This window comes from Nicotiana tomentosiformis, chromosome 1, assembly GCF_000390325.3.
Source record: "Nicotiana tomentosiformis chromosome 1, ASM39032v3, whole genome shotgun sequence".
NCBI lineage: Eukaryota > Viridiplantae > Streptophyta > Magnoliopsida > Solanales > Solanaceae > Nicotiana > Nicotiana tomentosiformis.
This window is the reverse complement of record NC_090812.1, coordinates 16,908,400-17,052,578: the sequence shown is the minus strand read 5'-3', so window position 1 is coordinate 17,052,578 and position 144,179 is coordinate 16,908,400. Positions and strand designations below refer to the sequence as shown.

Sequence of the window (144,179 nt, the reverse complement as noted above, 5' to 3'; positions counted from 1 at the left end):
CAGCAGTTATCCATACTTATCCATCTTTTGTGTAGATTAATATAGTCTTTATCAATAAAAGGTTCTAAAATTGCAATAATTTGAAGCTTGTGCATTTTGGTGAGAAACTTGAGTCTTTCAAAAGCCCCTCTGGACTTTACCCCTCTAATATTCCATGTAATTGTATCAATCATGGGACACATTTGCTATTGAGGCACTGCTTTTGGATGCTTTTAGTTTTGCCCTTGTTAAAGGGCCAGTGAAAATTTTTTGTTTCCCAAATCTGTTGGACCTGCTTCTAGGAGATAGATTTCCTCGCATAATAATATCATTTGTATGTTGTAAGACTGCATCATTAGCTTCAGTGTGTAGCCATGAAGTACTGGGAGAAAATGCTTATCAATTCCTCTTCATCGGTAGAATTACACTCTTCATATTCATCATCTTCCTCCTCTTCTTCAATATATTTACCATCCTCACTGCTTTCTGCAACCACTTCTGTATCATCCTTGTGGATTCCATGTTGAGCATGGGAAACATGAAATTGAAAAGGGCCTTAAGATGTAGAAGCTGGTGGAGCAGACTTGTTGTGAGCATTGCACAATAATTGAACAGCTAAACTAATTGTCTTTTGAATTTTAGCTTTCTCTACAATTTCTGAGTCTGAGATCATAGTGCCGCATTCCACAGTATCTAAATTCATGAGCTTTGATAGAGAACTGGGCTTAGATGTGTTATGTGAAGCTTGTACTATATCAGTTGATCCAGGAGCAATAGTAATCCTGCTGTTAATAAATTCAGACATAACAGGGCTATGATGAAAATTTGAAGGCTTGGACTGAGGTATTGGAGAGACTAGCTGGGTTCTATGAGCCTGACTCTGAGGCTCCTCTTATAGCTGATTCAAATGTTGAAAAGAGTTTTTAACTGAAATAGTTGTAGCATGAGGAACTGAGATGATCGGATTTATATGTTCAACCACATTTTCAGTTTCCTCAATATGTCCAGTGCTTCGAGAATCGATCGTAGCAGTTGTGTTAGAGTTTAAAAATTGTTTGAGTTGTTCATGTTTTTCAGCTTGAGCAATAGGATTGAGAGTTTTCGCTCTCTATTGCATAACATTTTTCTTAGCAAGCTTTGCTCTTATGCCATTTTGGATATTGTGCCTTTTCTTGTTCTTACCCTTCCTTGGATCAGGATCATTTCTTGAGGGGAGCAATAGTGCTTTTCAGAACTTGAGCAGCATTCTTAGTAATGGTCCAAGGCTTTTCGTATGGTATGTTACCATTCTATATCGGGGATTTTGGTTTGTTGTCCAAATTTTGTGGCCTATTAGCAATCCTATTAGCATTCTGATTAGATTGTTGGGCTATATTGCCATCCTCCTTTTGATTTTGAGCCCCGATTTTTATTTGAACATCTCTGTCTCCTCTACAAGTTATCTTCAAAGTGTCCTTGATGTTTACATCTAAAGTAGTAGTTAGACAAATTCATATTCAATAGGTTGATAGAAACCACCACATTCCATTCCCTCGTCATTTTTGATTCCAACCCAAATTGAATCTCTCATGTGCTTAGAAAGATCAATTTCGACAAGTACTTTAGCAAAATTTGATCTAGATTTGATTTCTGTGGTTTTATCTATTTTCAACAGAGTACCCAAAGGGTAGGTGATTCTCAATAGTGCATCCCAATTGTAATAGTGCCATTTAAGCTCCGGGAGGTGAATCCAGACCGGGGTTAAGGGGGTTTCTTCTTCAGGATTAAAATCAATAGTCCAAGTAACTAAATGCATAAGAGAGCCCAAAACCATAAGTTTCCTTCTAGAATAGATATTCAGATAGTCCTCTTCTAGACTGAAATCCATAAAGATATGTTTCAAATTACAATGCCCAATTTATACCTGTCTTTTAAGAGTAAACCTAGCAGTGAAATCGCTTCGGATATCTTCGATTGAGGGTCTTCCATGAGAGAATTTCCCGATTAGTGTGAATTTACAATCTTTAGCAAGATATACCTCTTCATTAATGGTGAAATATACTGCCGATTTTCCCTTGTGAATTTTCGGTGGCCTGTGGATGAGCTTCGTTCTTGACAATGGAATTAACTTCGAATTTAGAGCATTTGCGTAGTTATACTCACTAATTCCGATGGGTTGGTTGCCGGAAGGGCCGGCGGTGGCCCTAATTCTATCATGGTTAACCACTGGATTCATGTCGGAAAGGTACAAAATATAGCCGTTATAGCTTCACCTGGTAACAATGACTTTACCTTTCATGACTGATTTTAGCAGTTCTGATCTTCCTTATTTTATAAAATACTACTCCCTGACTGGGCACGGAATTTAATAAATAAGAGTAGATTATTACCAAATTATCTTAAGTACCAATTTTACCCTTAAGGGCCCACATGCTAGTTTTTTAATGAAAATCATTATAAAGTAGATACTAAATCAAATGTGACCCACATGTCTCATCTTTTCTGCCACATTAACTAAGTCAAAAAACTTTTCCTTCAATTCTCATAGTCTACTAGCTACTCTAGACTACTAGCTACTGGCTATTCTTATAAATTTCTTCAATTCTTGTGGCGCCAAAAAAATGTCTTTCATTGTTGTGGCGCCAAAACTTCTCTTTTTTAATTAGGTGATAAGCTTGTCTATTTATATAGAGATATTTGAGATTATTCACTTATGCTTTCGGTGTTTCTCTTCATAATCCTATTTTTTCTCCTAATGTTTCTAATTTTCTCTTACATTCTGATTATTTCCTTTAATCATATTTTATCTAGCATATGAGATTAATTATACATAAATGAATGACTAACAATTAGACTCAACTATTAGAAAAAGATGACTAAAAATTAAGGAGCGCCATGCTATTGTCGAATGACTTTTGAAGGAAAGCAAAAATGGAGTTGTTAAACATGGGTCTTTAAACCAAGCTGTGATTTTATTTAATACTTCAAGGAGTACTGTGGAAAGAATTTGGGAACAGACAAAATTAAGTGTCACTAACGGTACTCCATTAAATGTGTCTCCGCATATTGTAGGCAGAGTTGGGAGAAAACGAATTCATGTCGACATTAATATGGTAAAAGAAATTCCTCTTTGTCGCCGAACAAATATTCGATCTTTGGCATGTGCTATGGATATGTCAACGTCAACTATTTTTCGACGCATCAAAGAAGGAGTTATAAGGCCACATACTAATGCCATAAAGCCTCATTTGACGGAGGAAAATAAGAAGGCAAGACTTCAATTTTGTATATCAATGATTGAGTCTGGTACGTTAAATTCAAATCCTATATTTTCAGATATATTTAATTATGTTCATATAGACGAAAAATGGTTCTTTTTGTCGAAAAAATCTGAAAAGTTTTATCTTCTCCCTGAAGAACAAGAGCCAAACCTATATAGATCTTGCAAAAGTAAAAATTTCATAACAAAAGTTATGTTTATGGCTGTTGTTGTGTGCCCAAGGTTTGCTGAAGATGGAATTGAGTTATTTTCAGGAAAAATAGGAATATTTCCTTTTGTGTTCAAGGAACCCGCCAAAAGGAATAGGAAAAATAAAGTAGTTGGAACTTTAGAAACAAAGCCTATTTTATCAGTCACTAAAGATGTCACTAGGACTTATTTAATTGAGAAAGTTCTTCCGGCGATTCGATCAAAATGACCACTTTCGCAGTCAAATGCTCCTATTTTTATCCAACAAGATAATGCGAGACCTCACCTTAGTGTTAATGACTTGCAATTTACCGAAGCTGCTCAGCAAGATGGATTTGATATTAGGCTTTGCTTTCAACCTCCTAACAGTCCAGATTTAAATGTTTTGGACCTCGGATTCTCCAGAGCTATTCAATCTCTTCAACATCAAATGGCTCCTAAAACTATTGACGAGTTAGTAAATACAGTCGAGAAATCGTTTAATGAAATGAAAGTTGAACGGCTGAATCACGTGTTTCTGACTCTACAATCTTGCATGGTTGAAGTGATGAAAGATAAAGGTGGAAACAATTACAAAGTGCCACATACGAAAAAAGACATGCTAGAACGACATGGAACTCTTCCTACTCAAGTTTGTTGTGACATTGGTATTGTTAATGAAACTCTAGCTCTGCTTTAAGCTAGAGTGATAGATCAAGGTTATCTGCAACTTATTTTTGTAAAGTTCGTCACGGCAGTATTTGTGATCGATTATCTAGTGACTTTCACTGCTAAAAATCCGCTAAAAACCGACCAAATATTTTCGACCAACGTTGGTCGGTCAAACAAAGCAACCAAAAACCGTCCAGCTTGGACGGAAACTGGAAAAAAAGAATTTACAGTTTTTTAAAATTAAATACCGACCAACGTTGATAGGTAAATTGATCAACGAATTGACCCAGCTGGTCAGACACGAAAATTTTGGATTACCGACCAACGTTGGTGGGTAATCTGGACCCAATTTTTTAAATTTTAATAATTATTTTATTATTTAAAATATTTTATAATATTTAAGAATTTATATTTAAATTTACCGACCAATGTTGGTCGGTTAATGTAGGGGAAGCATTTACCGACCAACTTTGGTCGGTAATTGTTATTTTCTGCAAAATAACCGACCAAAGTTGGTCGGTTATTACGTCAATATTGGTCAAACTTTTGTATTACTTTTATATTTACTATCTAAATAATATAAATGTAATTCGTTAACACTTTCGTAATACAAATAATGAATACACTAACATATACTATATATAACATGCTTTTTATGTAGTTAAAGTAGTACAACGAAGTGTTATATATATATATATATATATATATATATATATATATATACACACACACACACACACGCACACACACACACACAAAAATATATACTATAACAAGCTATATATATAGTTAAAGTATTACAATGAAGTGTGTGTGTGTGTGTGTGTGTGTGTGTGTGTGTATAGAGTTATAAGAATACAAGCGCTAGGACCACGGGGTCGGGTCCTTTTAGGGATAGACTTATGAAGATCCTAATTAGTATATATATTTTATCATCAAATATATCTATTTGTAAATTGATTCATCGACTTATAACTTACTTAGATGCATCGATGAATATTAAAAATAATACGTTTGACCTATATGGACTAATAGTAAAAACAAAACGTCTCGACCTATATCGATTAATCTATGTCATGCATTATTAGTGATGAATGAATGAAAAATAGAAGAATTAATATATAACATCTTTGATATATATATATATATATATATATATATATATATATATATATATATATATATACACACACACTATACTATATATACATAGTATATAAGTCATATTCTATAGTATACAGTGAAGTGTATTTTTTTTTGTGTGTGTGTGTGTGTGTGTGTATATATATATATATATATATATATATATATATAGGTATAGCCGTATATATATAAGAACACGAAGCGCTAGGACCACAGGGTCGGGTTTTTTTAGGGATAGACTTGGGAAGATACTAATTAGTATATATACTTTATCATCAAATATATCTATTTGTAAATTGATTCATCGACTTATAACTTACTTAGATGTATCGATGAATATTAATCGATGATTCATCAAAACGTCTCGACCTATATATCGATTAATCTATGTCATGCATTATTAGTGATGAACGAATGAAAAAAGAAGTTATTAGCATCAATTACAATATAGTGTATGTGTGTGTGAGAGAAATTACTCACATACTTAATTATAACTTAGAAAATTTACTTAGATAGATGCTATTATAATTTATTAAAATTAAATAGTTAATATAATTATTTATAAAGATTATGCTTATAGTTTATAATTATTTATAATAATTGTATAGTTAAATAAAATAAATAATTATAGTTTATAATATTTTAAGAAAAAAAATATAAAAAAAGAACTTAATTTTTTTTTTAAAAAAACGACCAAAGTTGGTCGGTTTTTGGTCAAACGGTCAACACTTAATGTACCGACCAAAATTACCGACCAACTTTGGTCGGTAATTCTGAAATCAGAATTGAAAAACGGGAGAACCCCCATTTCTCTCTTATCTTGCCCTCTCCCTCTCTATTCCCCTCACGCAATACCTTCCCTTCTCCTTCTCTATTTCCCTCACATAAATCTCATTCCCCACCCCGCGTCGCCACTGCCGCCCCTCTCCTTCTCCATCTCCTAAAAATTCTAGGTTTGAATTACAACCCATTTATTTATTATTTCTAGGTTTTGTTAATTAGTTATGAATTAGTTTCAGTTGATTAGTGTTTCAATTATTTGAACATTGCATTTTTGTCACGACCCGAAATTCCCACCTTCGGACCGTGATGGCGCCTAACATTTCACTTGCTAGGCAAGCCAATGTTAGAATAATATTATTCATTTTTAAAATAATTTTAAATTTATTAATAACAAGAAAACAAATGCGGAAGCAAAGTTTGAAATATAGTAAAATAATTTATCAAACAACGGTGTCTAAATACTATCCCAGAATTGGTGTCACAAGTGCACGAGCTTCTAGAATAAATACAAATAAAGATCTAAATAATATAAAGCTGTCTGAAAATAAACACACAACTAAAGTACAATAGACGGGGACTTCAGAAAATAAACACACAACTAAAGTACAATAGACGGGGACTTAGGACTGCGGACGCTATGCAGTTATACCTCAAGTCTCCTCTGATAGCTGAAATCCGAGCAAGTCTATGGTACGCCGCTGGGACCAACTCCAAAATCTGCACAAGAAGTGCAGAGTGTAGTATCAGTACAACCGACCCCATGTACTGGTAAGTGCTGAGCCTAACCTCGATGAAGTAGTGACGAGGCTAAGGCGGTTCACTTACATTAACATGTACGCAATATTAGTAACAACAACAATAATAGGAATAAATCAGGTAATTCATTTATAATAATTGAAGGCAACTCATCAGTCGTAACCAAATATCATTTCCATTATTTCTGTTGCAGCGTGCAACTCGCTCTCACAATATATCCACATTCAGTTCTATTGCGGCGTGCAACCCGCTCCTCCAACATATTCATTTTAATCTAATCCGTTGCGGCGTGCAACCCGATCCTCCAATATTAACTTTTTAACAAGTCTGTTGCGGCGTGCAACCCGATCCTCCAATATTGACTTTTAATAAGTCTGTTGCGGTGTGCAACCCGATCCTCCAATATTGACTTTTAATAAGTCTGTTGCGGCGTGCAACCCGATACTCCAATATATTCATTATAATCAATCATGTTGCGGCGTGCAACCCACTCCTCCAACATTTTCGTTTACCAATTCTTATAGAAGATATTTTTTCCAATAAATGTAATAATTAATATAAAATTACGAGATAACAAGCATACAATAATTATGGTTTAATTATGAAGAAAACAATGACAAATAGCAAATTATTATGGAAATCGGGGAGCAAATAGGCAGTTTAATATTTATTATGCTAAATGTCAAAAAACAATTAAGGCACATAATTCAAATAGCATGTAACAATTAATGCAGGAATTCAAGAATTTATATTTGCAAAGAATAAGAGAGAAATAATTATTATAATAATTAATTTATGATTAAAAATAATTTATGATTTTTCACTCCAATTTGACGATGTATAGACACTCGTCACCTCGCCTATACGTCATTTACATGCAATTCACATAACAAACAATTTAAGGGTTCTATTCCCTCAAGTCAAGGTTAACCCCGACACTTAACTCGCTTTGCAAATTCCAATCAATTATTCAACCACAGCTTTTCCTTTTAAATTTGCCTCCGAAAGCTTCAAATCTTTTCACAAACAATTCAATATATTCAATACGAATCATAGGAGTTAATTCCATATGAATTTATAAATTTTTCGGATAAAAATTCGAAATACATTAAGATATTTAGCAGTGGGACCCACGTCTCAAATCCCGGAAAAACTCATGAAATCCGAACACCCGTTCCGATACGAGTTCAACCATACCAAATTTGTCCAATTCCGATATCAAATGGACCTTCAAATCTTAGTTTTCGTTTTTTGGAAAGTTTTACAAAAATTCTAATTTCTTCCATCTAAATCCGAAATAAATGATGAATATAACATGGATTTGTGAAATACAATCACTACATGATAAAGAACACTTACCCAGTTCAAAGTCGTGAAAATCCCCCTTGAAATCGCCCAATCCGAGACTTAAAACTCAAAAATGAGTAAAAATGGCTAAGACCCGATTTTATGTATTCTGCCCAGCATTTTCGCATTTGCGGGCTATATTTTTGCACCTGCGGTCTCGCATTTACTAGACAAAGCTCGCATTTGCGAAGTAGGGCTGCCAGGCGAGGTTCCGCACCTGCGGACAAAATGTCACACCTGCGAAGACCGCATCTGCGATGGAAGTCTCGCTTCTGCGAGCTCGCACCTGCGGTCAAAATTCCGCAGGTGCGATTACACCAGAACTCAAAATTTCAGATTTTGCTAAAGTCCAATTCTTGTTCCGATTTCGATCCGTTTCACTCTCGGGGTACTCGGGATCCCGCTCGAATATACCAGCAAGTCCCGTAATATAATAAGAACTGACTCGGGGTCTAAAATCATGTCAAACAACACTGAAATTACAATTCACACCCCGATTCGAACTTTGAGTTTTAAACTTTTAATTTGCAAATCTCGTGCCAAAGCATATTAAATGAATCCGGAATGTCTTCAAATTTGGCACACAAGTCATAAATGACATAACGGAGCTGTTCAAATTTCCAGAATCGGATTCCGGCTCCGATATCAAAAAGTCAACCTCGTGGTCAAACTTGGAATATTTAGCCTTTAAATTGCTAATTCCGTTAAATGGTCATAACTTGAGCTAGGGACCTCCAAATTAAATTTCGGGCATACGCCCAAGTCCCAAATCACGATACAGACCTATCGAAAATTTCAAAACACTGATCCGGATCCGTTTGCTTAAAATGTTGACCAAAATCAACTTAGTTGAGTTTTAAAGCTCTATTTCCCATTTTAATCCATTTTTCACATGAAACAACAACAACAACCCAGTAAAATCCCACTAATGGGGTCTGGGGAGGGTAATGTGTACGCAGACCTTATCCCTACCCCGAATGAGTAGAGAGGCTATTTCCGAAAGACCCTCGGCTCAAAAAACAAAAAAGATAAAAGGACAAAAAGGGAGACAATATTAGTATCACAACAACAATCATAGGATAAATACGAACACCATGAAATCCAGAAGAAAGATGCAAAGCAAAGGGAGACAATATTAGTAATTATTAGCATCACCACAACAGTCATAAGAAAAATAGGAACACCATGAAATCTAGAAGAAAGATGCAAAGCAAAAGCGATAGCTAGTAAATAGGACATGCACTGAAGAGCGAAATATTAAGCCACAACATTCCCACTAGCTATCTTAGACAAAAACCCTACATGGCTAGTCCCACCATGGTATGAAGTAAGGCACGACTCAACTACCTCCTAACCTACAACCTTAATACTCGACCTCCACATCTTCCTATCAAGTGTCATGTCCTCGGAAATCTGGAGCCTCGCCATATCCTGCCTGATCACCTCTCCCCAATACTTCTTAGGCCGCCCTCTACCTCTTCTCGTGCCCTCCGCAACCATCTGCTCACACCTCCTTACCGGAGCATCTGGGCTTCTCCTCTAAACATGTCCGAACCATCTAAGCCTCGCTTCCCGCATTTTGTCATCAATGGGAGCCACATGCACCTTCTCCCGAATATCATCATTCCTAATCTTATCTATCCTAGTGTGCCCGCACATCCACTGCAACATTCTCATTTCTGCTACTTTCATCTTCTGGATATATGAGTTCTTAACGGGCCAACACTCAGCCCCATACATCATGGCCGGTCTAACCACCGCTTTATAAAACTTACCTTTGAGTATCGGTGTCACTCTCTTGTCACACGGGACTCCAGATGCTAACCTCTACTTCATCCATCCTACCCAAATACGGTGTGTGACATCCTCATCGATCTCCCCTCCCCCTGGATAACCGAACCAAGGTACTTGAAGCTGCCTCTACTCGAGATGACCTGCGAATCAAGCCTCACATCCATGCCCACTTCCCCTGGCTCAGCGCTGAACTTACACTCCAAGTATTCCGTCTTCGTCCTGCTCAGCTTGAAACCCTTAGACTCAAGAGCCTGTCTCCAAACCTCCAGCTTCTTGTTAACACCGGCTCGCGACTCATCAATCAGAACTATGTCATCGGCGAATAGCATGCACCATGGTACATCCCCTTGAATATGGTGTGTTAACACGTCTATCACCAGGGCGAATAAGAACGGACTGAGCGCAGAACCTTGGTGTAACCCCATTACAACCGGAGTCGCCTCCTACTGTCCTAACCCGAGTCTTAGCCCCATCATACATGTCCTTAATCGCCATAATGTAGGGAGCCGACACACCTTTTGCCTCCAGGCATCTCCAGAGAATTTCTCTAGGAACCTTGTCATACGCTTTCTCTAGGTCAATAAACACCATGTGCAGATCCTTCTTCCTCTCTCTGTATAGTTCCACCAACCTTCTAACAAGATGTATAGCTTCTGTAGTCGAACGACCCGGCATGAACCCGAACTGGTTGTCGGAATTTTTCACATGAAAACTTTCCGAAAAATTTTACGGACTACGCATGCAAGTCGAGGAATGATAAATGGTGCTTTTTCGAGGTCTTAGAACACAAAATTACTTATTAAATTTAAAGATGATATTTTGGGTCATCACATTCTCCACCTCTAAAACAAACATTCGTCCTCGAATGGAGTTAGAAAAAGTACCTGAGCTGGAGAAAAGGTGTGGATATTTACTCCACATGTCCAACTCGGACTCCCAGGTAGATGCCTCTACCGGCTAACCTCTCCATTGCACCCGAACTGAAGGATAACTCTTTGACCTCAACTGTCGGACCTGCCGGGCTAGAATAGCCACCGGCTCCTCCTCGTAAGTCAAATCTTTGTCCAATTGGACTGAGTTGAAATCTAACACATGGGACAGATCACCATGATATTTCCGGAGCATAGACACATGGAACACCGGATGAACCGCTGATAAACTAGGTGTTAATGCAAGCATGTAGGCTACTTCACCCACCCTTTCAAGAATTTCAAAGGGTCAAATATACCTAGGGCTCAACTTGCCCTTCTTTCCGAACCTCATTACACCTTTCATAGGTGAAACCCGAAGCAATATTTGTTCTCCAACCATGAATGCAATATCACGAACTTTACGGTCGGCATAACTCTTTTGCCTAGACTGAGCTGTGCGAAGTCGATCCTGAATAATCTTGACCTTATCCAAGGCATCCTGTACCAAATCGGTACCCAACAACCGAGCCTCTCCCGGTTCAAACCAACCAACTGGTGATCGGCATCACCTTCCGTATAATGCCTTATATGGAGCCATATGAATGCTCGACTGGTAGCTATTATTATAAGCAAACTCCGCAAGTGGCAAGAAATAATCCCAAGAACCTCCAAAGTCTATAACACAAGTGCGAAGCATATCTTCTAATATCTAAATAGTGCGCTCTGACTGTCCGTCTGTCTGTGGATGAAATGCTATACTCAACTCCACCCGTGTGCCTAACTCACGCTGTATAGCCCTCCAGAAATATGAGGTAAACTGCGTACCTCGATCTGAAATAATAGACACAAGCACACCGTGAAGGCGGACAATCTCACGAATGTAAATTTTAGCTAACCTCTCTGAAGAATAGGTAACTGCCACTGGAATGAAATGGGCTCACTTGGTCAACCTGTCCACAATGACCCAAACTGCGTCAAATTTTCTCTGAGTTCGTGGGATCCCAACAACAAAATCCATTGTGATACGCTCCCACTTCCACTCAGGAATTTCTAACTTCTGAAACAAACCACCAGGTCTCTGATGCTCGTACTTAACTTGCTGACAATTCAGACACCTAGCTACATGTGCAACTATATCCTTTTTCATTCTCCTCCACCAATAATGTTGCCGCAAATCTTGATACATTTTTGCGGTACCTGGATGAATTAAATACCTGGAACTGTGTGCCTCTTCAAGAATTAATTCATGAAGCCCATCCACATTAGGCACACAAGTACGGCCCTGCATTCTCAGAACTCCATCTTCCGCCACAGCAACCTATTTAGCATCATCGTGCCGTACTGTGTCCTTAAGGACAAGTAAATGAGGATCATCATACTACCTCTCTCTGATGTGCTCATATAAAGAAGACCGAGCGACTGTACAAGCTAGAACCCGACCAGGTTCTGAAACATCTAAACTCACGAACTGATTAGGTAAAGTTTGAACATCTGCAGCTAATGGCCTCTCACCAACCAGAATATACGCAAGACTGCCCATACTCACAACTTTTCTACTCAAAGCATCGGTCACCACATTGGCCTTTCCGAGGTGATACAAAATGGTGATATCATAGTCTTTCAACAACTCCAACCATCTTCTCTGCCTCAAATTAAGATCTTTTTGTTTGAACAGATACTGAAGGCTACGATGATCAGTAAATACCTCACACGAGACACCGTAGAGGTAATGCCTCCAAATCTTCAGCGCATGAACAGTGGCTGCCAATTCTAAGTCATGAACAGGATAATTCTTCTTGTGAACTTTCAACTGCCGCGACGCATATGCAATTACCTTGCTATTTTGCATTAATACTACACTAAGCCCAATGTGAGATGCGTCACAATATACCGTATACGATCCTGAACCTGTGGGTAATACCAATACTGGCGCCGTAGTCAAAGCGGTCTTGAGCTTCTGAAAGCTCAACTCACACTCGTCTGACCATCTGAATGGAACACCCTTCTGGGTTAGTCTGGTCAATGTGCTTGCTATAGATGAAAACCCTTCCACGAACTGACGATAATAACCTGCCAAACCCAAGAAACTCCGGATCTCTGTAACCGAAGTAGGTCTAGGCCAATTCTAAACAGACTCAATCTTCTTAGGATCCTTCTGTCGATACAACATGGAAACTGAGTCTAACCAAAACTCACATTTTGAAAATTTGGCATATAACTGATTATTCTTCAAGGTTTGGAGCACACTTTGAAGATGCTGCTCATGCTTCTCTCGACTGCTGGAGTAAATCAAGATATCATCAATGAATACAACCACAAAAGAATCCAAATAAGGCTTGAACACCTAATTCATCAAATCCATAAATGCTGCTGGAGCATTTGTCAACCCAAATGACATCACTAGGAACTCGTAATGCCCATACCGAGTCCGAAAATCTGTCTTAGGGACATCAGATGCCCTAATCTTCAACTGATGGTAACCAGATCTCAAATCAATTTTCAAAAATACCTTGGCACTCTGAAGCTGATCAAATAAGTCATCAATTATTGGCAGCGGATATTTGTTTTTGATAGTGGCCTTGTTCAACTGCCGATAATCTATACACATCCGCATCAAGCCATCTTTCTTCTTTACAAATAATACTGGTGCACCCCAGGGCAAGATACTGGGTCTAATGAATCCCTGATCAAGTAAGGCTTGTAACTGCTCTTTCAATTCTTTCAACTCTGGTGGGCCCATACGGTATGGTGGAATAGAAATGGGCTGAGTGCCCGGAGCCAAATCAATACAAAAGTCAATATCTCTGTCGGGTGGCATCCCTGACAGATCTATAGGAAATACTTCTAAAAATTCACGAACAACTGGTACTGAGTCCATAGAAGGGACATCTGCACTGGGATCGCGAATATAAACTAAATAGGCTAGACACCCTTTCTCTACCATACGTCGAGCTTTCATATAAGTAATAAGCCTGCTGGCAGAATGGCCAGGAGTTCCTTTCCACTCTAATCGAGGTAACCCCGACATAGCTAGGGTCACTGTCTTGGCATGACAGTCCAATATAGCATGATAAGGAGACAACCAATCCATACCCAAGATGACATCAAAATCTACCATATCAAGAAGTAGAAGATCCACACTAGTTTCAAGATTATCGATAGTAACCACACACAAATGGTAGACATGATCTACTACCACAGAGTCTCCCAACGGTGTAGATACACACATAGAAGAACTCAGAGAATCACAAGGCACAACTAAATATGAAGCAAATTTGGAGGACACATAGGAATAAGTAGATCCTGGATCAAATAGAACTGAAGCATCTCTATGGCAAACTTGAATAATACCTGTGATCACAGCATCAGATGACTCGGCCTCATGCCTAGCTGAAAAAGCATAAAATCGAGACTGGGCCCCACCACTCTGAACTGCATCTCTGGGACAGCCTCTAACTTGCTGGCCTCTACCTCTAACGGTCTGACCTCCACCTCTATTGGCCTGACCTCCACCTCTAACTGCCTGACCCCTACCTCTAGCTAGCTGAGCAGGCGGTGAAGCAACCGGTGCCGGTATGATGGCACGAGAATCTTGCCAAGATCTTTTACTCACCAATCTAGGGCAATACCTCCTGATGTGACCAATATTCCCACACTCATAACACCAATCCTGATGCCGTGGCTGCTGAAGCTGAAGCTGACCCAGATGGGCCGGATAACCACTGTAGTAACTCTGGAGTGGTGGTGCACTGATAGGAGCTGAATGTGCACTGAATACTGACTGCCCAGAGTAAGGCATAATAGGACTGTGACTCCCTGAAGCACCGGGAGATACATGAAGGGCTGAATAAAACAGTCTGGGAGGATGACCCTTACCAAGATTACCCCGGCCTCCAGATGAGGCACCGCTGTAACCACCAAATTAACGAGGCCTCTTATCAGACCTCTGCCCTCTTTCCTATGCAAGAACTATCTCGATCCTCCTTGCGACATTAGCAGCCGCCTGAAAAGAAATCTCACCTTCGGTCTCCTTGGCCATCTGAAGTCTGATAGGGTGTGTGAGTCCCTCAATGAACCTCCTCACTCTCTCTCCCTCCGTAGGTAGTAAAAGGAGAGCATGACAGGCCAAATCCACAAAACGGGACTCATACTGAGTAACAGTCATACTACCCTGCTGTAGACGCTCAAATTGCTTGCGGAATTCCTCTCTCAGTGTGATAGGGAGGCACTTCTCTAGAAATAGCTAAGAGAATTGCTCCCAGGTAAGTGCAGGTGATCCGACTGGTCGGGTCAATGTGTAATCTCTCCACCACCTCTTGGCAGAACCCGTCATCTGGAATACAGCAAAATCAACCCCATTGGTCTCAACTATACCCATGTTCCGCAGCACCTCATGGCAGCGTTCAAGAAATCCTGTGGGTCCTCAGAAGGTGTACCACTGAAGTGAACTGGAAAGAGCTTAGTGAACTTATCCAGTCTCAATAAGGCCTTAAAAGACATGGCGGGCCTATCACCGGTCTGTGCCGCAACAACTGGCTGAACTACCCCAACTGGCCGGGCTACTGGAGCCTGATTCTGGAGAGCCATCTGCTCCGGAGCGGGAGTAGTGGGAGTTTGTGCTCTTCCCCTAGCCTGTGAGACGGCTGGTGCCACTGGAAATGTACCATTCTGGGCCACACCCTCCATAAGACTCACCAATCGGACTAGAGCTTCCTGAAGCACTGGAGTGGCTATGAATCCTTCCGGCACCTGAACTGGTCCAACTGGTACATTCTGAACTGGGACTTCCTCCTGAAGGTCTACCTGAGGTTCTACAACAGGTGCAGCTGCTCGAGCTCTGGACTGAGCTCTACCTCGGCCTCTGCCTCGGCCTCTAGCACTACCTCGGCCTCGACCTCTACCCCTGGCCATAGTTGCCACCGGGGGTTCTGGTCCCTGTCCATCGGTAGAAGTATTACGTATTCTCACCATCTGCGAGAGAATAAGAGTAGAATGGTTCAATCATTGATGATAGAATAAAATCGCACTACAGAATAAGAAAGAAGTGATATTGTTCCTAAACTTCATAGCCTCTGAGAGATAAGTACAAACGTCTCTGTACCGATCCTTCAGACTCTACTAAGCTTGCTCGTGATTCGTGAGACCTATGTAACCTAGTGCTCTGATACCAACTGTCACGACCCGAAATTCCCACCTTCGGACCGTGATGGCGCCTAACATTTCACTTGCTAGGCAAGCCAACGTTAGAATAATATTATCCATTTTTAAAACAATTTTAAATTTATTAATAACAAGGAAACAAATGCGGAAGCAAAGTTTGAAATATAGTGAAATAATCCATCAAACAACGGTGTCTAAATACCATCCCAGAATTGGTGTCACAAGTACACGAGCTTCTAGAATAAATACAAATAAAGGTCTGAATAATATAAAGCTAACTGGAAATAAATACACAGCTATAGTACAATAGACGAGGACTTCAGAACTTCGGACGCCATGCAGTTATACCTCAAGTCTCCTCTGATAGCTGAAATCCGAGCAAGTATATGATACGCCGCTGGGACCAACTCCAAAATCTGCACAAGAAGTGCAGAGTGTTAGTATCAGTACAACCGACACCATGTACTGTAAGTGGTGAGCCTAACCTCGACGAAGTAGTGACGAGGCTAAGGCGGTTCACTTATATTAACCTGTACGCAATATTAGTAACAATAACAATAATAGGAATAAATCAAGAAATTCATTTATAATAATTGAAGGCAACTCAGCAGTCATAACCAATTATCATTTCCATTATTTCTGTTGTAGTGTGCAACCCGCTCTCACAATATATCCACATTCAGTTCTATTACGGCGTGCAACCCGCTCTTCCAGCATATTCATTTTAATCTAGTCCATTGCGGCGTGCAACCCGATCCTCCAATATTAACTTTTTAACAAGTCTGTTACGACGTGCAACCCGATCCTCCAATATTGACTTTTAATAAGTCTGTTGCGGCGTGAAACCCGATCCTCCAATATTGACTTTTAATAAGTCTGTTGCGGCGTGCAATCCAATCCTCCAATATTGACTTTTAATAAGTCTGTTGTGGCATGCAACCCGATCCTCCAATATATTCATTATAATCAATCATGTTGCGGAGTGCAACCCGCTCCTCCAACATTTTCATTTACCAATTCTTATAGAAGAAATTTTTTCCAATAAATATAACAATTAATATAAAATTACGAGACAACAAGCATACAATAATTATGGTTTAATTATGAAGCAAACAATGACAAATAGCAAATTAATATGGAAATCAGGGAGCAAATAGGCAGTTTAATATTTATTATGCTAAATGCCAAATAACAATTAAGGCACATAATTCAAATAGCATGTAACAATTAATGTAGGAATTCAAGAATTTATATTTGCAAAGAATAAGAGAGAAATAATTATTATAATAATTAATTTATGATTAAAAATAATTTATGATTTTTCAAGTAAGCAGGCAAACAATTAATTTGACGACGTATAGACACGTGTCACCTCGCCTATACGTCGTTTACATGCAATTCACATAACAAAAAATTTAAGGGTTCTATTCCCTCAAGTCAAGGTTAACCCCGACACTTACCTCGCTTTGCAAATTCCAATCAATTATTCAACCACAACTTTTTCTTTTAAATTTGCCTCCGAAAGCTTCAAATCTATTCACAAACAATTCAATATATTCAATACGAATTATAGGAATTAATTACATATGAATTTATAAATTTTTCATATAAAAATCTGAAATTCATTAAGATATTCAGCAGTGGGACCCACGTCTCAAATCTCGAAAAAACTTACGAAATCCGAATTTTTTATTTTTTGGAAAGTTTTACAAAAATTCCAATTTCTTCCATCTAAATCCGAAATAAATGATGAATATAGACATGGATTTGTGAAATACAATTACTACATGATAAAGAATACTTACCCAGTTCAAAGTCATGAAAATCCCCCTTGAAATCGCCCAAATCCGAGACTTAAAACTCAAAAATGAGTAAAAATGGCTAAGACCCGATTTTATGTATTCTGCCCAGCATTTTCGCATTTGCGGGCTATATTTTTGCACCTGCGGTCTCGCATTTACTAGACAAAGCTCGCATTTGCGAAGTAGGGCTGCCAGGCGAGGTTCCGCACCTGCGGACAAAATGTCACACCTGCGACGTCCGCTTCTGCTCAAAAGGGCCGCACAAGCGAAGACTGCATCTGCGATGGAAGTCTCGCTTCTGCGAGCTGGCACCTGCAGTCGAAATTCCGCAGGTGCGATTACACCAGAACTCAAAATTTCAGATTTTGCTAAAGTCCAATTCTTGTTCCGATTTCGATCCGTTTCACTCTCGGGGTACTCGGGATCCCGCTCGAATATACCAACAAGTCCCGTAACATAATACGAACTGACTCGGGGTCTCAAATCACGTCAAACAACACTGAAATTACAATTCACACCCCGATTCGAACTTTGAGTTTTAAACTTTTAATTTGCAAATCTCGTGCCAAAACATATTAAATGAATCCGGAATGACCTTAAATTTGGCACACAAGTCATAAATGACATAACAGAGCTGTTCAAATTTTCAAAATCGGATTCCGGCTCCGATATCAAAAAGTCAACCCCATGGTCAAACTTGGAATATTTAGCCTTTAAATTGCTAATTCCATTAAATGGTCATAACTTGAGCTAGGGACCTCCAAATTAAATTTCGGGCATACGCCCAAGTCCCAAATCACGATACGGACCTATCAAAATTTTCAAAACACTGATCCAGATCCGTTTTCTCAAAATGTTGACCAAAGTCAACTTAGTTGAGTTTTAAAGCTCTATTTTCCATTTTAATCCATTTTTCACATGAAAACTTTCCGGAAAATTTTACGGACTGCGCACGCAAGTCGAGGAATGATAAATGGTGCTTTTATGAGGTCTTAGAACACAAAATTACTTATTAAATTTAAAGATGACATTTTGGGTCATCACAATTTTATTGAGGATTAGGGTTTAGGTCTTGTTTTAATTAGTTTTGTTAATTAGTTTTATTAACTAATTAGTTTTGTTAATTAGTTAATTAGTTATGAATTAGTTTTAATTGATGAGTGTTTCAATTTTGAGTTTGTATTGTCTTGAATAGTTTAGTTAGAATTGAATTATTAACTTTGTATTGTCTTGAATAGTTTAGTTAGAATTTAGGGTTTACGATTTGTTCTTGTGAATCGAACTTTTAGGGTATGGGTTGAATTTCTTTAGTTTAGTTAGTTTATGTTTAAACTCATAGGATATGAATTGAAATTTTAGTTTTTAGGATTTGTTCTTGTGAATTGAACTTTTAGGATATGAATTGAACTTTTAAGATATGAATTGGACCTTTTGGATATGAATTGAACTTTTAGGATATAAATTGGTGTAATTAGGAAAAAATAATTATCTTGAATTAACTAAAAAAGATATAATTAATTTATAATTGTAGAATAAATTAATTTATTCTTGTGAATCAAACTTTTAGGGTATGGCTTGAATTTCTTTAGTTTAGTTAGTTTATGTTTAAACTCGTAGGATATGAATTGAAATTTTAGTTTTTAGGATTTGTTCTTGTGAATTGAACTTTTAGGATATGAATTGAACTTTTAGGTTATGAATTGGACCTTTTGGATATGAATTGGACTTTTAGGATATAAATTGGTGAAATTAGGTGTCACAACCCCAAATTCCCTCCATAGGATGTCGTGATGGCACCTAGTCTCTAAAACTAGGTAAGCCTAATAATGCGGAGTAATAATAAATATCTGCAATAAATAAACTACAATTCAAATAATTTTAACTCCCAAAACCCGGTAGAAATAAATCACAAGCTTCTAAGAATTTATTCTCAATGTCTCTATATATCAAGGTCTAAATAAAATATAAGAAGCAACATAAAATGATAGAAGGGGACTCCGGAGTCTGCGGACGCTGGCAGATATACCTCGAAGTCTCCGTGCGCAGGTAACTCACTGACGTCTAGGCTGATAAGATGTACCAGGATTTGCACAAAAAGATGTGTAGAAGCATAGTATGAGTACACCACAACGGTACCCAGTAAGTGCCAAGCCTAACCTCAGTAGAATAGTGACAAGTTCAGGTGAGGCTCTACTGGAATAGAATAATGGCATGGTAAAATGTTTAACAATATAGTAAAATAAAATAACATTGAAAATGAATCAAATAGTATGTCACATTTAATGACACCAAATAATTGCAAATAATATCTCGTGGAATCAAAACAGAATTTCCTTCAACTTTATGAAAATCACAACAATTAATCGAAGGCAACTATGGCCATTAATCAATATCAACAAGGACACTACCGAGGTACCGCCTCGTAGTCCCAAATTATAAATAATTTCAAAATATCTCATTTTCTTATATTACCGCGGGATCCTTCACGATTTATTTAAAGAAAATATTTTTTCCGAAATAGCATCCCGCATTTTAGCCAACCTTATCACACCGCATGACTTCTAGTAGTCACCCCTACTAGCCACGCGTATCAAGCCACCCTTATCTCACCGCATGTGTTTCAATACCCAGACCTTATACCACCGCATGCGTATTAATATCATAATATATCATAATTTGCACCTCAAGTGCCCAATATTTTAATTTTCCACAATAAATCAACAACAATATTTTTTCAATAATAAAGAGCTCACGGCTCATGCCAGAATAATCCAACAATAATATTTTTTTCTACAATAAAGAGCTCACGGCTCCATCACAATGAGTACCAAAAAATCTTACGAAAATATTCAAGAATAAATAATTCAGGAAAATAATATTTCAAAATTTTAATACGTTGCTTCAATATCAAATTTAAAAATGTCAAATACTTCGTATTAATAATATTTAATTTAAAGAAAATCAATCTTCAAATAATGCACAGTATAAAAGAAACCAAGTTTCAATTAAACAGGTAAAACAATTAGCAAGAAAAGGTCAAACAAATTTAAAATATATATCTCAGATCAATGATGAAGAATATAACAAGATAAAATAATTTAATAAATGCGCAACAATGATCTACACAATTTAAAAATATAATCTTTCACATTTATCCCGTGTACACACTCGTCACCTCGTGTACACGACTTTCAACACATTTCAATAATCATATTAATATCAATTCTAGGGGAAATTTCCCCCACACAAGGTTAGATAAGTCGCTTACCTCAACTTGCTCCAATTTAACCAAGTATTATGTTTTTTCCTCGATTTTCCGACTCCGATCGACTCGTATCTAGTCATAATTAATTCGATACAGTCAACAAAAATTATAGAAATCAATTTCATAAGAAAATATTATATTTTTCAACGAAATCCGAAATTAGCTCAAAAATTGCCCGTGGGGCCCACATCTCGGAATCCGGCGAAACTTACAAAATTCGATAACCCATTCAATTACGAGTCCAACCATACCAGTTTTACTCAAATCCGACTCAGGATCGACACCGAAATCTCAAAAATTCATTTTTATGAGATTTCTAAAATTTCCCAAATGTCAATCTCAAAACACTAATTAAATGGTGAAAACAATGATATATCCATGTATATTGACAAAATCCAAGTTAGAATCACTTACCCAAATGTTTTTCCTTGAAAAAAAAAGGCAAATGGGACGAAGTCCCCTGTTTTTATAACTTACAGATTTGTCAGGAAGCTCAATTTTGTCAGGGAGCTCGATTTGTGAGGGAGCTCGATTTTGTCGGAGAGCTCGATTTTGTCAGGGAGCTCAATTTTGTCAGGGAGCTCGATTTTTCAGGGAGCTCGATTTTGTCAGGGAGCTCGATTTTGACAACATTTCCAGCAGAAAAATTGTAGCAGCTAAGTCCCACTTTTGATCCGTTAACCATCCGAAACTCACCCGAGGCCCTCGGGACCTCAACCCAATACACCAACAAGTCCTAAAACATCATAGGAACTTATTTGAAACCTCAAATCACATCAAACAACGCTAAAATCACGAATCACACATAGATTCAAGCCTAATGAACTTTGAAACTTTCAATTTCTACAAACAACACCGGAACCTATCAAATCAAGTCCGATTGACCTCAAATTTTGTACGCAAGTCATAAATGACATAACGGAGCTATGAAAATTTTTAGAATCGGATTTAGACCCCGATGTCAAAAAGTCAACCCCTCGGTCAAAATTTCCAAAAATTCAACTTTCAGCATTTCAAGCCTAATTCCACTACGGACTTCCAAATAAAATTCTGATCATACTCATAAGTCCAAAATCACCATACGGAGCTGTTGGAATTATCAAAAGTCTATTCCGGGGTCATTTGCACCTAATTCGACATCCGATCACTATTTGAACTTAAACTTTAAATGTTTAATCAAAATTCCATATCTCTGGCTAGGGACCTCGGAATTTTATTCCGGGCATTCGCCCAAGTTCCAATTCATGATACGGACCTAACGGAACTGTCAAAACATCGATCCGAGTCCGTTTGCTCAAAATGTTGACCAAAGTCAACTCAGTTGTGTTTTAAACATCTAATTCACATTTTAATCCATTTTTTTACCTGAAAACTTTCCGAAAAATTTTACGGACTGCGCACGTAAGTTGAGGAATGATAAATAGTACTTTTTGAGGTCTTAGAACACATAATTAATTATTAAATTTAAAGATAACATTTTGGGTCATCACATTCTCCACCTCTAAAACAAACGTTCGTCCTCGAACGGAGTTAGAAAAAGTACCTGAGCTAGTGAATAAGTGTGGATAACGGCTGCGTATATCATGCTCGGTCTCCCAAGTAGCCTCCTCGACCGGATGACCCCTCCACTGAACCTTCACTGAAGCAATGTTCTTTGACCTCAGCTTTCGAACTTACCTATCTAAAATAGCCACTGGTTCCTCAACATAAGATAGATCCTTGTCCAACTGAACCGAACTGAAGTCTAACACATGAGACGGATCCCCGTGATATTTCCGGAGCATAGAAACATGGAATACCGGATGAACTGTAGAGAGACTAGGTGGTAGCACAAGTCTGTAAGCCACCTCTCTAACTCTTTCAAGAATCTCAAAAGGCCCAATATACCTAGGGCTCAACTTGTCCTTTTTCCCGAACCTCATCACTCCCTTCATAGGCGAAACCCGGAGCAATACCCGCTCACCAACCATGAATGCAACATCGCGAACCTTCCGATCCGCATAACTCTTCTGTCTAGATTGGGATGTAGAAGTCAATCCTGAATCATCTTAACCTTTTCCAGGGCATCCTGAACCAAGTCTGCACCCAATAGTCTAGCCTCGCCCGGTTCGAACTAACCCACTAGAAACAGGCACCGCCTACCAGACAAGGCCTCATACGGAGCCATCTAAATGCTTGACTGGTAACTGTTGTTGTAAGAAAACTCCGCAAGTGGCAAGAACTGATCCCAAGCACCCACAAAATCTATCACACACGCACGAAATATATCCTCCAGTATCTGAATAGTGCGTTCGGACTGGCCGTCCGTCTGAGGGTGAAATGTTGTACTCAACTCTACCCGAGTACCCAACTCATGTTGTACTGCCCTCCAAAATCATGAGATAAACTGTGTACCCCGGTCAGAGATGATAGATACCGGTACACCGTGAAGTCTGACAATCTCGCGAATATATACCTGAGCCAGCTGCTCTGAAGAGTAAGTAGTAATCACAGGAATGAAATGAGCTGATTTGGTCAGCCTATCCACAATCACCCAAACTGCATCAAACTTCCGCTGAGTCCGTGGGAGCCCAACAACGAAATCCATAGTGATCCCATTTCCATTCTGGAATCTCTAACTTCTGAAGTAATCCACCCGGTCGCTGATGCTCATATTTCACCTGTTGACAATTTAGACACCGAGATACATACCCCACTATGTCTTTCTTCATCCGCCTCCACCAACAGTGTTGTCTCAAGTCCTGATACATCTTTGCAGCACCCGGATGAATGGAGTGCCGCGAACTGTGAGCCTCCTGGAGAATCAACTCGCGCAAGCCATCCACATTAGGCACACATAGCCTGCCCCGCATCCGTAATACATCGTCATCTCCAATAGTGATTTCCTTGGCATCACCGTGCTGAACTGTATCCTTAAGGACAAGCAGATGGGGGTCATCATACTGGCATTCCCTGATATGATCATAAAGAGAAGACTGAGAAACCACGCAAGCCAATACTCGGCTCAGCTCGGAAACATCCAATCTAACAAACTGGTTGGCCAAGGCCTGAACATCCAAGGCCAAAGGCCTCTCTGCTACCGGTAAATATGCTAAGCTGCCCAAACTCTCCGCCTTACGACTCAAGGCATCGGCCACCATATTAGCCTTCCCAGGATGATAGAGAATGGTGATATCATAATCCTTAAGCAAATCCAACCACCTCCGCTACCGCAAATTAAGATCCTTCTATTTAAACAGATGTTGTAGACTCCGATGATCGGTGTAGATCTCACAATGGACACTATACAAATAATGCCGCAAAATTTTTAAGGCATGAACAATAGCTGCTAACTCCAGGTCATGTACAGGATAATTCTTCTCATGCACCTTTAACTGTCTGGATGCGTAGGCAATCACCCTACCGTCTTGCATCAACACTACGCCGAGACCAATACGCGATGCATCATAATACACAGTATAAGATCCTGTACCTATAGGTAATACCAATACTGGGGTGTAGTCAAAGCTGTCTTGAGCTTTTGAAAGCTCTCCTCACATTCCTCGGTCCACCTGAATGGAGCACCCTTCTGGATCAATTTGGTCATAGATGCAGCAATAGTAGAGAAACCCTTTACAAATCGGCGATAATACCCAGCCAAACCAAGAAAACTCTGGATTTCCGTAACTGAGGACGGTATGGACCAACTCTGTACTGCTTCAATCTTCTTTGGATCTACCTTGATCCCCTCGCACGAAACTATATGACCCAAAAATCCCACTGAATCAAGCCAGAATTCACACTTTGAAAATTTTGCATATAACTTCCTTTCTCTCAAAATCTGAAGTACAGTCCTCAGGTGTTGTTCATGATCTTCCCGAATCCAGGAATACACCAGAATGTCGTCAATAAACACAATGACGAAGGAATCAAGATAGGGTTGAAATACACTATTCATTAAGTGCATAAATGCAGCTGGGGTGTTGGTCAGCCCAAAAGACATCACAAGGAACTCATAATGACCGTACCGAGTCCTGAAAGCAGTCTTCGGAATATCTGGCTCCCGAATCTTCAACTGATGATAGCCTGAACGTAAGTCAATTTTAGAGAATACCATGGCACCCTGAAGCTGATCAAATAAGTCATCAATACGTGGCAATGGATACCTGTTATTCACTGTAACCTTGTTCAACTGGCGATAATCAATACACATCCGCATAGAACCATCCTTCTTCTTTACAAATAAGATAGGAGCACCCTACGACGATATACTAGACCGAATGAAACCCCTATCAAGCAATTCCTAGAACTGTTCTTTTAATTCTTTCAACTCTGTTGGGGCCATACGGTATGGTGGAATAGAAATGGGCTGAGTAACGGTAATAAATCAATACCAAAATCAATATCCCTATCGGGTGGCATACCCAGAAGATCTGCCAGAAATACATCAGGAAAATCCCTTACTACAGGAACTGACTCTACAGTAGGAGTATCAATACTAACATCTTTCACATAGGCCAGATACGCATCACACCCCTTATCAACCATTCGTTGAGCTTTAAGAAATGAAACAACCCTACTAGGAACATGATCCGAGGTACCTCTCCACTCTAGCTGCGGTAGACCCCGCATAGCCAATGTTACCGTCTTGGCGTAACAATCAAGAATAGCGTGATAGGGCGACAACCAGTCCATGCCCAAAATAATATCGAAATCCACCATACTGAGCAATAATAAATCAGCTCTGGTCTCAAAACCACTGATAAAAATTAAACATGACCGATACACACGATCCACAATAATGGATTCACCCACGGGTGTAGATACATAAACAGAAGAACTCAAGTAATCACGTGATACGCCCAAATATGGGGCAAAATAAGATGACACATAAGAATAAGTGGAGCCTGGATCAAATAAAACTGATGCATCTCTATGACAGACCGGAATAATACCCGTGATAATAGAATCGGATGCAACGGCATCTGTCCTAGCAGGAAGGGCATAATATATGGCCTGGTCCCCCCTCTAGGGCGACCTCTACCTGCTCGACCTCCACCTCTAGTTGGCTATGCAGGTGGAGTGGCAACTGGTGCAGTAATCATGGCCTGAGAAGCCTAAGGACCATGTGGAATAGGTGGGGCCTGAGAAATTTGTGGAGGTGCACCCCTCCTAAATCTGGGGCAATCTCTCATAATATGACGAGTGTCACCACACTCAAAACAAGCCCTCAGAGGACGTGGCTGTTGGGGCTGGCTCGAGCCTGATCGACTAGACTGTCTGCTGAAAGCACCCCGTATAGGAGGTACAGAAGACACTGGTGGTGCATAATATGGAATCTGAGGTCTGGGAGTAGTCGGAATACCACTGGAAGCAAGAAGTGCTGAATGAATAGGACGGCTCATATAACCTCTACCATGATGGGCTGCAACTGGGGCACGAGAATTATTATATGTTCCAGAATCTCGGGGTCTCTTAGCTTCCCTCTCTTCCCTCTCTCGACTCCGCATACCTTCCAATCTTCTAGCAATTGGCACCACCTGTTGGTATGTGATGTCCATCTCTAGCTCTCGGGCCATACTGTATCTGATACTAGGGTGAAGACCCTCAATAAATCTGTGAACCCACTCTCGAACAGTAGCAACTAAGGCTGGTGAATGCCTAGCCAAATCACTGAATCAGACCACATACTCTACACGGTCATAGAACCCTGGCGCAACTGCTCAAACTCTGCGCGCCATGCATCCCTAATATGCAAGACAGGGGGATCTTCTGGAATACGTCCGTAGTCCCAATTTAAATATGCAGTGCTGGGGGATCTCCGGGAATACGTCCGTAGTCCCAATTTAAATATGCAGCGCAAACAACAGAGATAACAACTATAACACGACAGAAACCTCATACATCACCACAGCAAGTGCAAAAGCAACAATGACAGAGATGCAAAGTACGGCGAACAAATCAACTCAAGAACTTAAATCACAAGAACGGTGGAACTCATTCACAAGGAATAACCACAGTAAAGAATGCTAGGCACAAGGAGAACAACTTAAGAAGGGAAAACAAAACAAAATGTAGCAACGATTCCACAATATTCAAGTCAACAATAAGAAGCCAACACGAGTTAAATAATATCAAATAATGGCAAGTCAACTAGGATATAGGTTACATAAACTCCTTTTGAGGTTGAGCAATTACAAGGAATATTCAACAATTCAAGTAAGTATTTAGGCACGACAATTAGATGATTAAATATATACCAACAATTACCCAATTTACCACACAATATGCTCAGAACTTTAACTCAATAAACTTTACACATATAAGCCAAGTACGTACTCGTCACCTCGCGTAAATGGTTTTCAATTACACAAATTGCACATAAGACTCAATGCCTAAGGGGTAATTCCCCCACTCAAGGTTAAGCAAGACACTTACCTCTTTGAAGTTATGCGGATATTCCAAAATCGCCTTCTTACTTGAATTGACCTCCGGGCCATTCAAATCTGTCCAAATTTATTATATAACTTCATTAAAATTCATCAGAAACAATTCCGGATAATAATACGTCGACTTAAAAATTTATTCCAAAAAGTCAACAAAAGTCAACGTGGGGCCCACCCCTCGGAACCCGACAAAATTTTCATGAAATCCGAACACCCATTCCGATACGAGTTCAACCATACCAATTTTATCGAATTCCAATAATAACTCGACCTCCAAATCTTAATTTTTCGTTTTCAAATCCCTAAGTTCAAACCCCCGATTTACACCTCAAAAACATGTAATCTAATCGGATTATTTGATGATAATTCAATATTATGGTGTAGAAATGAACACAAGGGACTTACCTCAAGTTTTCCCGTGAAAACCTTGCTCAAAAATCGCCCAACCCGAGCTTGAAATGCCCAAAAATGGCAAAAGCTCGGAACCCCTTTATTTTTGTATTGCCCAGGGATTTTCTCATCCGCGGTGATTTCTTCGCACCTGTGGTAAATTTTTCGCATCTGCGGCGACTTTTTCGCACCCGCGGCAAATTTTTTGCACCCGCGGCCTTCGCATCCGCGCCAATATTTCGTACCCGCGGCCTTCACATCCGCGAAAAATTTTTCGCACCCGCGGCCAATTTTTCGCACCTGCGAGCTTGCACCTGCAGCCCTTTTTCGCGCAGGTACGATCACACCAACAACCCAGCTACTTCAGCTCCTCCTCCAAATCCAAATTCGATCCGTTAAGCATCCAAAACTCACCCGAGGCCCTCGGGACCCCGTCCGAACATACCAACAAGTTTCATAACATAACAAAGACCTGCTCTAGGCCTCAAATCATATCAAACAACATCAAAACGATGAATCGCACCTCAAATCAAAATCTATGAACTTTGAACTTTCAAATTCTATATCTTGTACCGAAACATATCAAATCAATCCGGAATGACTTTAAATTTTGCACACAAGTCATAAATGACATAACGAAGCTATTCAAATATTCAGAATAATATTTCGACCCCGATATCAAAAAGTCAACCTCCCTGTCAAACTTCCCAAAAATTCAACTTTCGACATTTCAAGCTTAATTCCGCTACAGACCTCCCAATAATTTTTTCCGACACGCTCCTAAGTCCAAAATCACCATACGGAGCTATTGACATCATCAAAATTTCATTCCGGAGTCGTTTTCTCAAAAGTCAACTCTCCGGTTAACTCTTTCCATTTAAGCTTCAAATTAAGGATTGTTCGTTTAATTAAATTCCAAATCTTTAGTAAATCAAACTCGACCACACCCGCAGGTCATAATACATATTGCAAAGCTACTTGAGACCTTAAGTCATTGAACAGGGTGTAAATTCTTAAAACGACAAGTCAGATCGTTACATTCTCCACCTCTTAAACAAACGTTCGTCCTCGAACGTGCTAAGAATCTTTCTGAGGACTTTAAATTACTAAGTATATTCTTGCACACATACTTGTGGGTGATTCTACATTCCCACAATTTAACACGGGTCCGACAACACCATCTCAATTGAGATTATTTCTTTTCTCCATTCTTATAAGCTTTAGAGCGAAAATCCCTAACTCTCCATTCATTTCCAAAATACCTGATTTTCACTTCGACGCACGGTATTAGTCTCAACTGGCTATAGCAACTCATGCCTGTGCACACATCAACTTTTCTGGGGTATTTCATTCTTCCCCGCTTAGGATCATTCGCCCTCAAACACACAACATAACTTATCTCTTCTTTCGCACATCTCAATCCCCCAAATTATTTTTTTCTAACTCCCAATTGTTTTTAAACAAATTTCGGTAGAGTCTCCCCTGTAATTAGGCCTATTCACCTGCCAGAGTAATACCCAAACAACTCCTAACAACATATCCACAACCCAACAAAATACCACAGGGTATATATCAATAACATTAATCTCGGCATCACAAGCACTGCATTACCATAATGATATCAGGACATGAAGCACATCATATGTATGCTCACCACCACATCTCTGGTCTTAAAAGCTGTTCATAATTAGTTCCAGCATCATCAATTAATCTCATATTAACCACCACCTCATTTCAAATTTTCACAATGCTGACAACGGAATGTGAGGCATGAAGACCTCATGATTACTTACTCGGATTAATGAGTCACATTTAACGCCACCTGGGCACTCACCTCAAAGGCTAAAACTCAATATTTACAGCATGAAAATGGCTGAATATAAACAGAAAAAAAATACACAAGAATTATCAAATAAGCCTAACAGGCATGACTCCCTATTACTATTATTGTGCAAATTAATTTCATAAAGGGATAATTTTAAACTCATAAATATTTCACCACAAGGACCTCGTCCTTATATAACTTCCATCGTGGCTTGCAGCTCGATTTAAATATTTCACATCATGTAAAAATTCGAGGATCTCGTCCTCAAATCCGAATCACAATTATGTTGCACATTGTGCCAACTGAAATTTTCAATTTCCTTTATTTCTTCCTTTTAATACATTTCATAAACAATTTTCACAACATATAATGAACCCTCATACCGGTAAGGCGTATAATTCATAAAAATTGGAATCAATTATTCCGAAACACATTAAACCTACTGTAATGAATAATAAAAATTATTTTTGGACTTATAGCCCTCAATGGTGTACAGAAATAAAATAACAGACATGGACTCACATCTTTAAATCTCCCAATAGGGATAAACATATACGTGGGTCACAAATTTATGAAGCTCACCATAAGTGGAGCATAATAGGAGGACTCGCCTCATTATTCAGAACCAAATCAATTTAAGGAAAATATCCTTTTATAATAAAAATCAGGATTGTACCTGCAACGACACCATCTGGTGTATTGGCCTCAGCCAAATCATAGTGATTAAATCAACGGGTCGGGCCTCCACCTCTTAGGCGCCCACTACCCGCCTGTCCTCCACCTTTAGCTGACTGTGCATGTGGAGTATCAACTGGAATAAAGCTTGTAGCTGGAGTGTTCTGATGAAATCCACCCCTCCTAAGTCTGGGATAAAATCTCCTGATATGCCTAGTATCACCACAGTCATAACAACCCCTCTGAGGTCGCGGCTGCTCGTACTGAGTCTATGCCGGATAACTGGAATAACCACTATAAGAATCTTGTCGGTGGAGAACCGTGCACTGGAGCACTCCGAGTAATCTGATGTGCGGACTGAGCTGACCGACTGCTCAAGCCTCCGCTATAATGGGTTATAGCTAAAGAGTAAAATCCACTAAACCCTCCAGATCTTCCAGACCTTTTGGCCCCCTTAGACTCCATTTCCTCGCCTAAAACACCCTCAATCTTCCTTGCAATCTCCACTACTTGTTGAAATGAAAGCATCAGTTTGCAATTCTTGAGCCATGCATATTTTAATATCATAATCGAGCCCCTCAATGAATCTGCGGACCCGTTCTCCGATTGTAGGAACTAAGATAGGTACATGATGGGCTAACTCACTGAACCTGATAGCATATTCTGACACTGTGATAGTGCCCTGATGTAACCGTTCAAACTCTGTGCACCACGCATCTCTGAGAGTCTGGGGAACAAACTCTTTCAAGAACATTTCCAAAAATTGAGCCCAAGTTGGTGGTGTGGCATCGGCTGGTCTACCTTCTTCATAGATTTTCCACCACCGATACGCTGCGCATGACAGTTGAAATATAGTAATGGCAACTCTACTCACTTCCATAATACCCATGGTGCGGAGAATACAGTGACAATTTTCTAGAAATTCTTGGGCATCTTCTGTAGCTGTGCCACTGAAAGTTGGTGGATCGTATTTCTTAAACCTTTCAAGTTGATGCCTCGGGCCTGACCTCAGGCCGAACCGGAATAACAGGTTGTTCCGGTACTACACCCGAAACCTGACCAACGTGAACCTGCTGCTCTGGAGTTGTGGTAGGAGTCTGAGCTACTCCCCCAATCTGCGGAATGTTTTGGTGCAACAGAGATCAATCCCGCCTGAGTTAATGTACCAAACATACTCAGGAACTGTGCCAAAGTCTCCAGAAGTCCGGGGGTAACAACAGGTGCTTCTGGTACCTGTCCCCCAACTGGAGCTACTGGTGGCTCCTCAACTGTTGTTCTAACAGGTGCTCTAGTCGTAGCACGTGCCCTTCCTCGGCCTCTAACTCGGTCTCGGCCTCTTGTAGCCCTAGCATTATGTGCGGATGCCTGCTCAGCTAACCCAGTAGCACGTGTCCTCACCATCTATGAGAGAATGGAGATACAAAGGTTCAAATTTCAAATTCAACAAATTTCGCACGACAGGAATGAAAGAAATGGAAATTTCCTAACGGTTATGTAGCCTCTCGAAGATAAGTACCGACGTCTCCGTACCGATACGCAAAACTCTACTAGACTCGTTCGTGACTCGTAGAACCTATAAACCTAGAGCTCTGATACCAACTTGTCACGACCCAAAATCCCACCACATGAGTCGTGATGGCACCTAGTCTCTAAGACTAGGTAAGCCGATTTCCATTGCATTTTTGAAGCCTTTTTTTTGCATTAAATAAATAATTAAAACTAACAACGGAAATAATTATAATATAGAACCTCCCAAGACTGGTAGTACTGAGTCACTAACTCTCACTGAATACATAGAATGATCACGAGGACCGAATATACAATACTATTTGATTACAAATTAATAGTACAATAAAATGAAACGACTCCAATGGACTGCAACAACGAAGCAGCTCTACCTTGAATCCTTACTACCCCGCTTTAACTCTGCTCAAGTCTGTTATCTTCAATACCTGGCTCTGCACAAAAATATGCAGAAGTGTAGAGTGAGCACACCACAGCGGTGCCCAGTATGTATCAAGACTAACCTCAATGGAGTAGAGACGAGGTACATTCAAGACACTCACTATTCTAATAACCTGTGCAATATAATATACAAAATAATAGGAAACAAATAATAATAATAAGGGCAGGATAAAACAACCAGTGATATGTACAACAGACAACAAGAATACCATTAATATCACTCAACAATACACAATTACACCCAATTAAATCAAGTCCTTCAAATAAATGTCTTTCACATATAATTCTTCCAGATAACTCTCTTTCAAATATAATTTTCTCAAATTATTATTATTATTTTCAAATATAATTCTTTCAATAAATCTTTTCAAATATAATTTTTCCAAATAAATATCTTTCAAATACAATTCTTTCATGATAAAAACCTTTCAAATATAAACTTTTCAAATAATTAGCCTTCAAACATAGTTCTTTCAAGATAAATACTTTTCAAGTATAACCCCTTTCAATTAAATATCCTTCAAACATAGTTCCTTTAAGATAAATACTTTTCAAATATAAACTTTTCAAGTAATATCCTTCGAGTATAAGTCACCCTGTGACACCTAAGCATGGAAGATTAACAGCTCCGAACACAGATATAACCACAGGGGAATCTACCGGGATACCATCCCAGAGTCCGGAATTAATTATGCAGTGTGAGGGGGATCTCCCGAAATACGTTCGTGGTCCCAAAATAAATATGCAGTGCTGGGGGATCTCCCGAAATACGTCCGTAGTTCCAAAATAAATATGCAAGATAGGGGGATCTCCCGGAATACGTCCGTAGTCCCAATTTAAATATGCAGTGCTTGGGGATCTTCCGAAATACGTCCGTAGTCCCAAAATAAATATGCAAGACAGGGGGATCTCCCGAGATACGTCCGTAGTTCCAATTTAAATATGCAGTGCTGGGGGATCTCCCGGAATACGTCCGTAGTCCCAAAATAAATATGCAAGACAGGGGGATCTCCCGGAATCCGTTCGTAGTCCCAATTTAAATATGCAGTGCTGGGGGATCTCCCGGAATACGTTCGTAGTCCCAATTTGAATATACAACGCAAACAACAGAGATAACAACTATAATACGACAGAAACCTTGTACATCACCACAGCAAGTGCAAAAGCAACAATGATAGAGATGCAAAGTACGGCGAACAAATCAACTCAAGAACTTAAATCACAAGAATAATGGAACTCATTCACAAGGAATAACCACAGTAAAGAATGCTAGGCACAAGGAGAACAGCTTAACAAGGGAAAACAAAACAAAATGTAGCAACGATTCCACAATATTTAAGTCAACAATAAGAAGCCAACACGAGTCAAATAATATCAAATAATGGCAAGTCAACTAGGATATAGGTTATCTAAACTCCTTTTGAGGTTGAGCAATTATGAGGAATTATCAACAATTCAAGTAAGTATTTAGGCACGGCAATTAGATGATTAAATATATACCAACAATTACCCAATTTAGCACACAATATGCTCAAGACTTTAACTCAATAAACTTTACACATATAATCCAAGTACGTACTCGTCACCTCGCGTAAATGGTTTTTAATTACACAAATTGCACATAAGACTCAATGCCTAAAGGGTAATTCCCCCACTCGAGGTTAAGCAAGACACTTACCTCTTTGAAGTTATGTCGATATTCCAAAATCGCCTTCTTCCTTGAATTGACCTCCGGGCCATTCAAATCTATTCAAATTTATTATATAACTTCATTAAAATTCATCGAAAATAATTCTGGATAATAATACGTCGACTTAAAAATTTATTCCAAAAAGTCAACAAAAGTCAACGTGGGGCCCGCCCCTCGGAACCCGACAAAATTTTCATGAAATCCGAACACCCATTCCGATACGAGTTCAACCATACCAATTTTATCGAATTCCAATAACAACTCGACCTCCAAATCTTAATTTTTTGTTTTCAAATCCCTAAGTTCAAACCCCCGATTTACACCTCAAAAACATGTAATCTAATCGGATTATTCGATGATAATTCAATATTATGGTGTAGAAATGAACACAAGGGACTTAACTCAAGTTTTCCCGTGAAAACCTTGCTCAAAAATCGCCCAACCCGAGCTTGAAATGCCCAAAAATGGCAGAAGCTCGGAACCCCTCTGTTTTTGTATTGCCCAGGGGTTTTCGCATCCACAGTTATTTCTTCGCACCTGCGGTAAATTTTTCGCACCCGCGGCTTTCGCATCCGCGGTGAATATTTCGCACTCGCGGCCTTCGCATCCGCGGCGGCCTTCACATCCGTGGCAAATATTTCGCACCCGTGGCCTTCGCATCCGCGGCCAATTTTTCGCACCCGCGAGCTGGCACCTGCGGCCCTTTTTCGCGCAGGTGCGATCACACCAACAGCCCAGCTGCTTCAGCTCTACCTCCAAATTCAAATTCGATCCGTTAAGCATCTGAAACTCACCTGAGGCCCTCGGGACCCCGTCCGAACATACCAACAAGTTCCATAACATAACACGGACCTACTCGAGGCCTCAAATCATATCAAACAACATCAAAATGATGAATCGCACCTCAAATCAAAATCTATGAACTTTGAACTTTCAAATTCTATATCTTGTGCCGAAACATATCAAATCAGTCCGGAATGATTTCAAATTTTGCACACAAGTCATAAATGACATAACGAAGCTATTCAAATTTTCAGAATAATATTTCGACCCCGATATCAAAAAGTCAACCCCCCAGTCAAACTTCCCAAAAATTCAACTTTCGGCATTTCAAGCTTAATTCCACTACAGACCTCCAAATAATTTTTACCAACATGCTCCTAAGTCCAAAATCACCATACGGAGCTTTTGACATCATCAAAATTTCATTCCGGAGTCATTTTCTCAAAAGTTAACTCTCCGGTCAACTCTTTCCATTTAAGCTTCAAATTAAGGATTGTTCGTTTAATTAAATTCCAAATCTTTAGTAAATCAAACTCGACCACACCAGCAGGTCATAATACATATTGTGAAGCTACTCGAGACCTTAAGTCATTGAATGGGGCGTAAATTCTTAAAACGACAAGTTGGGTCGTTACAGTGAGCTACTGCTGGCTCTGGTGCAGCAGTTCGTGGAGGTGCTCTGGCTGCACCACGTGGTCTTCCTCAGCCTCTGGCTCAGCCTCTGCCCCGACCCCGACCTCTTGCGGCTCCAACAGGGGGTGCGGGTGTCTGATCATCAGATCTAGTTGTGCGTGTCCTCACCATCTGTGAGAGAATAGAAAGACAATTGTTTAGAACTTTGAAATCAACAAAGGCGCACAATAAGGAATCAAAGAAGTGAATATTTCCTAATAGTTCCATAACCTCTCGAAGATAAGTACAGATGTCTCCGTACCGATCCGCAAGACTCTACTAAACTTCCTTGTGACTCATAACACCTATGAACCTAGTGCTCTAATACCAACTTGTCACGACCCAAAATTCCCTCCGTAGGATGTCGTGATGGCACCTAGTCTCTAAAACTAGGTAAGCCTAACAATGCGGAATAATAATAAATATCTGAAATAAATAAACTACAATTCAAACATTTTCAACTCCCAAAACCCGGTAGAAATAAATCACAAGCTTCTAAGAATGTATTCTCAATGTCTCTATATATCAAGGTCTAAATAAAATAGAAGGAAGCAACATAAAATGATAGAAGGGGACTCCGGAGTCTGCGGACGCTGGCAGATATAACTCGAAGTCTCCATGCGCAGGTAACTCACTAACGTCTAGGCTGATAAGATATACCTGGATCTGCACAAAAAGATGTGCAGAAGCGTAGTATGAGTACACCACAGCGGTACCCAGTAAGTGCCAAGCCTAACCTCGGTAGAGTAGTGACGAGGTCAGGTGAGGCCCTACTGGAATATAATAATGGCATGGTAAAATGTTTATCAATGTAGTAAAATAAAATGACATTGAAAATGAATCAAATAGTATGTCACATTTAATGACACCAAATAATTGCAAATAATATCTCGTGGAATCAAAACAGAATTTCCTTCAACTTTATGAAAATCACAACAATTAATCGAAGGCAACTATGGCCATAAATCAATATCAACTAGGGCACTACCGAGGTACCGTCTCATAGTCCCAAATTATAAATAATTTCATAATATCTCATTTCCTTATATCACCGCGGGAGCCTTCACGATTTATTTAAAGAAAATATTTTTCCCGAAATAGCATCCCGCATTTTAGCCACCCTTATCATACCACATGACTTCTAGTAGTCACCCCTACGAGCTACGCGTATCAAGCCGCCCTTATCTCACTGCATGCGTTTCAATACCCAGACCTTATACCACCGCATGCGTATTAATATCACAATATATCACAATTTGCACCTCAAGTGCCCAATATTTCAATTTTTCACAATAAATCAACAACAATATTTTTTCAATAATAAAGAGCTCACGACTCATGCCAGAATAATCCAACAATAATATTTTTTTTCTACAATAAAGAGCTCACGGCTCCATCACAATGAGTACCAAAAAATCTTACAAAAATATTCAAGAATAAATAATTCAGGAAAATAATATTTCAAATTTTTAATACGTTGCTTCAATATCAAATTTAAAAATATCAAATACTTCGTATTAATAATATTTAATTTAAATAAAATCAACCTTCAAATAATGCACAGTATAAAAGAAACCAAGTTTCAATTAAACAGGTAAAATAATTAGCAGAAAAAGGTCAAACAAATTTAAAATATATATCTCAGATCAATGATGAAGAATATAATAAGATAAAATAATTTAATAAATGTGCAACAATGATCTACACAATTTAAAAATATAATCTTTCACATTTAGCCAGTCTACACACTCGTCACCTCGTGCACACGACTTTCAACACATTTCAATAATCACATTAATATCAATTCTAGGGGAAATTTTTTCCACACAAGGTTAGATAAGTCACTTACCTCGACTTGCTCCAATTTAACTAAGTATTATGCTTTTTTCTCGATTTTTCGACTCCTATCTAGTCATAATTAATTCGATACAGTCAACAAAAATTATAGAAATCAATTTCATAAGAAAATATTATATTTTTCAATGAAATTCGAAATTAGCTCAAAAATACATCTCGGAATCCGTCGAAACTTATAAAATCTGATAACCCATTCAATTACGAGTCCAACCATACCAGTTTCACTCAAATCTGACTCCGAATCGACACCGAAATCTCAAAAATTCATTTTTATGAGATTTCTAAAATTTTTCAAATTTCAATCTCAAAACACTAATTAAATGGTGAAAACAATGATATATTCGTGTATATTGACCAAATCCGAGTTAGAATCACTTACCCAAATGTTTTTCCTTGAAAATATATCAAAATCGCCTCTCCTCAAGCTCCAATTCGTCAAAAAGGCAAATGGGACGAAGTCCCCTGTTTTTATAACTTACAGATTTGTCAGGGAGCTCGATTTTGTCAGGGAGCTCGATTTGTGAGGGAGCTCGATTTTGTCGGAGAGCTCGATTTTGTCGGAGAGCTCGATTTTGTCAGGGAGCTCGATTTGTCAGGGAGCTCGATTTTGTCAGGGAGCTCGATTTTGACAGGGAGCTCGATTTTGACAACATTTCCAGCAGAAATATTGCAGCAGCTAAGTCCCACTTTTGATCCGTTAACCATCCGAAACTCACCCGAGGCCCTCGGGACCTCAACCCAATACACCAACAAGTCCTAAAACATCATACGAACTTATTTGAAACCTCAAATCACATCAAAAAATGCTAAAATCACGAATCACACATAGATTCAAGCCTAATGAACTTTGAAACTTTCAATTTCTACAAACAACACCGGAACCTATCAAATCAAGTCCGATTGACCTCAAATTTTGTACGCAAGTCATAAATGACATAACGGAGCTATGAAAAGTTTCAGAATCGGATTTTGACCCCGATATCAAAAAGTCAACCTCTCGGTCAAACTTCCCAAAAATTCAACTTTCGGCATTTCAAGCCTAATTCCACTACGGAATTCCAAATAAAATTCCGATCACGCTCCTAAGTTCAAAATTACCATACGGAACTGTTGGAATCATTAAAAGTCTATTCCAGGGTCATTTGCACATAATTCGACATCCGGTCACTATTTAAACTTAAACTTTAAATTTTTCATCAAAATTCCATATCTCAGGCTAGGGACCTCGGAATTTGATTCCGGGCATTTGCCCAAGTCCCAATTCATGATACGAACCTAACGGAACTGTCAAAACACCGATCCGAGTCCGTTTGCTCAAAATGTTGACCAAAGTCAACTCAGTTGTGTTTTAAACATCTAATTCACATTTTAATCCATTTTTTTACCTGAAAACTTTTCGGAAAATTTTACGGACTGCGCACGCAAGTCGAGAAATGATAAATAGTACTTTTCGAGGTCTTAGAACACATAATTAATTATTAAATTTAAAAATAATATTTTGGGTCATCACATTAGGAAAAAATAATTATCTTGAATTAACTAAAAAAGATATAATTAATTTATAATTGTAAAATAAATTAATTTGTTCTTGTGAATCAAAATTTTAGGGTATGGGTTGAATTTCTTTAGTTTAGTTACTTTATGTTTAAACTCGTAGGATATGAATTGAAATTTTAGTTTTTAGGATTTGTTCTTGTGAAGTGAACTTTTAGGATATGAATTGAATTTTTAGGATATGAATTGGACCTTTTGGATATGAATTGAACTTTTAGGATATAAATTGGTGTAATTATCAAAAATAATTATCTTGAATTAACTAAAAAAGATATAATTAATTTATAATTGTAGAATAAATTAATTTGTTCTTGTGAATCGAACTTTTAGGGTATGGGTTGAATTTCTTTAATTTAGTTAGTTTATGTTTAAACTCGTAGGATATGAATTAAAATTTTAGTTTTTAGGATTTGTTCTTGTGAATTGAACTTTTAGGATATGAATTGAACTTTTAAGATATGAATTGGACCTTTTGGACATGAATTGAACTTTTAGGATATAAATTGGTGTAATTAGGAAAAAATAATTATATTAAATTAACTAAAAAAGATATAATTAATTTATAATTGTAGAATAAACTAATTTGTTCTTATTTTATTTGTATAGATAGAACATCGTACTTGGATGTACAATAGGAATTATCCTAATCGGTGGGGATTGCGGGAGGATTTTGTAGAAGGGGTTGATGACTTTATTAGACATGCAATGTCACTTCCACCATACCAAAGTGAAGGAGTAATTAGGTACCCTTATGTCAGGTGCGATTGAATGAAGTTTAAAAAACCGGAGGAAGTCAAGCTTCATCTTTATAGGAAGGGGTTTATAGAGAATTACTTTGTGTGGACTAATCATGGAGAGATCGATGGTAGCCGTGGGATATTTCATAATATGGTTGTTAGTGAAAGTAGTAGGTCGGTGGAGAATACATATCTTGATTCTAGAATTCAGGATATGGTTACGGATGCTTTTGGGATGCACTTCGGGGGTGAGCCCAATGAAAATGTTGAACAAACTCCTAATGATGACGCAAAATGTTTTTATGAACAGTTAGAGGAAGCTAGTCGTCCACTACGTGAAGGAAGTCCGCACTCTGAGCTGTCTGTTGCAGTTAGATTACTAAGTATCAAATCTGATTGGAATATTTCTCAAGCAGCCATGGACTCTTTCATTGACCTTATGAGTGAACTAGTTGATCCTAATATCAACTTACCTGGTGATTTCTATAAGGCAAAGAGATTGGTTTCTAAGTTAGGACTTTCGTCAATGAGAATTGATTGTTGTGAAGATGGTTGTATGTTATATTATAAAGATAATGCAACTTTAGACAGTTGTAAATTTTGCGAAAAGCCTCATTTCAAGAGGCTTTCCAGCGGGAATATGGTCGTTGTCAAGGCGATGCATTATTTACCTCTTATACCTAGGTTAAAGAGGTTATATGCGTCGATGAGTTCTGCTCCTCATATGAGATGGCACTTTGAAAATAGAAGACCACCTGGTGTTATGTGTCATCCTTCGGATGGAGAAGCTTGGAAGAACTTTGATAGGACATATCCAGATTTTGCTAGTGAACCAAGGAACATTCGGTTAGGTCTGTGTGCGGATGGCTTCACGCCTTTTTCTATATCTGTGACACCATAGTCATGTTGACCTATCTTTATTACACCTTATAATCTACCACCTGAGTTATGTATGACTAGTCTATATATATTCTTAAATTGTATTATCCTCGGTCCACGTAATCCGAAAAGTTTGATTGATGTATATTTGCAACCTTTGATTGATGAGCTAAAATAATTGTGGTATGATGGTGTTGAAACATATGACATATCAACCAAGAAAAATTTCAATTTGCATGCTAATTTAATGTGGACTATTAATGATTTTTCTATGTATGGAATATTGTCTGGGTGGATGACTGCTCGGAAGCTAGCTTGTCCTTACTGCATGGAAAATCGTAAAGCGTTCACTTTGAAACATGGCCGAAAGCAATCATGGTTTGATTGTCACCGTCAATTCTTGCCTGATGATCATGAGTTTAGAAGGATGAAAAATGCATTAAAAAGAAATAAAGTGGAATATGATTCTCCACCTCCGATACTTTCAGGTGAGGAAATTTGGTAGAGGGTCCAGAATTTCAGTAAAGTTACTAAGGCTCCACTTTATAGATTCCCTGGATATGGTGTTAATCATAATTGGACGAAGCAGAGTATATTTTGGGAGTTGCCTTATTGGAAGGATAATCTTCTCCGACATAACCTTAATGTCATGCATATTGAGAAGAATTATTTTGACAATTTATTCAACACAGTGATGGATGTTAAAGGTAAGACAAAAGATAATCCGAAGGCTAGAATGGACTTACAAGAATATTGCAGGCGGCCTGAATTATACCTGCAGATAGCAAACAATGGTAAGGTGTTCAAGCCCAAAGCAAGTTACACATTCACTTTGGAGGAAAGATGACAAATTTGTGATTGGGTTACGAAATTGAAGATGCCTGAGGGTTATGCGTCAAATCTTGGAAAAAAAGTAGATATGGAGGTGGGGAAGTTGAGCCATTTGAAAAGTCATGACTGCCATGTTTTCATGGAGACCTTAGTGCCTATTGCATTTTGTGGTTTGTCTGAAAGAATCTGGAAACCCATCACAGAGATTAGTTTGTTTTTCAAAGACTTGTGTTCTACCACATTAAGGGAAGAAAACCTACTTCGGATGGATCAGAACATTCATGTAATTTCTAGTAAGATGGAAAAAATATTCCCATGTAGTTTTTTTGATATGATGGAACACCTTCCAATACACCTTGTACACGAGGCATGACTTGGAGGGCCAATTCAATACAGATGGATGTATCCCTTTGAGAGGTAATATTATAAGTTTGATGTAACATTCTATTTTATTTGAATGTTCTTGGCTAACATGACATTATGTAGGACAATTGGCAAATGCAAACAATTTGTTAAGTAGAGGAATAGGATTGAAGGATCATTATGCGAAGCCTATCTTGCAAAGGCAACTGCACATTTTTGTTCTTATTATTTTGAGAGTAACGTGCCATGTTCTAGGAATAGGCCCAATAGGCACACGGTCGAATGTGTGAATGATCCATTATATCCACCAATGTCCATATTCAATTGTCACAACCCAAAATTTCTACCTCCGGACCGCGATGGCGCCTAACATTTCATTTGCTAGGCAAGCCAACGTTAGAATAACATTATCCATTTTTAAAACAATTTTTAAATTTATTAATAACAAGGAAGCAAATGCGGAAGCAATTTTGGAATAATCCATAATAGTAACTGTGTCTAAATACTGTCCCAGAATTGGTGTCACAAGTGCACGAGCTTCTAGAATAAATACAAATAAAGGTCTGAATAAAATAAAACTATCTGGAAATAAACACACAGCTAAAGTACAACAGACGGGGACTTCAGAACTGCGAACGCCTTGTAGTTATACCTCAAGTCTCCTCTGATAGCTGAAATCCGAGCAAGTCTATGGTACGCCGCTGGGACCAACTCTAAAATCTGCACAAGAAGTGCAGAGTGTAGTATCAGTACAACCGACTCCATGTACTGGTAAGTGCTGAGCCTAACCTCGACGAAGTAGTGACGAGGCTAAGGCGGTTCACTTACATTAAACTGTACACAATATTAGTAACAACAACAATAATAGGAATAAATCAAGTAATTCATTTATAATAATTGAAGGCAACTCAACAGTCATAACCAATTATCATTTCCATTATTTCTGTTGCAGCGTGCAACCCGCTCTCATAATATATCCACATTCAGTTCTGTTGCGGCGTGCAACCCGCTCCTCCAACATATTCATTTTAATCAAGTATGTTGTGGCGTGCAACCCGATCCTCCAATATTAACTTTTTAACAAGTCTGTTGCGGCGTGCAACTCGATCCTCCAATATTGACTTTTAATAAGTCTGTTGCGGCGTGCAACCCGATCCTCTAATATTAACTTTTTAACAAGTCTGTTGCGGCGTGCAACCCGATCCTCCAATATATTCATTATAATCAATCATGTTGTGGCGTGCAACCCTCTCCTCCAATATTTTTATTTACCAATTCTTATAGAAGATATTTTCCCAATAAATGTAATAATTAATATAAAATTTCGAGACAACAAACATACAATAATTATGGTTTAATTATGAAATAGCAAATTATTATGGAAATCAGGGAGCAAATAGGCAGTTTAATATTTATTATGCTAAATGTCAAATAACAATTAAGGCACATAATTCAAATAGTATGTAACAACTAATGTAGGAATTCAAGAATTTATATTTGCAAAGAATAAGAGAGAAATAATTATTATAATAATTAATTTATGATTAAAAATAATTTATGATTTTTAAAGTAAGCAGGCAAACAATTAATTTGACGACGTATAGACACTCGTCACCTCGCCTATACGTCGTTTACATACAATTCACTTAACAAATAATTTAAGGGTTCTATTCCCTCAAGTCAAGGTTAACCCCGACACTTACCTCGCTTTGCAAATTCCAATCAATTATTCAACCACAACTTTTCCTTTTAAATTTGCCTCCGAAAGCTTCAAATCTATTCGCAAACATTTCAGGTTTTAATCGGGCAACACATGAAAAACTTGATATGTGTATAATGAAAATCATTGAAGGATTTAAATTGTTCTGAAGCATATTAAGGTTTCCAAGAAATTTATTAAATAAAGCTTCAACAAATCTTTATGTGGTTTAGAGTAATCATGACGTACATAATTTATTTTTGTGTCTAGTGCAATTGGTGCACTAATGTATCTTGCTAAAACTATAAGTATAACAATATGCAAGAAATATATAGTTTTATTCCTATATGAAGATATTGGAATACTATTAGGATTATATTGCAAAAAGAATCCTTGATATAGATTTATTTATTCTTACAAATATTGCCAAAATTTTATTGGTTATGCAAATGCAAGCAATTTCTCAAGATCGTTCTTCAAACAATCTATTTGTATGTGAGGGTACTGCCATATTATTATTTCACAAGGCAATCAATTGTTAATACTTATTCAACAATGTCGATATACTAGCAACTGATAAATAAAGTCACTCAACACACAACTGGTGTGTGACTTTACTTTGAAGAGAAGACTACAATAATAGTGAAGATGATGATGTTTGCTTATCTCAATTGAAAGAAGGACATATTGAAGGAGACAAAATACATCATATATTTCATCAAAGTTCTTTATCAGACACAATCTTCACCGAACGGTGAAATAGATATTCAATGAATTTGTTCGCTTGATAATTTGGTGATTCTATTCAACGAAGCACGATCAACCTCAACATTTGAGAAGTTGGTATACATGATCGGAACACATCATCTATGTGAAATAAATTGATTTTTTCATCAAGGGGAGGCAAATACGTGATGTACTCTTTTTTCCTTAGCTACAGTTTTATCCTACTGGGTTTTCCTGGAAAGTTTTTTAATGAGGCAGCAAGCAATGCGTATTACATGATATGTGTACTCTTTTTCCTTCACTAGGATTTTTTTTTCATAGGGTTTTTTACTAGCAAGGTTTTTACGACGCACAATATCTATGGACATCCAAGGGGAAGTGTTATAAAATCTTGAATTATGGTGGATGTTCATAACCACCAAAGGAGTAATGCTCACTACCCTTTTCTATTATATCCATAACTTTCACTACTATAATACTTATGGAGTTATGATTGTAACTCCATAACCTCCACATGATGTTCCTCCATGATCTCAAATGCTTAATGACATATTCAATAACATATTTCTTTACTTTTCATGCCTATGTAAATGTCACGACCCAAAATTCAACTAGTCGTGATGGCACCTAACCCAACCCGCTAGGTAAGCCAACTTTCAATTATCCGATTCCAATAACAATTATTTAAAAGAGAATATCTAAAACCAATAAATTTTCCCAAGAACTAGTAGTACAAATCATGAGTTTCTAAGAATAAAGTATACAAAGCGGAAATGAAATAAATACATAGTCTGTTTGAATAATACATAAATAGAGCTTTTATAAATCTAACGCTACCCTGAACAAGAGGCAACTACAACAGGAACGCAGGTACATATTCAAATCTGACAACCATCGAACACAGCCACAACGACAGCCAATATCTGCACGCAATGTGCAGAAGTGCAGTATTAGTACAACTGACTCCATGTACTGAGTAAGTAACAAACCTAGCCTTAGGTTGAAAGCAGTGACGAGCTTCTACCAAGATCGGGGTCCAAAACCACTAGTCCATAACAGTCTATAACAACATAAAGCAAATAATACCCGAAGAAACACAGAGATAAAATGCTCAGCCAAATCATGATTTCAAAAATAATAGTTCTTCCTTTCAAATACATCAGTGAAAACCCAAATCGTTTGCCGAAGTTGCCAAAAATCTAAATAATTTGAGAACATTAATTTTTCCAAAATACTTTCAATAATAAATAAAATATCTCATTTTCTTTCCCAGATAACCAGTGTAAACAAATGCATCACTATGCCCATATGTCAGCATGTGTGAGAAATCATGAATAGTGTGATACCGTACAGCATGAGGAAAACACATCTCTATGCATCATGTATGCATGTTAATGCAATGTATCTCAGAGATTGCACTCATGTACTCACACTCTCTCAGAGTACTCAATCTCATTGTCTCGCATTCTCTCTCATTGTGCTCAGCACACTCAATCACTCGGCACTATACAATACCTGCTACGGCGTGCAGCCCGATCCCTCTTTATAGTCAACTACGCTCACTGGGGGTGTACAAATTTATGAGGGGCTCCTATAACCCTAGCGCTATAAGCACAGATAACTCACGTGCTGCACGGACAACTCACGTGCCATAATATAAATATCGGGATCTGCACGGCTAACTCACGTATTGCACGGCCAACTCACGTGCAATAATAGTATAAGGATCCGCACGGCCAACTCACGTGTTGCACGGCCAACTCACGTGCAATAATAAGCCAATAAGGCCTTCTGTAGGCGGGCAGCCCCAATCCATATAATAGTATTAATATATATAAAGCCAACATGGCCTGCTGCAGCGTGCAGCCTGATCCCAAAAATATCCTCACAATCAGGCCCTCGGCCTCCCTTAGTCATCAATCTCTCCAGTCTCTCTCTCATAGGCTCACAATGTCATGAGAATAGCCCAAAATGATGATATGATGTATCAATAAATAACAACAGAGATTGAGATATAATATGAATATGACTGAGTATGAATTTTCAATTTAAAATAAATATTTCATATCAATATGACCTCTGTGGGTCCCAATAATACTGGCACATAGCCTCAATATGATTTTTAATATGCTTTTCAGTTCAATTTCTTTAACACATAAAACTGCATGGAAAATGCCAAGATTATTTAACTACAAAATTTCACAGAAACAATTATGTCACAATTTCTATAGTGCACGCCCGTCACCTAGCATGTACGTCACCTCCGAACAAGCCAAATTCAATGTCGAGCAAGCTAAGCAATGCTCCAGAAATTCCATTCTGCGCGTATCAACTTCCAAGATTAGAAGAGTTACTTACCTCGAACAAGCCAAATTCAATGTCGAGCAAGCTAAGCAATGCTCCAGAAATTCCATTCTGTGCGTATCAACTTCCAAATGGCTCGAATCTAGTCACAACAATTTGACTCAGTCCACACAATTTATAAGAATTAATTCCATATCAAAACACTAATATTTTCCATAAAATCCGAAATTACGCCCCAAAAATTACCTGTGGGGCCCATGTCTCGAAATCCGACGAAACTCACAAAATACGACAACCCATCCAATTTCAAGTTCAACCATACTAATTTCACTCAAATCCGACTCCAAATCAGTATTCAAACTTGAAAAATTCATTTCGTGACATTATAAAAAATTTCTTCTATTTCTCTTGAAGATTCAATAATCTTACACCAAAAATGAAGATAAATTCATGGAATATAATCACAAAGGAGTTAAGAACACTTACCCCAAGTTGTGTGAAAAATTTCCTCTCCAAAATCGCCCAACCCGAGCTCCAAAATCTGAAAATGGATGAAAATATTGAACCCTCGAATTTTAAGGTTCTGCCCAGTCGATTTCTGCATCTGCGGACAAGGGGTTCGCACCTGCGACCCTCGCTTCTGCGGAAAAATGGGCGCATTTGCAAGCCAGGCCACTTCTGCGGAGAGTCAAGCGCGGATGCGACTCCGCACCTGCGGATAAAATTCCGCACCTGCGGATAAAATTCCGCACCTGCGCTGCCCGACTTCCTCACCCTTTTCCGCTTCTGCGCCAACCCTTCGCACATGCAGCCTCACAGATGCGGGCAAATTCTTCGCACCTGCGAGCATTGCCCAATTCCACACTTTGGCGGCTTCTGCGACTGATTTCGCGCACATGCGGCTTCGCATCTGCGATCAAAATCTTCGCAGGTGCGATCACACTAGTAAGCAGCAGTTCCAGCATTTCCTTAAGTCCAAATTTGATATGTTAACCATCCGAAACTCACCCGAGCCACTCGGACCCCGTCCAAATACACCAACAAGTCCTAAAACACACCACAGACCTACTCGAGGCCTCAAATTACATCAAACAACCTCAAAGATACGAACTACATACGGATTCAAGCCTAAAATTTTTGAAATTTCCAAATTCTACAACGACGCCAAAACCTATCAAATCACGTCCGATTGACCTCAAATTTTGCACACATGTCACATTTCACATTACGGACCTATTCAAATTTCCAGAATTGGATTCCGACCCCGATTTCAAAAAGTCAACCCCCGGTCAAACTTCCCAAAAATTTAACTTTCGGCATTTCAAGCCAAATTCCACTACGTACTTCCAAATAATTTTCCGGACATGCTCCTAAGTCCAAAATCACCATACAGAGCTATTGGAATCATCAAAACTCCATTCCGGGGTCGTTTATACATAAGTCGACATCCGGTCACTATTTTAACTTAAGATTTAAACCTTGGAACTAACTGTTCCAATTCATTCCAAAACCTCACCGGACCCAAACCAATTGCCCCGACAATTCACACAACAACTGTAAAGTACAATTTGAGCAGTAAATGGGGAAACGGGGTTGTAATACTCAAAACGACCGGCCGGGTCGTTACATTCTCCGCCACTTAAATATACGTTTGTCCTCGAACGTGCCAAGAGTTGTTTCCAAGCCATCAAATCACTGTTCCATCTTACCACACACGTACCTGGGGGTGAACCCACGTCACCCTATTCCACACAGGTTTGACTACACAATACCACTGAAAATCATTAATTTAACCTTAGCCCATAAACCTTGGAGTTTAATTTCCAACCTTTAGAATTTCTTTCAAGACACAAATCTTACATTTACACACCGTATAAGTCCGAACAAGTTGCATCGAGCTATAACTATAACCACGGATATAATCAACCAACATATTACACAACTCGCATGCTCGTAGCACGATTCCTGATCGCAGTGACTATTTCAAAACTAACCACATACTAGTATTAAACCCATATCGAACCAAACCTCATCCCAAAACCTTCGTACACTGTTGATGATAAAAGAAACACGCAGAATCTCGTAACCCTTTATCAGACCAACAAGTCATGGAGATCTCTCGCCCCAACTGGAACCATAATCACTTTCTGAGCTGACTTTTAATATTATACTCCCGAATATACCGAAATTAAACCTGATAGTACCCATTCCAGGTCCAATGACCTTATATTACTAAACATAACTGTTCCACAGACATACCACACCAATATAACTCGGAGCTATAACCCGTGCCATCCGTGCACCAATACGCAACATTCAAATGTACCCAGTCATGGAAAATGACTCAAGTGAGAGAACTGCCCCACCAGATTAACAAGTACCGCCTCAACGAAATGCTGAAAATTCATCATACACTGTAGAACCATCACCCGATTCTAACACGAGGTTCATATTATATACTCTGAGCTACCCTGCTCCAAATTAATAATGACGGAGAGGCAAATGACAAAAATACCACACAAAACCTGAAAGGACATAACCATTATGCTATCGATCATGCAATACCCAAATACCCATCACACTCAAATTCCGCTACAAAGCTCAAATAGAACCCCACCATCTGTGAACATAACGAATGAATCACAACTCCTCGTAGCATAAAGGAGTAACTCACAGATCATTTGAGAAGACGAATAAGTTCAACATCAACCGAATGACACATCCCTCAATAATAGCGGTATGGAGCCAACTATTCCGGCTCGGTGTAGAATACACATCTTAATTGGGCCTACCAATGGACCGCCAAATCAACTTGAGTTACCCACAAATAGATAACATATCCATAATGACTGAATCATAACACATTCTATCATTTGGCTAGTTCCGGCCACAACTTCACAGTCCACAACCATGAAACAATCCGCTCATGAGAACTCCCAATCTCCAAATCCATAGAACACACAAATCACCATATTTGATTCCATCTCCACCGCTCGAATGTCTAACACCTCTCTCATACACGATCATCCCACGAGAAATACTTTAAAAATTCTTCTGTGCCACTTGGCAAAATTTGAATATCAGCATTCTATCAACCATGTGAGTACCGCAATACTAATTTATACATCCGTAAGTCAAAATACAATGCGCCTTCTGAAGTCCGCCCCTTTCTCATAAAACACCAAGCAGTAATAGTATTCATCTAGTTATTTGAAACCGTCCATGTTATCCAACATTCGTTACCTTCTTTTCAAGACTATACTGCCACCTTGTACATGAAAATCTAGCTTTCGTACAACACATAACATCTATCTTGCCATCATGTGAAAGGCACAAGAATCTTATTATCAACTTTGAGTCACCAATAATTTACATAACATTTTAGTTAGAACCCTTTCTCTTGCTTCTTTCCACGAGGAAATCACAATACACAACATGTTCTCCACACCGATAGAAACCATCAAGAATACTTTGGAATCCATTTGCACATAATCAAGCCCTTAAAACTAAATTCCTCTAACTCGACCAAGCCACGCAGGTCGCCAAGTCTAGGTGTATTGCCACAAAGCTGTCACGACCCGAAATTTCCCACCAACGGGACCGTGATGGTGCCTAACACTTCACTTGCTAGGCAAGCCAATGTTAGAGAATCATTAACCAATTCCTTATTTTCATTCAGTAATTAACAATAATTAACTAAGATGAAATATAATAAGTGCGGAATATCATAAATCTGTATTAACTACTACCACCCGGATTTGGAGTCACAATTCACGAGCATTCTAGAATTTGCTACAAGTAATAGTCAGAAAGAAATACAACTGTCTGAATGAAAGAAACAGTAGAACAGAAAAGATAGACGGGGACTTCAAGGTCTGGGAACGCCGACGGATCTATCTTGAGTCTCCGGACAGCAGACCAATAGCAGAATATCGATCAACCCGAGCCGGTATCAAAATCTGCACAAAAAGTGCAGAGTGCAGTATCAGTACAACCGACCCCATGCACTAGTAAGTGTCGAGCCTAATCTAAATGAAGTAGTGACGAGGCTAAGGAAAGGCACCTACAAATTAACATGTACAATTTAACAGTGTATATACAAATAACATAAATGAAGAACTAAACAGGAAATGTCGGGAGGGGAACATACTGAGGGGAATACAAGATAAAGAACTACAACAGAATGATCACCGGAGCATTCAATATACCATGAATCAACAGGAATAGTGAATACAGTAAGGAAAAATGCACGGTATCACCCTTCGTGCTTTTACTCTCGATCTCACTATAAAAATCAATAGAAACGACATGGCATCACCTTTCGTTCATTAACTCTCATATCATGGCACGTCATCACCCTTCGTGCATTAACACTCACAATATGGCACGGCATCACCCTTCGTGCATTAACACTCTCCCTTACCATAATGCAATGCATAAATATCAACAGGGAGATAGAATAGCAAGTACAAACCTTACCTCAACATTTGGTTCCATAACATCAATCTCAACTTTGAAATAAAAACTCAATTATCACTAGAAAATCCGTATACATGATGAGAACGATAAATTGAACAACACTAGTATAACACATCGCAATTAGGCATAGGGTTGAGACAATATAAGAAAAACTGAGAAACATGGAAAACAGGAAAATTGGCGGCACATAAGTACTCGTCACCTCATATATACGCCGCTCACATGAATTTCACTTAGCAAGTAATCTAAGGTTCATAATTCCCTCAAGTCAGGGTTAGACACAACACTTACCTTACTCCGAAGGCCACTTAATTCCCAATTACAGCTTTTCCTTTGGAATTCACCTCCAAACCACTCGTATCTATTCAAAAATGATTCAATAATATCAAATTTTGCTATAGGAATCAATTACATTGCATAAATTTAGATTTCCTAAATTTTCCTCCAAAAAGTCAAAAATCGACCCCGAGCCCGCTTGGTTAAAACCCGAGGTTCGGACCAAATTTCATTTACCCATTCACCCCCGAGCCCGAATATATAATTGGTTTTGGAATCCGACTTCAAATTGAGGTCTAAATCCCCAATTTTCCGAAATCCCTACTTTCTACCCAAAACCCCTAATCCTACCATGAAAACCTTAGATTTTTGGTTGAAATCTTATAAAATGTAGTGAAAGATTGAAAGAAACCAGTTTAGAATCACTTACCTAAGATTTGGGGAAGAGATGGTCTTTGAAAAATCGCCTATTGTGTTTTAGGTCTTGAAAATTTGGGAAATGAATGAAAACTCCCGTCCAAAAGTCATTTTGTTCAGCTGCAGATGTCGCATTTGCGACCTGAGCTTCGCATTTGCGAAGCTCGCAATTGCAAAGGGGCTATCGCAATTGCGAAGCCTTCACAATCCTGCTGCCCTTCGCAAATGCGAGGAAAGTGTCGCAATTGCGATCACTGACCTCGCAAATGCGGACAAAAGATCGCATTTGCGATTCATACCCCTCTCAGACTCCTTTCGCAAATGCGAAGAAAAGTTTGCAATTGCGAACACAGGCTGGCCCGGCTTCTCTTCGCAATTGTGATGAGAAGTTCGCAAATGTGACCTCAACAATGATCGCAAATGCCAACCCTGACCTCGCATTTGCGAGGTCTGAGGCCTGCAACACAGCTGAAGCACACCAGCTATTTTTCTAAGTCCAAATCACTCCGTAGCCTATCCAAAACTCGCTCGAGCCCTCGGGCTCCAAACCAAACATGCACACAAGTCTAAAACCATCATACGAACTTGCTCGTGCGATCAAATCGCTAAAATAACACCTAGAACTACGAATTTAGTACCAAATCAAATGAAATTCTCAAGAACACTTTAAAATTTCTATTTTCTCAACTGAACATACGAATCACGTCAAATCAACTCCGTTTCTCACCAAATTTCACAGACAACTCTTAAATATCATAATGAACCTGTACTGGGCTCCGGAACCAAAATACAGACCCGGTACAAACAATTGCAAACATCAATCAATTCTTAAAAATAATTAATTTTCACACTTTTAACTTTCATAAAAAATTCATAACTTAAGCTAGGGACCTCCGAATTTGATTCCGGGCATACGCCCAGGTCCCATAATTCGATACGGACCTACCGGGACCGTCAAAACATATATTCGGGCCCGTTTACAAAAAATGTTGACCGAAGTCAACTAAAATCAACTTTTAAGGAAAAATTCTTATTTTTATTAGTTTTTAACATAAAAGCTTTTCGGAAACTTGCCCGGACTGTGTACGCAAATCGAGAAGGGTAAAAATGAGATTTTTAAGGCTTAAAAGCACAGATTCGAGTTCTAAAATATAAGATGACCTTTTGGGTCATCACAATACTTGGGCTGGCGAAAAAGGTGGGGATATCTACTCCGCATATCGGACTCGGACTCCCAAGTAGCTGCCTCAATAGGCTGACCTCTCCACTGCACTCAAACTGAAGGGTAACTCTTTGATCTCAACTGGCGAACTTGCCGGGCTAGAATTGCCACCGGCTCCTCATCGTAAGTCAACTCCTTGTCCAATTGGACAGAGCTGAAATCTAACACATGGAACGGATCACCGTGATACTTTCGAAGCATGGAAACATGGAATACCAGATGAATAACTGCTAAACTAGGTTGTAACGCATGCCTGTAAGCCACCTCTCCCACTCTCTCCAGAATCTCAAAAGGTCTGATATACCTAGGGCTCAACTTGCCCTTCTTTCCGAACCTCATTACACCCTTCATGGGTGAAACCCGGAGCAATATTCTTTCTCCAACCATGAATGCAATATCACGAACTCTATGGTCGGCATAACTCTTCTGCCTGGACTGAGCTATGCGAAATCGATCCTGAATAATCTTGACCTTATCTAAGGCATCCTGTACTAAGTCTGTGCCCAACAACCGAGCCTCTCTATGTTCGAACCACCCAACTGGCGACCGACACGGCCTACCATATAATGCCTCATAGGGAGCCATTTGAATGCTCAACTGGTAGCTGTTATTGTAGGCAAACTCCGCTAACGGCAAAAACTGATCCCAAAATATTCCAAAGTCAATAACACAGGCGCGGAGCATATCCTCCAAGATCTGAATAGTACGCCCAGACTGCCCGTCCGTCTGAGGATGAAATGTTGTGCTCAACTCAACCCGCATACACAACTCACGCTGAACTGCCCTCCAAAAGTGCGAGCTAAACTGAGTACCTCGATCATAAATGATAGACACGGGCACACCATGAAGACGGACGATCTCACAAATATAAATCTCTGCCAAACGCTCTGAGGAATAGGTAACTGCCACAGGAATGAAATGCGCTGACTTAGTCAGCCTGTCCACAATGACCCAAACTGCATCAAACTTCCTCTGAGTCCGTGGAAGTCCAACAACAAAGTCCATAGTGATACGCTCCCGCTTCCACTTAGGGATATCTAACCTCTGAAGTAAACCACCAAGTATCTGATGCTCACACTTTACCTGCTGGCAATTTAGACACCGAGCTACATAGGCAACTATGTCCTTCTTTATTCACCTCCACCAATAATGCTGCCTCAAGTCCTGATACATCTTGGCGGCGCCCAGATGAATAGAATGCCGAAAACTGTGGGACTCCTCAAGGATCAACTCACAAAGTCCATCCATATTAGGCACACAAATACGACCCTGCATCCTCAAAACTCTGTCATCTCCAACGGTAACCTACTTGGCACCACTATGCCGCACTGTGTCTCTAAGGACAAGTAAATGAGGATCGTCATCCTGCCGATATCTGATGCACTCAAATAAAGAAGACCGAGCAACTGTACAAGTTAGAACACGGCTGGGTTCAGAAACATCTAACCTCACGAACTGGTTGGCCAAGGCCTGAACATCCAATGCAAGCGGTCTCTCACCAACTGGAATATATGCAAGGCTACCCATACTGACTGACTTTCTACTCAAAGCATTGGCCACCACATTGGCCTTCCCGGGATGATACAATATGGTGATATCATAGTCTTTCAATAGCTCCAGCCACCTCCTCTACCTCAAATTGAGTTCCTTCTGCTTGAACAAATACTGCAAGCTCCGATGATCAGTGAATGCCTCACATGGCATGCCGTAAAGATAGTGCCTCCAAATCTTCAGCTCATGAACAATGGTTGCCAGCTCTGGATCATGAACATGGTAATTCTTCACATGAAACTTCAGCTGCCGTGAAGCATATGCAATAACCTTGCCACCCTGCATCAATACCGCACCCAGACCAATACGAGATGCGTCACAATATACTGTATAGGATCCTGAACCTGTGGGTAACACCAATACCGGTGTCGTAGTCAAAGTTGTCTTGAGCTTCTGAAAGCTCACTTCACACTCGTCTGACCACCTGAACGGGGAACCCTTCTGGGTCAATCTGGTTAACGGGGTTGCTATGGATGAAAACTCCTCCACAAATCAACGGTAATAGCCCGCCAAACCTAGGAAACTACGGATCTTTTAGCTGATGTGGGTCTAGGCTAGTTCTAGACTGCCTCAATCTTCTTAGGATCCACTTGAATACCCTCTGCTGATACAACGTTACCCAAGAAAGCAACTGAACTTAACCAAAACTAGCATTTTGAGAACTTAGCATATAACTGGCTGTCTTTCAGAGTCTGAAGAACGATCCAAAAGTGTTGCTCATGCTCCCCTTGACTGCGGGAGTAGATCAAGATATCATTAATAAACACAACCACAAAGAAATCCAAGTAGGGTTTGAACAACCGGTTCATCAAATCCATGAATGTTGCTGGGGCATTTATCAGCCCAAATGACATCACTAGAAACTCATAATACTCATACCGAGTCCGAAAAGTTGTCTTAGGAACATCGGATGCCCTAATCCTCAACTGATGGTAGCCAGATCTCAAATCAATCTTTGAAAACACCTTGGGACCCTGAAGCTGACCAAATAAATCATCAATCCTCGCCAATCGATATTTGTTCTTGATGGTGACTTTGTTCAACTGCCGATAATCTATACACATCCTCATCGATCCATCTTTCTTCTTCACAAACAACACCGGTGTACCCTAGGGCGAGACACTAGGTCTAATGAAGCCCTTATCAAGTAAATCTTGCAACTGCTCCTTCAATTCTTTCAACTCTGGCGGGGCCATGGGATATGGTGGAATGGAAATAGGCTGAGTTCCTGGAGCCAAATCAATGCAGAAATCAATATCCCTGTCGGGTGGCATCCCCGGCAGGTCTGCAAGAAACACCTCTGGAAACTCACGAACAACTGGCACCGAATCTATGGAAGGAACCTCCGCACTAGAATCGCGGACATAAGCCAAATAAGCTAAACACCCCTTCTCGACCATATGCCGAGCCTTCACATAAGAGATAATCCTGCTGGCAGAATGGCCAAGATTCCCTCTCCACTCTAATCGAGGCAACCCCTGCAAGGATAAGGTCACCGTCTTGGCATGACAATCTAATATAGCATGATAAGGTGACAGCCAATCCATACCCAATATGACATCAAAATCAACTATGTCAAGAAGTAGAAGATCTACACGAGTCTTAAGACTCCCAATGATGACCACACATGAATGATAAACACGATCTACAATAATAGCATCTCCCACTGGTGTGGACACATACACAGGAGCACTCAAAGAATCACGAGACACAACTAAATAGGAAGTAAAATAGGATGACACATAGGAGTAAGTAGATCCCGGATCAAATAGAACTGAAGCATCTCTACTGCAAACTGAAACAGTACTTGTGATAACAGCGTCAGATGACTCAGCCTCAGGCCTGGCTGGGAAAGCATAACACCGGGGCTGGGCACCACCACCCAGAACTACGTCCATGGGACGACCTCTAGCTGGCTGGTCTCCACCTCTAACTGTCTGGCCCCTACCTCTGGCTGCCTGACCCCTACCTCTGGCTGGCTGAACAGGTGGTGCAGCAACCGGTGCCGGAACCATGGCACGAGAACTCTGATGTTGTGAGCTGCCCATTGCCCGAGGGCAAAATCTAGCAATTTGCCTCGGAACACCACAAGTATGACATAACCTCGGTTGTTGTGACTGCTGAACCTGTTAACCTGAATAACCACCATGATAACTCTGGAATGGAGGTGCTCTAATAGGAGCTGGTAGTGCACTGTAGGCTAGTTGGTCGGAATAATGCATCTGAGGGTCACGACCACCTGAGGCACTGTTGGATGCCTAGAGCGCTGAATGAAACGGCCTGGGAGGATGGCCTCTACCAAAAGTACTCCTGCCTCTAGATGAGGCACCGCTGAACTCACCGGAATGACAAGATCTCTTGCTAGACCCCTGACCTCCCGAGTAAGAACCATTTCGACTCGTCTGGCGACATCAGCAGCTGCCTGAAAAGAAATCTCACTCCCAGTCTCCTTAGCCATCTGCAATCTGATAGGCTGAGCAAGTCCATCAATAAACCTCCTCACCCTCTCTCTCGGTGGGAAGCAGAAGAATAGAATGACGGGCCAAATCCACAAAACGGGTCTTATACTGAGTAACAGTCATACTGCCCTGCTGGAGACGCTCAAACTGACGGCGACACTCCTCTCTCAATGTGATAGGCAGAAACTTCTCTATGAAGAGCTGAGAGAACTGGTCCCAAATAAGAGCAGGCGACCCAGCTGGTCTGGTTAACAAGTAATCTCTCCACCATTTCTTGGCGGAACCAGTCATCTGAAATGCAGCAAAATCAACCCCATTGGTCTCCACTATACCCATGTTCCGTAGAACCTCGTGACAGCTGTCAAGATACTTTTGGGGGTCCTCTGAAGGAGCACCACTGAAGTGAACAGGAAAGAGCTTGGTAAACCTGTCCAATCTCCATAAAGCCTCAGAAGACATGGCTGGCCCATTTCCGACCTGTGCCGCAATAAACGGCTGAACTAATTCGATTGGCTGAGCTGCTGAAGCCTGATACTGGGGAGTTATCTGCTCCGGAGCAGGAGTGGTAGGAGTTTGGGCTCCTCTTCCAGCCTGAGAGACTGCTGGTGCCATGGGAAATGTGCCAGTCTGGGCCATACTCTCCATAAAGCCCACCAAACGGACCAAAGCGTCCTGAAGTACTGGGGTAGCAATGAACCCCTCCGGAACCTGAGCTGGTCCGGTAGGAACAGTCTGGGCTGGAACCTCCTCGTCAAGCTCAATCTAATGCTCCACTGTTGGGGCTGCTGCTCGAGCTCTAGGCTGAGCCCTGACCCTGCCTCGGCCTCTGGCACGACCTCGGCCTCGACCTCTGCCCCCCGTAGGAGCTGTCACTAAAGGCTTTGGCTGCTACTCAGCTGAGGAAGCGGTACGTGTTCTCACCATCTACGAGAGAATAAGAGTAGAAAAGTTCAATCAGTATTGAGGAAGCAAAATCGTACGACAGAGAAGAAAAGAAGTGAAACTTGTTCCTAACTTCATAGCCTCTGGAAGATAAGTACAAACGTCTCCGTACCGATCCTCCAGACTTTACTAAGCTTGCTTGTGAATCGTGAGACCTAGGCAACCTAGTGCTTTGATACCAACTGTCATGATCCGAAATTTCCCACCTACGGGACCGTGATGGCGCCTAACATTTCACTTGCTAGGCAAGCCAAAGTTAGAGAATCATTAACCAATTCCTTATTTCCATTCAGTAATTAACAATAATTAACTAAGATGAAATACAATAAGTGCAGAATATCATAAATCTGTATTAACTACTACCATGCGGATCTGGAGTCACAATTCACGAGCATTATAGAATTTGCTACAAGCAATAGTCAGAAAGAAATACAACTGTCTGAATGAAAGAAACACTAGAACTGAAAAGATAGATGGGGACTTCAAGGTCTGGGAATGCTGACAGATCTACCTTGAGTCTCCGGATAGCAACCCGAGCCGGTATCAAAATCTACACAGAAAGTGCAGAGTGCAGTATCAGTACAACCGACCCCATGTACTGGTAAGTGTCGAGCCTAACCTCGACGAAGTAGTGACGAGGCTAAGGCAAGGCACCTACAAATTAACCTGTACAATTTAACAGTTTATATACAAATAACAGAAATGAAGAACTAAACAGGAAATGTCGGGAGGGGAACATACTGAGGGGAATACAAGATAAAGAACTACAACAAAATGATCACTGGAGCATTCAATATACCATGAATCAACATGAATAGTGAATACAGTAAGGAAAAATGCACGGCATCACCCTTCGTGCTTTTACTCTCGATCTCACTATAAAAATCAATAGAAACGGCACGACATTACCCTTCGTGCATTAACTCACATATCATGGCACGACATCACCCTTCATGCATTAACACTTGGCACGGCATCACCCTTCATGCATTAACACTAACAATATGGAACGACATCACCCTTCGTGCATTAACACTCTCCCTTACCATAATGCAATGCATAAATATCAACAGGGAGATAGAATAGCAAGTACAAACCTTACCTCAACATTTGGTTCCATAACATCAATCTCAACTTTGAAATAAAAACTCAATTATCACCAGAAAATCCATAAACATAATGAGAACGATAAATTGAACAACACTAGTATAACACATCACAATTAGGCATAGGGTTGAGACAATATAAGAAAAACTGAGAAACATGGAAAATAGGTAAATTGGCGGCGCATAAGTACTCGTCACCTCACATATACACCGCTCACATGAATTTCGCTTAGCAAGTAATCTAAGGTTCCTACTTCCCTCAAGTCAGGGTTAGACACAACACTTACCTTGCTCCGAAGGCCACTTAATTCTCAATCACAACTTTTCCTTTGGAATTCACCTCCAAATCACTCGTATCTATTCAAAAATGACTCAATAATATCAAATTTTTCTAAAGGAATCAATTACATTGCATAAATTTAGATTTCCCAAATTTTCCTCCAAAAAGTCAAAAATCGACCCCGAGCCCGCTTGGTCAGAACCCGAGGTTCGGACCAAATTCCATTTACCCATTCACCCCCGAGCCCGAATATATAATTGGTTTTGGAATCCGACCTCAAACTGAGGTCTAAATCCCCAATTTTCCGAAATCCCTACTTTCTACCCAAAACCCCTAATCCTACCATGAAAACCTTATATTTTTGGTTGAAATCTTGTAAAATGTAGTGAAAGATTGAAAGAAACCAGTTTAGAATCACTTACCTAAGATTTGCGGAAGAGTTGGTCTTTGAAAAATCGCCTCTTGTGTTTTAGGTCTTGAAAATTTGGGAAATGAATGAAAACTCCCGTCCAAAAGTCATTTTGTTCAGCTGCAGACGTCGCATTTGCGACCTGAGCTTCGCATTTGCGAAGCTCGCAATTGCGAAGGGGCTATTGCAATTGCGAAGCCTTCACAATCCTGCTGCCCTTCGCAAATGCGAGGAAAGTGTCGCAATTGCGATCACTGACCTCGCAAATGCGGAAAAAAGATCGCATTTGCGATCTATACCCCTCTCAGACTCCCTTCGCAAATGCAAATGCCCGGCTTCTCTTTGCAATTGCGATGAGAAGTTCGCAAATGCGACCTCAACAGTGATCGCAAATGCCAACCCTGACCTCGCATTTGCGAGGTCTGAGGCCTGCAACACAGTTGAAGCACAGCTATTTTTCTAAGTCCAAATAACTCTGTAGCCTATCCAAAACTCGCTCGAGCCCTCGGGGCTCCAAACTAAACATACACACAAGTCTAAAAATATCATACGAACTTGCTCGCCCGATCAAATCGTTAAAATATCACCTAGAACTACGAATTTAGTACCAAATCAAATGAAATTCTCAAGAGCACTTTAAAATTTCTATTTTCACAACTGGACGTCCGAATCACGTCAAATCAACTCCGTTTCTCACCAAATTTCACAGACAGCTCTTAAATATCATAATGAACAAGTACCGGACTCCGGAACCAAAATATAGACCCGGTACTAATAATGCCAAACATCAATCAATTCTTAAAAATAATTTATTTTCAGACTTTTAATTTTCATCAAAAATTCATAACTTGAGCTAGGGACCTCCAAATTCGATTCCGGGCATACACCTAGGTCCCATAATTCGATACGGACCTACCGAGACCGTCAAAATACGGATCCGAGCCCGTTTACAAAAACAATATTGACCGAAATCAACTAAAATTAACTTTTAAGGCAAAACTTCTTATTTTCATTAGTTTTTAACATAAAAGCTTTCCGGAAACCTGCCCGGATTGTGCAAGCAAATCGAGGAGGGTAAAAATAATATTTTTAAGGCTTAAGAGCACAGATTCGAGTTCTAAAACATATGATGACCTTTTGGGTCATCACAAAAGCACCTGTAGAAAACCCCCACATTATAAGCACCCAAGGAACCCATCATATCCATAACCATACTGATCCAACCTACTACCCAGTTGTCCTATTTTCTCCGAGTCCCTTCCGAATTTGTCTTCAGATTGATACTTCCTCTTGCAAAAATGCCATGATCTTTTACCACAGCTCACCCTACAAACCTTAGCATAGAACCACAACGCCCTACGACCCACACGCAATTGAATTCTTCTTAAGCACCTTCAAAAATACCACAACTATAACACTCACTCTGAGAATACTTTATGTGAATTTTGAAATTGTTCTTCTTACCTTCCTTATACAAAAATATAGAATCTATAATCATATAGAATTTTCGCAAGTCCAGGCACCATCAAACGCAAATCTCGGGTTTTATCCATACACAAGTCTGGAAACATTCTCAATTGCTATATATAATTCTCAAACCCACTGGAATATTCTCGGGATTCACCCACTTTGCTCAAATCTAATTGCACCGCCCAAATGGGCCAAAAGACACGTGCTCCATTAGCACCACAACACTCAAAGAAGTAACTCTACTTTAACACCGCATACCAAATTCATACTCTGTGAGCACTACATAATTCACCAATAACAACTCACTCATCCAACAATTTTTCATATACTCATTCGTGCAATATAATCCGTAACCAGGAATTTTCCTTATGCGAGTCATTTTCGATCTCCACCTCTGCAAGTCATCACTGATTCCCAAGTATACTTTAGACCTAAACAAAATTTGACACATACCCATGAATTGATTTGTCTATAGCAGGCTCCCCCACTTGGCACAAAGCCATAGATTAAAACACTCCATAATTCACAATACCCATACCCTATTACTATCATAATACTGTAGTCAGTGCCACACAATTCTTCTCAAGCTCATGCAATTCTAACCATAAAAATACCCCAAATCATCCACTAAGATCGCAATCATTCTCTTGATACTCAGGTCAACTTTCTCAGCCAAATTCGAATTCAAATCTCCATACATACGCCCCACTGGCAGAAAAGAAACTCTCTACTCACATCATAAGGAATACTCTTACGTAGATTACTCCGCAGGGGATAACCCACCTGCTTAGCCTCAATCTGGTATCTTGTTATACCTTTTCGCAGTCACAATTACTATGCAATCACTTAGTTTATCTGAGTCCAAACTCATTAACCAGACATGAGAGTTTGGTTTGTCCCAAAATTTAACAATGTGAAAGATCCTTCAAAACATTCATTACTCGAGATTGTTCGTCACATCAAATCGAAAATCAAGCACCCAATGGCCTTCTTTTACATTTCAAGGAAACACTTCTTGTCACATTCAAATCATCTTAACATATCCCGCGGTCACATCATATCCATCATACCGCCATTTCACCGCTCATCGAGTCACAAATTTCACTGTAAGTTTATCACCGGACATATAAGTCCAATTGTACGAGTTACAACTGAAGCTACCGAGCTTAAGCTGCGGTCTAACCATGGCCTCAACTCCTCCAGACCGGCCCACCACCAAAATGCAGAATACTCACCTCGAACCTTGTTCATAGAATCACAAGCCGGCGATACACAGCAGATACTGAGTGCTCATGTGCGCATACGAATACGTGGAAGGAATTCAAAGAGTTTATGTCTCAAGTTGAATCAATCTCGCAGAATAAGGAAAGAAAAATGGGAAGTATATATCCTAAATGCCCTGTAGCCTCTCGAAGATAACTATGGATGTCATCATACCAATCCGCAAGACTCTACTAGACACTTGCTCATGACTTGTAGAACCTATGACCCTAGAGCTTTGATACCACCTTGTCACGACCCAAAATCTAACTAGTCATGATGGCACCTAACCCAACCCGCTAGGTAAGCCAACTTTCAATTATCCAATTCCAATAATAATTATTTAAAAGAGAATATCTAAAACCAATACATTTTTCCAAGAACTGGTAGTACAAATCATGAGCTTCTAAGAATAGAGTATACAAAGCGGAAATGAAATAAATACATAGTCTGTTTGAATAATACATAAACAGAGCTTTTATAAATCTAACGCTACCCTGAACAAGAGGCAACTACCACAGGAACGCAGGTACATATTCAAATCCGACAACCATCGAACACAGCCACAACGACAGCTAATATCTGCACGTAATGTGCAGAAGTGCAGTATCAGTACAACCGACTCCATGTACTGAGTAAGTAACAAACCTAGCCTTAGGTTGAAAGTAGTGACGAGCTTCTACCAAGATCGGGGTCCAAAACCACTAGTCCACAACAGTCCATAACAACATAAAGCAAATAATACCAGAAGAAACACAGAGATAAAATGCTCAGCCAAATCATGATTTCAAAAATAATAGTTCTTCCTTTCAAATACATCAGTGAAAACCCAAATCGTTTGCCGAAGTTGCCAAAAATCTAAATAATTTGAGAACATTAATTTTTCCAAAATCCTTTCAATAATAAATAAAATATCTCATTTTCTTTCCCAGATAACCAGTGTAAACAAATGCATCACTATGCCCATCTATCAGCATGTGTGAGAAATCATGAATAATGTGATACCGTACAGCATGAGGAAAATACATCTCTATGCATATATATCATGTATGCATGTTAATGCAATGTATCTCAGAGATTGCACTCATGTACTCACACTCTCTCAGAGTACTCAATCTCATTGTCTCCCATTCTCTCTCACTGTGCTCAGCACACTCAATCACTCAGCACTATACAATACCTGTTGCGGCGTGCAGCCCGATCCCTGTTTATAGTCGACTACGCTCACTGGGGGTGTACAGACTCATGAGGGGCTCCTACGGACAACTCACGTTCCATAATATAAATATCTGGATCCGCACGGCCAACTCACGTACAATAATAATATAAGGATCTGCACGGCCAACTCACGTGTAATAATAAGCCAATAAGGCCTGTTGCAGGCGGGGAACCCCGATTCATATAATAGTAATAATATATATAAAGCCAACATGGCCTGCTGCGGTGTGCAGTCTGATCCCAAAAATATCCTCACAATCAGGCCCTCGGCCTCCCTCAGTCACTAATCTCTCCAGTCTCTCTCTTATGGGCTCACAATGCCATGAGAATATCCCAAAATGATGATATGATGTATCAATAAATAACAACAGAGACTGAGATATGATATGCAAAGAAATAAATATGACAGAGTATGAATTTTCAATTTAAAATAAATATTTCACATCAATATGACCTCTGTGGGTCCCAATAATACTGGCACATAGCCTCAACATGATTTTTAATATGCTTTTCAGTTCAATTTCTTTAACACATAAAATTGCATGAAAAATGCCAAGATTATTTAACTACAAAATTTCACAGAAACAATTATGTCACAATTTCTATAGTGCACGCCCACACGCCCATCACCTAACATGTGCGTCACCTCCGAACAATTCATGAAATACATATATTCAGGGTTCATACCCTCAACTCCAAGAATAGAAGAGTTACTTATCTCGAACAAGCCAAATCCAATATCGAGCAAGCTAAGGAATGCTCCAGAAATTCTATTCTACGCGTATCAACTTCCAAATGGCTCGAATCTAGTCACAATAATTTGACTCAGTCCACACAATTTATAAGAATTAATTCCATATCAAAACGCTAATATTTTCCATAAAATCCGAAATTACGCCCCACAAATTACCCGTGGAGTCCATGTTTCGAAATCCGATGAAACTCACAAAATACGACAACTCATCCAATTACAAGTTCAACCATATTAATTTTACTCAAATTCGACTCCAAATCGGTATTCAAACTTGAAAAATTCGTTTTGTGACATTATAGAAATTTTCTTCTATTTCTCTTGAAGATTATCTTACACCAAAAATGAAGATAAATTCATGGAATATAATCACAAGGGAGTTAAGAACACTTACCCCAAGTTGTGTGAAAAATTTTCTCTCTAAAATCGCCCAACCCGAGCTCCAAAATCTGAAAATGGGTGAAAATGTTGAACCCTCGAATTTTAAGGTACTGCCCAGTCGATTTCCGCATCTGCGGAGAAGGGGTCGCACCTGCGACCCTCGCTTCTGCGGACAAATGGGCGCATTTACGAGCCAGGCCGCTTCTGCGGAGAGTCAAGCGCGGATGCGACTCCGCACCTGCGGATAAAATTCCGCACCTGCGCTGCCCGACTTCCTCACCCTTTTCCGCTTCTGTGCCAACCCTTAGCACATGCAGCCTCGTAGATGCGGGCAAATTCTTCGCACCTGCGAACACTGCCCAGTTCCACACTTGGCCGCTTCTGCGACTGATTTCGCGCACATGCGGCTTCGCACCTGCGATCAAAATTTTTATACGTGCGATCACACTAGTAGGCAGCAGTTCCAGCATTTTCTTAAGTTCAAATTTGATCCGTTAACCATCTGAAACTCACCCGAGCCACTCGGGACCCCGTCCAAATACACCAACAAGTCCTAAAACACACCACAGACCTACTCGAGGCCTCAAATTACATCAAACAACCTCTAAGATACGAACTACATACGGGTTCAAGCCTAAAAATTTTGAAATTTTCAAATTCTACAATGACGCCGAAACCTATCAAATCACGTCCGATTGACCTCAAATTTTGCACACAAGTCACATTTTACATTACGGACTTATTCAAATTTTCAGAATTGGATTCCGACCCCGATTTCAAAAAGTCAACCCCTCGGCCAAACTTCCCAAAAATTTAACTTTCGGCATTTCAAGCCAAATTCCACTACGTACTTTCAAATAATTTTCCGGACACGCTCCTAAGTCCAAAATCACCATACGGAGCTATTGGAATCATCAAAACTCTATTCCGGGGTCGTTTACACATAAGTCAACATCCTGTCACTATTTTAACTTAAGCTTTAAACCTTGGAACTAACTGTTCCATTTTATTCCAAAACCTTACCGGACCCAAACCAATTGCCCTGACAATTCACACAACAACTGTAAAGTATAATTTGAGCAGTAAATGGGGAAACGAGGTTGTAATACTCAAAACGACCGGCCGGATCGTTACAGTAAATGCCTTGTAATAGATGGAAAGATCACACAATTGAAGAAGAAATAAATTCTCTTCCTTCTCTTTATCTCTATTTCTTGTTCATGTTTTACTAAATTACTTTTATTTCAAAACAAATATAAATATGATTTTGAATACGTACCTATTTAAAGGAGGAATTACAACTATTGGTGTGGCTAGGAAATGCACTACGTGGCAGTCAAAAGAGCATAAGATTATAGATAATTGAAAGAATCAGTGTGGTTATAATAATCATGTCGTTGCATTACTGCTTCATTTTAAAATTTATTTGTTTTAGATCATAAATTTTTTAAAAAAATTGTTAAATTATGTGTCCAATAAAAAAAATTACTTAAAATGATACAGAGGAAACTATATCATTTTTACCTCATATTTTATATTTATATTCTTATTTATGTACTACCTGTGCTATGAATTCAGGATATGGGACGCAAGTACATGTCAGTAGTCACTACAAAAGCATATTAAAATATGGATATGGATTAATCCAATAGCACCTTAGGCTCAAATAGGATTTGCTTTATGAGAAATTATTTTCTATTGTTATGCTGGTTTTTAATTCTTCTTAATTAATCAACATGGTCTTGGAAAAGTTATTGCAATGGTGGGAGATGGAATAAAACCCGATGTGGTTTGGTATTGGAAAATAAAACTCGACCATAATTGGTTTGGTTTGGTTTTAACTAAAAAAAGTCAAATCGAAACCAAACCAACCCGATAGTACATTTATATAATTTTTAAAAATATTTTATACATATAAATATTTATTGTAATGTAATTTATAATATTTCTTAAACTTTTTCATAGTTTTATCTTTTAACGTATTATTTCAAGTTTAGACTTAACATTCTTGAATGGTAAATAAATTTTATAGCCCATAAATGTAGTAACTCAAACAAAGTTCAAATCAATACTAATGCTAAAAAAAAAATTCAATTCAATACTAGGAATGACGATAATGTTGGATAATTATTTTAGTTTTACATTGGTTTAAAATGAAAATGCATAACTTAGTTTATCTTTTTCTTTAGTGCTTAGTTATGTAATTAATATTAATACGTATTAGCTATACTTATTTTAGCATGACCTATATAGTATTTTTAGATTATGTTAATTTTCATTATGGCTTATTAATTAGCAACATTTAGTTTATGTAATTTTATTATTTTATCTTTGTTATTGAATATTTTAGTATAATGCTATGATCACTTATCTCATATTATTGTGTTAGTTTCTTGGAAAACATATTATATAGTTGTATTTTATTAGGACTTAAGAAATATTTGGAGCACAAGTTACATATTTTATGCTATGAAAACTTTACCGGAAAAAATCCGAAAAATTCGAGAAAATCCGAGATTGAAAAATTCGACTTTGTTGGTTTGGTTTGATTTATAAATTTAATAACCCGACACTATTGATTTGGTTTGATAATTGAAAAATCCGAACCAACTGACCTTTGTACACCCCTATTAGTATCATATAAAAGCAGTGTCGAATATAATTAAACTTTTGGTAGAACCCGCCTAAGCTACTATTTGGCGCTCTATAACCTTCTACTAATACATTAACTGTTACGTCACAATTTCCATAAATATGTTACAGAATTTAAATTTTATATTTGCATAAAGTTGGCCTAAGATGCATTTAATTGGATAAACATAATCAATGAGAATTCATATAGTCGACTTCACTCGTTTAAACTGTGGCGTATTTGTTATTGTTGTTGAGATTCCACGTAGCAGTTGTAGTAAGATTTACGTGATAGCGATTCAGTTCTTACACTATGTTATTACACGTTAATTGAAGTACATTGTATCTACCAATATGTGGTTGATTTTGAACCAAAAGTGCTAATTACTGCGATTCCATTCATTGTCCTCGTACCGCCGAGTCGGATTAATACATTAATTTTACCTTGAAAATGATCTTTATGGTAAGTTCATATGCGATGGCGAGTGTTCAATAGCACGACTTGAATTACGTTGAAGTGTTTAATACGGACAAGCCTTAGTTTAAATATTCAAATGAAAATTGATAATAACTTTAAAGACCGCTTAAATAGATGGAAGCGGATGCGTGCAGCAGAGTTTATATTTGCAAAGATTAAGTTAAGATATTTTATTAAGCCGCACCTAACTAGTTAAGATATTTGGACAGGTCTACAGTTGCAACTGCACAGATGGGTAGCATTCATTTCTCTTTGAATATTGGTATCTAACTAGTCACGTATCACATAATACGGGTACTCCCCATATTGTCTTTAGAAAATTTAAGCATATATAGTAGGTACTGGACTCTATCAACATATCTACATAAGTAGAAGCATTCAAGAAATCCAGGTGATTTTGCATATGTGCAAATGCATCACTTAATTAGTTTTCCAGTACAATTTCCCTGCAATACATAGTTTTCCAGTACTTCTTCCCTGATAATATCTTATGTACAAGGATTTACAATATGAATTTGACCCCCATAAATTTCCTTACCTCAGCGCACTTCTGTGAACAATATTCTTCATCAATGGAATCGTGCTCTGCATTGACCAGTTTCTCGAGGGCAAGGCCATTTTCATCGTTGGTGCAACTGGCTACCTAGCAAAGAGTACTTTCTCTATCACTTTCTCTCTACTATATATAGGTTGCACTAACAGTGCTACTTGAGGAGAGGACTACACAGATGATATTACTAGTGCATTTGTTATATATTATAGTTCTCATCGAGAAGATACTACGAGTCCAGCCAAATTTGAAGAAGCTCTACTTGCTAATAAGAGCTCCAGATTCAAATTCAGCTAAAGAACATTTTAATAACGAGGTACTACCAAAACTACTGTATATATGGTCGTATATAGTACCAGTAGAAATAATACATCACTCATCACATTAGACTACAACTCCATTCTGTAGTCACATGAGAATTCAAGATTATCAGAGTTCAATGCTCGACGTGATCAGTAAAGAATATGTTTTAATGGCAGGTCATAAAGACGGATCTGTTCAGAGTTCTAAGGGAGAAGTTGGGTGCCGACCTACATAAGCTTATAGAAGACAAGGTTTTCCCAGTTCCTGGGGATATAGCTTGCGATAGTTTGGGGATAAATTCTGAGCTGAAAGATGAGATGCACAGAGAAATAGACATAATTGTAAACTCAGCTGCTACAACTAGATTTGATGAAAGGTAGTCATAGAATAGTAATATTCTTTGTCCTAAAATAAATAAAAACAAAAACTTACTCCATTCTTTTGCAGATATGATACTGCAATAAGGATCAATGCATTGGGTGCCCTGAATATTCTCAAATTTTCCAAGCAGTGTTCAAAACTAAAGATACTTCTCCATGTAAGCACAGGTCAGCTCCATATTATTCGTAGTGCTTAACCAACTTTCATAGTCATGACTTTGGGCATATTGACTTGACATAAAGACTGATTCTTTTCAGCCTATGTATGTGGAGAAAAGGAAGGATTGATACTAGAGAAACCATTGCACTTTGAAGAGACGCTTAATGGAAACTCTCACTTAGACATAGAAGTGGAGCAAAAGCTGGTAGAGGAGACACTAATGGACCTTAAAGCTAGGAATGCCACTGTAAAAGAAGTAACTTTAGCTATGAGAGTTCTAGGTATTGAGAGGTAATAGTTTCATAAAATCAGTCTCATTGATAAGATGGGTATTTGTACCCTATTCTTTTGAAGATTTATAGGGTTCCTTCCCACCTTTCATGGCAATTATGATTCTTCAGGGCAAAGATACATGGATGGCCAAACACATACTCGTTAACAAAAGCAATGGGAGAGATGCTTTTGGGACACCTGAAGGAGGATCTCCAACTCATAATCCTTCGGCCAACAATTATATCAAGCACATACAAGGAGCTGTTCCCAGGATGGAATGAAGGACTGAGGTAATGACTATATACCATTCATGCATGCACACATGGAAAAGAAGACTACGTCTTAGTGAAACCAATCTGATTCTTCCTTCCACAGAACCATGGACACCTTTATTGTTGGCTATGGTAAAGGGAAACAGAATGTTGCGATGGGTGATAGAGAATCAATACTGGATGTGGTATGTGAGTCATGTGTACACCTTATCTCATAATGGAATGCGCAAGTTTCTCTTGTTTGCATCAGCAGGTTTTAATTTTTTCATCTACACTTCGAGTTCCTAAGTATTCACACTTCCTTAATGCAATCTTGCAATTTTGCCCAGATTCCAGCAGATATGGTTGTGAACTCAGTCATCGCGGCTATGGTAGCCCATAGAAATCGATCTTCCCATACAGCTATTTACCATATTAGCTCCTCTAGGACGAATCCACTAAAAAGTACTGATATTATGCAATTTTCCGCTGAATACTTCAAGAAGAATCCATGGATTAACGAAAGAGGAATGCCAGTCAAAGTCAAGAAATTTCATTTACTGGATAGCATGGCTAGCCTTCACAAATACATAGCTACCCACTACATGCCATTATTAAAGGTTAGTTTTCATAGTAATGTCTTCTTAGATAAACTGTAAAATTTTAGCCTTTTTGGCTTCACTTGACCATGAAGTAGACAGTACTAACTTGGATTATTTGTGCTTATAGATGCATTTATTGGAAAAATATGGGATACAACACATATTAATTTCAACATTTCTAATATAGAACACTAATCAGTTAGACTAAAACTCTCTTTCGTTGAAAATCAGTTGGTATAAACTAGAAAACTCATGATAAATACAGCTAAAAGAGGAAAAGACCATGGTACGCAAGAGAGATGTATCAAAAAAACAGACAAAAGTGTTTATGAATGTTGACATGCACTTGAACATTGATAGGTTACCACTGGTTAAGTTTATATTTTAACATGTTTCAGATATTAAAGTGGGCAAACTTGATACTTTGCTAACATTTGCAAGAGCTGCATACAGACTTAGAAAGAAGGATCAATCTCGTCATTCGACTAGCTGAACTCTACAAACCCTATACATTATTCAAAGGAATGTGAGTTCATTAGTATTATGTTATATTAACACATTCAAGTAGTCAACTACAGCTCGTTTCAGTATTTTATTAAGTAGTCAAAGTTAAAGCTGTGCCTAATTGCTGATATGCTACTCTGCTAAAAGTTGTGTTGCTGCTTAAATTCCATTATGAAGTTGTTCGAATGACAATGTCAGTTCAAGAAAATATTGGCGGTATTATATGTAAATGAAGGATTACTTTCTCTGTTTCACACATGAGTAATACTCCCTCCGTTTCAATTTATGTGAACCTATTTCCTTTTTAGTCCGTGCCAAAAAGAATGACCTCTTTCCTTATTTGGAAACAATTTATCTTAATGCAATGATTTATAGCCACACAAAATATATGTGACTCATTTTTACACCACAAGTTCAAAAGTCTTCAATCTTTTCTTAAACTCCGTGCCCAGTCAAATGGGTTCACATAAATTGAAACGGAGGGAGTAGTAATTATTTACCAGCAAACTGAACTCAAAGATTGGGTTCTTTTTCTTGTACATATATGCTACGGCTTTCATCAGAAGAATAAGTAGCTTTTATATACCATACACGATTTTATATGCTGTCTATTCATTTCTCCATTTTTTTTGTTTCTGATTGATAATTTATGCCAATACAGCAACAACTTGATCGATCCTTTATTTGATCATTCTTTCTTCTTCTTTTTTTCCAGCTATAGCAAGCGAACAAAATCGCTTCAACTAATTAGAAAACAAATTAAAGAAAAAAATGTCCAAGGATCAGATACTTATTTATGCAATTTTTCATCCACCAAAATTCAAGAGTTAAACAAGTAGAACAAGGACTGACACATTAATAATTGAGCAAGTCTAGTCCAATTTGAAGAAATAGATAATTAATTACCGACCCCTCAAGAAGGATGAACCTTGTTAGAGCTGTGAGAAGAAATGGCTTTAATAGCAGATTTCATAGAGGCACCAGCAGAGTTAAGAGCACTTTCAATATACTTTTTAGCAGCAACTGTAGCCACTTTTTCCATAGCGTTTCCCATTTTTCTTGCTCTTTCAGCAACTCCCACTAAGCTATCATACTCAGCTTTAGCCATTTGGTTCATTTCCTCCTCGAAACGGCGGAATTCTTCCATGGCGTCTTCCATGGCAGTGTTGAGATGATCCTCTGCTTCTTTCATGTAATTCTCAGCTTCTTCAACTTGATTTTCTTGATCTAATTCCATAGCTGCCCAAGCCTTGTAAGCTTCCACTTCGAAGAGTTTCATCAGATCATCTTCTATGGTGTAAGGGTCGAAGTTCTTGTCACAAAGAGCTTGATCTGAAAGAATGGTGAATTGAGCAAAAAGAGCCTCCATTTTTTTTTGTGCTGCTGTTGTGAAATTGGGAATGGAGAGAAATGGGGTTTCAGAATTTCAGTGGTGAAGGGAATTTATTATTCATTTGGATTTTGATGATTGGAACAACAGTGTTTTGATAGACGAAAGCCACTTTGGTAAATGAGGCCCCCCAGGATTCTCCTCCAAAGCACACCAACGGTTCAGTTGAATTTATGCACTATCTTGCTTCTCTCTCTCTCTCTCTTTTTTTTTTTTTTTTTTTTTATACTTATAGAAGTACCTTTTTCCTAGTACTTTTTCTTTATTTCCTTTTCGGAAAAATGTGTGATCTGTCTCTGCTACGATAAATTATTTAAATTTGTCCCCCGTTATACTATTGAACCATAAAACTCTCTATCGTCTTACTATTCGAACACATATACCCCTTCTTTGATGGAGGGGACATGTGGCACCAATCTATGCTCTTTTTATATCTGGGCACATATTAAATCGACCCATCTCATTTCTTTTAACCCGATTCACTTCAAAAAAATCATTGCCCGACCCAAAGTCCACCCACATTGCTTCTCTAATCTCTTTCTCTCCTCTTTTCCTTCTCACTATTATAACCATGGCCGGAATTTCCACCAGTGAACTCGCCGAAAACGATGGAGAATCTTCAGATTTGTCACCTCGCACTTTCTCTTCCCCTTTCTCTATACCTACACACATATTTATACACAGATCTGGAGAAATATACACAAGAGGTCAAAAATCTAGCTGGAAGTATAGCAACATTAGCCAATTGGTTCTGTTCCTGGGTAATTACAGCACCTCCATTTGGAAATTACCTTGAACACAATTCTTTCCTCTCTATTTTACCATTATTAATAAACCCCTTTGCAACTCACTCTTACATATATCACCAAAAATTATTTTCATCACCATTTTGAAGATGATGTTAAATGTTGCCAATTTTTGGTTACCACAAGCAAAAAAAATTAACACAGCAGTGACATTTGGTCATTGATCTTCAAAATTAGCAACCGTTTTTTCTAAACTCAGTCTAGGTCCTAATGAAAGATTCAACTTAATTCAGAAATTTTCATAAGATGTAAGCTTGTTTCTTAAATTTTGGACTTCTTATTTGTGAAAATGACAATAAAATTGCCTCAGAATTGCAGCAACCTCTTCTTCGGCATTTCAAGATCCAACTGAATAGCACTATATGGGGTGTCTCAGATCTCCACTATACTTTCAATCTTATTTGGCAGCGACGGCGAGTGTAGGGGGAGGTGGTCGTGGAAGAAGAAAGAAATGAATGGGGATAAGGTGGAAGAAGAAGAGGGTTAGGTTATGGGTTCTGGGTAATGGGACGGGTCAAGTTTAATTTTAGATCAGATATACCAAGAGCCTTGGATACGTGCCACGTGTCCCCTCCGTCAAAGAAGGGATATATGTGTTCGAATAGTAAGACGACAGGGAGTTTTATGGTCCAATAGTATAACGGGAGATAAATTTAAATAATTTATCATAGTAGAGGGACATATGAGACCCTTTTCCGTTTCCTTTTTTGTTTTGTTTAGTATGTTGAATTTTGAATTGCAAGACATCTCAAGAGATGGGTGAATGAGGAAGCGACACATGTCAATAATGACCGGTCAACCATGCTGATACCGGATATAATCCTGTGGCCGGATAAGAAGCAATTCAAGATATGATCGTTACAGAAACGTTATAGAACACCCCAAGATTCTACTGACCTTTATTACCCTTTATTATTTTTTATCATCTTTTAATTATATTTTATTGCAGCATTAATATTGGTAATTAAGGGGGTATAATTTGTGTATCATACACCCAATAATAACTCTAGTATAAACATAGGCTTTCATTCTATTGTAAGATATAAAAAATACTAATAGCAAAATACTAGTATTCTTTCTCTCGTTCTTTTAAGCTTTATACAAATGTTGTCAAGATTTTTCAATTATTCTAGATCCCAGTGGGAATATTCCGAGGCACATGTTTGTCTTTTCTTCAATTATTCTTATTTTACTCGCTTTGCTCTTCATTATTTTATTTTCATGGATCAATTTAATCCACGTATCTATAAACCATGATACAAATTCAACTGTACTGTTTTACGGGTAAATAGTACCACTATAATATAAATTGTTACTTGTATAACAGCAAAATAACTATAACTTAATTTGTTATTAATGGAAAAAGGAAATTTCATAAAGTATTACAGTTGTATATCTAATTACAATTCACAGTTATTGTTTCAATATTTACCATTTGTAGCAAATCTTCCCTTGTCATATGTCCGTCCATATTTACTATATTGGTTCGCGCAACGAATACAGAATGTGTCAACTGTATTCGTTCGAGCAACTAATATAACCTGTATCAACTGTACTCGTTCGTACAACAAATACAACCGATGCGAAATACACAAATATAGGGGTGTATACAAGGATACAAACAATAAAAATACATGGGGTGTATACATTTTTACATAATGACAAAATACCGTCAAACATATATGGTACCAAAAAAACATCCCATACTTGAAAAAAATACATACATGATGCAAATCAAGGCGAAATACAGAAATACAGGATTTTGCCGGAATACAAAAATATAAGTAAATTTATTATAAAATTCAAATATAGCTATGAATTATAATTTTATAAAAGTATAGTTATAAATGATCAATACAATGTATAAGTTAGCTACATCATGTAATTTTTTCCTAAATGGAAATGTCTGAGGGGGTGGTGAAGTGGGCCACGAGTGTAGCATTTTGTCAAAACCATCATCAATAAATGTGGGTAGTCTTGACTTGTAATTATGCCTATTCGATGTAGCCAATCACATCACAAATTATTATTTAGGACAGAAAGTTAAAACCCAATATGAATATGATCATATTCCAACTTAAATCTTTATTAATCCAAAGAAATAAGTATATGCTGTTTTGCCCAAAATAAGGATCTAAATTTGGATTACAGTTGCACCTAGTAAATCCAAACATTGTGCAACTTAGTTTTGCAGATGACCTGCTCCTCCTGATTTGTAGAGGTGATGCAGTCTCAGTGCATATGGGGTCTTCTAAGGTATCAGGACTTATAGCAAATCAGAGCAAGAGCTGCATTCCATTGAATATATATTCAGCAAGAAATTAATCATTGAGGACTTGGGCTTCTAAGTTGTAACACTGCCTTTTAGGTATCTTGGATTTCCTTTGAGCTCTCTCTAAGAAGCTATATATCAGTTGGATAAAATACTGGGAGGGTGACTAGTTGAACGAATGCAGTTGATCAAGAGTTTGTTGATTGCAATGGATGCATGTCTATTATATTTATAAATATAAAAGGGAAGAGCCCTAGCTAGGGAGTAATATAACTACCAACCAAGCTTCTTGGCTAATTCCGAAAGTTCAAAATACTTTACTGAATGCGGAGAGCTACTCAACCAGCTAAGCTAAGAGGTGATTTAATTTCCCTAAAGCAGCTGCTTGGAGATCAAAGAATCACATGCAACAATCAAGGAAGTCCTAAATGGCTCTTCATTTCATATCTAACAGTCCAGGACAGGTTATACACCAAAGATAACTAAGCAATCTTTTTTTAAATGGAAAGCCACCAACACCTGTTTTTTAAATGTATATATATTCTCAGCAAGTGTTTGGACGAAGCTACTATAGCTTGGCAAGTGATAAATTATAAATAGACAAGTACAACAACAACAATCCAGTATAATCCCACTAGTGGGGTACGGGGAGGGTAGTGTGTACGCAGACCTTACCCCTACCCTGAGGTAGAGAGACTGTTTCCGATAGACCCTCGGCTCCCTCCCTCCAAGAACTCCCACACCTTGATCTTCGGGTGACTCGAACTCACAACTACTTGGTTGGAAGTGAAGGATGCTTACCACTAGAGCAACTCACAACTAACTGGACCGTTATATTACACAATATGCTAATGGAAGGCACACTCAAGCTGAAGTCTACAGCAGCTACTGTGTACCATCTATGGTTAGAGAGAAACTACAGTGTATTTCAACAAAAGAAGAGGACCAGTGCAGAGGGAACCTGAGGCCAAGACTGACTAGACTACTGCTTAGTTTAAACTTTTATCCTTAGGCTAATAGCTAGTGAGTTTAGGAAGATGAGAGATCTGATATGAAGTTTGGGGCCATCTGTCCAACTTCAGGGATGCCAGTTATACTTGTAAGTACTTACTTTGGTAAATAAAAACTTTTAATTACCAATAAAAAAAAAAAGAATGATCAAATAAAGGATCAATGAAATTATTACTGTATTGGCATAAATTATCAACAGTACAAACAATTGAAAAGCTATATTCTTCTGATGAAGGCAAGTAACATATATATCAGAAAAGAACCCAGTCATTGACTTCAATTTGCAGGTATATAGTATATGCGAAAAAATGAAAGTGGTTCTTCAGTTACATATAATACTGCCATTATTTCTTGAACTGACATAGTCATTCAAACAAATACATGATAAACCTCCTTTTGACACATAATCCTTCTTTCTCAGAAACTGTACTTCATTAATCCGGGAATATGAATTTCCTTGAAGTATTTTTCCCACTGAATAGTTGTTGGATCAAAATTAAATGTGTCATCTGCATTACTTTCTCTTGTTGCCATTCGCAGCATTTCAGCATTGGTGTCATCAAAACTGGTACAAATCAGCAGTAATGGTGTTAGAATAGCAATTTGGATTAGCATTAACTTTGAATTAAGACTTAAGAGGAAGGGACACCCAAGATTAAACTCACATTCCTTTGAACAATGTGTAGGGTTTGTAGATGTCAGCTAGTCAAATGACAAGATTGATCCTTCTTTCTAAGTCTGTGTGCATCACTTGCAAATGTTGGCAAAGTATCAAGTTTGTCCACTATAATATCCGAAAAATGTTAAAATATACACTTAGCGAGATGGTACGCTATCAATGCTCAAGTGCATGGCAACATGCATAAACACTTAGAATATTTATTTATACATCTCTCTTGTATATAAGGGTCTTTTACCCTTTTAGTTCATATCTAGTCTGGGTTCTTTAGTTTATACCAACTGATTTAAGCCAAGGAGTGTTCTAGACTAGCTAACTTATAAGTTCTCTATGTCAAAAATATTATTTGATGTATCCATATTCTGGTTTACATCTATAAGCATATATAGTCCAGGTTAGTAACAGTCCTACTTTATGGCCAAGTGAAGCCAAAGTATCTTTGCAGTTTATTCAATGAAAACAAACCTTTAACAATGGCATGTAGCGGATAGCTATGTATTTGTGAAGGCTAGCCATGCTATCCAATAAATGAAATTTCTTCACTTTGACTGGTTTTCCTCTTTCATTAATCCATGGATTCTTTGTGAAGTAATCAACAAAAAATTATATAATATCAGCACTTTTTAGTTGACTCCTTCTAGAGGAGCTAATGTTGTAAAAAGTTGTATGGGAAGATCGATTTTTATGGGCTACCATTGCCGCGATGACTGAGTTCACAACCATATATCTGCTGGAATCTGCGCAACATGGCAAAGTGGCATTAAGGAAGTGCGGATTGTGAACACTTTATTACTCGAAGTGTTAGATAAACTAATTAAGACCAGCTGACACAAACAAGAGAGATTTCTGCGGTTCATTATGACATAAAGTATGTACGCTCACATACCACATCCATTACTGATTCTTTATCAGCCATGCAAAAACTCTGTTTTCCTTTACCATAGCCAGCGATAAAGATGTCCATGGTTCTGTAGGAAGGAAGAATCAGATTGGTATACTAAAACTTGGTTTTTTTTAATATGTCCATAAATGGTATATAGTTGTTACCTCAATCCTTCAATCCATCCAGGGAATGGCTCCTTGTAAGTGCTTAATATAATTGTTGGCCGTAGGATTATGAGTTGGAGATCCTCCTTTAAGTGTCCTAAAAGCATCTCTCCCATTGCTTTGGTGAACGTGTATGTGTTTGGCCATCCATGTATCTTTGCCCTGAGGAATCATAATTGTCGTGAAAGGTGGGAATAAACCCTATAAAGCTTCAAAAGATTACTGAGACTTTATGAAACATTTACCTCTCAATACCTAGAAGTCTCATAGCTAAAGTTACTTCTTTTTCAGTGCTATTCCTAGCTTTAAGGATGTATTGGGTAAAATATGCTATGACACGTGGCCGTCTAAAAAAGGGACATGTGGAACTCAAGACGGGAATGGCCAAAGACCGGAGGCAACTGTTTCGTTTGTTACCAGAAAGAATAACGCTCATAAAGATGTGATAAATTCTATTCGTCCGGTAGCATTTAATAGAAAATATTCCATGGCATTAAGAATAATATAATTACCTGTTATAGGGAATTTGACATTTATGTTCACCGTTACATCTTCATCAATGTCCCTCATAATTGACATTAAAGAAGGGCACGATCCTAGGACCTCCTTCCCTAGACATAGCTATAAATAGTGAGCTCAGTTATCATTGTAAGGGACAGAAATTTTCTGGCAAACTTACGTTACATTCTATACAAAGCATAATACCATTTTATCTTCTTACTTTTTGATTTCGTTGTTGTGTGCCCGGAAACCCTTTTCCCGAAACTGTTGCTTGTGTTGTTTCGTCTTCATCCTAAGGGTAAGTATTGTATAATTCTTTGATTATTTTATTAATTCAGGATAAAATTAATTCATTGATCTAGAAATCACATATAAATTCAACTATACCGTTTTACGGGTAAATAATTTAGCGCCCATCGTGGGACCTAGATAGCGGTGTAATTAAAATGATCATTGCCGTTTTTACTAAGGAGTTTTGATTATTTTGTCTTAGAAAAAATCATAAGAAATGGCAGATAACACTGTTAACGACATGCACAACCCCGAGATTTGAGGGGATCAGCCTGATTTCGAGGACTCAATCAGTGACACCCATAATGAGGGGAATGGTGCCACACCGGTGTATGACAGGTAGTATCCTCGACAGGTTCAGGAGATAGCTTCCGATGATGCTGATGAGGAACATGTCATTGACGCGGTAATAGTCTTGCAAGAGCAACAGGAGATCATTCTAGGACACCTCACGCGACAGGATAAGCTTTTGACGGAGTTGAAGTAGGCGTTGTTGGGAGCTTCAAATAATGCAAACAGGCGAGATCTGATTCCTCCCGGGGCTCCCGTGAATCAAAAAACACAGAGGGTTGACAACAATACTCCCAGGGGTGAAATTGGCTCCGATGGGGGAGGGGGAGAGGGAGAGGATCCGGCCTCAATAACGAGAATGATCCTTTCAAGAATGAACTTTTACTGTTTACGAGGGAAGTGAATGCCCGCATGGACCAGACCCCGGGCGCGCCACCAGTGCTGAAAGGTCCGGACTCGAAAGTATACTCAATTGCCATACAAGCCATGTGCGGCACCAGAGTTAATCCTGAAGCGGTTCAAAATGCCTGAAGTGCCAAAGTATAACGGAACTTCAGACCCTCAGGAGCATATTACCACCTACACAACAACGGTAAAGGGAAATGATTTAGCTCCTCACGAAATTGAATCTGCGTTGCTAAAGAAATTTGGAGAAACCCTCATGAGGGGAGCCTTGACGTGGTATTCGCTGTTACCCGAGCATTCCATAGACTCCTTTGAAATGCTCGCGGATTCTTTCATCAAGGCTCATGCCGGGGCTAGAAAAGTACAGGCCTGAAAGGCCGACATATTTAGGATTGCGCAAGGAGAGTCTGAGTTGCTACAAGAGTTCGTTACCCGATTCCAGAAGGAGAGAATGTTGCTCCAGGCTGTCCCGGATGAATGGGCGGCTGAAGAATTCACCAAGGGATTGAATCCGAGGAGTTCAAACGCTTCCCAAAAATTGAAGGAAAGCCTACTCGAGTTTCAAGCAACGACCTGGGCGGATGTCTACAACTGGTACACATCAAAAATAAGGATCGAAGATGATCAGGTTGGTTTTCCGTCGTTGACCAAAGGACGAGAAAAAAATAGAGAAAAATCAAAGGATGATTATGACGCAGAAAACGGACTTTGAGGGGCTGGTTTTTGCCCTACAAACGGACTGAAGGCCGCAACAGAGGTTTTTGGACAATGGACAAGTTCGTCATTGACAGGAGGACTGATCGCGGTCGGAAAAATCGATCACTGCAAGATAAAGAAGCGTCAGGGTCACGGGATCCTTCTTACCCCAAGTTATCGGAATAAAACTTCAACGTCAGTATAGTGGAGTTGGTGTTAGCCATGAGAAACATCAAAGAAACATGGTTTCCGAAACCGATGAGATCTAATCCCAGCCAGAGGGATCCCAACTTGTGGTGTAAATACCACGGGACAAATGTCCACCGGACAGGGGACTGTCGACACCTCCGGGAAGAAGTGGTAACATTATTGAAGAATGGTCACCTTAGAGAACTCATGCGTGATCGAGCTAAGAACAATTATAGTCGTAACCAGGATGATATTCAGCTTAATGTATGCATGTTTTGATGTATATTGCCTCACATTATACTCATGTCTCAGCGGTCAAAAGGCAAGCATTGGCAGATCATTTGGCAGAAAATCTTGTAGATGGAGAATACGAATCGTTGAAAATGTATTCCCCTGATGAAGAGGTATCATTCGTAGGAGAAAATATCACTGAAGCATATGATGGTTGGAGAATGCTCTTCGATGGAGCTGAAATCTTCAAAAGAGTGGGTATCAGACCTGTATTAGTATCAGAAACTGGCCAACACTATCCGGTATCTGCAAAACTCAGGTTTCCATGTACTAACATTAGGGCAGAATATGAGGCTTGCATCTTGGGACTCAGGTTTGACATTGACATGAATGTTCAGGAGTTGCTGGTGATTGGAGATTCCGATCTTTTGGTGCATCAGGTTTTAGGAGAATGGGCTACCAAGAACACATAAATTTTACCATATATGTACTGTGTACAAGAGCTGATCAAGAGGTTCACGAAGATAGAGTTCAAACATGTTCCGAGGATCCAAAATGAGTTCGCAGATGCATTGGCCACTTTATCTTCCATGATACAACACCCAAACAAGAATTTCATCGACCCTATCCCAATAGGAATTCATAAATAACCGGCTTATTATGCTCATGTTGAGGAAGAAAGTGACGGAAATCCATGGTTCCATGACATCAAAGAATACTTGGCAAAGGGAGAGTACCCGGAGCACGCAACTCATACCCAGAAGTGCACACTCCGAAGGTTAGCCAACCATTTCTTTCAAAGTGGAGGAATTCCGTATAGAAGGACTCGAGACCTAGGATTATTACGGTGTGTCGATGCCAAGGAAGCATCCAGATTGCTCGAGAAAATACATGCCAGAACCTGCGAACCACACATGAATGTCTTTGTCTTAGCCAAGAAAATACTAAGAGCAGGATATTTCTGGATGACTATGGAAACAGATTGCATCAAGTATATCCAGAAGTGTCACCAATGCCAGATACATGCTGATATGATACGAGTGCCACCTAATGAACTCAATCTAACAAGCGCACCCTGGCCTTTCTCTGCTTGGGGCATGGATGTCACCGGTCCAATCGAACTCGCTGCTTTAAATAGGCATAGGTTCATTCTAGTGGCCATAGACTATTTCACAAAGTGGGTTGAGGCCACATCTTACAAAGCTGTAACTAAGAAGGTCGTCGCAGATTTTGTTCAGGATCGCATTGTTTGTCGATTCAGAGTGCCAGAGTCAATCATCACCGACATTGCCGCCAATCTCAACAGTGATTTAATGAAGGCCATGTATGAAACTTTCAAGATCAAGCATAAGAATTCCACGACATACATGCCGCAGATGAATGGAGCAGTAGAAGCCGCCAACAAAAACATCAAGAAAATACTAGGGAAAATTATGGACAATTACAAACAATGGCACGAGAAGCTGCCCTTTGCTCTGATCGGGTATCGTATCATGGTTCGCACATCAACTGGGGCAACTCCTTACCAGCTAGTCTACGGTACGAAAGTGGTTATCCCTGCCGAAGTAGAAACTCCTTCTCTAAGAATCATACAAGAAGCTGAGCTCAGCGTCGCAGAATGGGTACAGAGCCAATATGTACAACTGGCTCTCATCGATGGAAAAAGAATGAATGCGGTATGTCACGGTCAACTCTACCAGAATAGAATGGCAAGAGCTTTCAACAAAAAGGTTAGACCAAGGCAATTCACAACGGGGCAGTTAGTGCTAAAGCGGATCTTCCCACATTAGGACAAAGCCTAGGGGAAGTTCTCACCCAACTGGAAAGGTCCCTACATGGTCCATCGAGTACTAACAGGAGGAGCACTCATACTTGCAAAAATGGACGAAGAGATTTGGCCAAAATCTAGCAACTCAGACGCAGTCAAGAGATACTATATTTAGGATTGTTTACATTTCTTCATTTGATGTAACTAAACTACACTTGACCTGATTCCCGTTTAAGAGGGGATATGTAGGCATCACTGTGGGTTCGGTCACATCTTAATAAAATCTTCATTTTCCCTACGATCAGAAACTGGGGCAAGATCGCAAGTTCAGCCAACTTTGTCATATGCGGAACAACTTAGTTGTGCTTGAGTTTTATAGCGTATGATGCTACCCATCTCCCCATGATTTGTATTATGCACTTGGCGTGCTTATGGTTGATATTCGGGCATTTCGTGAGTATACGCGTTTCTTTCGATTATCATGTGTAGATCGGGTGACACGCCGCTACAGGTATATGGTTGAATTGGGTGGCACACTGCCACAGATATGTTGTTTGGATCGGGTGGCACGCCTCCACGGGTATCATGATTGGATCAGGTTGCACGCCGCAACGGTATCATGTGTGGATCGGGTTACACGCCGATGTCGAATTCGCTTGGCAATATCTGCCATTTTGCTAATTTTCCCGTAGGCATGGGTTTCTGGAAGATGTATTTCAGCGGATCCATCCTTGATATGAGATATGTGGTGTATGCACAGAAATAATACCTCCACTTTTGAGCTATCCATGTCAAAGCGCAGCAGGTGCGCTCCAGCAAAGAGTACCGGGCTTTGTAAGGTGTGAATTTCTTACTCAGATAATATATTTCCTGCTCCTTTCTTCCAGTCTCATCATGTTGTCCCCAGAACGCAACCAAAAGCTCCACCTAGTACGGACAAATAAAGCAGCAAAGGTCTTCCTGGAAATACTCAGAATTACTCAGTTTGTCCCTATAGGCATGCTTTCTAATAATAGGACGGCTAAGCAATGAAACAATATTTGGGAAGTTCAGCATTAACACTTTGAAGCGAGTAGTAATACCTTATAGGCAGGATTTCCAACGATTAATGATTGCAGTTGATATTTTTTTTATACTTAGCCCCTGTAGGCATGTTTTCTAGGTGAGAAGTATGATAACAATAGCAAATCAACCAATTAAAGTCCTATAGGCAGGATTTCTAGATGAAGATCAGAAGAACATAAGCTGGTATAATCCTATAGGCATGGTGTCTAATGAATATACTGCAGTTACGCAAATTGAAAGAATGGTCATTGACATTTTTATTTCCTATAGGCATGCTGTCTAGCAGTAGACATAGGAATAAATAAAGTACTTGTGCTTTGATAGTAGGCAAGTTGTGTGAGTGTGTGATTTTCCTAATGGCATGATTTCTACCAGTGCACATTGAAATTGAATGGCATATATATAGCAGGTTGGACAACAAGTAGACCATACAAACCCTATAGGCATGTTTTCTACCCTTTCATGCAAAATATTAGAGTATATCCATTTCCCCGATTTCACAAACACCCCCAATTGTTTATTAAAAAATTATTACAGACCCAATGATAAATGTAATTACAACATATTATACAAGCAATAGCAGTAGGCTTATAGCAGGCCCAAAAGGAGATACCTAGTGTTTCCTGGGCCTTCAACAAATGCTTTCTTCACAAATAGTATGCCCAGATCCCAACATGGGGCTATATTCATCAGCACAGCCCAAAAACCATAGAAGAACTCAAACCAAACCAAACAGCCACAGGTTGATCATATGATTGAAATATTGAATCACGTAGAAAGCACTTAAACGACCCAATTTGCATATTCACCAGATAGAATGAGGAAAGAATTGAGTGTCAGAGATAGCTAAGGTATCAGTAGTAAAGAAGGTGGCCAAAGAACCCCAAGTCCTAGTGTGTCAGAGTTCACAAGGGTCTCAAATGGACCCCGAGCAGTGCTTACACTAGGGAGGTTAATAGAGAAAGTCTTAGTGGCCTTGTCTTTCAGCCGACCAAGAGTGATAGATACAGAATAGTGTAGGCAACAAATGAGAGTGAGAGAACAATGGTTAAGGGACAGAATTTGAAGAGATGCACTTGTATTTTAGAAGGCAGACATATCAAAGTTGTCTAAAACACATAACATGCTAATTAAGATGGTCAACAAGACTTAGAGACAGATGGATATTACAGGTTTAACACTTAGCAAGAGATAACACATTGGTAGAAAGCACATTGAAAGTTAGACGAGAAGTAAATTTCCTAAGATCACAAGGTTAACATACAAAGGTGCATAATACCAAACAGGTCTAGGTAAGGCACTAACTTAAAGGGTTAAATCCTAAGGGTCCAAATCATGCTGAATATCCTCCACAATACCAGAAAGTAGACATGCCAATTTATCACTAAGACAAACAATCTCAAATATTGTAAGGAAACACAGATTAAGATAGCCACTCTAAAGTCTCAAATAATCACTAAAGGTGTATGGAATTATGTAAGACAAAGACATGTTGGGTGACACAATAGAAAGGGAACAAGTCATAGATTTATAACACATTATAGATGTGAGGCAGTCATTGCAGGAATTCAAAGTAGAGTAGGAAAGCAAACTCATGTCAAACAGTAATGTAGACATTCAAGTACCAATACATTAGGCTAAATGATCTTAAGGGAGTCTAAATTATTCAGGTGAAGCATATTCAAATAACATGTCTCAAAAACTGGAGATTTTATGTAAAAGGCCAAATGCTAAAGAGGTTCTAATTAGAATACGAGTGCAATGCTAGTAAAGTTACACATAGAGATGGTCTAAGAGCACATTTAGGTCATGAAATTCAGAGGCGTGAATATGCAAGACACGAACACAGAAGAATGAAACTGTAATGCTAAGAGACTTACCAGTTATTAGTTGAATAAACAAACAACAAGAAAGAACAAATTCCACAGTGCTATGAATGTCAACAGAGAGCAAGAACCCAGATTCTTAGTGCATCAGAGTTCCCAAGGGCCTTAAATGAACCCCGGAAAGTGCTCGCACCAAGAAAAGTTTAAAATTGAATCCCAGTGGCCTTGGCTTTCAGCCGGCCAAGAATCAGATTATAGAACAAGAGAATAAGAGAACAATAGAGTAATCGCTTTGATTTTTAGTCAATCCGGGTGATTAAAGTCTGTCTCAAAGGGGAAAGAGGAAGGGTTTATATAATAGTAGGAATCAAGCAAACAAACAAGGAAAATAATCAATCAAACATAAATATGGAAAGAAAGTACCACATGCTATCAGTAATGGAACGGGTAAAAGGAAAAGTATAAAATTCTGAACCCTAATTCGACATAAATCAAGGAATCGACCAAAGGTTTTGGTGAATCGGCTTCATATCGCCTTGCCATGAATGTATATAGACAGAATATCATCCAAATACCGAAGGGTGAAGCTGATATCCTTGGTTCATAGATGGATATTTGCCAAAAAATGGGGCAAATATTAAGTAATACCACAATCTTGTAAGTAATACTGACGTAACACATAAAAGGTAAGAAAATCACAAAAGGAATCCATGATTGAGACAGATTCAGAGAAGATTGAGAGGGCGGCTAGGGTTTCGGTGGGAGGGAGGAGTGTTTGAGGGCGGCTGATGAAGAGAAAGTGGGGATTAGGGTTTGAGTGAAGGGATATAAGGAGAGTGGTGAGGAGTGTTGTGAGCCGTTGATCATTTTTTATCAACGACTCGGATTTGAGAAGAGTTGGGTCGGTTTTTGTACTAGGATAGGTCGTTTGGGATGCTGAGGTTATTAGGACAGGGGTCTATTTGGACCTTAATGGTCCGAAATTAATCCTACTTTTGGGCCAGATTTATTTTTAAATAGGAAATTAAGGTAAAATAATTTAATGAAAATAGTTAAATAAATTATAAAAATGTTATTTATGCTAATTAATACTTTAAAACAATAATAGAAATTATAAAAATGTAATATATCATTTTGACCTTGAATAAAATGACGAATGCAATAAAATTGTAAGATATAGGCTATTATTGTAAGATTGTGCAAATGGCCTAAAAATACTAATGTAATTATAAAACATAGAGTAAAATATCTGAATCAAGTATTATAGATGAAAAATAATAATTTTAGATAATTAATGCATCACAAAAATAATTGAAAGGAGTAATTAATAAATATTCAAGTAATTTAAATGCAGGAAAATCAATTTTAAATCTCTGACAATTATGAAAAATTATAGAAAAATGCTTGTATGGATTTGTAACTAAATAATGATGTGAAAGAATGATGTTTTGAAAGTATATATATTATTTGAGAAAAATATGAGGGCAAAATTGGGTAACAACACTCCCCATTGCAATTGGCTTTTGGTGAGGAGCCAAATATTTCCCATTTTAGAATCTTTGGTTGTGCAGTATATGTTCCAATTTCTCCACCACAACGCACAAAGTTGAGTCTCCATAGAAGGTTGGGAATATATGTTGGGTATGAATCTCCTTCTATTATAAAATATCTGGAGCCTATGACTGGAGATTTATTTACGGCAAGATTTTCTGATTGTCATTTTGATAAATTAGTATACCCTACATTAAGGGGAGAAAATAAGCAGCTGAGAAAAAAGATAGATTGGAATGTATTATCACTATCTCATTTAGATCCTCGAACAAATCAATGTGAACAAGAGGTTCAAAAGATAATTCATTTGCAAAATTTTGCAAATCAACTGCTAGATGCATTCACTGACCTACCAAGGGTGACTAAGTCACATATTCCAGCTGCTAATGCTCCAATTCTGTCACGCTCCGAACCTGGGCCTGTACGTAACACGGCACTCGGTGCCTGACTACATGTGACCCAGCGAACCAACTAACTAACTGAATCAACATGTGATATCATAACATACTGAATGCGGAAGATAAACTAACATATGCTAATATTCTAAAAGTCTGAATGATATAAATCAAAGTGTTGAAACATTAATACAAGTCTAAAACACATCTGTAGTCAACATTGAGTATATGAAAAGCATGTGACTTTGTCTAACTGTTACTCTAGTCTATGAAGCCTCTAACGAAGTATTGAAAACACTAACTGTCTGAAAATACTAAAGACTGTAAGGTAACTATTATGTGTGTAAAGCCTCATAACCCTTAGTAATTGGTCTTTTCTTCAGCAAGTTCTCATTCTACTACTTCTAGGTGATTCTACAATCCCAAATAGATGTAACTAACACCATTTCTCATCACCCAAATATTTACAACAATCGTAATTCAACAATCCAAAACCCTAGCATAGTTCTTATGGTTCTCTTTATCAAACCCATTTACTATTCTCCCAAAAACTCATCTATTCATAGTTATAAATGATTAGGGAGTAGAAGCATTACCTTTTCCAAGTTCACTCCTCTTGAATTCGAGTTATAGGGTTTTCTTTCTCAACAATGGTGTCTCAACCGAATATCTAATGAGTGTAAGGATTTACCCATGTTAATAAGGTGTTAGAGAATTAAAATTAACTTAGAATCATCGTTAGAACTTACCTTGGATGATGGAAGGACCTTGGGGAAGTTAGGTACTTGAGAGCTTCCCTTTCTAGAGTAGGTTTTCGTGTTTGGGGTGTGCGGGAACGAGGTAGGACTTTTAAATAAGTGAACACGTCCCAAAATTGAGGAGAAACAAAAATAGCTCGGGTAGGCATCGTCGGCATGAGGCATTGTCTGGGATGCCAAATTAACTGTGCAAAGCGCCATTAGAGGCGCCAAAACTACAGTGCCTTGCACTGTCTGGGGCACCAAAGTCGATGCCTTGGACAGTGCCTTGCACTGTCTGGGGTGCTGAGTTTTCATTCCCTTGCACTGTCTATGGCCATAATATAGATCTCCCATAAACATAGTCAATTCTATTGAATTTTATAAACCTCACTCTCGGTCTTGATTTTAAAACAATTATTTCCACCCATATTCATCCCGATAAGACTTCACATGTCTAAAAGGTCATATTAATACTCATTTAACGCATCCACAACTAATCCGGATTTACGGGGTGTTACATTATCTCCCCATTGGGATCATTCATCCTTGAATGATTGTCATGATTGTAACTGTTGCTTCCTCTAGACCTTAAACGGGACTGATGGAAATATGTGAACACTGTACTGTTAAGAACACATGCATACTAAATTAAATGGATACATGATCACTGATGTGCCGAGATACTGAACTGAATAGCTACTGAATTGAATGGCTACTGAAGTGACTGAACACTGAGCTGATTATATACTGAAAGACATGGAGATTATAATATAAGTTATGAATGAGAAGGATAGCTACCTTTGACATTTCTCAAAAATACCTACCAGCTAATAGATCATAACGCTAGCTTCATAGGGCATCATAATACGCATAACCTGAAAGATACACATGAATACTGATCTGTTATGGATACGTGAATTCTGAACTAACATGGATATAAGAATATTGAATTGTCACACATATTTGAGTACATAATTGATATGGATATCTGAGCACTGAACTAACATCAATATCTGAGTACTAAGCTGGCATGAATATCTTAGTACTGGACTGACATGAGTATCTGAGTTCTGAACTGACATGAATGTTATAACTGGAAGCGTAAATGTCGTGATAGGAGATCTGAATACTGGAAACTTGAATGTTATAACATGACATGTGAGATATTGTGTGTACAACTGGCAATTTTTGGTGGCAACGCTAACTCATAATCTACTTGCCCAATCCTCTGTATGATCCAATATGGCCTGATGTATCTGGGACTGAGCTTTCCTTTCTTCCCAAATCTTATAACACCTTCTTAGAAGAAACTTTCAGAAATACCCAATCATCAACTTAAAACTATAGGTCTCTATGTTTCATGTTCGAATAGGACCTTTGGCGACTCTGAGCTGTCTTTAAATGCTCTTGAATCAACTTGACTTTCTCCATAGACTGATTGACAAAATCTGGTCCCAACAACTTTGCCTCACCAACTTTGAACCAACCAATTTTCAATCTACACCTTCTCCCATACAAATCATACTTTTAAAATAAGCGAGATAATCCTATTATAAGGTCCATATTTACCATCTCCACTAAAGGATATGTATATTCTATGGTAAAATACTTGGATTTGTGCTGGTCGATTTTCACTTGTTGACAATTCGGACACTTGGCCACAAAGTCTGCGACGTTCCTTTTTCATGTCGTTCTACCAATAAATCTCCTTGAGATCATGATACATCTTTGGGAAACCTAGGTGGATAGAATACCTGGAATTATGGGCTTCTAACATGTTCCTCCTTCTCTAAGTCCATTTATGTCTGGACACACAATCAGGCTTGGTACCTCAAAGTACCATCATCTCCCCCTTATTCAAAAGCCATTGTCTTATGCCTGTGAATCCCCTCTTTTAACTACACCAAGTAGGGATCATCAAATTGTTTCGCCTTCACTTCGGTTACTAAGGAGGAGAAAGTCCTGTTCTGGACAACAACTCCACTATCTTTGTTGTCCGAAAGTCAAACTCCTACCTTGGCTAAGCGGTGAATGTATTTCACTAGAGTTCTCTTATATGCCTCAATCATGAGCTATACTTCCCATACTTGATTATCTTTTTAAGGTACTTCCTAAAAACACTTAGAGTATTGATGAGAGCTAAGTCTTTGACTAGTACACCGAAGATTAGAGTCTCATGAACATTCTACTAACTTCGTGTTTCTTACACACACTAGGCACATTCCTGGTGGTAATTATATCATTTTTCGTATCCATGTTAAATTTTCGGGTTTCAAATCTCTAACTAGACTTACTGATGATTTTCACAACTCCCCTTTAGGCCAAAGGTTAAGGTCTTGTACTTGCGGATCCTTTTCTTTTGTTAGGATCCGAACAACTTTTCTTATCTTCTATAATTCTTTGCACTTTACGTCAATGAAGACTAACCTTCCGACTTGCTTTTGAGCAATCTTTATTACTAGAAAAACTAAATTACTTACATAAACATAAAGCTAATGTATTCACAACTATCATATACAATCTTTCTGATAACTCTGCTCACACTGTCAAATTTGGGTAAACCTTTTTTCGATAACTCTTAAAGGTTATTCTTTTATAGTTTGGTCTCTTATTGCATAACTGATTTTATTTTCTTCCACTATCACTGTAATTCAGATTTAACTTAAAATCTTTGGGTTCTAACATGCATTTGGTGTTTCAAACTGTTTTTAACTCACTAGTGTTAACCTGGCTAGGTGAATCAAATCATACCTCTACTAGCTCTGGTGAAATTGCTAATTCATTGTATTAACTCAAACTTACTTACTATTCTTTTACTAACCACATGCTAGAATCATGTTTTCTTGTTCTACTTTAGATAACTAAAGTGAAGCATAATGTTATTTCTAACTTTCCTTACCATCTGACCCTATTCAACGGTCGCATACTATCTTTCTTTTGTACTATGTACATGGATCACATTGAGCTCACAACATTTAGAATGAAAGTCATGAAGCTAGATAATAGAAGTTCTACAACTATTCAAGGAACTAGGCTTAACTATATTTCCTAAGGCAAGGAGTAACGTCGTAAAAGAAATGTAGTGTAGAGAGAATCATTAACATTCCCAAACATAGAGAATTAGCCTCACATACCTTAGTTCTAGCCCTTTTTAAGAGTATCACGATATTTGTCGCTTCTTTCAATGATAATCTACGTCAATATATATATATATATATATATATATATATATATATATATATATATATATATATATATATATATATATATATATATATCAAGAGGAACCAATATTAGCACAAATTCTCCTGTTTTAGTAACTTAGAAATTTTATCAAACGCCGTATGTGTGTAAAGCCTCATAGCCCTTAGTAATTGGTCTTTTCTTCACCAAGTTCTCGTTCTACTACTTCTAGGTGATTCTACAATCCCAAATAGATGTAACTAACACCACTTCTCATTACCCAAATATTTACAACAATCGTAATTCAACAATCCAAAACCCTAGCATAGTTCTTATGGTTTTCTTTATCAAACCCATTTACCATTCTACCAAAAACTCATCAATTCATAGTTATAAATGATTAGGGAGTAGAAGCATTACCTTTTCCAAGTTCACTCCTCTTGAATTTGAGTTCTAGGGTTTTCTTTATTAACAATGGTGTCTCGGCCGAATATCTAATGAGTGGAAGGATTTACCCATGTTAATAAGGAGTTGGAGAATTGAAATTAACTTTGAATCATCATTTGAACTTACCTTGGATGATGGAGGGACCTTTGGGAAGTAAGGTTCTTGAGAGCTTCCCTTTCTAGATTAGGTTTTCGTGTTTGGGGTGTGGGGGGACGAGGTAGGGCTTTTAAATAAGTGAACACGTCCCAAAATTGAGGAGAAAAACAAAATAGCTCGGGTAAACATCGTCGGCATGAGGCATTGTCTGGGGCGCCAAAATAACTGTGCAAGGCGCCATCAGAGGCCCCAAAATTACAGTGCCTTGCACTATCTGGGGCACTGAGGTTTATGCCCTGGACAGTGCCTTGCACTCTCTGGGGCACTGAGTTTTCATTTCCTTGCAATGTCTATGGCTATAAGATGGACCTCTCATAAACATAGTCGATTCTATTGAATTTTATGCACCTCACTCTCGGTCTTGATTTTAAAATTATTGTTTCCACCCATACTCATCCCGATAGGACTTCACATGTCTAAAAGGTCTCATTAATACTCATTTAACGCATCCACAACTAATCCGGATTTATGGGCTGTTACAAATTATAATTGATATCCCGGTAGGACAATCAATTAAAGCAAATGAATTTAAACCACGCTTGAAACGTGGTAGACCAATCGGTTCTAAGGATAAATATCCTCAGAAAAGAAAAGGTACAAATGATCAAAGTGATCATAATACAGAGGTAGTGGCTCAAGAAAAGCACAGAGACATAACAAAGGATAAGACCTCAAGGGAGGTTCAGGTACCTGAAAATGATGAGAATGGAGAGATCTCAATAAGTTATGTCTCAACGGGAAAAAGAAAGAACCAAAATAACATTGTTATTGATAATGTTTTTGCTTATAATGTCGCTATTAAAATAATGCAACAAGATGAGGATCTTGAACCAAAATCTGTCGATGAATGTAAACAGAGAAATGATTGGCAAAAATGGAAAGATGCTATCCAGGCAGAATTAACTTCACTTGCGAAACGTGATATTTTTGGGTATGTAGTCTAAACACCTAATGGTGTTAAACCTGTTGTCTATAAATGGGTCTTTGTACGTAAAAGGAATAAGAAAAATGAGGTACAAAGATATAAGGCACGCCTTGTTGCACAGGGATTTTCACAAAGGCATGGTATCGATTATGAAGATATGTATTCTCTTGTTATGGATGCTATAACATTCCGTTATCTCATTAGTTTTGATGTCCATGAAAAGCTTGACATGAATTTATGTCTCACTTGATAATGAGATATACATGAAAATTCCCAAGGGATTTAAATTTCTTGACGCACATAATTCAAAGTCCCGAGAAGTATTTTCAATCAAATTGCAAAGATCTTTGTATGGTTTAAAACAATCAGGAATATGGTATAACTGCCTTAATGAGTATTTATTAAAGGAAGGTTATATAAATTATGCCATTTGTCCATGTGCTTTTATAAAGAAAACAACTACAGAACTCCAAAAGGCAATTGATTGTTTAAAAAAGGAATTTGAGATGAAAGATCTCGGAAAGACAAAGTTATGTCTTGGTTTGCAAATTGAACATTTGGCGAACGAGACTTTTATTCATCAATCTACCTACATAGAAAAGGTATTTAAACAATTTTACATGGATGGAGCACATCCATTAATTACTCTGATGATTGTTCGATCACTTGATGTGAATAAGGACCCGTTCCAACTTCAAGAAAAGAATGAAGAGATTCTTGGTCATGAAATACCATATCTTAGTGCAATTGGTGCACTAATGTATCTTGCTAACACTACAAGTCCTGACATAACTTTTGCATTTAATGTCTTAGCAAGATATAACTCTGCTCATACAAGGAGACATTGAAATAAAATCAAACACATATTGTGGTATCTAAAAGGAACTACCGATATGGGATTATTTTACGGCAATGATTGCAATCCCGATCTTGTTGGTTATGCAGATGTTGGGTATTTATCTGACCCACACAATGATCGATCTCAAACAGGCTATGTGTTTACATGTGGAGGTACTGCCATATCTTGGCGATCGACTAAGCAATCAATTGTGGCTACTTCATCTAATCTGTAAAGACCCAGTCGGTCATTTTGAGAGTAATATCCCCGATCCCCAATTTACTGTTTCCCCCGTATCTTTTTCTGCTTAGGTGACTTGCCAGGAGGTTTTGTTTTTTGGTTTCGGAGTGTTTTGGGATACTTAGTCCCTAAATGGAGGTTTAAGCCTTGGGATTTGGATCGTAGTTGGAACTGTGTGAAGATGACTCCGAAATGGAATTTAGTTAGCTCCGTTAGGTTATTTTGGGTTGAGGGGCGTGTCCGAATTGCGTTTTGGAGGTCCGTAGTTCATTTAGGCTTGAAATGGCGAAAGTCGAATTTTTGGAGATTTGGACCGGTAGTGAAAATTTTGATATCGGGGTCGGATTTCGATTTCGAAAGTTGGAGTAGGTCCGTAATATTGAATATGACTTATGTGCAAAATTGGGGATCAATCGGACGTGGTTTGGTTGGTTTCGGCACCGGTTATCGAATTTGGAAGTTTCAAGTTCTTTAAGTTTGCATCAGAGGATGATTTGTTATTTTAGCATTGTTTGATATGGTTTGAGGGCTCGACAAAGTTCGTATGGTGTTTTAGGATTGGTTGGTATGTTTGGTTGAGGTCCCGGGGGCCTCGAGTGAGTTTCGGGTGGTTAACGGACTAGGAATGGAAGTTGAGAAATTTTTGAAGTTTGGTCTTTTGTTGGTATGATTGCACCTGCGAGGGTATTAGCCACAGGTTCGAGGCCGCATGTGCGGTAGGTTGAGCGCATGTGCGGAAGGGGTGGAGATCAACAGAGGTCACAGGTGTGATGGTTTCTCCGCACCTGCGATAGCGCAGATGCGGACCAGTGGTTGCAGAAGCGGAGGTAGCCAAGGTTAGTCGTTTTCGCAGGTGCGCCCACATTGTTTGCACCAGTGGGCGCGCAGGTGCGAGCCCAGGCTCCGCATGTGCGGAAATGCCTGGGCAGTGTTTAAAACCGAAGGGCTTCATGATTTTTGTCATTTTGGACATTGCAAACTCGGTTTAGGGCGATTTTTTAGACCGGTTTCAAGGCATTTCTTGAGGTAAGTCCCTTGTATTTATTTTTGATCAATAATCTTTCTTCTCCATTTATTTATCCACCTAGTTAGTGTGTATTTAAGGTAGAATTTGGGAGTTTGAGGCTAGAGATTTGGAAATTTTGATTTATGGATTTGAAGGACCATTTGGTGTCGGATTTTAGTAATTTTGATATGGTTAGACTAGTGAGTGAATGAGCTTTCAAACTTTGTGACTTTTAACCGATTTCGAGACGTGGGCCCGGGTCGACTCTTTGGGGCGAATTTCAAAAATTTTGTTAAAATATTGATTTCATTAAATAGATGAGTCTATTATGGTTGTATTTATGATATGTAATTACTTTTAGCTAGATTTGGGCCATTCAGAACCGGATATTAGTGGGAAAGGTATTCTTACCGATTGGTTGAGCTTGGTTCGAGGTAAGTGGCTTGCCTAACCTTGTGTGGGGGAACTCCCCATAGGATTTGTACTGTTTTGATATATGAGCACCGTGTACGTGAGGTGACGAGTACGTACACGGGTTAATTGTATAAAAACCCAATTTTTCTACTAACTAATAACCTAATTTCTATCTTATTTGAGTTTCATCAGCATGTGTAGTATCCTGCTAGATTAGAATAACATGCCTACTTGCCTTAACTGTTTACTTGAACTACGTGCAGCATGTTTAGTGAATTTACATGTCTTTCCTTAACGGGTACTTAGGTTGAACTGTAGGATTGCATGTCGTAACTATTGAATTCTATTATTTCGCTGCATATTTACTTTTGGACTTCGTAATGGTATTGCGGGAGATCCCCATGTACTGCATATTTACTTTGGAACTACGGAACGGTATTCCGAGAGATCCCCCTGTACTGTATTTTTGCTTTGGGACTACGGAACGGTATTCTGGGAGATCCCCCTGTACTGCATATTTACTTTGGGACTACGAAATGGTATTCCGGGAGATCCCCATCTACTACATATTTACTTTGGGACTACAAAATGGTATTCCGGGAGATCCCCCCTGTCTTGCATATTAACTATGGGACTACAGAACGGTATTCCGGGAGATCCTCCTGCACATTTACGTTTGGGACTACGAGATGATATCTCGGGAGATCCCCTATTCTATTCTGTGTACTGAGTTGTTACATTGTATGAATTCTTTCTTGCTAAATTTCAATCTTTATTTTACTGCGATATTTCATTCTAGCCTTGCCTTATTATTAATTTTACCAGTAGGGTCCTGACCTGACCTTGTCACTACTCGACCGAGGTGCTTGGCACTTACTGGGTACCGATTGTGGTTTACTCATGCTACTCTTCTGCACATGTTTTTTGTGTGCAGATCCAGGTGCTCCTTATCAGCCGTACTATCAGTGAGCTGGAACAACTTTGGAGACTTCAAGGTATATCTGCCACGTTCGCAGACCTCGGAGTCCCCTTCTACTCTTCCCCATGTCCATTATCTTCTGTATTTTATTTTGATAGACTCTGATGTATAGAGACACTAGATTTTCCTTTTGTAGTTTGTGATTCACGATGTTCCGGGTTTTGGAATTGCTATGTAATTTTGAACAGTTAGTGGTTAAAATTATGTTTTCATTTCATTATTCCGCAAATGTTAGGCTTACCTAGTCGTAGAGACTAGGTGCCGTCACGACATCATACGGAGGGGAAATTTGGGTCATGACAAGTTGGTATCAGAGCTCTAGGTTCATAGGTGTCATGAGTCACAAGCCGGTTTATTAGAGCCTCGCGGATCGGTACAGAGACATCTGTACTTATCTTCGGGAGGCTATGGAACTGTTAGGAAAATTTCACTACTCTGATTCCTTGTCGTGCAAAAATTGTTGACTTCAAAAGTTCTAAACTTATGTATTCTATTCTGTCACAGATTGTGAGGACACGTACAAATGGATCTAATGACCAGGCACCTGTGCCCCCTGCTAGAGCTGCGAGAGGTCGGGACTGGGGTAGAGGCCAAGGACGTCCACGTGGTGCAGCCAGAGCACCTGCACGAGCTGCTATAGAGGAGCCCCTAGTAGCTCCAGCTGGAGGGCAGACACTTGAGGCACCTATTCCTGCACCAGCCCTCCAGGAGACTCTAGCCTAGTTTCTGAGGATGTTCAGCACCTTAGCTCATGCAGGATTAATTCCACTTTCCCCTGCCACATCTCAGGATGGGGGAGGAGCACAAACTTCCGTCACTGGTACTCCAGAGCAGCGGGTTCCGGTAGACCAGGTTCCAGAGATTGTACCAATGCAGCCGGTAGCTCCAGCTCAACCCGAGGTTAGGGTAGCAGCTTCTGAGGTGGAGCAGCTCAGACTTAAGAGGTACAATAAGTACCACCCACCTACCCTCAGCGGATTGGCTACAGATGAAGCTCAGGTTTTTCTGGAGGAGTGTCATCGTATTCTCCGTACTATGGGCGTAGCGAAGACGAGCGGGGTTTCTTTTACTACATTCCATCTCAGAGGAGAAGCCTATCAGTGGTGGCGTGCTTATAAGCTGAGTAGTCCGGCTGAGGCAGCTTCACTTACATGGACTCAGTTCTCGGACATATTTTTGAGAGAGTATATCCCTAGAGCCTCGGGGACTCATAGCGCGGGGAGTTTGAGCAGCTGCGTCAGGGTGCAATAACTGTATCAGAGTATGCAATTCACTTCAGTGATTTGACCCGACAAGCACCGGCCTTGGTTGCCATAGTTCGAGAGAGGGTTCGACGATTTATTGAGGGACTCCACCACAACATCCAGATTAGTATGGATAGGGAGTTGGATATGAATATTTCTTATCAGGAGGTGGAGAGTATTGCCAGGAGATTGGAGAGAATGATTGCCTGGGATAGAGAGGTGGGGGAGGCCAAGAGGTTTCGAGAGACTGGTTATTATTTTGGAGCTCGTGTCCCAACAACTCGCTATGGTAGGGGTTATGTGAGCCGCCCCATTCATTCAGCTCTTCCAGTCGCAAATGGTGTTCCAGCCCCTTCTAGACCCCATGAGCCTTATTATGCACTGCCAGTATCTAGTGTGCCTCCTGCACGGGATGTTCCTAGCGGTCAGTCACAATAACCATGCCCTCCTAGGGCTTGTTTTGAGTGTGGTGACACTCGCCATATGGAGAGGGATTGCCCCAGATTTAGGAAGGGTGCACCTCCACAGACTTCTCAGCCATAGCACGCTCCACCGGGTCCTCAGGCTATGATTACAGCACCAGCTGCCACCCCACCTGCTCAGCCAGCCCGAGGTGGAGGTCGGGGAGGTAGAGGTCACCCTAGAGAGGGAGGCCAGCCCGGATATTATGCCCTTCCTGCTCGTACAGAGGCAATCGCTTCTAGTTCTGTTATTACGGGTATTGTCCCGGTCTGTCATAGAGATGCGTCGGTATTATTTGACCCAGGCTCTACATATTCTTATGGGTCCTTTTATTTTGCCCCGTATTTGGGCATATCTCGGGATTCTTTGAGTTCCCTTGTTTATATGTCTACTTCTGTGGGAGATTCTCTTGTTGTGGACAACGTGTATCGGTCGTTTTTGATTGCTCTTAGTGGTTTTGAAACCAGAGATGATTTATTATTGCTCAGCATGGTGGACTTTGATATTATTTTGGGCATGGACTGGTTGTTGCTCCATTATTCTATTCTTGATTTTTACACTAAAATCGTGATGCTGGTTATGCTAGGTTTACCGCGGTTAGAGTGGAGAGGTACCTTAGAGTATACTCCCAGCAGAGTTATTTCATTTTTCAAAGCTCAATGAATGGTTGAGAAGGGGTGTGACGCGTATCTAGCTTATGTGAGGGATGTCAGTATTGATACCTCTACAATTGAGTCAGTTCCAATACTGAGGTACTTTCCAGATGTGTTCCCAGCTTATCTTCCGGGCATGCCGCCCGATAGAGATATTGATTTTGGCATTGATTTGTTGTCGGGCACTCAGCCCATCTCTATTCCTCCATATCGTATGGCTCCTCCTAAGTTAAAGGAGTTGAAGGAGCAGTTACAGGAATTGCTTGATAAGGGATTCATTCGGCCCAGTGTGTCACCTTGGGGTGCTCCTGTCTTATTTGTGAAGAAGAATGATGGTTATATGCGGATGTGTATTGATTACCGCCAGTTGAACAAAGTAACAGTGAAGAACAGATATCCATTGCCTCGTATTGATGACTTATTTGATCAATTACAGGGTGCCCGAGTAATTTCCAAGATTGATTTACGATCAGGATATCATCAGTTGAAGATACGGGAGCTAGATATCCCGAAGAATGCTTTCAGGACCAGATATGGTCACTATGAGTTTCTTGTTATGTCTTTTGGGCTGACAATGCCCTAGAAGCTTTTATGCACTTGATGCACAGTGTGTTCCGGCCTTATCTTGACTCATTTGTCATTGTGTTTATTGACGACATCCTGGTGTACTCTTGGACTTGGGAAGATCATGAGCAGCACCTGAGGACTGCACTTCAGACCTTGAGAGAAAAGAAGTTATATGCAAAATTTTCAAAGTGTGACTTTTGGTGCTGACTCAGCCAAGTGGCTGATTGCAATGAATGAAGAAATTGAGTCTCTCCACAAGAATGGTACTTGGTCTCTTATGAAGCCGCCATCAGAAAAAAGAATTGTTGGTTGTAAATGGGTCTTCAAGAAAAAGGATGGCATTCCATGGGTTGAAGATGCGAGGTATAAGGCACGATTAGTTGCAAAGGTCTATAGTCAGGTACAAGGAGTTGATTTTAATAATATTTTCTCACCTGTTGTTAAACATAGCTCTATTCGTGTCCTGCTTGCCTTCGTTTCCATGTATGATTTGGAATTAGAACAACTTGATGTTAAGACAACTTTCTTACATGGTGAACTTGAGGAACAAATATACATGCATCAACCCGAAGGATTTGAAATTGAAGGAAAAGAAAATCATGTTTGCTTGTTGAAGAAATCCTTGTACGGATTAAAGCGGTCTCCAAGACAATGGTATAAAAGGTTTGATTCCTTTATGTTGGGTCATGCTTATTCGAAGAGCATGTATGATAGTTGTGTTTACTTCCGGAAGTTAAATGATGGTTCATTTATGTACCTATTATTATATGTTGATGACATGCTCATTGCTGCTAAGGATTTAACAAAAATTCACAATTTGAAAAGTCAGCTGAAAAGTGAATTCGAGATGAAAGATTTGGGAGCAGCTAAGAAAATCCTTGGCATGGATATCAAAAGAGGTCAAAAAGCCAACAGGCTATTTCTGACCCAGAAGAAGTACTTGGAGAGGTTTGGCATGAAAGATGCTAACTAGTTAGTACCCCTCTTGCTGCTCATTTTAAGTTATCAACTGCTCAGTCCCCACAGTCAGAAGAAGAAGAGAGGTACATGGCACAGGTTCCTTATACTAGTGCAATCGGCAGTATTATGTATGCAATGGTTTGTACATGTCCAGACATTTCACAAGCAGTGAGCGTGGTAAGCCGTTATATGGCTTGCCCTGGTAAAGCACATTGTCATGCTGTGAAATTGATTTTCAGATACTTGCGAGGTACTTCAAATACATGTTTGGAGTTTGGGAGAAATACTAACACTTTGGTTGGTTTTGTAGACTCAGATTATGCAGGTAATCCTGACAAAAGAAGATCACTGACAGGCTATGTATTTTTCATCAGTGGTTGCCCTATTAGTTAGAAAGCTACATTACAACATGTAGTAGCTTTATCTACTACCGAATTAGAATATATGGCAGTGACCGAGGCGATCAAAGAAGCTTTATGGTTGGATGGTCTATTTGTGGAACTCAGTTTACACCAAAGTAGTATTACCATTTTCTGTGATAGTCAAAGTGCCATTCACTTGACAAAAGATGAAATGTATCATGAGAGGACGAAGCACATTGATATAAAGTATCATTTCATCCGAGAAACCATTGCTGAAAGAAATGTCTCTGTTCAGAAGATCAACACTAGAGACAATCCTACTGACATGTTCACAATACCTCTTCCAGTATCCAAGTTCAAGCTTTGCCTAAACTTGATTGGCATTTATGAAGAATGATTTTTCCCAATGGGGTTTTTTGCGGAGAAGGTGGAGCAAATTTACTATATATAAGCCGAAATTAGGCCAAGGTGGAGATTTGTAAAATGGCCAAATTTTCATGACATTTGCCATGACATAATATCCATTATAACAAATTTGTGGTTCATGACATAATATCCATTATAACAAATTTGTGGATCATGACATTTGCCATGACATAATATCCATTATTAGGCCAAGGATTTCTTGCTATAAATAGAGGAGTTTCTCCTCATTTGAAAACACACCAATTCAAGAGCTTTTCACTCTTGTCTTTCTTTCTCCTCATTTATTTCATTATAGAGTATTTTGTAAGAGAGTGAGTGTTGGAAAACACTTGTGTGAACCCTTTCTTTGGAGTGATCTTGTTAGGTTATTCTCTTGGGGTATTTGCGATTAATTAGAGTATTTACTCTAATTTTGTACTCTCTTTTGTACTCTTGTTGGTATAGTGAAATTGCTCCTCTCCGCTTGTGGACGTAGGTCACCTTGACCGAACCACGTTAAATTTGTGTCTTCTCTATATTCTTTAATTGCCGTTATTATCAACTTCCATTGTCTTTGTTATTGTCATTATACCCTTGTTTGACTAAATTTCGCACTACCCGGATTTCCGATCCTAACCGTGCTTAATATAACTGTTGGCCTTAGGATTATGAGTTGGAGGTCCTCCTTTAAGTATCCTAAAAGCATCTCTCCCATTGCTTTTGTGAAGGTGTATGTGTTTGGCCATCCATGCATCTTTGCCCTGAACAATCATAGTTCTCGTGAAAGGTGAGATAAATCTTCAAAAGAAAAGTGAGACTGATTTTATGAAACAACGTTTAATTACCTCTCAATACCTAGAACCCTCATAGCTAAAGTTACTTCTTTTTCAGTGGCATTCCTAGCTTGAAGGTCCTTTAGTTTCTCCTCTACCAACTTATGCTCTGCGTCTATCTCTAAGTGAGATCCTCTATTAAGCGTCTCACCATAGTGCAATGGCTTCTCTTGTATCAATCCTTCCTTTACCCCACAAACATAGGCTGAATTAAAGAATCAAATAATATGGAAAATTGGTTAAATAATATGGAGCTGACCTGTGCTAATATGGAGAAGCATATTTACGTTTGAGCACTGTTTGGAAAACTTAAGAATATTCAAGGCACCCAGTGTATTGATCCTTATTGCAGTATCATATCTGCAAATGGAGTAATTAGATTATTTTTATTTTTATTTATTTTAGGAAAAAGAATGTTACGTTAATCTATAACTGCACCTTTCATCAAATCTAGTTGCAGCAGCTGAGTTTACAAATATGTCTATTTCTCTGCACATCTCATCTTTCAGCTCAGAATTTATCCCTAAATTATCACAAGCTATATCACCAGCAACAGGGAAAACTCTGTCTTCTATAAGGGCATGTAAGTTGGCACCCAATTTCTCCCTTAGAACTCCAAACAGATCTGTCTTTATAACCTGCACTGAAAACATATCCTTTAACTGGTCACATCGAATATAATATTGAACTCTGATAATCTTGAATTCACGTGTGGTATGCATTGGAGCTGTATATTCTAATATGATGGCTATTATTTCTATGGCTACGTACTACTATTGGTTATGTAATAGTTTGGTAGTACCTCGTTGTTAAAACGTTCTTTAGCTGAAATTGAATCTCGAGCTCTAATTAGCAAGTAGAGCTTCTTCACATTTGGCTGGACTCGGAGTATCTTCTCAATGAGAACTACAATAATATATATATAACAAAATCACTATTAATATCATCTATGCAGTCATCTCCTCAAGAAGCACTATTAGTGCAACCTATATATATAGTAGAGAGAAAGTACTCTTTGCTAGGTAGCCAGTGCAACCTATTAATGTAGCTCGATTCCATTGATGGAGATTGTTCGCAGAATTGAGCTAGATGAGGTGACGGAAATTTATGGTGGGGGGGGGGGGGGGGGTAAATTCATATTATAAATTCTTATACATAAGATATCATCATGGAAATTATACTAGAAAGCTAAGTAATGCATTTACACATCCAAAATCACATGGATTTCTTGAATGCTTCTACTTATGTATGATGGAGTTTAGTACCTACTATATATACTGAAGTTTTCCGAGTACTCGTTTTATGTGATATGTGACTAGTTAGATACCAATATTCAAACAGAATGAATGCTACTCCCCGGTCCATAACAAGTAACTTTTTAATATTTTATTATCTTTTTATTTTGGTCCAAAATAAGTGATCTTTTATATAATCAACAAGGAATTAATTTTATTTTTTCAAAATTTGTCCTTTAGTAGTATTTTCTTAAGGATAGTGCGAAGTTGCAACTGTAGTATGTAGAGCTGTCCAAATATTTATAGTGAATTACCAAAGTCTATCTTGTCATAGGCCACGGCTTGCAGCATTGGGTATTACTTTGTTAGGTGCGGCTTAATAAAAGAACTTAAACTTATCTTATTTAATTTCATGTATATCTTTATTTGAAGATTATTCTTATAGTTTTTTAAGATGCAAAGTTATGAAGTAATTTTTTGGTTATAATCAATTTCTTCTAATAGTATTCTTTTCCAATTGATAATATAGTCAACCGATTTAATCTTTTTTTGAAACATTATTGATCATCTTAAATTAGATTTTATCATTTTCAATTTTGAAAATAAAAATAAAATTACCTAAGGTTACTGTTATATCATCAAATATAAACTCCGCTGCACACAGCAGCTTCCATCTATTCTCCGCAGACGAGCAAGACATACTTAAAGTACAATTGTGGCGATTGCAGCTTAACAAATAGAAGGCAGTTTTGAACATTCGAAATTCACACCAAAACTTTAGATTAGGTGGAAAACATTGAATTGCCTATAAAAAGAAATTTAGGCCAAATAGATAAGCGACCTCTTAAATTTATCATCACTTTTCATTTGGATATTTGAACAGCTTGTTTGGATGGTTCTTATCAATTGTATCGTATTGTATTATTATCCAAAAACAGTATTTGTTTGATTTTATTTATTTAAAATTGGTTGTATTCATGTATTGTTAAATCCGTTGTTGAGAAACAAAGAAAAATTTCATTTTATGAAACAACGAATTTGGTATGATGGGATTGTTTTCTATTTTTCTTTCCAATTATGTCTTTACTTATTACTTCATAATTATATTTTAGTCTTTTTTTTTTTTAACTCTAAATTTCCAACCTATTGACCTACTTTGTCTTCGTCCATCTTCTCGAGAATTGATTCGTGTGCCATTCTTTTCGTCTAAATCTCCAAATCTCCGTTCGTTTCTTTTGCCTCTTTCCATAGCACAAGTAGTACATAAATAAGAATACAATATGTGGTAAAAATGATAGTTTCCCTCCGTACCATTTTAAGTAGTTTTTGTTTTATTGGACGCATAAAAAAAATTAATATTTATTGAAATTTATGATTTAAAATAAATAAATTTTAAAATGAAGCAGTAATACAGCGACATGATTATTATAATCACTTTGATTCTTTCAATTATCTATAACTTATGCTCTTTTGACTGCCACGTATTGCATTTCCTAGCCACACCAATAGTTGTAATTCCTCCTTTAAATAGGTGCGTATTCAAAATCATATGTATATTGTTGTCACGACCCAAAATCTCAGTTTTTGTGATGGCGCCTATCTCAATACTAGGCAAGCCGACAATCTCAATAAACCATCATATCTTTTAAATTTGAAAACATAATAATTAAATTCAGCTGAAGAAATCTCTGAAATACAAATATAAATACTCCCAAAGTCTGAGTGATAAAACATTGTCTGAAAGTGTAGAACAATACAATAACTGAAGAAAAGAAAGACAAGGTCAACGGATGCCAAGCGGCTACCTTGATAGTCTCCAACCGGTAATACATTGAGGTCTAACAGCCGCCGTATCCGGAAGCACCTGGATCTGCACACAAGATGCATAGTATAGTATGAGTACAACCAACTCAATACGTAACAAGACTAACCTCTGGGCTGAAAGTAATGACGAGTTCCGCAGGTACAGTCCTGTACATAATTAATGGTACAGGGATGTAGGTATGCTTTCAAGTTCAACAATTAAACTCAGTATAAGCAAAATAGATCAATATTGCATGATATGAGGAATGTGACATCTCAGTGGAAATACCTTTTGTACTACTGGTCACTAATCATTGCGGTTATTCGGTACTGTTTATGGCCAATCCAACCCAAGGATATTCCATCCCGTATATATATACACATCGACTGACATCAGTCACTCAATACCGTATAAGGCCAATCCAACCCTAGGTAATTTATCCCCACATATAAATAATACGGACAAGATCCATGTCCAGGGAAAATTCATCATAATATAAATAAGTAAGGCAAGTCCATGCCCTGGGAAGTCCATCTCGAATATATATAAACATCTACGCTCACTGGGGGGGTGTGTATAGACTCTAGAGGGGCTCCTTCAGCCCAAGCGTAATATAAAGCCGATATGGCCTACTGCAGGCGTGCATTCCCGATCTGTATAATAATAAAATCTATAAGGCCTGCTGTAGGCGGGCAGCCCTGATCCATATAGTAATAATATATATAAAGCCAATATGGCCTGTTGCGGCGCGCAGCTCGGTCCCATAAATATCCTCTCAATGGACGAATAAGACTGAGTGTGAAATGTATATTTTTAAAACAATTAATTCAAAAGCAACACGACCCCATAGGTCCCAAAATATCCGCACGTAGCATAAACATGATCTTTAATAAGAGCCTCATCTCAATTTCTCTAACACATGGAACATGTTCACATAATAACATGATTCTTTAATTTTACAACTTCACGTGATTTATTCAAGTCATAATTTCTATGGTGCACGTCCACACGCTCGTCAACTATCGTGTGTGTCACCTCCAAATAATTTATATAATACCAATTCTGGGATCCATACCCTCATAACTAAGTTTAGAAGTGTTACTTCAAATCGTGTAATTTCTAACGCCGCTATGCCTTTGCCTATCGAATTGGCCTCCAAATGCCTCGAATCTAGTCATAAATAATTCGATTCAATCAATACAAAATATAGGAATTAATTCCATATGAAAATATAAATTTTCCATCAAAAATCCGAAATTTCACCCAAAAATCGCACGTGGGCCCCACGTCTCCTAACCCGACAAAAGTTATGGAATATGAAAGCTCATTCAACCACGAGTCCAACCATACCCAATTTACTAAATTCCGACATCAACTCGACCTCCAAATTCTCAAATATTATTTTCAAATCCCTAGGTCCAAATCCCTGATTTACACCTCAAAATCATGTAATCTAGTCGGATTATATGATGATAATTCAATATTATGGAGTAGAAATGATCACAAGTGACTTACCTCAAGATTTCTCATGATTTCTCGCTCAAAAATCTCCCCAAGCCATTTTCTTTCGTCCAAAAATGTTGAAATGAGCTAAAAAATAAAACTGCTCAATACAAATACTATTCTGGTCGCTAAAAGCCCAATTCCCGTCGCTAAAAGTTCCAAATTTGGTCGCTAAAGGTGCACACCTAAACCCGTTGCACCAGCAATATTTATTTACACTAAAAAGCTCTAACTCCATAATAAAAACTCGGAATTCGACGATTCTTATTACCATGAGTCACAAATAATAATACGAACCTAGTCCTTCAATCGAAATTCAATTCGGAGCTTATTTTCTCAACGCGATACCAATTTCGCTCGTCAAATAATTAACTCATGTTTCGCGCTAAAATCCCAATCGCGACTTGATGAAATTAGACCAAACTTTTCAGATCATTCCTATAATTCATTATCAAACTCCCGAAATTATCAAAATCGAATTTCGATCTTTAGAACTAAAAATGGACCTTTGGATCATTACATGCTTATGTGAAAACATCAAACTCTTCCAAAACTCATCTGAAACTCATCCGAGCCCCATGGGACCCTAACTAAGTATACTAATAAGTCCCATAATATGACATGAACTTAGTCGATGCCTCAAATTACATTGAACAATACTAAAACACGAATCACACCTCAATTCAAGCCTATTCAAAACTTACAAATTCCAAATTCTACATTTGATGCCGAAACCTATCAAATCAACTCCGATTGACCTTAAATTTTGCACACAAGTCATAAATGACATAACAGAGTTGTTCCAAATTTTCAGAATCAGATTTCTATCCCGATATCAAAAAGTCAACTCCCCGGTCAAACTTCCAAACTTAAATTTCCTATTTTTGCCATTTCAAGCCTAATTTAGCTACGGACCTCAAAATAAATATCCGGATATATTTCTAAGTCCGAAATCACCATACAGAGCTATTGGAACCATCAGAATTCCATTCCAGGGTTGTTTACACATAATTCACCATCTGGTCAATTATTTTAACTTAAGCTTCCAAAACAAGAATCGTTCTTTCAATTAAATCCTGAATCATCCGAAAACCAAACTTGACAACCCTCGCAAGTCATAATACACATTTTAAAGATGCTCGAGACATTAAGACACCGAACGGAACGCTAATTCTCAAAATGACAAGTCGTGTCATTACATTCTCCCCCACTTAAACATGCCTTCGTCCTCGAACGTGCCAAGGGTTGTTCCTAAACCTTCAAATCACTATTTCACCTTATCATGCACATAATCGGGGGTGATCCCACGTCACCCTATTCCATATAGGCCTGACGACACCACATAACTGAAAATTATTAATTTAGCATTAGCCCATAAACCTTGGAATCTAATTTCCAACATCCAAAAATTTCTTTTCAAGACCGAATCTCACATCTACACTCTGTATGAGTCTTAACAAGTTTTATTAAGCCTTAGTCATAACTCCAGATGTAGTCACATGATATACCACACAACCCGCATACTCGCAATAGTTTCTAATCACTGTAGCTGCTAATAAATTAAACCCGATACTGGTATTAGACCCCATATGAATCAACACCTCATTCCAAAACCTTTGTACACTGCCGATAATGAAAGAAACACGCGAAATTTCATGACCACTTACCAGATCAACAAGTCACGGAGCTTTCTCTCATTCAACAAGTACCATAGCTAATTATTTAAGATAAATTCTAAATTATTCTTCCAACACGATATAATCAAACCTGATAGTATCCATTCTAGGTCCAATAACCTTATATCACCAAACACAACTATTCTGGTGTAATCCTGCCTTTCCGGCACAGAACATTATTTAAAACCAACTCATCAAATTCTATGAAAAGAACATATGTGTGTGCATGTGCACATTTTCTTTTTCTCAAATTGACCTGATTAGGCGATAGCATATCATGTAGAGGAATAAAAAAATTAATCAGATAAAGGATCAAGGAAACAAAAATTTCACACACTCCACGGACAACTCATGTGCTAATAATAGAACCCGCACAGACAACTCGCGTGCCAATAATATAATCCGCCAGGTATAGTCCCAGGCCTCCAGTCCAAATATATCATATGGGAGCATTTAAATAGGTATACAGGTATATGATGAGTAGGATAAGATTCTCATGTTCCTGTACTGGTATAAATGACATGCTAAAGTGTAGACATGTACAAAGTATGCTATCATAGCTCAAACCGGAAATCTTTCATCACTGAGGCATTTATCAAGTTCGTTCAGGGATTTTAACCCATATGTAGCCTCAAGCATGACTCAAATAGCTCACGCAATGTTACATATATGAGAAACATCATAGCTTAAAGCGTAACAGTCAATTCTAGACTTATTATAGCCTAAATGCAATCCGAGCATGGATAAATAGCCCTTTGAAAAGTCCTCAATGACTTAAACATAACACGTACTATTATCTAGTTAACTTGGCCACATCTTCACAGTCCGCAGCCCCGAAACAATTTGCTTCTGAGAATTCCTAGTCCCCCAAATTCATAGAACACATGAACCACCATAACTGACCACAACTCCAGCACTCGAATGACTAAGACATATTTCATGCACGATCATCTCACGAGGAATACTTTCATAATTCTTCCGTACCACATAGAAATAATTTGAATATCAACAATCTATCAACTAAGTGAGTACCGCAATACCAATGAACATTCGTAAGTCAAAATACAATGCGCCTTTTGAAATGCGCACCCTTCTCAGGAATTATCAAGAAGTTATAACATTAATCTAAATATCTGAAATTGACCATGTTGTCCAAAATTCAGGACCTTCGCTTCAATAATGAACTGACACCTTGTACCTGTAAATTTTTAATCCCGCACAACACACCGTATCTATCATGCAATCATGTGAAAAGTACAAGAATCTCACTATCAACTCTGAGTCACCAGCAAATTACATACCCGGTTAGTTAGAAACTTTCCATTTGCTCTTATCCAGGAGGAAATCACAATACACAACATGCCCCCCACACCGGTAGAAAATATCTGGTTCGAACCATGAATTATGTACTGTTTAATTTTTATTGTGGATACGTATATATATACAAGAAAAAACCCAATCTTTGAGTTCAGTTTGCTGGTGGCAATAGTTATCAATCATTTTGTGAAATAGCAAAAATAGTCCTTTGTTATGAATAATTTAAGATAGTGGATACCTATGTTGCTATGGAGATCCATTTCCCTTACTTTATAATGGAGTGCAAGATCACTTTTTAAGCTTATAAATAGCCTTTTCTGATGGAAAAATGGCACACAGAAGAGAAAGAAAGAAAAGAGTTCTCTCATCCCTTATATATTTTCTATTCTTGTTACTTTACTTTACTACATTGCTTTTATTTTATAACACGTTATTAACACGAAACTCTAATTTCATTTTTATCCCCGCTAAGTCGAATCATATTTTACTAAGGTATGTGTCATTATATTCATTTTGTTTATGACAGTACATATCATATGATTACTTATACTCTTGGACATCTTAAATAATTTAAGTACATTGCAATGATAAAATAACTATTAGATGACCTCAAAGTCATTAAACTAGCTACACACTAATGAAACTACTTATAATATTCATGGACTTCTTGAATCAACAAAACAGTAATTAGGAAAGTTAAGAGAACTGTAACTGTAACAGTAATTAGGAAATTAATTTGAACATTGTCTTATCCTAATTTAAGGTTTGATGTTGTTTAAGGTTTCCATTGATATTATGATTATTCTTGTTTGAATTAATTATTATTCTAATGAGAGGGTGTTTTGTCATTCATACTAGTACTATTCTATATGTACTAACGTTCCTTTTGCCGGGGGCGCTGCATCTTCAATAGATGCAGGTGGTTCCACAGCAGGAGACACTAATCAGTGATAGTGGTACACACACTTTCCAGCAAACTTGGTGAGCCCCACTTCATTTCGGGGTCATATATCTTTTGTTCCTTGTGTATTGTGTTTGAGGTACAGCCGGGGCCTTGTTGCTGGCATTATCATAATACTCTTATGTATCTATTAGAGGATCTGTAGACATAGTGTGGGTTGTATATTGGTATTGGGGAAGACAAACTAGTTATGTTGTGTTTGAATTACTTATTCCACTTCAAACTATGAAAAACGTGTGTGAAATTTGATACTTTAAAATGAAGTAACTAATGGTAAGAATTGGTATTGCAGCCATGATCACTTTATTGTTATTATTAACGAAAATATGTATTCTCTTTTTTCATGGATGAGTTTGGGTAGAAGGAAATCTAATAGGCTTGCTCGGACGGGTTCGGTCGGTTGGGCGCTCCCCGAGTTCGGGGCGTGACATGATCAAACACCTACAATTAATTGCTAGACAAATGCTTATGAGAACAAAACTCCCCATTTTAGTATGGGGTCATGCTATTTTGCATGCAACAACACTTGTGCGGATAAGGCCCACAAGTTATCATAAAGTCTCCCTGTCGCGCTCTATTTTTCTCGCGAAAGCGGGTTTCGACATGTTGACAACTCTTTTGGATGGGAGATAGAGTGCTAAAAGAAGAAGATTCGTCACCTAACGATTTTTGAGATGTGTTAGGGAACCTATTATGTAGATAACTCTGTTTGACTAATCAACGCCACCAAAGATCGGGTAAGGACTCAAATTACCTCAAAGAGAAGGTGTTAGGCACTCTTCGAGGTCCACAACTGTGGGTCCCGGCCGAACTTAAGATTATGTGGATTAAAAAAAGGCAAGATAAACAAATAGAGTAAGGGTCAAAGAAATTTATTAAAACACAATGAGAAATAAGGATTACAAGGATATAACTATGACGACCTATATTAGACGGCTACATATATAAAGAAGAGATTGGGGTGGGGGGGGGGGGGGAGTCCTAAGTTTTTTAGCCTAAAGGATTACCCCGTGCAACATAAATAATACTTCGCAACTCCCTTGAGGTAGGAAATTACTCATATTATTCAGCGGGCACAGACTATCATCTCCTTCTACTCGATTACTATGTTAAAGTTGTTTACTTAGGCTCTCTAATTCAATTCTAGGTCGTACCCTATGCGTGCACTGCCTGTCCCGTATCTATCGTCCAGGAGGCATTGGACCTCTATTTAGGGTGGTTCTAGACTTTACTTAGGCTGCTCAAAATGATAAAACTAGGCGACATATAACACAAATTGGACTTCATGTAAGGACAGTTAAGGGCTTAAGTTAGCCTCCACACTTAAACAACAAATGCACGCAAAACAGGTTCTCACATTAGGCGTTAGACAGTTTCAAAACTGAGGCAAATTAAAGTAATTAAGCCCTATAGACATGGTTTCTATGAGACCTTGGATTCAAACGTGCATGCAGTTTCAGATGCAAAGTGCCACTTTAAACTTATAGATATGATTTCCAAACAACTATACAGTTTAGGGGTATCTAACATTGCAATTAAAGGTTATAAATGATTAAACCTATAGACATGATCTTTAGGTGATTTACGCAGTGGTTGGTAGTGATAACCATTGAAAATACTCAGAATTACTCAGTTTGATCCTATGGACATGCTTTCTAATAGTGGCACGGCTAAGTAATGAAACAATGTTTGGAAAGTTCAACATTAACACTTTAAAGCGAGTAGTAATACCCTATAGGGAGGATTATCAACGATTAATGATTGCAGCTGATATTTCTTTATACTTAGCCCCTATAGGCATGTTTTCTAGGTGAGCAGTATGATAACAATAGCAAATCAACCAATTAAAGTCCTATAGGCAGGATTTCTAGATGAAGATTAGTAGAACATAAGCTATTATAATCCTATATGCATGGTATCTAATGAATATGCTGCAGTTACGCAAATTAAAAGAATGGTCATCGACATTTTTATTTCCTATAGGTATGTTGTCTAGCAGTAGACATAGGAATAAATAAAGTACTTGTGCTTTGCTAGTAGGCAAGTTGGGTGATGTGTGATTTTCCTAATGGTATGATTTCTACCAGTGCACATGGAAATTGAATGGCATATATATAGTAGGTTGGACAACAAGTAGACCATACGAACCCTATAGGCATGTTTTCTACCCTTTAGTGCAAAATATTAGAGTATATCCATTTCTCCGATTTCACTAACACCCCCAATTATTTATTACAAAATTATTACAAACCCAATGATGAATGTAATTACAACATATTATACAAGCAATAGCAGTAGGCCTATAGCATGCCCAAAAGGAGATACTCAGTATTGCATGGGCCTTCAACAAATTCCTACTTCACAAATAGCATGCCCAGATTGCAACAGGGGGCTATATTCATCAGCACAGCCCAGAAAACATAGAGGAATTCAAACCAAACCAAACAGCCACATATTGATCATATGACCCAAACATTGAATCACACAGAAACCACTTAAACAACCCAATTTGCATATTCAACAGATAGAATAAGGAAAGAACTGAGTGTCAGAGACAACTAAGGTCTCAGTAGTAAAGAGGGTGGCCAAAGAACCCCAAGTCCTAGTGTGCCAGAGTTTATAGGGGTCTCAAATGGACCCCGAGCAGTGCTCACACTAGGGAGGTCAATAGAGAAAGTCTTAGTGGCCTTGGCTTTGAGCCGGCCAAGAGTGATAGATTCAGAATATTGTAGGCAACAAATGAGAGTGAGAGAACAATGGTTAAGGGATAAAATTTGAAAAAATGCACTTGTATTTTATAAAGCAGACATAGCAAAGTTGTCTAAAACACATAACATGCTAGTTAAGAAGGTTAACAAGACTTAGACGTAGATGGCTATTACAGGTTTAACACTTAGCAAGAGATAACACATAGGTAGAAAGCACATTGAGAGTTAGAGGAGAAGCAAATTTCCTGAGATCACAAGGTTAACATACAAAGGTGCATAATACCAAACAGGTCTAGGTAAGGTACTAACTTAAAGGGTTAAAGACTAAGGGTCCAAATCATGTTGAATATCCTCCACAACACCAGAAAGTAGACATGCCAATTTATCACTGAGACAAACAGTCTCAAATATTGTAAGGAAACATAGATTAAAATAGCCACTCTAAAGTCTCAAATAATCACTAAAGGGATATGTAATTAAGTAAGTCAAAGACATGTTGAGTGACACAATAGCAGAGTAGCAAGTCACATATTTTTAACATATTACAGATGTGAGGCATTTATTGTAGGAATTCAAAGTAGAGTAGCAAATCAAACTCATGTCAAACAGTAATGTAGACATTCAAGTACTAATACATTAGGCTAAATGAACTTAAGAGAGTCTAAATTATTCAGGTGAAGCATATTCAAATAACATATCTCAAAAATTGGAGATTTTAAATAAAAGGCCAAATGCTAAAGAGGTTAAAATCAGAATACGAGTGCAATGCTAGTAAAGTTACACATAGAGATGGTCTAAGAACATATTTTGGTCATGAAATTCAGAGGCGTGAATAGGCAGTACATGAAGACAGAAAAATGAGACCGTAAAGCCAATAGACTTAGCAGTTATCAGTTGAATAAACAAACAACAAGAAAGAATAAATTCCACAGTGCTATGAATGTCAACAGAGAACAAGAACCCAGATTCTTAGTGTGTCAGAGTTCCTAAGGGCTTCAAATGAACCCTGGGCAGTGCTCGCACCAAGAAAAGTTGAAAATCGAATCCCAGTGGCCTTGGCTTTTAGTCGGCCAAGAATCGGAGTATAGAACAAGAGAATAAGACAATAATAGAATAATCGCTTTGATTTCTAGTGAATTCGGTTGATTAAAAGTCTGTCTCAAAGGGGAAAGGGGAGGGGTTTATGTAGTAGTAGGAATCAAGCAAACAAACAAGGAAAACAATCAATCAAACATATATATGGAAAGAATGTACCACAAGCTATCAGTAATGGAACGGGTAAAAGGAATAGTATAAAATTCTGAACCCTAATTCGAGATAAATCAAGGAATCGACCAAAGGTTTTAGTGAATCAGCTTCATATCGCCTTGCCATGAATGTATATAGACATAATATCATCCAAATACCGAAGGGTGAAGCTGATCTCCCTTGATTCATAGATGGCTATTTGCCAAAAAATGGGGCAAATGTTAAGTAATTTCACAATCTTGTTAGTAATACTGAGGTAACACATAAAAGGTAAGAAAATCACAGAAGGAAAGTGGGCGGCTAGGGTTTCGATGGGAGGGAGGAGTGTTTGAGGGCGGCTGATGAAGAGAAAGTGGGGATTAGGGTTTGGGTGAGGGGATATAAGGAGAGTGGTGAGGAGTGTTGTGAGTCGTTGATCATTTTTAATCAACGGTTGGGATTTGAGAAGAGATGGGTAGGTTTTTGAACTAGGTTAGGTCGTTTGGGCTGCTGAGGTTATTGGGCAAGGGGTCTATTTGGACCTTAATGGTCCGAAATTAATCCTAATTTTGGGCCAGATTTTTTTAAAATAGGAAATTAAGGGAAAATAATTTAATAAAAATAGTGAAATAAATTATAAAAATGATATTTATGCCAATTAATACTTTAAAACAATAGTAGAATATTATAAAAATGTAAGATATTATTGTGACCTTGAATAAAATGACGAATGCAATAAAATTGCAAGATACAGGCTATAATTGCAAGATTATGCAAATGGCCTAAAAATACTAATGTAATTATAAAGAATAGAGTAAAATATCTGAAGCAAGTATTATATATGCAAAATAATAATTTTATGTAATTAAGTCATCACCAAAATAATTTAAAGGAGTAATTAATAAATATTCAAGTAATTTAAATGCAGAAAAATCAATTTTATAGCTCTGAAAATTATGGAAAATTATAGAAAAATGCTTGTATGGATTTGTAGCTAAATAATGATGCGAAAAAAATGATGTTTTGAAAGTATATATATTATTTGAGAAAACTATGAGGGCAAAATTGGGTAACAACAACTGCCCCTCTTTACCCGGGAATGATGAAAGAATTATCGGGTAAAGAAAATGATGACCAATTTTGGCCGAATAGAATGAGGAATGATGTGATTTGAAAAAATGGAGGCCGTACCCTGATTCCTGAGTTGCCTACATATCCCTGGTGTTACGGGAATCAGGCCATGTGTAGTTCCGGAGCCAACGACGAACGAAACCGATGGAGTTGTTATAAGAATGGTCGTATGTTTCGGAAAGGGTTCCCTTGGATAAGATAGTATCAGATGAATTGTACGGAGTCATGAGTGTGAATATGAAACGTTACGAATGTATCACAGAGCGAGTATCTGAAAAGTCAAAGAGTAAAAGGTGGGCAATTGCCAGTGGTCGGTTACGTTTAAAATAATTGAAGGATGTGAATGTTGTGACCAGAAACTAGAGCAAAGATTGCTCCCGTTTGGAAGAATGGTTACTTCCCGAGTTACCTGCAAAATTTAAAACACGGTGCATGCGAATATATATATGGATTATTGTGAAAATTTAAACATGATGCAAATTTTCTTCGGACCATGAAGGTTGTCTTTGGACGGTGAGGATGATATACTTAGACCATGACATCCTGGGCCATGAAGCATGTGATAAGGGATTCGTAGGCCATGAAATGATGTCCTCGGGCTATGAGGATGGTGCCTCTGGACTATGACGCCTTTAAATAATGGTGTGCAATTTTGAGAGATCCTCAGGCCATGGAATGGTCTCTCCCGGCTATGAGGATGATGCCTTCGGACTATGACGCCTTTGGACAAAATGGCGATGTTTCAGCCCATGAAATGCAAAGATATGATGCTTGGTCATATGCGAGGTCGAGATAAGACAAGTCTTGCGTAATATGAGGGCAGCGCTTAGCCCTAGGTAAACAAAGAGATAGCGTTGTGGAGATAGTATTTAATGTTATGCAAGGAAAAGGTAATGCTTAGTCTTATGCCAAAAAGGGGGGACCAATGCTTAGTCTCATGCGGGGAACGGCAATACTTGGCCTTACACAATTGGGGAGGTAATGTTTAGCATTATATGAGAAGAGGAGACAATGTTAGTCTCATGGAGGAAAGGCAATGCTTAGCCTTATGCGATTAGGGAGGCAATGCTTAGCCTCCTGTGATAAGAGAAGACAATGCTTAGTCTCATGCAGGAAAGGCAATGCTTAGCCTTATGCAATTAGGAAGGCAATGCTTAGCCTCATGCAATAAGAGGAGACAAGTCTTAGTCTCATGCAGGAAAGGCAGTGCTTAGCCTTATGCAAGAAGAGGAGACAATGCTTAGTCTTATGCAAGAAGAGGAGACATTGCTTAGTCTCATGCAGGAAAGGCGGTGCTTAGCTTTATGCAATTAGGGAGGCAATTCTTAGTCTCATGCAAGAAGAGGAGACAACGCTTAGTCTCATGCAGAAAAGGCAGTGCTTAGCCTTATGCAATTAGGGAGGAAATGCTTAGCCTCATGCAAGAAGAGGAGACAAGGCTTAGTCTCACGTAGGAAAGGCAGTGCTTAGCCTTATGCAATTAGGGAGGCAATGTTTAGCCTCATACAAGAAAGGAGGTAGAGCTTAATCTCAAGCAAATGATGAGAAGGCAGTGAGAACGTAAAGTATTTCTTAGCTGGAGGTGTTTGCGTTAGGTAATTTGTCGTCATGAAGGTAGTGAGTTTTGTGGGTGGGAAGGTTGGTTCGTGCTTTTATCTTCTTGCTCGGCCTTTTCTCCTGTCTTGGGATCCTCTTTGAGTTACCCTGGGTGACATCTGGCTATCATAGAAACAAAATTTTCAAAAAATATGCAAAATATAGTAGTATGCAACATCAAATAATTTAGATAAACCGGTGACTGTGACACATTTTAGAGACATTACGACCTCCTTGCCTTAGTTTTTAAATGCATACATCTCACAATACTTTTGGTTGTTCCGCATATGACGAAGTTGGCTGAACTTGCGATCTTGCCCTTGTTTTTTATCGTAGGGAAAATGAAGATTTTATTAAGATGTGACCGAACCCACAGTGATGCCTACATATCCCCTTTTAAACAGGAATCAGGTCAAGCGTAGTTCAGTTACATCAAATGAAGAAATGTAAACAATCCTAAACATAGTATCTCTTGACTGCGTCTGAGTTGCTAGATTTTGGCCAAATCTCTCCGTCCATTTCTGCAAGTATGAGTGCTCCTCCTGTTAGTACTCGATGGACCATGTAGGGACCTTGCCAGTTGGGTGAGAACTTCCCCTTGGCTTAGTCCTGATGTGGGAAGATCTGCTTTAGCACTAACTATCTCGTTGTGAATTGTCTTGGTCTAACATTTTTGTTGAAAGCTCTTGCCATTCTATTCTGGTAGAGTTGACTGTGACATACCGCATTCATTCTTTTTCCATCGATGAGAGCCAGTTGTTCATATCGGCTCTGTACCCATTCTGCGACGCTGAGCTCAGCTTCTTGTATGATTCTTAGAGAAGGAATTTCTACTTCGGCAGGGATAACCGCTTCCGTACCGTAGACCAACAGGTAAGGGGTTGCCCAGTTGTTGTGCGAACCGTGGTACGATACCCGAGCATTTTCCCTAGTATTTTCTTAATGTTTTGTTGGCGGCTTCTACAGCTCCATTCATCTGCGGCATGTATGTCGTGGAATTCTTATGCTTGATCATGAAAGTTTTACACATGGCCTTCATTAAATAACTATTGAGATTGGCAGCAATGTCGGTGATGATTGACTTTGGTACTCTGAATCGACAAACAATGCCATCCCGAACAAAATCTGCGACGACCTTCTTAGTTACAGCTTTGTAAGATGTGGCTTCAACCCACTTTGTGAAATAGTCTATGGCCACTAGAATGAACCTATGCCCATTTGAAGCAGCGGGTTCAATTGGACCGATGACATCCATGCCCCAAGCGGAGAAAGGCCAGGGTGTTCTTGTTAGATTGAGTTCATTGGGTGGCACTTGTATCATATCAGTATGTATCTGGCATTGGTGACACTTCTGGACATACTTGATGCAGTCTGTTTCCATATTCATACAGAAATATCCTACTCTTAGTATTTTCTTGGCTACGACAAAGCCATTCATGTGTGGTCCGCAGGTTCCGACATGTATTTTCTCGAGCAATCTGGATGCTTCCTTGGCATCAATACACCGTAATAATCCTAGGTCTAGAGTCCTTCTGTACAAAATTCCTCCACTTTGAAATAAATGGTTGGCTAACCTTCGGAGTGTGCACTTCTGGGTATGAGTTGCGTGCTCTGGGTACTCTCCCTTTTCCAAGTATTCTTTGATGTCATGGAACCACAGATTTCCGTCACTTTCTTCTTCAACATGAGCACGATAAGCCAGTTGTTTATGAATTCCTATTGGGATAGGGTCGATGAAATTCTTGTTTGGGTGTTGTATCATGGAAGATAAAGTGGCCAATGCATCTGCGAACTCATTTTGGATCCTCGGAACATGTTTGAACTCTATCTTCGTAAACCTCTTGATCAGCTCTTGTACATAGTACATATATGGTAATATTTTGGTATTTTTGGTAGCCCATTCTCCTAAAACCTGTTGCACCAAATGATCGGAATCTCCAATCACCAGCAACTCCTGAACATTCATGTCAATGTCCAACCTGAGTCCCAAGATGCAAGCCTCATATTCTGCCATAGTGTTGGTACATGGAAACCTGAGTTTTGCAGATACCGGATAGTGTTGGCCAGTTTCTGATACTAATACAGCTCCGATACCCACTTTTTTGAAGTTTGCAGCTCTGTCGAAGAGCATTCTCCAATCATCATATGCTTCAGTGATATCTTCTCCTACGAATGATACCTCTTCATCAGGGGAATACGTTTTCAACGATTCGTATTTTCCGACTACAGGATTTTTTGCCAAATGATCTGCCAACGCTTACCCTTTGACTGCCTTCTGAGTTACATAGATGTTGTCGAATTTGCTTAGCAATATCTACCATTTTGCTAATTTTCCCGTAGGCATGGGTTTCTGGAAGATGTATTTCATCGGATCCATCCTTGATATGAGATATGTGGTGTATGCACATAAATAATACCTCCACTTTTGAGTTATCCATGTCAAAGTGCAGCAGGTGCGCTCCAGCAAAGAGTACCGGGCATCGTAAGGTGTGAATTTCTTACTCAGATAATATATTTCTTTCTCCTTTCTTCCAATCTCATCATGTTATCCCCAGAACGCAACCAAAAGCTCCATCTAGTACGGACAAATAAAGTAGCAAAGGTCTTCCTGGTTCTGGTGGGACCAGAACAGGTGGTTTAGACAAATAATCCTTGATTTTGTCGAAGGCTTTCTGACATTCCTCAGTCCAGCTTGTTGCAACATCTTTCTTCAGCATTTTGAAGATCGGCTCATAGATCACGGTTGATTGTGCTATGAAACAACTGATGTAGTTGAGTCGCCCTAAGAAGCTCATCACATCTTTCTTATTCTTTGGCGGTGGCAAGTCCTATATAGCTTTGACAGGTCCAATTCAATCCCTCGACGACTGACGATGAATCCTAGCAATTTTCTGGCAGGGACTCCGAAGGCACACTTTGCACGATTCAGTTTCAGATTGTACCTACGAAGCCGATCAAAGAATTTCCTCAAGTCTGCTATATGATCTGTGCTTCTTTTGGATTTGATGATGACGTCATCCACGTACACCTCTATTTCCTTGTGTATCATGTCGTAGAAAATGGTTGTCGTAGCTCTTATGTAAGTGGCTCCAGCATTCTTCAAACCAAACGACATCATTTTATAGCATTATATTCCCCATGGTGTGATAGAGGCTATCTTTTTGGCATCCTCTTCATCCATACAGATCTGATGATACCCCGTAAAGTAATCCACAAAGGACTGGCGTTCATGCTTGGCACAGTTGTCGATCAGTATGTGTATATTGGGCAATGTGAAATCATCTTTGGGACTCGCCCTGTTTAGATCTTAGTAATCAACACACACTCTGACTTTCCCATCTTTCTTCGGAACCGGCACAATGTTGGCCAACCAAGTCAGATATTCAACCACTCTGAGAACCTTGGCTTTGATTTGCTTGGTGACCTCCTCTTTTATCTTCAAACTCATATTCGGCTTGAATTTTTTGAGCTTCTGTTTTACTGGTGGACACATGGGATCGGTAGGTTGCTTGTGAGACACTATGGACGTGCTCAAACCAGTCATATCATCGTAGGACCATGCAAAGATATCTGCATACTCTTTTAGGAATCGTACATACTCTTCTTTCTCTGATGGTGATAGGTGAATGCTTATACGTGTTTCCTTGACCATTTTAGAGTCTCCTAAGTTAACTGTCTCAGTCTCGTCCAAATTAAATTTAGGCTTGTTTTCAAAGTTTTCCACTTCTTTGATAATTTCCTCAGGTATTATGTCGTCTTCCAGATCCTCTGAATCACTATCCTTATGTCGCATTGCCTCATTATATGTCACAGTCGTAGGTTCATCGATAACCCGAGCAATTATTTCAAAACAAAATACGTTCACAACAAAATATTGAAAATGTCTTAGATGCTCAAAAAATTACTTTAAAATAATTGATGCTAATTGCCAGGCTACCCAGGAACTCGACGGGCCCGGGATGGTGCAGCAGTCCAATTCTTGAGAACAACTCCTTTTTTAACGGTCTGAATGGTATGGTCTTCCTCCTCCTCCTCCTCAACTATCGCACTGCAATCAACTAAGGCTTCATCTTCCTCAGACTCCCATATCATGCCAGCTTGATAAATTGTCTGGTGCAAATGTGGTACTGGTTATTCCAGCAGATAATAAGGACCGCACCATGGTGGAGACCAATCCTGGCACTCTTGCCAAGTATATTCGTACCCAAGACCGAAAGTTGTACCGTGATGCTTCGGCTGTACCGGTTTGTTGATCCCTTAGAGATTCTTGTCAAGACCCTTGCCAGGTTCATACCATGTCTATAGCAGTAGGCTTTCTATCTTGTTGCTCCAATATTTGTCCTTTTCAATTGTGTTGACGTGCTCAATGCGATGGTATGTTTCTCTACCTAACTTCTTCATATTCTCGATGAACAAAACAGTCTGATTGGTATAAATGGGATTACTTCCGTCTTCGTGGATGATCACCTCCTGGTGGTTCCATTCAAACTTCACGACCTGATGCAGAGTAGAGGCCACTACCCCAGCGGCATGTATCCAAGGTTGTCCCAACAATAGGTTGTAGGTAGCAGATATATCCAGCACTTGAAACTTAACATCAAACCATGTTGGGCCCATCTATAGGCTGAGGTTGATTTCTCCGATTATGGTTCTTTGAGATCCATCAAACGCCTTTACATTCAAGCTTCCTGCTTGTATCTCGTGCATGCCTTTACCCAAACTCTTCAGAGTGGTCAGTGGACATATATTGAGACTCGAACCCCCATCTATCAGGACCTTGGCAATGAATTTATCCTCAAATTGCACTGTGATATGTAGTGCCCTGTTATGACTTAGTCCTTCTAGTGGCAGCTCGCCTTCATGAAAGGTGATTTTGTGGCTTTCTAGTACCCGCCCGACCATGTTGGCCATTTCCCCACTAGTGATGTTGGTGGGTACATAGGCTTCACTCAACACCTTCATCAGGGCATCCTGTGTGTCTCAGAGTTTTGTAGCAGTGACAAGATAGATATCTGAGCGGGAGTTTTGTTCAAATGGTCAACCACAGAGTATTCTCTCGCTTGTACTTTTCTCCAAAGGTCGTCAGGACCAGTCTCAACAACATGCGGCTTAGATGCAGCTTCTTTGCTTGTGCCTCCCGAGTGCTCTTATGTATAAACCCTGCCAGTTCTGGTCATGCCTTGTGATGTAGCTGTTTCTTCCATTTTTGCTTTTCCTTTCCTTCTCGCTTCCGCAACATAATCCTATGGCATAACATCAGACTTGTAAGATGGCATGGGTGATACCATCACAGTGAAGGGTGTGGTTACCTCAACTTCAAACGGTGCTGGTACGGTTATCTCGACCTCAAGCGGTGCTTGGGTTTGTATCACAATGGGCGTGAGGGTGACTGGAGATGTTTTAAGATCATCCCCCTCCCGAATGAGTCCAATTGACCCTTCTGGATCCCATTCCTCATCGATCTCTATCACATTCACTCCCTCACCTCTGTGATCCGGGAGAGGATTATTATGAACATTGGGTGCAACTTCTTTTGCCTGTATGACCTTGGTGTCTATCAATGCCTGAATCTTGTCCTTCAGAGTGCGACACTCATTAATGGTATGGCCCTTTATGCCTGAGTGATAGGAACATGTCTTGTTTGGGTTAATCCACTAAGAAGAGTTTTCCATAGCAATGGCGGGAATGGGAGTGACATAACCAACAGCCTTCAGTTTCTCATACAGTTGGTCTATAGGTTTAGCGATTGGAGGGTATTCTATGGGTGGTCTGCGGTCAAAGTTTGGTCTTGGTTTTTGGTAATTTTGGCGAGTATGTGGTGGTGAGTGATAATATGCGTGTTGGGTGTTATAGGCATGGTAGGTGGTGGCAAGTTGTTGGTATCTGGGGGGTGAGGGCTGGTATGTGGGTGGAGGTGTTTGGTATGTTTGAGGAGACTTAGGACCCTGGGTCACCATCAAAGTACCCACTTCTTTCTTCTTAGATATACCTCCTGACTGCAAAGCTTTATTTGTGGCCTGTAATGCTTCGAAATTCGTCACCATTCCACTCTTAATTCCTTCTTCTATTCTTTCTCCCAGCTTAATGATATCAGAGAATTTATGGTTTTCAATACCCATCAGCCTTTCATAGTACTGCAGGTCTTGGGCTCTGACGAAGAACTTATTCATTTGTTCTTCTTCAAGCGCTGGCCTTACCTTTGCAGTTTCAGATCTCCACCGAGTAGCATACTCGCGGAAAGTTTCTGTTGGTTTCTTTTTGAGATTTTGAATGTAGAAAACATTTGGTGTATTTTCTGTGTTGAACCTGAATCTATCCATGAAATCTGACGCTATGCTCACCCAATTAACCTACTTCTTCGGGTTCTGACTGAAGTACCAAGACAAAGAATCTCCTGTGAGGCTTCTCATGAACAACTTCATACAAATTCGTTCATCTTTGCCCACTCGTACAAGTTTATCACAATATGTTCTTAGATGTACCTTCGGATCACCAGTTCCATCCAACATTTCAAACTTGGGAGGTTTGTAACCTTCTGGCAGTTCCACATCTGGTTGAATGCACAAGTCCTCATAATTCAAACCTTCAATGCCCTTACCACCTTCGACGCTCTGAACTCTGCTAGTGAGCTTCTTGAGTTCTTCCGCTATGTTCTTGATGAGCAGGTCCTTCTCAGTTGATTCCAATATATATAGGGTTTGTTGTGGGGTGTAGGGTAAAGTTTCCACATATATGGGATTGCTTTGGTGAACTCCGGGAATCTGGGCATAAGGGTGGTCATTGGTTGAGTTTGGGGGATCAGGCGTATGTTGTGGTGCATTTTGGGTAATGTGATAAGTGATGGTTTGCGGGTATTGAGTCAGATGATGGTGGTGTTGTTGAGGAGTAAGTACTGGTAGAGGGTTGTGGTTCTGAGGAGGTGTGGTGTATTGATGTGGTGCAGGAGGATTCGGCGGTGGATTTTGGTTTTGCGTGTTTTTGGGTGGTGCCGGGTTTTGGGCATTTGGATTTTGTTGGTTGATATCAGGGATGTTTAGGGTGAGGGAAAGATTTGCCAAGTTTCGGACCTGCTCAAGTTCTCCTTGTAGCTCCAGGATTTTTTGTTCCAGGCGTAAGAACAATTTGTTCTGTGCTGGAGTACTTCGGCCATCTAAAGTTTCAACGTTTTCTGCTATAGTAGCATTGTCTTTTCTGATACCGCTCAAATCATCCATTTTTACTTTCCCTTTGCTTCTGCCTTTAAGATCACTTGGTGGAAGAGGAGGTGGAGGACTTCTGGATCTAGTGTGATATGCAGATGATGCCAGTATGCACAAACCAACCTTCGGGAATGGGAATAATCAAAAGAAAGAAAAAGCAAAAGGTAAACCAGGTCAGTAAGGGATATTTGAAAGAATGCTTGCAGTATTTAAACATGTTCTGTAAAATAATGCGATAATTCGCGTCCTAATTGGGGACCTCATTGTGCCCGAGGTAAGCCTAAGCAACACACAGACTTGGAGAAAATTGTTGCCAATATTGCGTCATTTCATTAATGTGAAAACGAGCCAAACTTTTACTAAATTGATTATAATAATGAAGTTACTAATGGCGTTTAGCCTTATTATAATCGAAATCTAAACTAAGCTAGAAAATAGTAAAGAACATCATTTGCTAAATCTATTTGGTCCCTGAGGGACCTTCTCCATGCTTGGTAAGCCTTCGCTAGATACCCTCCTTCATTGCCATCCGAGTTCTGAAAATATGAAAGCCTCTTCCTCGTCTTTCCCTCAAACTCCATCAAACCTAGCTCCAAATATTCCAATTTCTAGGTGGACTTAGTGGCGATTTCCTTCCATTCATTAATTGCCTCCATGTCCACTTTGTATTGTTCCAGGTGCCTAGATTCAGACTCGAAGACCCTTTTGCGTAACCTTCTATACCTGACATGTGCCTCATCAGCAACATCAATGATCCTATTTTCCAAATTGACCCCTGGCTTGACGTCTCCCGCTATATCATCTACTAACCATGATGGATAGAAATACACATGACCGATATGGTACCTGTCTGGCTCGATAGTCTCTTTTTCCACGATGACCTTCTGGTTCCACATATGTTGCGCCTCGAACTTGAAAGGAATGATGTTCCCTTTGAAATCTTCCTTGTACTGGACCATGTTGGAAACCCGAGGTGTGACCTGTATTCTTCCTGCTTGTCTCATTACCCTTGTATGAGTATAAGGATAAATGCCTCGCAAACCGATCAATACCAAATGAGTAGTATCCCTCGACCTGAAGATGAACTCACTGCTAGGAAACCACTCAAACATCCAATGTACCTTCTCGTCTGTCAGATTGCTTAAGAAACGCACCCAATTTACAGCACTTCCGAGCTGTGCGAACCTATATGGGATGAATGTCATTTTCTTTGGATAGTGGTTGGCTATGTATTCATTCAATGGCCGTCGCAGAATATCTTGATGATATTCTCCCTTCTGAAAGTGTTCCAATAACCAGACTTGTAATAATAGATTACAACCTTCAAAATGGCTGAATCCCTGCTTGCACCGATCTAGAGCGTGGTACAGTTCAGCTAGGATCATACGGATGATGGTGTAGGTTTTCCCTTTGATGCGTTTCATTAAAGTTCTTGCAACCATAGCTAAACGAGTTTGAATCCTTCCCCCTTTCATTGGAAATATCAACAAACCCAAGAAGCAAATGATGAATACATAAACTCGGCGGTGCGTCCAACCTAAGGAGGTAATGAAAAGTTCCTCATGATGAAGACGATATGAATTACTTGGCCGTAACTCTCATAAAGGAATTCAAATGCGATGTATGACTTCTTCAAACAAAGCAACTCATCATTTTTCTTGAAACCTAGCATTTTTAGAAAACTGCAATTTTCTGGAACTAATAACCCTGGACTATCCCATGGCAGCTTAGCGAAGCCTCCTATTTCTTCTAAGAGAGGAGCCATTTCTATGTCACCAAAGCGGAAGACGGCCCTTTTCTCATCCCAAAACATAGTAGCAGCGCTATGTTGATAATTGGCACGAGTGGAGTATGATGTGAAGCTTGCTTTATGCAGAGATAATAACACATTGCCAAGTATTTGCATGATAAATATGTAAAAACAGTAAATACGGTATTAAGGTAAGACATGAAAACATAACAAAGAAAGGTAAAGAAAGAAGTTAGTTTGTGGAATATATGCGAAAATGTAACAAATCAAGTAAGGGAGTAGGGGTGGGAGAGACATGATATAGCAGTCTTTTAAACAAAATAAAGAGCAGTCATAACAAATAATGGCGAACCGGAAAGAGATGTGCTTGTTATAACAAATTTAAACAAATAAGGGTGGAGCAGGGAAGGGATGTGCATTTTATAACAAAGAAAATAATCCACATAAGCCAAGTTCATTATGGTAAGAGCCTAAGTATTTTTCCAGCAGAGTCGCCATGCTGTTGCCCCCCGTTTTTCTCGTGAAAGTGGGTTTCGATGTGTTGACAACTCTTTTGGATGGGAGATAGAGTGCTAAAAGAATAAGCGTCGTCACCTAACGGTTTTTGAGGTGCGTTAGGGCACCTATTATGTAGATAACTATGTTTGACTAGTCAACGCCACCAAAGATCGGGTAAGGGCTCAAATTACCTCAAATAGAAGGTGTTAGGCACTCTTCAAGGTCCACAACTGTGGGTCCAGGCCGAACTTAAGATTATGTGGATTAAAAATAGGCAAGATAAACAAAGAGAGTAAGGGTCAAAGAAATTTATTATAACACAATGAGAAATAAGGATTACAAGGATATAACTATGATGTCCTATATTAGATGGCTAAATGTATAAATAAGGGGGGGGGGGAGAGTCCTAAGTTTTTTAGCCTAAAGGATTACTCCGTGTAACATAAATAATACTTCGAAACTCCCTTAAGGTAGGGAATTACTCATATTATTCAGCGGGCACAGACTATCATCTCCTGCTACCCGATTATTATGTTAAAGTTGTTTACTTAAGCGCTCTAATTCAATTCTAAGTCCTACCCTATGCGTGCACTGCATGTCCCATATCTATGATCCAGGAGGCATTGGACCTCTATTTAGGGTGGTTCTAGACTTTACTTAGGCTTCTCAGAATGATAAAACTAGGCGACATACAAAACAAATTGGACTTCATATAAGGACAATTAAGGGATCAAGTTAGCCTCCACACTTAAACAACAAATGCACGCAAAACATGTTTTCACATTAGGCGTTATACAGTTTCGTAACTAAGGCGAATTAAAGTCATTAAGCCCTATAGACATGGTTTCTATATGACCTTGGATTCAAACGTGCAGGCAGTTTCAGATGCAAGGTTCCACTTTAAACTTATAGATATGATTTCCAAAAGACTATACAGTTTAGGGGTATCTAGTATTGCAATTACAGGTTATAAATGATTTAACCTATAGACATGATCTCTAGGTGATTTACGCAGTGGTTGGCAGTGATAACCATTGGAAATACTCAGAATTACTCAGTTTGTCCCTATAGGCATGCTTTCTAATAGTGGCACGGCTAAGCAATGAAACAATATTTGGGAAGTTCAGCATTAACACTTTAAAACGAGTAGTAATACCCTATAGGGAGGATTATCAACGATTAATGATTGCAGCTGATATTTCTTTATACTTAGCCCCTATAGGCATGTTTTCTAGGTGAGCAGTATGATAACAATAGCAAATCAACCAATTAAAGTCCTATAGGCAGGATTTCTAGATGAAGATCAGTAGAACCTAAGCTGTATAATCCTATAGGCATGGTATCTAATGAATATACTGCAGTTACGCAAATTGAAAGAATGGTCATCGACATTTTTATTTCCTATAGGCATGCTGTCTAGTAGTAGACATAGGAATAAATAAAGTACTTGTGCTTTGATAGTAGGCAAGTTGTGTGAGTGTGTGATTTTCCTAATGTCATGAATTCTACCAGTGCACATGGAAATTGAATGGCATATATATAGTAGGTTGGACAACAAGTAGACCATACGAACCCTATAGGCATGTTTTCTACCCTTTCATGCAAAATATTAGAGTATATCCATTTCCCCGATTTCACTAACACCCCCAATAGTTTATTACAAAATTATTACAGACCCAATGATAAATGTAATTACAACATATTATACAAGCAATAGCAGTAGGCATATAGCAGGCCAAAAAGGAGATACCTAGTATTGCATGGGCCTTCAACAAATGCTTTCTTCACAAATAGCATGCCCAGATCCCAATAGGGGGATATATTCATCATCACAGCCTTGAAACCATCGAGTAACTCAAATCAAACCAAATAGCCACAAGTTGATCATATGAACGAAACATTGAATCATACAGAAACCACTTAAACAAGCCAATTTGCATATTCATCAGATAGAATGAGGAAAGAACTGAGTGTCAAAGACTGCTAAGGTATCAGTAGTAAAGAGGGTGGCCAAAGAACCCCAAGTCATAGTGTGTCAGAGTTCACAAGGGTCTCAAATGGACCCCGAGGAGTGCTCACACTAGGGAGGTCAATAGAGAAAGTCTTAGTGGCCTTGGCTTTTAGCTGGCCAAGAGTGATAGATTCAGAATAGTGTAGGCAACAAATGAGAGTGAGAGAACAATAGTTAAGGGACAGAATATGAAGAGATGCACTTGTATTTTAGAAAGCAGAGATAGCAAAGTTGTCTAAAACACACAAACGTTAAGAAGGTCAACACTTAGCAAGAGATAACACATTGGTAGAAAGCACATTGGGAGTTAGAGGAGAAGCAAATTTTCTGAGATCACAAGGTTAACATACAAAGGTGCATAATACCAAACAGGTCTAGGTAAGGCACTAACTTAAAAGGTTAAAGCCTAAGGGTCCAAATCATGCTGAATATCCTCCACAACACCAGAAAGTAGACATGCCAATTTATCACTAAGACAAACAGTCTCAAATATTGTAAGAAAACACAGATTAAGATAGCCACTCTAAAGTCTCAAATAATCACTAAAGAGGTATGGAATTAAGTAAGCCAAAGACATGTTGAGTGACACAATAGAAGGGGAGCAAGTCACAGATTTATAACACATTACAGATGTGAGGCAGCCATTGCAAAAATTCAAAGTAGAGTAGCAAATCAAACTCATGTCAAACAGTAATGTAGACATTCAAGTACTAATACATTAGGCTAAATGAACTTAAGAGAGTCTAAATTATTCAGGTGAAGCATATTCAAATAACATATCTCAAAAATTGGAGATTTTAAATAAAAGGCCAAATGCTAAAGAGGTTAAAATCAGAATACGAGTGCAATGCTAGTAAAGTTACACATAGAGATGGTCTAAGAGCATATTTTGGTCATGAAATTCAGAGGCGTGAATAGGCAGTACATGAAGACAGAAAAATGAGACCGTAAAGCCAATAGACTTAGCAGTTATCAGTTGAATAAACAAACAACAAGAAAGAATAAATTCCACAGTGCTATGAATGTCAACAGAGAACAAGAACCCAGATTCTTAGTGTGTCAGAGTTCCTAAGGGCTTCAAATGAACCCTGGGCAGTGCTCGTACCAAGAAAAGTTGAAAATCGAATCCCAGTGGCCTTGGCTTTTAGTCGGCCAAGAATCGGAGTATAGAACAAGAGAATAAGACAATAATAGAATAATCGCTTCGATTTCTAGTGAATTCGGGTGATTAAAAGTCTGTCTCAAAGGGGAAAGGGGAGGGGTTTATGTAGTAGTAGGAATCAAGCAAACAAACAAGGAAAATAATCAATCAAACATATATATGGAAAGAATGTACCACATGCTATCAGTAATGGAATGAGTAGAAAGAAAAGTATAAAATTCCGAACCTTAATTCGACAGAAATCAAGGAATCGACCAAAGGTTTTGGTGAATCAGCTTCATATTGCCTTGACGGCATGTATATAGACGGAATATCATCCAAATACCGAAGGGTGAAACTGATCTCCCTTGATTCATAGATTTATATTTGCCAAAAAATGAGGCAAATACTAAGTAATACCACAATCTTGTAAGTAATACTGGGGTAACACATAAAAGGTAAGAAAATCACAGAAGGAATCCATGATTGAGACGGATTCGGAGAAGATTGAGAGGGAGGCTAGGGTTTCGATGGGAGGGAGGAGTGTTTGAGGGCGGCTGATGAAGAGAAAGTGGGGATTAGGGTTTGGGTGAGGGGATATAAGGAGAGTGGTGAGGAGTGTTGTGAGTCGTTGATCATTTTTAATCAACGGTTGGGATTTGAGAAGAGATGGGTAGGTTTTTGAACTAGGTTAGGTCGTTTGGGCTGCTGAGGTTATTGGGCAAGGGGTCTATTTGGACCTTAATGGTCCGAAATTAATCCTAATTTTGGGCCAGATTTTTTTAAAATAGGAAATTAAGGGAAAATAATTTAATAAAAATAGTGAAATAAATTATAAAAATGATATTTATGCCAATTAATACTTTAAAACAATAGTAGAATATTATAAAAATGTAAGATATTATTGTGACCTTGAATAAAATGACGAATGCAATAAAATTGCAAGATACAGGCTATAATTGCAAGATTATGCAAATGGCCTAAAAATACTAATGTAATTATAAAGAATAGAGTAAAATATCTGAAGCAAGTATTATATATGCAAAATAATAATTTTATGTAATTAAGTCATCACCAAAATAATTTAAAGGAGTAATTAATAAATATTCAAGTAATTTAAATGCAGAAAAATCAATTTTATAGCTCTGAAAATTATGAAAAATTATAGAAAAATGCTTGTATGGATTTGTAGCTAAATAATGATGCGAAAAAATGATGTTTTGAAAGTATATATATTATTTGAGAAAACTATGAGGGCAAAATTGGGTAACAACAACTGCCCCTCTTTACCCGGGAATGATGAAAGAATTATCGGGTAAAGAAAATGATGACCAATTTTGGCCGAATAGAATGAGGAATGATGTGATTTGAAAAAATGGAGGCCGTACCCTGATTCCTGAGTTGCCTACATATCCCTGGTGTTACGGGAATCAGGCCATGTGTAGTTCCGGAGCCAACGACGAACGAAACCGATGGAGTTGTTATAAGAATGGTCGTATGTTTCGGAAAGGGTTCCCTTGGATAAGATAGTATCAGATGAATTGTACGGAGTCATGAGTGTGAATATGAAACGTTACGAATGTATCACAGAGCGAGTATCTGAAAAGTCAAAGAGTAAAAGGTGGGCAATTGCCAGTGGTCGGTTACGTTTAAAATAATTGAAGGATGTGAACGTTGTGACCAGAAACTAGAGCAAAGATTGCTCCCGTTTGGAAGAATGGTTACTTCCCGAGTTACCTGCAAAATTTAAAACACGGTGCATGCGAATATATATATGGATTATTGTGAAAATTTAAACATGATGCAAATTTTCTTCGGACCATGAAGGTTGTCTTTGGACGGTGAGGATGATATACTTAGACCATGACATCCTGGGCCATGAAGCGTGTGATAAGGGATTCGTAGGCCATGAAATGATGTCCTCGGGCTATGAGGATGGTGCCTCTGGACTATGACGCCTTTGAATAATGGTGTGCAATTTTGAGAGATCCTCAGGCCATGGAATGGTCTCTCCCGGCTATGAGGATGATGCCTTCGGACTATGACGCCTTTGGACAAAATGGCGATGTTTCAGCCCATGAAATGCAAAGATATGATGCTTGGTCATATGCGAGGTCGAGATAAGACAAGTCTTGCGTAATATGAGGGCAGCGCTTAGCCCTAGGTAAACAAAGAGATAGCATTGTGGAGATAGTATTTAATGTTATGCAAGGAAAAGGTAATGCTTAGTCTTATGCCAAAAAGGGGGGGACCAATGCTTAGTCTCGTGCGGGGAATGGCAATACTTGGCCTTACACAATTGGGGAGGTAATGTTTAGCATTATATGAGAAGAGGAGACAATGTTAGTCTCATGGAGGAAAGGCAATGCTTAGCCTTATGCGATTAGGGAGGCAATGCTTAGCCTCCTGTGATAAGAGAAGACAATGCTTAGTCTCATGCAGGAAAGGCAATGCTTAGCCTTATGCAATTAGGAAGGCAATGCTTAGCCTCATGCAATAAGAGGAGACAAGTCTTAGTCTCATGCAGGAAAGGCAGTGCTTAGCCTTATGCAAGAAGAGGAGACAATGCTTAGTCTTATGCAAGAAGAGGAGACATTGCTTAGTCTCATGCAGGAAAGGCAGTGCTTAGCTTTATGCAATTAGGGAGGCAATTCTTAGTCTCATGCAAGAAGAGAAGACAACGCTTAGTCTCATGCAGAAAAGGCAGTGCTTAGCCTTATGCAATTAGGGAGGAAATGCTTAGCCTCATTCAAGAAGAGGAGACAAGGCTTAGTCTCACGTAGGAAAGGCAGTGCTTAGCCTTATGCAATTAGGGAGGCAATGTTTATCCTCATACAAGAAAGGAGGTAGAGCTTATTTGCTCAACGCGATACCAATTTCGCTCGTCAAACAATTAACTCATGTTTCGCGCTAAAATCCCAATCGCGACTTGATGAAATTAGACCAAACTTTTCAGATCATTCCTATAATTCATTATCAAACTCCCGAAATTATCAAAATCGAATTTCGATCTTTAGAACTAAAAATGGACCTTTGGATCATTACATGCTTATGTGAAAACATCAAACTCTTCCAAAACTCATCTGAAACTCATCCGAGCCCCATGGGAACCTAACTAAGTATACTAATAAGTCCCATAATATGACATGAACTTAGTCGATGCCTCAAATTACATTGAACAATACTAAAACACGAATCACACCTCAATTCAAGCCTATTCAAAACTTACAAATTCCAAATTCTACATTCGATGCCGAAACCTATCAAATCAACTCCGATTGACCTTAAATTTTGCACACAAGTCATAAATGATATAACAGAGTTGTTCCAAATTTTCAGAATCAGATTTCTATCCCGATATCAAAAAGTCAACTCCCCGGTCAAACTTCCAAACTTAAATTTCCTATTTTTGCCATTTCAAGCCTAATTTAGCTATGGACCTCAAAATAAATATCCGGATATATTCCTAAGTCCGAAATCACCATACAGAGCTATTGGAACCATCAGAATCCCATTCCAGGGTTGTTTACACATAATTCACCATCTGGTCAATTATTTCAACTTAAGCTTCCAAAACAAGAATCGTTCTTTCAATTAAATCCTGAATCATCCGAAAACCAAACTTGACAACCATCGCAAGTCATAATACACATTTTAAAGCTGCTCGAGACATTAAGACACCGAACGGAACGCTAATTCTCAAAATGACAAGTCGTGTCATTACATTCTCCCCCACTTAAACATGCCTTCATCCTCGAACGTGCCAAGGGTTGTTCCTAAACCTTCAAATCACTATTTCACCTTATCATGCACATAATTGGGGGTGATCCCACGTCACCCTATTCCATATAGGCCTGACGACACCACATAACTGAAAATTATTAATTTAGCATTAGCCCATAAACCTTGGAATCCAATTTCCAACATCCAAAAATTTCTTTTCAAGACCGAATCTCACATCTACACTCTGTATGAGTCTTAACAAGTTTTATTAAGCCTTATTCATAACTCCAGATGTAGTCACATGATATACCACACAACCCGCATACTCGCAATAGTTTCTAATCACTGTAGCTGCTAATAAATTAAACCCGATACTGGTATTAGACCCCATATGAATCAACACCTCATTCCAAAACCTTCGTACACTGCCGATAATGAAAGAAACACGCGAAATTTCATGACCACTTACCAGATCAACAAGTCACGGAGCTTTCCCTCGTTCAACAAGTACCATAGCTAATTATTTAAGATAAATTCTAAATTATTCTTCCAACACGATATAATCAAACCTGATAGTATCCATTCTAGGTCCAATAACCTTATATCACCAAACACAACTATTCTGGTGTAATCCTGCCTTTCCGGCACAGAACATTATTTAAAACCAACTCATCAAATTCTATGAAAAGACCATATGTGTGTGCATGTGCACATTTTCTTTTTCTCAAATTGACCTGATTAGGCGATAGCATATCATGTAGAGGAATAAAAAAATTAATCAGATAAAGGATCAAGGAAACGAAAATTCCACACACTCCACGGACAACTCATGTGCTAATAATAGAACCCGCACAGACAACTCGCGTGCCAATAATATAATCCGCCAGGTATAGTCCCAGGCCTCCAGTCCAAATATATCATATGGGAGCATTTAAATAGGTATACAGGTATATGATGAGTAGGATAAGATTCTCATGTTCCTGTACTGGTATAAATGACATGCTAAAGTGTAGACATGTACAAAGTGTGCTATCATAGCTCAAACCGGAAATCTTTCATCACTGAGGCATTTATCAAGTTCGTTCAGGGATTTTAACCCATATGTAGCCTCAAGCACGACTCAAATAGCTCACGCAATGTTACATATATGAGAAACATCATAGCTTAAAGCGTAACAGTCAATTCTAGACTTATTATAGCCTAAATGCAATCCGAGCATGGATAAATAGCCCTTTGAAAAGTCCTCAATGACTTAAACATAACACGTACTATTATCTAGTTAACTTGGCCACATCTTCACAGTCCGCAGCCCCGAAACAATTTGCTTCTGAGAATTCCTAGTCCCCCAAATTCATAGAACACATGAACCACCATAACTGACCACAACTCCAGCACTCGAATGACTAAGACATATTTCATGCACGATCATCCCACGAGGAATACTTTCATAATTCTTCCGTACCACATAGAAATAATTTGAATATCAACAATCTATCAACCAAGTGAGTACCGCAATACCAATGAACATTCGTAAGTCAAAACACAATGCGCCTTTTGAAATGCGCACCCTTCTCAGGAATTATCAAGAAGTTATAACATTAATATAAATATCTGAAATTGACCATGTTGTCCAAAATTCAGGACCTTCGCTTCAATAATGAACTGACACCTTGTACCTGTAAATTTTTAATCCCGCACAACACACCGTATCTATCATGCAATCATGTGAAAAGTACAAGAATCTCACTATCAACTCTGAGTCACCAGCAAATTACATACCCGGTTAGTTAGAAACTTTCCATTTGCTCTTATCCAGGAGGAAATCACAATACACAACATGCCCCCCACACCGGTAGAAAATATCTGGTTCGAACCATGAATTATGTACTGTTTAATTTTTATTGTGGATACGTATATATATACAAGAAAAAACCCAATCTTTGAGTTCAGTTTGCTGGTGGCAATAGTTATCAATCATTTTGTGAAATAGCAAAAATAGTCCTTTGTTGTGAATAATTTAAGATAGTGGATACCCATGTTGCTATGGAGATCCATTTCCCTTACTTTATAATGGAGTGCAAGATCACTTTTTAAGCTTATAAATAGCCTTTTCTGATGGAAAAATGGCACACATAAGAGAAAGAAAGAAAAGAGTTCTCTCATCCCTTATATATTTTCTATTCTTGTTACTTTACTTTACTACATTGCTTTTATTTTATAACACGTTATTAACACGAAACTCTAATTTCATTTTTATCCCCGCTAAGTCGAGTCATATTTTACTAAGGTATGTGTCATTATATTCATTTTGTTTATGACAGTACATATCATATGATTACTTATGCTCTTGGACATCTTAAATAATTTAAGTACATTGCAATGATAAAATAACTATTAGATGACCTCAAAGTCATTAAACTAGCTACACACTAATGAAACTACTTATAATATTCATGGACTTCTTGAATCAACAAAACAGTAATTAGGAAAGTTAAGAGAACTGTAACTGTAACAGTAATTAGGAAATTAATTTGAACATTGTCTTATCCTAATTTAAGGTTTGATGTTGTTTAAGGTTTCCATTGATATTATGATTATTCTTGTTTGAATTAATTATTATTCTAATGAGAGGGTGTTTTGTCATTCATACTAGTACTATTCTATATGTACTAACGTCCCTTTTGCCGGGGGCGCTGCATCTTCAATAGATGCAGGTGGTTCCACAGCAGGAGACACTAATCAGTGATAGTGGTACACACACTTCCCAGCAAACTTGGTGAGCCCCACTTCATTTCGGGGTCATATATCTTTTGTTCCTTGTGTATTGTGTTTGAGGTACAGCCGGGGCCTTGTTGCTGGCATTATCATAATACTCTTATGTATCTATTAGAGGATCTGTAGACATAGTGTGGGTTGTATATTGGTATTGGGGAAGACAAACTAGTTATGTTGTGTTTGAATTACTTATTCCACTTCAAACTATGAAAAACGTGTGTGAAATTTGATACTTTAAAATGAAGTAACTAATGGTAAGAATTGGTATTGCAGCCATGATCACTTTATTGTTATTATTAACGAAAATATGTATTCTCTTTATTCATGGATGAGTTTGGGTAGAAGGAAATCTAATAGGCTTGCTCGGACGGGTTCGGTCGGTTGGGCGCTCCCCGAGTTCGGGGCGTGACATGATCAAACACCTACAATTAATTGCTAGACAAATGCTTATGAGAACAAAACTCCCCATTTCAGTATGGGGTCATGCTATTTTGCATGCAACAACACTTGTGCGGATAAGGCCCACAAGTTATCATAAAGTCTCCCTGTTGCGCTCTATTTTTCTCGCGAAAGCGGGTTTCGACATGTTGACAACTCTTTTGGATGGGAGATAGAGTGCTAAAAGAAGAAGATTCGTCACCTAACGATTTTTGAGATGTGTTAGGGAACCTATTATGTAGATAACTCTGTTTGATTAATCAACGCTACCAAAGATCGGGTAAGGACTCAAATTACCTCAAAGAGAAGGTGTTAGGCACTCTTCGAGGTCCACAACTGTGGGTCCCGGCCGAACTTAAGATTATGTGGATTAAAAAAAGGCAAGATAAACAAATAGAGTAAGGGTCAAAGAAATTTATTAAAACACAATGAGAAATAAGGATTACAAGGATATAACTATGACGACCTATATTAGACGGCTACATATATAAAGAAGAGATTGGGGTGGGGGGGGAGTCCTAAGTTTTTTAGCCTAAAGGATTACCCCGTGCAACATAAATAATACTTCGCAACTCCCTTGAGGTAGGAAATTACTCATATTATTCAGCGGGCACAGACTATCATCTCCTTCTACTCGATTACTATGTTAAAGTTATTTACTTAGGCTCTCTAATTCAATTCTAGGTCGTACCCTATGCGTGCACTGCCTGTCCCGTATCTATCGTCCAGGAGGCATTGGACCTCTATTTAGGGTGGTTCTAGACTTTACTTAGGCTGCTCAAAATGATAAAACTAGGCGACATATAACACAAATTGGACTTCATGTAAGGACAGTTAAGGGCTTAAGTTAGCCTCCACACTTAAACAACAAATGCACGCAAAACAGGTTCTCACATTAGGCGTTAGACAGTTTCAAAACTGAGGCAAATTAAAGTAATTAAGCCCTATAGACATGGTTTCTATGAGACCTTGGATTCAAACGTGCATGCAGTTTCAGATGCAAGGTGCCACTTTAAACTTATAGATATGATTTCCAAACAACTATACAGTTTAGGGGTATCTAACATTGCAATTACAGGTTATAAATGATTAAACCTATAGACATGATCTTTAGGTGATTTACGCAGTGGTTGGTAGTGATAACCATTAAAAATACTCAGAATTACTCAGTTTGATCCTATGGACATGCTTTCTAATAGTGGCACGGCTAAGTAATGAAACAATGTTTGGAAAGTTCAACATTAACACTTTAAAGCGAGTAGTAATACCCTATAGGGAGGATTATCAACGATTAATGATTGCAGCTGATATTTCTTTATACTTAGCCCCTATAGGCATGTTTTCTAGGTGAGCAGTATGATAACAATAGCAAATCAACCAATTAAAGTCCTATAGGCAGGATTTCTAGATGAAGATTAGTAGAACATAAGCTATTATAATCCTATATGCATGGTATCTAATGAATATGCTGCAGTTACGCAAATTAAAAGAATGGTCATCGACATTTTTATTTCCTATAGGTATGTTGTCTAGCAGTAGACATAGGAATAAATAAAGTACTTGTGCTTTGCTAGTAGGCAAGTTGGGTGATGTGTGATTTTCCTAATGGTATGATTTCTACCAGTGCACATGGAAATTGAATGGCATATATATAGTAGGTTGGACAACAAGTAGACCATACGAACCCTATAAGCATGTTTTCTACCCTTTAGTGCAAAATATTAGAGTATATCCATTTCTCCGATTTCACTAACACCCCCAATTATTTATTACAAAATTATTACAAACCCAATGATGAATGTAATTACAACATATTATACAAGCAATAGCAGTAGGCCTATAGCATGCCCAAAAGGAGATACTCAGTATTGCATGAGCCTTCAACAAATTCCTTCTTCACAAATAGCATGCCCAGATTGCAACAGGGGGCTATATTCATCAGCACAGCCCAGAAAACATAGAGGAATTCAAACCAAACCAAACAGCCACATATTGATCATATGACCCAAACATTGAATCACACAGAAACCACTTAAACAACCCAATTTGCATATTCAACAGATAGAATAAGGAAAGAACTGAGTGTCAGAGACAACTAAGGTCTCAGTAGTAAAGAGGGTGGCCAAAGAACCCCAAGTCCTAGTGTGCCAGAGTTTATAGGGGTCTCAAATGGACCCCGAGCAGTGCTCACACTAGGGAGGTCAATAGAGAAAGTCTTAGTGGCCTTGGCTTTGAGCCGGCCAAGAGTGATAGATTCAGAATATTGTAGACAACAAATGAGAGTGAGAGAACAATGGTTAAGGGATAAAATTTGAAAAAATGCACTTGTATTTTATAAAGCAGACATAGCAAAGTTGTCTAAAACACATAACATGCTAGTTAAGAAGGTTAACAAGACTTAGACGTAGATGGCTATTACAGGTTTAACACTTAGCAAGAGATAACACATAGGTAGAAAGCACATTGAGAGTTAGAGGAGAAGCAAATTTCCTGAGATCACAAGGTTAACATACAAAGGTGCATAATACCAAACAGGTCTAGGTAAGGTACTAACTTAAAGGGTTAAAGACTAAGGGTCCAAATCATGTTGAATATCCTCCACAACACCAGAAAGCAGACATGCCAATTTATCACTGAGACAAACAGTCTCAAATATTGTAAGGAAACACAGATTAAAATAGCCACTCTAAAGTCTCAAATAATCACTAAAGAGGTATGGAATTAAGTAAGCCAAAGACATGTTGAGTGACACAATAGAAGGGGAGCAAGTCACATATTTTTAACATATTACAGATGTGAGGCATTTATTGTAGGAATTCAAAGTAGAGTAGCAAATCAAACTCATGTCAAACAGTAATGTAGACATTCAAGTACTAATACATTAGGCTAAATGAACTTAAGAGAGTCTAAATTATTCAGGTGAAGCATATTCAAATAACATATCTCAAAAATTGGAGATTTTAAATAAAAGGCCAAATGCTAAAGAGGTTAAAATCAGAATACGAGTGCAATGCTAGTAAAGTTACACATAGAGATGGTCTAAGAGCATATTTTGGTCATGAAATTCAGAGGCGTGAATAGGCAGTACATGAAGACAGAAAAATGAGACCGTAAAGCCAATAGACTTAGCAGTTATCAGTTGAATAAACAAACAACAAGAAAGAATAAATTCCACAGTGCTATGAATGTCAACAAAGAACAAGAACCCAGATTCTTAGTGTGTCAGAGTTCCTAAGGGCTTCAAATGAACCCTGGGCAGTGCTCGCACCAAGAAAAGTTGAAAATCGAATCCCAGTGGCCTTGGCTTTTAGTCGGCCAAGAATCGGAGTATAGAACAAGAGAATAAGACAATAATAGAATAATCGCTTCGATTTCTAGTGAATTCGGGTGATTAAAAGTCTGTCTCAAAGGGGAAAGGGGAGGGGTTTATGTAGTAGTAGGAATCAAGCAAACAAACAAGGAAAACAATCAATCAAACATATGTATGGAAAGAATGTACCACAAGCTATCAGTAATGGAACGGGTAAAAGGAATAGTATAAAATTCTGAACCCTAATTCGAGATAAATCAAGGAATCGACCAAAGGTTTTAGTGAATCAGCTTCATATCGCCTTGCCATGAATGTATATAGACATAATATCATCCAAATACCGAAGGGTGAAGCTGATCTCCCTTGATTCATAGATGGCTATTTGCCAAAAAATGGGGCAAATGTTAAGTAATTTCACAATCTTGTAAGTAATACTGAGGTAACACATAAAAGGTAAGAAAATCACAGAAGGAATCCATGATTGAGACGGATTCGGAGAAGATTGAGAGGGCGGCTAGGGTTTCGGTGGGAGGGAGGAGTGTTTGAGGGCGGCTGATGAAGAGAAAGTGGGGATTAGGGTTTGGGTAAGGGGATATAAGGAAGTGGTGAGGAGTGTTGTGAGCCGTTGATCATTTTTTATCAACGGCTCGAATTTGAGAAGAGTTGGATCGGTTTTTGGACTAGGTTAGGTCATTTGGGATGCTGAGGTTATTGGGCCAGGGGTCTATTTGGACCTTAATGGTCCGAAATTAATCCTACTTTTGGGCTAGATTTGTTTTTTAAATAGGAAATTAAGGGAAAATAATTTAATGAAAATAGTTAAATAAATTATAAAAATGTTATTTATGCCAATTAATACTTTAAAATAATAGTAGAAGATTACGAAAATGTAAGATATTATTTTGACCTTGAATAAAATGACGAATGCAATAAAATTGCAAGATATAGGCTATTATTGTAAGATTGTGCAAATGGCCTAAAAATACTAATGTAATTATAAAAAATAAAGTAAAATATCTGAAGGAAGTTTTATAGATGAAAAATAATAATTTTAGGTAATTACGTCATCACAAAAATAATTGAAAGGAGTAATTAATACATATTCAAGTAATTTAAATGCAGAAAAATCAATTTTAAAGCTCTAAAAATTATGAAAAATTATAGGAAAATGCATGTATGGATTTGTAACTAAATAATGATGCGAAAAAATGATGTTTTGAAAGTATATATATTATTTGAGAAAAATATGCGGGCAAAATTGGGTAACAACACTCCCCATTGCAATTGGCTTTTGGTAAGGAGCCAAATATTTCCCATCTTAGAATCTTTGGTTGTGCAGAATATGTTCCAATTTCTCCACCACAACGCACAAAGTTGAGTCCCCATAGAAGGTTGGGGATATATGTTGGGTATGAATCTCCTTCTATTATAAAATATCTGGAGCTTATGACTGGAGATTTATTTACGACAAGATTTTCTGATTGTCATTTTGATGAATCAGTATACCCTACATTAAGGGGAGAAAATAAGTAGCTGAGAAAGGAGATAGATTGGAATGTATTATCACTATCTCATTTAGATCCTCGAACAAATCAATGTGAACAAGAGGTTCAAAAGATAATTCATTTCTACGTCAATATATATATCAAGAGGAACCAATATTAGCACAAATTCTCCTGTTTTACTAACTTAGAAATTTCATAAAACGCCTTATATGTGTAAAGCCTCATAGCCCTTAGTAATTGGTCTTTTCTTCACCAAGTTCTCATTCTACTACTTCTAGGCGATTCTACAATTCCAAATAAATGTAACTAACACCATTTCTCATCACCCCAAATATTTACAACAATCGTGATTCAACAATCCAAAGCCCTAGCATAGTTCTTATGGTTCTCTTTATCAAACCCATTTACTATTCTCCCAAAAACTCATCAATTCATAGTTATAAATTATTAGGGAGTAGAAACATTACCTTTTCCAAGTTCACTCCTCTTGAATTCAAGTTATAGGGTTTCCTTTCTCAACAATGGTGTCTCAACCGAATATCTAATGAGTGGAAGGATTTACCCATGTTAATAAGGTGTTAGAGAATTAAAATTAATATAGAATCATCGTTAGAACTTACCTTGGATGATGGAAGGACCTTGGGGAAGTTAGGTTCTTGAGAGCTTCCCTTTCTAGAGTAGGTTTTCGTGTTTGGTGTGTGGGGGAATGAGGTAGGGCTTTTAAATAAGTGAACACGTCCCAAAATTGAGGAGGAAAAAAAATAGCTCGGGTAAGCATCGTCGGCGCGAGGCATTGTATGGGACGCCAAAATAACTGTGCAAGGCACCATTAGAGGCACCAAAACTACAGTGCCTTGCACTGTCTGGGGCACTGAGTTATTATTGCCTTGCACTGTCTATGGCCATAATATAGATCTCCCATAAATATAGTCAATTCTATTAAATTTTATACACCTCACTCTCGGTCTTGATTTTAAAACAATTGTTTCCACCCATACCCATCCCGATAGTACTTCACATGTCTAAAAGGTCACATTAATACTCATTTAATGCATTCACAACTAATCCGGATTTACGGGGTGTTACATTATCTCCCCATTGGGATCATTCATCCTCGAATGATTGTCCTGATTGTAACTGTTGCTTCCTCTAGACCTTAAACGGGACTGATAGAAATATGTGAGCACTGTATTGTCAGGAACACATGTATACTAAACTAAATGGATACATGATCACTGATGTGCTGAGATACTGAACTGAATAGCTACTAAACTGAATGGCTACTGAAGTGATTGAACACTGAGCTGATTGTATACTGAAAGACATGGAGATTATAATATAAGTTATGAATGAGAAGGATAGCTACCTTCGACATTTCTCCAAAATACCTGCCAGCTAATAGATCATAACGCTAGCTTCATAGGGAATCATAATATGCATAACATGAAATATATACATGAATACTGGTCTATTATGGATACCTGAATTCTGAACTAACATGGATATATGAATATTGAATTGGCACGAATATTTGAGTACTGAATTGATATGAATATCTAAGCACTGAACTAACATCAATATCTGAGTGCTAAGATGGCATGAATATCTTAGTACTGGACTGGCATATGTATCTGAGTTCTGAACTGACATGAATTTTATAACTCGAAACGTAAATGTCGTGATAGGAGATCTGAATACTGGAAACTTGAATGTTATAACATGACATGTGAGATACTGGGTGTACAACTGACAATTTTTGGTGTCAACGCTAACTCATAATCTACTTGCCCAATCATCTGTATGATCCAATACGGCCTGATGTATATGGGACTGAGCTTTCCTTTCTTCCCAAATCTTATAACACCTTTCTTAGATGAAACTTTCAGAAACACCCAATCATCAACTTGAAACTATAGGTCTTTATGTTGCATGTTCGAATAGGACCTTTGGCGACTCTGAGTTGTCTTCAAATGCTCTTAAATCAACTTGACTTTCTCCATAGACTGATTGACAAAATCTGGTCCCAAGAACTCTGCCTCACCAACTTCGAACCAACCAATTTTCAATCTACACCTTCGCCCATACAAATCATACTTTTAAAATGAGCAAGATAATCCTATTATAAGGTCCATATTTACTATCTCTACTAAAGGATATGTATATTCTGTGGTAAAACACTTGGATTTGTGTTGGTCGACTTTCACTTGTTGACAATTCGGACACTTGGCCACAAAGTCTATGACGTTCCTTTTTCATGTCGTTTTACTAATAAATCTCCTTGAGATAATGATACATCTTTGGGGAACCTAGGTGGATAGAATACCTGAAATTATGGGCTACTAACATGTTCCTCCTTCTCTAAGTCCATTTATGTCTGGACACACAATCAGGCTTGGTACCTCAAAGTACCATCATCTCCCCCTTATTCAAAAGCCATTGTCTTATGCCTGTGAATCCCCTCTTTTAACTACACCAAGTAGGGATCATCAAATTGTTTTGCCTTCACTTCGGCTACTAAGGAGGAGCAAGTCCTGTTCTGGACAACAACTCCACTATCTTTGTTGTCCGAAAGTCAAACTCCTACCTTGGCTAAGCGGTGAATGTATTTCACTAGAGTTCTCTTGTATGCCTCAATCATGAGCTATACTTCCCATACTTGATTATCTTTTTAAGGTACTTCCTAAAAACACTTATAGTATTGATGTGAGCTAAGTCTTTGACTAGTACACCAAAGATTAGAGTCTCATGAACATTCTACTAACTTCGTGTTTCTTACACACGCTAGGCACATTCCTGGTGGTAATTATATCATTTTTCGTATCCATGTTAAATTTTCGGGTTTCAAATCACCAACTGGACTTACTGATGATTTTCACAACTCCTCTTTAGGCCAAAGGTTAAGGTCTTGTACTTGCAGATCCTTTTCTTTTGTTAGGATCCGAACAACTTTTCTTATCTTCTGTAATTCTTTGCACTTTGCGTCAATGAAGACTCACCTTCCGACTTGCTTTTGAGAAATCTTTATTACTAGAAAAACTAAATTACTTACATAACCATAAAGCTAATGTATTCACAA

The 144,179-nt window shown here is 38.7% G+C and overlaps 5 protein-coding genes across 5 annotated transcripts; 1 reads left to right on the top strand and 4 right to left on the bottom strand.

Moving 5' to 3' along the window:
- Positions 1 to 68,303: 68,303 nt before the first annotated feature.
- Positions 68,304 to 71,369, top strand: LOC104112305 (fatty acyl-CoA reductase 3-like; the record flags this gene model as incomplete). Its single annotated transcript, XM_009622183.3, has 9 exons — positions 68,304 to 68,397; positions 68,507 to 68,610; positions 68,774 to 68,973; positions 69,045 to 69,145; positions 69,236 to 69,428; positions 69,539 to 69,700; positions 69,786 to 69,867; positions 70,012 to 70,281; positions 70,662 to 71,369. Coding segments are annotated over 9 exons (1,239 nt in total), but the record flags the coding sequence as incomplete, so codon positions are not given.
- Positions 71,370 to 71,526: 157 nt separating this feature from the next.
- Positions 71,527 to 72,352, bottom strand: LOC104112304 (uncharacterized). The gene has a single exon (XM_009622182.4). It carries the CDS (start codon positions 72,134 to 72,136, stop codon positions 71,681 to 71,683), a length of 456 nt encoding a protein of 151 aa, XP_009620477.1. The 5' UTR covers positions 72,137 to 72,352; the 3' UTR covers positions 71,527 to 71,680.
- A 4,311-nt stretch (positions 72,353 to 76,663) lies between these two features.
- Positions 76,664 to 77,889, bottom strand: LOC138903326 (fatty acyl-CoA reductase 3-like). Its single transcript, XM_070191294.1, has 3 exons — positions 77,812 to 77,889; positions 77,391 to 77,504; positions 76,664 to 76,864 (listed from the first exon to the last, which is right to left on the bottom strand). The coding sequence occupies exons 1-3, from the start codon at positions 77,887 to 77,889 to the stop codon at positions 76,664 to 76,666; spliced, it is 393 nt and encodes a 130-aa protein (XP_070047395.1).
- Positions 77,890 to 77,957: 68 nt separating this feature from the next.
- On the bottom strand, positions 77,958 to 119,470 carry LOC104112306 (probable fatty acyl-CoA reductase 5). Its single transcript, XM_070191237.1, has 9 exons — positions 119,317 to 119,470; positions 118,666 to 118,976; positions 109,369 to 109,447; positions 102,608 to 102,631; positions 102,398 to 102,501; positions 102,034 to 102,233; positions 101,855 to 101,955; positions 101,608 to 101,800; positions 77,958 to 78,134 (listed from the first exon to the last, which is right to left on the bottom strand). Exons 1-9 carry the CDS (start codon positions 119,468 to 119,470, stop codon positions 77,969 to 77,971), a joined length of 1,332 nt encoding a protein of 443 aa, XP_070047338.1. The 3' UTR covers positions 77,958 to 77,968.
- Positions 119,471 to 120,060: 590 nt separating this feature from the next.
- Positions 120,061 to 120,546, bottom strand: LOC138903237 (uncharacterized). Its single transcript, XM_070191183.1, has one exon. It carries the CDS (start codon positions 120,544 to 120,546, stop codon positions 120,061 to 120,063), a length of 486 nt encoding a protein of 161 aa, XP_070047284.1.
- Between the last annotated feature and the right edge of the window lie 23,633 nt (positions 120,547 to 144,179).

Excerpts from the sequence above, each read along its gene's own strand:
- LOC138903326 (XM_070191294.1), bottom strand. The coding sequence starts at position 77,889 with ATGGACATCTTTATCGCTGGCTATGGTAAAGGAAAACAGAGTTTTTGC. Across the intron at positions 77,505-77,811 it reads AAGAATCAGTAATGGATGTG|AATCCATGGATTAATGAAAG; the intron begins GTATGTGAGCGT and ends TACTTCACAAAG. Across the intron at positions 76,865-77,390 it reads GCTACATGCCATTGTTAAAG|TTAATGCTAATCCAAATTGC; the intron begins GTTTGTTTTCAT and ends CTTAATTCAAAG.
- LOC104112304 (XM_009622182.4), bottom strand. The coding sequence starts at position 72,136 with ATGGAGGCTCTTTTTGCTCAATTCACCATTCTTTCAGATCAAGCTCTT.
- LOC104112306 (XM_070191237.1), bottom strand. The coding sequence starts at position 119,470 with ATGCTGAAGAAAGATGTTGCAACAAGCTGGACTGAGGAATGTCAGAAA. Across the intron at positions 109,448-118,665 it reads CCGATCATTTGGTGCAACAG|AAAAGGCTATTTATAAGCTT; the intron begins GTTTTAGGAGAA and ends TTTTTCCATCAG. Across the intron at positions 101,801-101,854 it reads GCTTCTCCATATTAGCACAG|CCTATGTTTGTGGGGTAAAG; the intron begins GTCAGCTCCATA and ends TCTTTAATTCAG.
- LOC138903237 (XM_070191183.1), bottom strand. The coding sequence starts at position 120,546 with ATGCGACATAAGGATAGTGATTCAGAGGATCTGGAAGACGACATAATA.